The sequence below is a fragment of the Coenobita brevimanus genome, chromosome 23 (genome assembly GCF_032717465.1).
Source record: "Coenobita brevimanus isolate Jiangsu-jjx chromosome 23, ASM3271746v2, whole genome shotgun sequence".
NCBI lineage: Eukaryota > Metazoa > Arthropoda > Malacostraca > Decapoda > Coenobitidae > Coenobita > Coenobita brevimanus.
The window spans coordinates 55448712-55555822 of NC_136976.1; the positions used below are offsets into that span (position 1 = coordinate 55448712).

The window sequence follows — 107111 nt, forward strand, 5'->3', positions numbered from 1 at the left end:
ATCACCACCACACCCACTCACCAAAGCAATCACCACACCCACTCACCACAGCCACACACACACTCACAACCACCACCACCACCACATCCACTCACAACAACCACCTCCACAACCACATCCACTTACCACAGCCACCAAATCAACTCACCACAACCACCAAATTCACTCACCATAACCACTACCACACCCACTCACCACAACCACTACCACACCCACTCATCACAACCACTACCACACCAACTCACTACAACCACTACCACACCCACTCACCACAACCACAACAACACCCACCCACCACAACCACCTCCACACCCACCCACCACAACCACCACCACACCCACTCACCACAACCATACACCCATTCACAACAACTGCCACCACACGGACTCACCACAGCCACATACCCACTCACCACAACCACCACACCCACTCACCACAACCACACACCTACTTTCGACAACTACCACCTCACCCGCTCACCACAACCACCACCACACTCACCCACCACAACTACCACCACAACCATCCACCACAACCACCTCCACACCCACCCACCACAACCACCTCCACACCCACCCACCACAACCACCACCACTCCCACTCACCACAACCATACCTCCCTTTCAGAACAACTGCCACCACACGGACTCACCACAGCCACATACCCACTCATCACAACCACCACACCCACTCACCACAACCACCACACCCACTCACCACAACCACACACCTACTTTCGACAACTACCACCACACCCGCTCACCACAACCACCACCACACTCACCCACCACAACTACCACCGCAACCACCCATCACAAACATCACCATATCCACTCACCACAACCACCACCACACCCACCCACCACAACCACACACCTACTCACAACAACCTCCACCTCGCGCACTCACCATCACCACACCCACCCACCACAATGACCACCATCACACGCGCTCACCACAGCCACCATCACACCTGACCACAACCACACGTGACTCATTAGCACACCTGACTCACAGCTGATTCCAGGATATGTGATGTTTCTGACTGTGTCTATGGAAGCCTCGTCGTTCTCAGTGCCTCGTTAAACTCGATGCCTCAATCATTGTGCTGCTACAGTACTCCACATGATTATCCCCTTACCTTCAAGAACACGCCACTCTGTACCTTCAAGAACACGCACCTCAACTCTTCATCATCTTTCAGTATCATCGGTGTTTATTTTATCAGTAGTATTCTTGGAAGAAACACATTATTTATCACAGGTTGTTCTGAGCTGACATTGTGTTTATTTAAGTCCTGCACAGTTACTGGCTCTGCACAGGACCCTTTGTCGTTCCGTGTGTGAAGTAGCTTTCCTTCCATGTGTAGGTGGAGCTTACTACGCACATGGTGGAGTCCAGGGCTTTTCATCCCATCCTAACTCCTGTTACTGACTCTCCTCAGCCCCTTCCTTTCTTCGTCGCAGTACTTACATCATTTCTATACTGTACAATAAAAGCAGCTGTGCCTGTGTGTGTGTGTGTGTGTGTGTGTGTGTGTGTGTGTGTGTGTGTGAAATTTGGAAGTCATTACGTTGGCCAGGCGAGTAGGTTGGTGGGCGGATGGGTGAATTGTGGTGGCGGGTGGGTGGTTGGGTGGGTTGTTGTTGTTGTTGCTTTACCCCATGTCTGTCTCTGGCAAAGCAGACCCGTCGACCACAGGTAAGCAGCTATTTCTGTGGGGCCTTCCTACTAGTACAGGACAGATTATACTATGCAGGGGTCCGGTGTCCCTTTGAGGTAGACAGCACCTCATCAGGATCAGACCAGGACCCTTCTCACGGGGAGGTGTAAAGAAATATAATGAAGTTTGGCTCCTGGATGGACGCTGTAGCTGCACCACCCAGGGTCCACAGCGCCACCATGTGAAGGCTCCTCTTCATCGCCTGTGGGTGAAGTAGGCAGGATGAGTGAGGTGGGTGGATATAGATGATTTGGCAAGATGGGTAGGTTGGTGGGTGGATGGGTGGGATGGGCGAGAAGGTGAATGAGGATACGATGGTTGGGTGGGCAGGGTAGTGTGTGCAATGTGGGGTGGGTGGGTAGGGTGGATGGGCGGGGTGAGTGGACATGTTTGGTTTGGAGGGTGGGAGGAATGAGCACGGTTAGTTGGACAGGTGGTTGGGGTGGGGTGGGTGTACAGGTTGGGATGCGGTAGGTGGATGGTCTGGAAGGGTGGGGTGGGTGGATGGGCTGGAAGGGTGGGTGGGTGGATGGGCTGGAAGGGTAGGGTGGGTTAGTGGATGGTAAGTAGGCAGGGTAGAAAGGTGGGTAGGTAGTAGGAAAGTAAGTCCATGGGGTGAATATCCCAATGGTAAGAATAGTTCCGTGTGGGGGAAGAGGTTCACGAGGAATATGTCATTGTGGAAATGGGTTCAAGCAGGAATATTGGTGTAATGGGTAAAAATAGGTCCATGAAATGCGTCCATGGGTAGAAGATAGGTCCATGTGTGGAGTCAGTGTTTCCCCAGGGAGAGAACATAGGTACATGAGGGAAAATAGGTCCAATGGGTAAAACTAGGTCCAGGGGGAAATAGGCCCACGGGAGAAAATAGGACCATGTAAGAAACTGGGGTTTTCCCCATGGGGAGAACTTAAGTCCATAAGGGGAAAATAGCTTCATGGGGAAATAGATGCAAAGACGAAAATAACTTCTTTGAAAGAAATCGGGTCAGTAAAGGAAAAATGCATCCCTGAGAGAAATAGGCACATCCATGGTGGAAAAATAGGTCCATGGTGAAGTAGGTCCATGGGCGAATGTATGTATATCAAGAAAATGGGTTATTGGGGGAAATAGGTCCGTGAGAAAAAGACCCACTGGGAAAACTAGGTTCATGGGAAAAAACAAGTCCATGGGGGTAAGGGTCCATATGGAAAATGTACATAAGTGGAAAATAGATTCATTGTGAGGGAAAATAGGTTCATGGGGGAAATGTTGTCGACGCGGGAGTTGGTCTCGGGGGGGAAAATAGCCCGGTGGGGACTGACACTTAGGTGGTGTAGCCGGAGGTGGGTTTATGTGTCGGTTGTCATGATTATCAGTGTTCTACTAAGCACGTTACTTTTTAACTCTTTGGCTACATACCTTTTCCACTTTGGTGGCCACGCAGCACTGTCACCCATTAAATGCTAAACGTTTCATATGCAAGAGTTTACCCATATTTCATTCAGTGTACACAACAGGTCAACTTTAGAAGCATTCCGTATCCCCCTCACCTGTGGCTGTCAGCATCTTTTTTTTTTTTTTTTTTTTTTTTTTAATGCGAGTAAGAAGGAACCAAAGGCTAGGAGCCAGCAAACAATTCCTTCCAAGAAAAAAACAAAAACAATACAAACGTGAGCCAAATTCAAGATCTGTTCATTTCGAGATGCCTGGACACACTGCGTTTGAAAGACTGGAGATTATAGGAAGTAGGAAATACAGACAGAGGGAGACAGTTCCAGAGTTGACCTGTTGCATAAATTAAGGACTGGGAGTAACGGTTAACTCTTGCATTAGAGAGTTGGACAGAAAAGGGATGAGAGTTTGCGACTTGAAATGAACGGACCCTAATTTTGCCCTTCTTCAGTTTAACTTTATTTTTACGGACAACTTTTTACAGGCACCGAACTTTTTGCTCCATTTCGTTTAAAAGAAAAAAAAAAGAACTCAGTATCACTAAAACAACCTTGATTCACCACGCAGATTAAATAATGCATTACTAATTTGTCTCACATTTAGTACCACTTCATTTCTACAAAATAACCTTGCATTATGTAAGTTTGTATGTATATCTGTGTGTGTGTGTGTGTGTGTGTGTGTGTGTGTGTGTGTGTGTGTGTGTGTGAGCTCATCCTACCACTCCCATGTCTCACCAACCACACCACCAACAAACACGCTATTTAAAATCATACACCTAATGAATCACCGACAGAAGGAGGACATCTAGTAATCATTCAGTATACAAGGATCCTACTGTACTGGTGTAATCTCCTTACTAATTAACCCTCTCACTATGAAGTTTCCCCTAAAGTGGAAAAATCGTCTGGTGGTGGCAAGTATGGAATAAAAAAAAAGCGTCATTGTACTGAAGGGATTAATAAAAACGTTTAATTTCCTATGACGCTCAGTAAGGATGATTCAGAAGCAAAAGATAGTGGAATATAATTGTCATTCGAGTGTTCTGCGTAATGTGCCACACCATGGGCGGATCCAAAGGTTCTGTCCTACTTGCCCGACCAACACCCCCGTCGCTGAAAAAGAAAAAAAATGTAGGGTTAGGAATGGGTTTTGAGAGAGAGAGAGAGAGAGAGAGAGAGAGAGAGAGAGAGAGAGAGATTTATACAATTAAACCAAATACAGTTAAATCGGAATCGAAATCGATTCCACACATTCAAGATTATTTGAACCACAGCACGATAAGTATATAAAAGCATCCTAAATTTATTTCCAAATAACCACTGAGCTCTATAAAATGGAGAGGCTATCTCCCCATCGAGCGTGTAGCTTTGGCCGCCACAATGATACACCACCACTCGTCTCCACTATGGAAATGCAGTTGGATCACTGTTCTTAGTTTGCTGTTTCTTTTTTCGCTGTTGCTTACATAAGCTAAGCAGTGGGACATGGCACTATATTTTCCGAATTCATCGACTGATTTCAAAAGACATGGGAGTCGGTGGTGTAGATAAACAACATCAGCGCCGCCCTGGGCCCCTGGCGGCTGTTACAGAAACTACATGGTGTTACCCATTAAAAAGCCTCTTCATATTATAGAGTTCTGTGCAAATAACTCAACTGGCTAGTCTCTTAAATTGAATCTGGTCGTCGAGAAGTGTATTTTTAATACATCTTATTTTATTGAAATAAAATGTATTAATAATGCACTATTTGAATTCTACTAATATGTTTGTATTAACTTTTACGTACACTGCATATTGTGATTTTATTTGCCCAATTGTACAGTCGATCAAAAAAGTATCGCGCAGGAGAGGTACGATGCTATCCAAAATAACAAATATAGCTAGTGACGTCCCACTAAAAGTAATCTAGTATTAAAATAATGTACACAATAACGACACCGGCTAGAAAGTGCCACAAGCAAGCAATAAATGGCATTCTTTTGTAAGCAAATTTACCACTGTGGGAGAAGGAATAATCGAACCATTTCCACTAGCCATCGTCATTGCTGTCAAATTGTTTCACTCAAAATGTGCACTGGGCAACCCCCTTAAAGTATTCCTGGATCACCCTCTGCACACGTAGCCACTTATGATTCAAGGCGTCAAAGTCCGTAAAGTTCACTTTCTAATGAGCCTGGGTCCACAGCAGCAACAGCAATAATGTTCTCGACTCCATCCCACAGACCTTACTCTTCAGAGTCTATTTATAAATACTTCAGAGGTAAGGCAGTTCCACCGATCGTTAACGCCATCGGGATGGCGACACATATACGGTATCTTACTCTCAGGTACAGATTCATACAGTTTTCATCACCGTACATATATCCTTCAAAATGCATGTGACCATATCCTCCAGGCAGTCTTTGTACTATCCTCCTAATATCATACATACCCCTTATATTGATATTGATGATAATGTCTACGGATAAATGTATGTACCGTAGCTAAAATCCAGAGAACCCAAATGCAATACTTAGTTGTAAGCCAAAGATGTGCTGGTATGATTACCAAGGTATTACAGGCGTACGAAAACTCCCTATGCTGTTCTGATGATCTCATAGCATGACACTACCCTTGTGATCCTTTAGCACTTCCCGGTCTGGTGACCGTTTACTATCACCGCCCCTCCCTCCACGCCCCTCTCCCCTGGTAACCTGCTGGCGTGAGAATAACCCTGCATTCCATGGTCTTAGCGACCTGTGAGATTATTTTTATCTCCAGAGTTCGTGTACTCTTCTGGTGACCTGTTTGCGTGAGAATAACCCTGGATCCCCCTTTCTTGTTAACCTGTGAGAGTAACCTTGGAACCCTCCATATCGCACGTCCAAATGACAACTCCTAGTTTGATTCTCGGACCGATTAGACTTGTGGAATCAGCTCTGTTTGTCCCATTTCATCCAAAAGTAAAATTAGGGACATAGACGTATAACGACTACTGCAGGTCGTATCCAGGGCAAAAACTGGGACTTGCCAAAAACTGCTTGTCTGTTTCAGTGACTCATGCAGTCGTCGTGTTCAAGGGGAAGACTGGAACTCAGCAAAACATTATTGTAAACTTCATTTAACGTTGTGCAGTCCATAGACAGAAGTCTAAACCCTCATCGTCTAGGGTTTTGATATCATAATGCCATGAACTGTTCAAATAGGAGAAACTGGAGATAATGTAAGTTTGTACCCGACATGGGCCCTCTTCAGATAACTCAAGTTTAGTATGCAGGTATAACTTCTTCCTCCCTCTTCTTCTTCTCCCAGGTGCAGGAGGTGGTGGATGGTGAGGGTGGCGAGGCAGCATGGCGCCCTCCTGTCCCCTCCTGCCGCTGCCGCTGTCCCCATTCTTGTTGTTGTTGCTGCTGCTCTGTCCCCCTCCACCCACAGCCGCTAAGTTCTATATCGGCCGCTTCAAGACCGTGGCCGACCCTTCCCCAACAACAGAACAGGCCAGGAATATGCCGTAAGTACTGTACGGTGTGTGTTTACTGTTGAGGACAAAATTTTCCCCTGCTGTTTCAGCTCTTTTAGCCTACATCTAATTGTCCTTTGCTATATACGCTGAGAGAGGCTTGATGTGTTTCTCTGCCCATAAATGAGCGATTTGGTATGATGCATCAGGGAGGAAAGTGACGGACATGTCCTAAGTGTCATGTGGACCCAGAAAAGAAATTGTACTTTATTGTACATGTGACACCATGTATAAACCTAATGAGATATTGTTAAATTAGCAGGTTGAAAGCGTCGGAATATTTCTGGATTAATTCTAGCTCCAGACATGTAAAAGTATTATTGACCGTGGCGTTATGTTTATATGTACAGTATGTATGTTTATGTGTGCATATTTGTATGTATGCATGTATGTAAGTACGTATATATGTAAGTATGTATGTACTGCAGTGGTCAGCTTCCTAACGCAGCGCGTTAAACTTCCCGTAGGGCAATTGATCCTAAGGCTGGGATCATCATTTTTAGTCACTGAAGAAATCTGGCCTCATCCAGTGTCTCACGCATGGGTATATAGTAGATGTGGAAGACTTTGGGAGTGTGGGGTGAGAAATACATCTGAATATTTGTGTTGCAGTGGCTGCGTGTGTTTGGATATATCATAGACAATCTTTGTGGTCACTGGTCAGTATTCCTTTTACATGTATGACGCTCTGAACTGAGTCGCAGCATAATTTGCCATCGTTTTCCTCTCGTATCTAATATAATTTTGTAGGAAATGCAATAGTCATGGGCACTTCTTTCCTTTGGCTTTGCTGTGAAAATCAGTCTTGGCTACGAAAGGGAATTGATCGTTTGTTTGTATATGACTCAACGTCCTGAACTAATGAACATATTCTTGAACCACACATTTTATTTTCATAACTAAGTTTTAAGTGCCTTGGTGATATGGTGATGGAAGGCTCTAGTTGGAAATGGCCGTGCATTAACGCGCTGCGCTTTGAATCCAGTGGGTGGCCGGAGGTTTTCTGAAACACAAATGCTGCCATTGACGTAGGGTGATGTACAACGTCAATGGTTTGGGCACCAGTAGCCTAGTCTAGGGCACCGCTATTCCCAAGGCTTCCTGGGTCCGAAAACAGACACATGGGATTGGCTTTTGATCCGTTTTACCACTTTGTTTACCAAGATTTCTTTTGCTTTCTCTAGTAAGGTCTCTCTAGGTTTGACAGCATTTATAATTATGCAGGGGGCTTCGAATTAAACTGAGGCAAGATCCAGACCTGCCTGTTTATTATTATTATTATTATTATTATTATCATCATCATCATCATCATAATCATTAATGTTAATGTTATTATTATTATTATTATTATTATTATTATTATTATTGTGTCATCATTTATTCATTTATTCATTCATTGGTTTAGCAAGAGCTCATATCTTTAACTTGTTAGTTAGGCAAAATCTCTGAAGGTTGTGGCGCAGTTTCGAGTGTAAATGAATTATTGATGCCGTAAGTACCACCTTCCCACGTGCGCCACCACACCACCGCCACACCAGTCAACGCCCATCCGTGCTAGAGTCAGGTTCCGGAAGAGTTCAGTAACCGCGGCTACACTGTATGGACACATGATGCCTGTTTGCTCTAAATATCCTTGTGCTGTGTCTTGATCAGTACCATGACGTCGGGGCCATGAATGATTTCTAGGCATTGAACTGCACCTACTTGTGTGTGTGTGTGTGTGTGTGTGTAATTAATTCACCGGGTCGGTCAGGATCACTTGATGGTCGTGATCGTCAGCTTTTTACCCTCCCGGAAGGGAGCTGAGAGCTCATATAGTCCGATCTAAGGGCAAGGCTGTGACCTTCACACACGCACACACCCGTCCCCTTGCTCAAGGGGGACAGTAACCACCCACTTCGTCAGTGAAACTTTTCGCAACCTGAGCGAGGCGCGAACTCCCGTCCACCAGTTGGCAAGCGAGAGCGTTACCATTGCACCAGCGAGCTATGTACGTGTGTGTGTGTGTGTGTGTGTGTGTGTGTGGATCATAAATTTTGGCCACGTTAGAACAAACGTGTTATCACCAGCCAGCAAGCAGTGTAATGTACGATTCTTCTATATTATCTCATCACAGGCAGCTGCGGTAAGTGATATACTGCTAGAAGGAATATTACGGCATGCTGTAACAGTCAAGAAATATGGCCTTTTGTTAAGATCATAGTGTATGTTATGTTTTACGTCAGACCTAACTGACATAAAGAACCATTTCAGCATTTCTGTATATGCTATGAATTCTGCTCTTACCACTGCAGCGGAGGAAAATGAAAGTTTTGAGACAAGTATACGTGTTCTTGTGGCAGTCGAGAAACAGAATTTACTATAGTCGCGGCGCTCGACTCTGAGGTTATTATCGTACCCTGGCAACCTACCATTCAAAAGTGCGTCCGATTTCGTATCATATTATACACGAATCATATTATTATGCACGAATATATTATACACGAATATTTTTATACACGAACATATTATACACGAATCACTTGCGTATCATATAATACACGAAATTGGACGTACTGTTGAGGGGTAGCTGTTGAGGGGTAGATTGCCAGGGCACGATAATGACAACCTCAGAGTCGCGTGCCGCGACTATAGCAGAGATCTTATTATAGCCTGTCTTTCATCATCTGTGAGACTGATTACGAACCAGCCAAAAATGTAACATTCTGTGTTAAGATTCACAAATAACTTCTTGAAATTTCCTCTCCTGTGATCTGGTTTTTCAGAAAGAATGTGAGACACTGAAAGATATTTCATCCTCGTCTCCAGTACAGTTTCTGCATTCTCCTTTCCTTACTCTTTGTTCAGTAGCAAATTATTGTTATGACAGATTGGATTGTAAGTTTATGTATCAACGTCCTACAGTATTATCTCGAACTGGGGAAGAAATGAAGTTCTGGGAGATGGAATATTACGGTATACTGCACTTACAGACGCCAAGAACTAGAACCTTTTATTAGGGCATGCATTTCAACTAATACCTAATGAAACTGCCGTGTGGTGAACTTCGACCCTGTTCTTATCTTATCCCCGGCATCGAAAGAAAGTAAAATTGTCAGAGACAGAATATTATGGTATACTTGTAACAAACAAATTCTGTTATAAGTACGCGGAGAGAAAGTGGGAGAGAGTTCAGTAGTGGGAACAATGGCGCCGCTTCCTGGATGAGTCTTTCGTTTGATGGTATCTCGGCCACCAACACATCAGCGGAGAAAGCTTTTTTTTTTTCTTGTTTTTATTTTTTTCTACTACCAGCTTCCATAATAATACTAATATCATACTAAAATATTCAAATAAAATGATGTGTTGGAAAATGGAGACTCTTTAAGAAAAGATTGTTGAAAAGTGAAAGCTGATTATTTGGATATACACACTCGCAGCGAAAGTGTTTTTATTTGCATAGTACCAGTTTCTACAGCAACAAAGTCCTACGAAAGCGTGCTAGAAAGTCCTGTGTTGTTAAACTGAAATACTTAAAGAGCACAATGTTAAACAACGGGATCTCTTAGGTCGGATACTTGTGAAGCTACCAGAGTTCCGTTTAGCCTACTTAACCATTTGACTATGTAAGTGTGAATTACAGCGGCAAGCTTGCACACTCCCGGGATGGGTGGGTAACTCCTGAGTACACGTCTATGTCGTTTTATTACGAACTAATCTGTTGGACCGAGGAACATAATTTCTTTGTCCTCGGAGAAGTAACCCGCCACATCCACCGTTTCACGCATGAGTATACGAGTAGATATGGAAGGTTTTTGCAGTGTAAGATGAGAAATGCATGTGAAATTTGTTTCGATGGATTGGTTGTTTGTGAATGAAAGCCTGTCATAGAAGGAATCTGGAAAGAGTGCGAACAAGTCAGAACGCACGAAAGCATTCTGTCAAAATGTCTGTCCCCCACATGACATCGAACACAGGTCGGGACTGACAGACACTTGCACCACACACACACTACATAACCATTTGACTTATGAACACACTTAGATTAATTACTCAGGGTAACACAGGACAGTTTTGTGAAGGTAAGAAATATCCTGGTGGTAGGTGGGGACGCACACCATCCACTCACTCAGTGTAGTGCTGCTCTCAGGCGCTTACCCTTTCCTTCCTTCCTTCCTTCCTTCTATCCTTCCTTCCTCTTCTTTCATTCCTTCATTCTCCCCTCTTCCTTCTGTCTACGGGTGACACTACACTGAGTGACAAGCCAAATGGTTTCCAGTACACCAAGAAACCATTTACTACGCTGGGTTGTAACCATATAACCAAATAAAGGCGCCTGGTGGTTCAGTGGGTAATTAAGACGCTCCAATCGGGTTGCGCCGGTGCAGGTTTATATCCAAGGGATGGTTGGGGTTTATTGCTTACATAATGCCACTCAGGGATGAGTGAGGCTGGTCACTCTCATCTTAAATGTCAGAACCAACTTGCCTAGCCCCGGGCTCCTACGCTTCTCATGGGGAAGCACTGGGTTAGGTGATGATGACGATGATGATGATGATGATGAAATATCCTTACAGTCAGTGGGTCATAAACTACCGTATTGATAAAACTGAGTGGGTGAAGGTGTAACCAAGGCCTTAATTGTTGAGTTATTTAATGGAGCACCTGTGATTATACGTGATCACCCTGCATTCCATATTACAGAGTGTATCAGAAACGATGCAGAATGCTCAGACATGTTTCATCATCACATACTTCAGAATTGTCATAGTTTCGGGGCTTTTCCACACATTGGTCTTTATTGTACCATGATCTTCACCTTCCTGCTATCATTTTTCATCCCGCGGCCATTAATCCTTGTAGTGCAATGGATGCATTTTGGTAATTTGTTCAGGCGAACACCACACAGTCTTTGTTTAGCTTTTCAATACATCCTTGTGCATGGACAGTTCTGACATCACCATCCTGAAGACATTTGCATCATTTTATAAATCCTTCACTACAAAACCCTTCCTTGCCTAATCAAATCTTTTAAGAGTACAGTTACACAAAGTGGTCAGCGTACAACTGGTTAATGGATATTGTCTCTGGCCTTTTCCGTCTGAGAGGTCCTTCCTAAGCTGAATAAATTACCAGATAGCGAGAGGAATTTATATATATATATATATATATATATATATATATATATATATGTGTGTGTGTGTGTGTGTGTGTGTGTGTGTGCAAATAAATCACTTAATAACGCATGATTCATAGATATTGCTGGTATCTACAAGGAAACATGAAATACCCCGAGCGCTTTCATGTATTTCTCATGGTTAGAAGTACAGTAGGTGTTAATCTGCTATAATTTACACCTCTTCAGTAGGATGCCGTTATTCTCTTTTTACTTTAACTTGGACAAAACTGCAATTTTCCATCTTGAATACCTAGTTGAAGCAATAGATTAGTCCTAGAGTATGGTGCTAGTCACGAAGATGTGCTATGGAAAGGATACAGAGCCGTGGTAAAAATCTCCATCGTTGCTGGGAATCAGGAACGTTAAATAACGTTGTTGTAACATATGAGGAGGGAGTTAAGCTGGTACCTCACAGGGCTGGCTAAGTCATTTACTGGGAGTGAAACACTTAGTCTGATGCCAAACAGTGGCCCTGCATGGTATGGTTGCACTTGACTAGTATAGTTCCACTGATCACTGGCATACACAAGCTTCTTCACCACAGCAAGGTAGTGTTCCTCGGAAGAAAGAGTAATCCTCCTGGACTGGAGAAGACTAAGCAGATGCACAGAAGGATCCTTTTGCCAAAAGGTACATTTTCACCAGGAGGAATCTTTGGGGAGGAGTACGGGGTGTTGGTGGACATGGAACAGAACTCACACGTTGGACGTAAGTTTTATCGACACACGAATGTCCCGCTTAATACGGGCACACATGGGACATCCATCTCCATTACCGATGGTAATTTTAGGCGGCGCAGATGTCAGGAGAGACCCGCCCTCCAAGGGGAGGGGATCAAGGGGCCGGTGGGGTCGAGGATGTCAGCAGAGAAGAGGGTGACAATCTCCAAGGGCGTGGTGACAGCCATAGGGTCCCTGGGGTCGACTGGGGTGGGGGCGTTGACCACAAAAAAAACTGATATTGACACAGACAGGGGCGCCTTCCACCCGAGTCGCCACTGGATCGAGTACCACCCTGTGAGGTTCCAAGATGTCCGCCAGGGTCATCGTCGCCTCTGTAAAGACCTAATCATCCTCCACTGACCCCACGGCATCGTCGCCAGTTACGGCGACAACGTTGCCAGACACAGTGACATCCTTGCCATTCACAGCGACCTTCCTCTTCTTCACTACCTGCTCCACCTCCTCCCCCAGCTTCTTCTCCCAGACCGCCACCAGTCTCTTGAAACAGTTCCTATCATCACAGGTCTCATCATGCTGCCCCGAGCTGTCAGAACCTACTTCAGTGGACTTTTCCAAAGTTTTTTTTTTTTTCATTGTTTTTGTGTTTTTCGCTTATTTTAGGAATGTAACTATAACATTCTCTTATTACTTCAGGAAATAGGCATCTTCAGAGCTTAACCTGAATGTAGTGTAGTAAATCACCATTATAGATTAAAACAATTGGTAGACTGAAGTGGAGCATTATCATCAGCAGCAGCATTCGTTAATGAATAGGGACAGAATCACACGGGGATTAAGCACTCCAATCTCTCTCTCTCTCTCTCTCTCTCTCTCTCTCTCTCTCTCTCTCTCTCTCTCTCTCTCTCAGTTCACGTAATCGAACTGTTACCTGCCCGAGGCTGGGACTGAACTCTGATCCTTTCAGACATCAGACCACTCCCCTACCCACCTGACCACCACCCCACACGAAACTGTCAGCTGCGGGAAATGAAGAAAAGTTAACAGGCAGGAGGGATATTTTTTTATTATTAAAGTAAAACAGAAACAAGAAAGTATAAAATGCTATAAAAACACAAAATCAGTATAGAGATACGGTTCCACACTTGAACCACGTTGATCAGTATTCTCGTTGGTTAAGGAACCTTGCTAACAACTCTTCCTAGGCGGTTTATTTCGCTTATATAGACAGATAGATAGATAGATAGATAGAGATGGATAGATAGATAGGTAGAGAGATATAGAAATATATAGACAGACAGTGGTGTGTGTGTGTGTGTGTGTGTGTGTGTGTGTGTGTGTGTGTGTGTGTGTGTGTGTTACAAATGTATTATACCTCTATGGTAGTTGTGGACACCCGCCATCAGCACTGTCGATGTAGTGCTGCCTCTGCGTGACTACACTGAATGGCAAGCCAAATGGTTTCCTGTCAGCCAGAAAATCATTAACTATGCTAGATGGTAATCATGTAACCAGATTACTCATGGTGGTTTAGAACTTTTGGGGGTTATGGCTCTCCAAGTGGACTGAACCTGTAAGTGTTCATATTCAAGAGTTGGTTGGAGTTTACTGCTCACAGTACATATTGCCACTCAGGGTCGAATGTGGCTGGTCACCCTAGCCTTACATGTCGGGATTCAGTAACCTAGCCTCAGGCTCCTACATTCCTGTTGAGACAATAAAAGATTGAACGTTGGATAGATAGCATTTCAGGACGTCTGATTAGCTCCACATGCCTTGGCAGTTCCATGTAGTGCAGAGCTGTCACTTTGTCAGACAGGTTCTGAGTTCATATCCCTGGTGTGAATAACTGACGCCCAAACATACTCCTTTTAATTGCAGTTTCTGTGCAGCATCACAGCTACATGTAGTGGCCCGTAGTCTAGTCTGAATCGGAAATTTCATTCCATAATGTCCTTAATGACTTACGGTATTTTGCATAGTACAATTTATTGTTGTACATTATTTACCGTATATCTTTTTAATGTCCACATACAATAGTTTGTATCAGTAATATATATCAAGATGGAAAGATATAATGTGCAAAAACAAATCGCTGAAGAAGCGATGTTAGGCTTTCTGCGAAGCCACTAAGAAAACTGTCCATTAAGTACGATGATGTGAGATCTCATGACTGAATTGCGCGACTCACTGAATTCGAAGGCAAAGGTTACGCACAATATCCTCTATCAGGCGTGGCGGGGTGTGATGTCACGATATGCTTTCCGTCTCCACACACTAGAATTAAATCATAACGTCAATCACGGCACAACTTTCGCGATCGGAGGGTGGATGGTCGCATTTTGGTTGACTTAGGAGAGTTTGTTTAAGTTTTTCCTAGCAGTGTACTTTGTTACACCTACGTATCCTCCTGCAAATAGCCAGTCAAACTATGTATTAATAAGATATAAACAGCATTAAAGAGAATGTTAAAGGTGTAAAATGCAAAATAAACCACTACGGACGAAGTCGTATGACATCACCTATGCCAAGGAAAATACAGCTCACCGATGTACGGGGACGGAACCCAAGGGAAAACCTAATTACCAGTGAATCAGAGGATGACGGGAGAGAGTTCAAGCCACTTACTTCCTTCATCTGTGGACGCTGGCAAAGAAGCACCCGAAATGTAAAAAAAAAAATACGATTATATTCTGCTCGTAACGAAGAATATATATATATATATATATATATATATATATATATATATATATATATATATATATATATATGTGTATATATATATATATATATATATATATATATATATATATATATATATATATATATATATATATATATATATATATACAGGGTAATTATATTAACAGAGGAAGAAATATGGAAAGTTTCTGCATTCATCTTCTACTTCGCTTTCGTCTTTTATTTTTCTTGCAAAATCAGAGTTTAGGTACAACAAGGATCTGATAGTAAATGCTGAATCTGTATCAGGTCTCCCTTTTGCTTCCTTTGAAATGCTGCAGACACTTAAGACGACGAGGCAGAACGGTCTGGTTTATAGATTGAGTATATCGTAACATTTAGTTGTAGCGGATTTTTTCCACATTTTGTGCCTCCAAACATAGAGAAAAAGAAATTCAAATCATAAATCACTGCAGCCTCATTATTACCGTTATCATCATCACTCAGCTTCCCGTGGCTGCTGTACTATGCCAAGAGATTTAGGGCAAGGCTTTGCTGAACTTTTGCGGGATATGAATTTGAGGAGCGAGCAGATCCCAGGTACCGACTGCACCTTCCTGTGCCGTAGGAGGTATGAGGCGGCTGATATAGCATGTGTTGGACGATGAGATCACCAAATACCCATGTGCCAGTACCAGCAGTAGATGTACCGACACGCAGGAAATACGTGAATACTTTTTTCTATGCCTTATCCTCAGGGATTCCGTAACTTACACTACTGTGAAGTGCCCTTAGTATGTGTCGTAAGTTATTCACGGGGCTGCTGCATAAAAAAGAGAGAGAGAGAGAGAGAGAGAGAGAGAGAGCGAGAGAGAAGAAGAAGAATAAAAAAGAAAGAAAAAGAAAAAAGAAGAAAAAGATGAAAGAAAGAAACAAGTATCGAACAAATGTGTAGCGGATGTCACCTGATGATTACTGAGACGGTGTGTTTCCTAGGATAATCATGTCCCTGCCCGTATATCCTGCCCTTCTCTTCCCAGACATGTCATTCCCACACCTGTCCTCTCTCTCTCTCTCTCTCTCTCTCTCTCTCTCTCTCTCTCTGGGGGAGGGGGGGGGGAGGCAGAGTGGCTCAATGATAAAATGATAAAGCGCATGACTCAAGACAGGAGGGTCGCGAGTTCGCGCCTCGTCCGGGCAGCTGCCCTGCTGGGAGCGGTAGCACTGTCCTGTCACCTAACGGGGTTATATGATCGATGAAAGTCAAGCTCGAGGAATTTATCTCTCTCTCTCTCTCTCTCTCTCTCTCTCTCTCTCTCTCTCTCTCTCTCTCCCCATCAGCAGTCACCGTAACGCCACCGACACTCCGCCACATTTTGTCGTGTTCTCCATCACCATCTTCCTCCTCGTCACCGCCATTAACCCCTCCAGTCCCATGTTCTGTTTTATATTTTGTTCTTGATGCCTCCAGACGATTTGGTTCAGCTACCCATCACAATCATTAACATGTTCATTAACAAGTCGCATTTTTTAAATTGAAAGATGAACACAGGAAGAAAAACAGATTAAACCAGAGGCCCCCCAAGGGGAGAATCACACCAGCTGCCAGCCGATACGTATCTCGCGCGGCTCGGAATATGACCTTGACCTTGACTACTTTCACCGATTTCGAACTCGTCCGAGATTTTCATCCCTACTACATACCTGTGAAATTTTGTGATGATATCTTGAGCGGTTGCGAAGTTATCGTGCTAACCGACACACACTCAGACAGACAGACAAACTGAAAACAATACCAGCATCGCTATCGCGTCTGGTAATAAAAAAATAATAATAATAATCCATATACCAAATTACAGGTGTTCTCCATTCGTTATAATAAGGGGAAATGGAAATACATGTGATACCTAATGTGCGTGTAATGTGGTGTAGACAGCTGGAAGTAGAGGTTTATGAGAGTATGCTGGCCTGCTCTGTGTTAATGAAAATAATGAAAAGGTTCAGCAAAGGGAGATGGTTAGGTAAAGGTCCTGAGGGCTGGTGAAGCGGGAACTCCAGCTGTCCCTGTCACCAGCTTGCCATCCACCTCGGGAGTACTGCTCTGTTCGACTGGTGCCACAGCCTACCCCCTTGATGCCTCTAAACAGTTTATTCATTTTAGGAGAGTTTTCGAACTTAAGCAGTTAGATATACACGTCATTAAAACCATCACTATTAGGGGCCTTTTCTAACCAGAATAAAATCGTCTGTAGGCAGCAAGAGTTTAGTCATAAAAAGTGGCATTGTAGTGACGCGGTTAACCCTTCGCTAAGATAATGGTAAAAACAGCAAAACCCAGTGCCATCGGGGTGTAGGGAGCCGAGGCTAGACTACCGTACCTTACAACATTTTGGGGGAGATGATCAACCTATTCCCCTTTTCGGCATTATTGTATATTGTCTATCTATCTATCTATCTATTGCCAGACGTCTCAATCCCGTTTGGGGTGGCCACAAACAAATCGCCTCCTGTATATTGTAAAAAAAAAAAAAAAAAAAAAAAAAAAAAAAACTCTTGGCAATATGAATGATAACATCTTCATTTCATTCTTGCTGCCGGTCGACCATTAGATTAAGCTCAAGGATGATTTCTGACTGAACTGACTATATATTTTTTACTCTTGTTAACGCCAGACGATTTTAATTCGGCTCAGTAAGAACCTCTCGTAGTAAGGAAGTTAATTCTGTGCTAATCTCAGTGGGAAAAGAAATTGAATAAGATAAATTTTACATGAAAACAATAGCAGTGGAAAATGATGCTGTACAGAAAAAAAAAAAATGGTGCTATGAAAGACAGTTGAAAAATGTGATTGGAAAATTAGTACCGGAAAAAAACACCCAGGGAAGTGTGACGTTGGAAAAATAACACTAGAAAAACGGCGCGGAAAAGAGGGACCGAAGAAATTATATTGGCAAAAAAGTGCAGGAAAAATAGTATGAAAAAAACTGGCACTGGAAAATGACACTGGAACAAATGGCACAAATATGTTCCACAAAAAAAAAGTACACATAATAAAATAGTATTGAAAAAAAGGCATAATTATCAGACAAAGAAAACAATAGTGGTGGAAAATGAGTGACAAAAATAGCACTACAAAAACTGTACCGATAAGAACAGCACCGGAACAACATTGCCATCTCTTTTAATATATATAGTAACCATAACAATCAACATCACCACCACAGCTATCACTTTCTCCACCACTACAACTTCGACTCCACCACCATCATCATCTTTAATCACAATCTCCATCATTGCCGTCGCTCACCACAAGCTTCTCCACCATCATTACTTCTTCCTCTGCCTGGTACTCCGCCGCTTCCACATCCATCTTCACCACAACTATCACCTCTGTCTCCACCACAATCACCATTTCTACCCACACCACCACTTGGCATCAATCACCACCACCACAGCCACAACTATCTCTTCTATACCCACCACAACCTTCACCTACATTATCTCTGTCTCCACCTCAGTCATGATCTCCATCTCCCTTGCCACCAACCACAGCTACCACCAGTATGCTATCTCCACCACAGTCACCACCTCCATCTCCAACTTTGCTATCTCCATTTCCACCACTTCCTCTTCTTAATACTACCACCATCACCACACCATCATCACCTCGTCCTTCCCCTGTAGCACCTCATTCCACTCGTGTGCCACCACCCATCAACATGTGTCTCATCCATCTTCATTCCTCTCATCTGCACCTACGACACCCATTCGCTCCACCTACAAATACACATAATTCATCTTCCTCCTCAAAGCAAAAGTTATCATTCGGTATTAAACCGGTTCAACTCATTTTCAAACTGGCAGTTTTATAGCAGCGCAACTGATGATTAAAAACAATATATTTGACACACCGTTTTCTCTTTGGGAATTGCATTACCTTTACGTAGAATTAGTGTATAATTGCTGTTATTGACTGTTAAATACAATAAAGAATTATCCTTAGCTGTATTTGTGTCCCTTGAATACGAGATTCATTTTATTACCTAAAAGTTTTTAAACAGTATGCATGGTGGGATATTGATATAAAACACAGCATCTTTACTAAGTATTTGTAACGGATATATTATGTCTTGACGCCTTCCCCGCCAACAAAAACCTCGAGTAACGCTACGTTTCATTTCTCTGTCGGATTATCCCGTTTATATATCTGTCAAATAATCCCATCTATCATCCATGCTGGTGACAACAAAAACACTTTATCCTGACACAGTTTTAGTTTCATGTCAGCAGTCCAAGAGCAGTGACTAAACCCCCTTCTACACTGACCTAAGTGACCGTCACCATCCCACGTACAGTTAGGCTGAGTAAAACGTTCCTTTGCACGTTTTTCCGGAACTGAATAGCCTAATTAATTGGTAAAATCAGGGTTTGTAATTTTGCTTCATTATCTCCTTTATTACAAGTGATCTGCTCAAAGCTGAATAAATCGTCTGGTGGTAGCATCAGTAGGTAAAAATGCGCCAACGTGCTGAAGAATTTAATGTAAATTGTTTGTGGGTCTCTCCCAAGCTGATCAAAATGTCTGGAAGTAGCAAGAAGACGCCATCAGGGTGAGAAGGTTAGCTGGAAACCCCAGATACCTGTAGGTATACAGCAACTGTTGGCCGTAACTGTACCTTGGTTTAGCTTCCCTTCGAACCCTCTCTCCACTTTCCACCTCCAGCCCCCACTGTCCAACCCATGACCAATCTTTAACGCTCTTTTTTTTTTTTTTTTTTTTTTTTTTTTAAGCTTCGTGTGTGACAGTGAACTGGCATGGCAGCAAAGGAGGGAAGTATTTAAGAAATCATTTATGCAGAAACTCGAAGTCATTAGGTGGGTTACTCTCATAATCAGACAGCTTTGTATTTACTCTCTCGATCAGACACCTTTGCATTTACTCTCTTAATCAGACACCTTTGCATTTACTCTCTTGATCAGACACCTTTGCATTTACTCTCTTAATCAGACACCTTTGCATTTACTCTCTTAATCAGACACCTCTGCAGTTACTCTCTTGATCAGACACCTTTGCATTTACTCTCTTAATCAGACACCTTTGCATTTACTCTCTTGATCAGACACCTTTGCATTTACTCTTTTGATCAGACACCTTTGCAGTTACTCTCTTGATCAGACACCTTTGGAATTACTCTCTTGATCAGACACCTTTGCAGTTACTCTCTTGATCAGACACCTTTGCAGTTACCCTCTTAATCAGACACCTTTGCAGTTACTCTCTTTATCAGACACCTTTGCAGTTACTCTCTTTATCAGACACCTTTGCATTTACTCTCTTAATCAGACACCTTTGCATTTACTCTCTTAATCAGACACTTTGGCATTTACTCTCTTAATCAGACACCTTTGCATTTACTCTCTTGATCAGACACCTTTGCATTTACTCTCTTGATCAGACACCTTTGCATTTACTCTCTTGATCAGACACCTTTGCATTTACTCTCTTGATCAGACACCTTTGCATTTACTCTCTTGATCAGACACTTTGGCATTTACTCTCTTGATCAGAAACCGTTGCATTTGCACTGTTAATCAGACACCTTTTTAATTACTCTCCACCAGACATTTTTGCATTTACTCTCTTAATCAGACACCGTTGCATTTACTCTCTTAATAAGACACCGTTGCATTTCTGGCGATCGAGACTAAGGAAGCGAGATTCCAACCTGTCTTTTCGTTTAGCGCAGCAAGATCTCGGTAAGTTTCGGCACTGCTGAAATGAACAATCGATTGCAGCTGTACGGTCAAAACGCTCTATTTTCTGGGGTTCAGAACAGATGAAGAGAAATTCCATCCCGTGTGATTATTATTATTATTAATTATTATTATTATTATTATTATTATTATTATTGGTCAAATCTCATCATGTTTCGACACGAATTCGTTTTGTTTCACTTCCCTTCGAACTCTCTTTCCACTCTCCACAGCGAGTCCTCACTCTCAGACCTACAGCTAACTTTGCACACTCTTGGTTTTCGTGTGGAACTTCATGTTTAATGGTTGCAGAAACGTGACATGGAAGCCGAGGAAGGAGGGATCATAAAGAATAGATAGTGTATTCCGTCTTTTATGTTATTCTTGCAATTGCCAGACAAGGATCTCATCTTAGGAGAAAGTCTACTATGGTGGTGAAGGAGTTACAACAATCCCAATTAGAGGCAGTCCCTATTAAGCCCTTCCGATACAGTACACACTGGTCTTTTTTATATTTTTGCTAATGACATGTTTAAATTCACTTAAGGAGAAACCTCTGAGAGTGAATGAGATATATAACAGTCACCTGTGAAAGTCGCACCCACCCTCGCAGTGTTCCAAGGGAAAAAAAATAATTAATCACCGGTGCAGCACTCCAGTGTCACCCTACCGGGTTACAAGCTCTCCAAGTACAGCTAGTTATTTAGCTCTCTGCCCTCCCCTCCTCCTATTGTCAAATATACTGTTATTCTGGCACGACGCAGGTGCGCGGTTGAATAATACTTTTCCAATTTGTATTTTTGTGTATATGTATGTAAGTATATAACCCCCCCCCCAAAAAAAAAAAGATCCCCCACTAGGCGTCGACCCTATCTTTCCAGCAGTATAGGGACTCAGTCAGGAAGTGAGTAAGTCAGCGAAAAAATGAGGGATACACACTGTAGCTAGCCAATTAGCCGTCCCTCTAGGCCCAGCAAAAAAATAGTAACATCTATATCCATCTTACCCCATTCATCCGAGGGTAGGCTACCGTAGTCCAGAACCTTTAAGGGTTGAAGGCCAACCTACTTCCCCAGGAGCATTTACTATGATTTAAAAAAAAAAAAAAAATCACCATGAGTGTTCGAAAATGTCCCAGCATTCCCCCTCGGGTTTGACCACTGTACCACTAGACCTCTAAACGACTAAATACACGCTTCCAGGCCTCCTATGACTCGTTAAGGGTCGTGTTACCCTACACAGTAACCTATACAAAGGACAACTAGAATTCCAAGTCCATTTTTAACGCCCTTCTGCCACTTTATATTTGACATCGTATAGCGTTGAATTTCACCACAGCCGCACGTCGTGTCGGTGCTTTGCTAAACCCTCCGAAACTAATAACCTTTAGAAAAACGGAAATTGAGTCAAACCTGACTGAATACGCCAGCAGAGGCAACGAGGCGAGCAACACGTAGCGCTGATTAATTACGCTGGTTACTGAGAAAGCGAGGGTGAGGAGTGGGGGAAGGGTGGATGAGGGTACGAGATGGAGTGAATGAGGCTGGGTGAAAGGGGGTTGGACAGGGGATGGAGGGTTAAGATGGGAAGAGGAAAAAAAAAAAATATGGGGGAAGGACCGCCGAGTTAATAGTATGTTGGTTATAGAGTGATAAGATGAAGAGACCTGAGCCGATTGAAATGGCACATCACACTGTACGAATATGCTTTCATTCCGTTTCGACGGTAGAAAAGACTGATCTCCGAGCTGGCATGCTAATGCCAGTGGTGTTACATGATGAAGACACTTTGAGCATCACACTATAATCTTTTATGCAGTGACAGTGACAGAAAAAAGGTCCCATCGGCTAATTACACTGGTTACCGAGAAAGTCAGGGTGAGAGCGAGGGAAGAGGGTGAGGGATGAGATGGAACTGGAGGTGGAGGGAAGTGACGTGAGAATAGGCCAGTGGCGGGAAAGATGGACTACTAAACTAACTGATTAAGTGGGTTGTTGGCAGCAGAGTGAGAAGATAAAGAAGGTAGGCTTGATAATAAGACTGTCGATGTAGTAGGTTCAGTTGGCAGTATAGTGAGAAGATAAGAATTGACTGGAATACATATAATTTCTTTTGTTTATTTCCTGTGGGTTATTAGTGTGCAATAACAAGATAAAGCTTATAACAATGTCCGACCCATCTAACTCTCATTCTTCCATTTTGTACAAAAGCTGAATGATAGTATAGTGAGGAGATAAGACTAATTAGCATGTAGGAATGACTTTTTCGAACTGTTTTATTTATTTCCTGTGAGGAAAGAATGAACGCCAAGACATGTAATTGACAGTAGTGATGAGGTAAGACAGTTGTATCGGTAGGAATTATAATACTACATCCCTTCTCTCATTTCCATCTAATGTAACATGCTGGTCTCTGCTGTCATTTTTTTTTTTTTTCGGTTCATCCACATAAAACCTCCACTTCATAGAGTCATATACTCAAGTGCTCTGTGAATGATTGAAGCAAGCATGATGTGAAGATTAGTCTTTGATATTATATACTTTCCCGGATAAACTAAAAAGTGTTTCCTGCCTTACAAAGTAATTCCTTCTGTACGATTTAGTCTCGCTATCGCTACGCGAAAAGTTCGAAGTGAAGCTGCATGAAAAGTCTTTCCGAAGTTGAATACATTTTCTAGATGAAGAAAGATTATAATATAATTAATTATCGTCATCGTGCTGGAGGGGTTAAGGAAGATAATGAATTATAACAGCAAGAGGGACGTTTTGGAGATATTTTTATTGTAAACAGTTTAACAACAGCACTGTATAGTGTGTTGCGTGCGAGGTGTGGTATGTGATGTACAGTATATGTTGTCCCGGCCGCTGAGGGCAGCCGTGCGATGCACCTGACCCACTGGCCCCCACCCACACGCCGTGACGCCCACACTCACACTCACACCTCCCTCCCCGCACTCCCACCCTCCACACACATTCCCCCTCTCTGTCTCACCGCACCCGCCTTCCCCGAGCCCTGTCACATTCCCCAGTTCCACTCCACCTCCACATCCCATAACACCCACTTACTCTCTCCCCACCCCACCTTCACCTCCCAAAACACCCACTTACTCTCTCCCCACCCCACCTTCACTTCCCAAAACACCCACTAACTCTCTCCCCACTCCACCTTCACTTCCCAAAACACCCACTTACTCTCTCCCCACCCCACCTTCACTTCCCAAAACACCCACTTACTCTCTCCCCACCCCACCTTCACTTCCCAAAACATCTACTTACTCTCTCCTTACCCCACTTTGTCCTCCAGTTCCACTTTGGATTATTCTGTGTTGTTACTCCATCACTCCTCTACTGACTTCCTCATGACTGCACCTGTATCTCTTTTCTACCGCTACTCCAATGGTCACTGCTTCTCTGAACTGTCTCCTTGCATCCCTACACCACCACGGCGGCCGCGAGGCACCCGTCTAGCAACAAACTCTCATCCCTTTTCTATCCAACTCTCTAATGCAAGAGTTAGCCGTTACTCCCAATCCCACATGTAGACAACAGGTCAGTGTGGATCTGTCATTCTCTGTCTGTATTTCCCACTGCTTATGACCTCCAGTCTTTTAAACAAAGTGTGTCCTGGCATTTCGAAATAAAACGGATCTTGAATTTGGTTCTCTGTTATTTTGTTTTTATTTTTTCTTGGAGGGAACAATCTTGCTGGCTTCCGGTCTTTGGTTCCTTCTTATATATATATATATATATATATATATATATGTGTATATATATATATATATATATATATATATATATATATATATATACCTAGGCTCCTTCCCCCAAGGAAAGGGAGGTAGCCGAGACAGGACGACTCACTCTCCATTTACTCATCCATTCAAACACATTCATTCGCATCTTAGCCCCAAAGGGGGCTACTGCAGGACCGGCCTATCCCGACCGAAGTGGGGACGATACAGCCAATGTATCTCTACCAAGTGGCTTAGGCTGTCTGGTAGAGATTGTATGAAGGGTGAGAAGTGCTTGTAAGTGTATTGTAGTGTTGGAGTGACTTTGGATGTGTGTGTAGTTTGTGAACCAAGTGTAATCGGCCTGCGCAAGCCGACTGGGTGCAAGCATACTTTATAGTATGCGACACTGGTTCATCCACAACACCCCTTGTGTCCGCCAATGCAGTACGTGGCCTGAAGAACTCTCCAAAAGTTTTTTTACCCTGGTGGGGCGCGAACCCTAGTTCTTCAGTGTACGAAAACGCACACTTTACCACACTCTTTCAGCATTGCAATATACACAAGACAACTTGGGTGTCGCCGTGTGGAAAGTATAAAAATCAGATTGATCACATCGCTATCAGTAGGAGGCATAGAAGTTCTCTGCTAGATGTTCATGTTAAACGGGGAGCGGATATTGGTGGTGACCATCAACTCAGCATTGCAAAAATAAGGTTTAAACTTAAAAATCAGAAGAAGGAAAAATCTGGTGTTGGTAGATACGATATTGTTAAGCTTAGAAGGGAAGGAGAAGAAAAGGAGGAATTCAGATTAGAATGCAGAAATAGGTTTTTGGTGTTGGAAACGTTGGAAGAGGGGGAGAGAAGTGTAGATGAGATGTGGGAGGATGTGAACAAAGTTTTGCATGAGACTGCTGAATGTACGATTGGAAGGAGACATAGCTTCAGGAGAAAGAAATGGATATCAGAGGAAACGTGGGATATGATAAAAAAGAGAGGTGAGGCTAAATTGAGGAGTGAGATGCAATGCGTTGATGAACAAGAGATTGAATTAGCTAGAGCTGCGTACTGGAGTTTGAATTCAGAAGTAAGAAGGTTAGCTAGGAGAGATAAAAGAAGATGTGTGGATGAAAAGGTTGCAGAGACTGAAATCTTAATAAACAAAAATGATGGACAGAGTCAAAGAATAGCATATGAATCGATTAGAGAACTGAGTGGTAATGCAGGTAAACGCAAGGAAATACCAGTTAGAGACAGGGAAGGAAATTTATTGACCAAAGATGGAGATATTAAAAATAGATGGAAAGAGCATTTTGAGACAGTTCTTAATAGACCAATACCACCAGAAGAGGATATACCGTCTGCTCAGGAAGATTTAAATATAGAAACAGGAGAGTTGAGGCTTGCAGAAGTGGAGAAAGCAGTAAAACAGTTAAAGAATAATAAGGCACCAGGGAGGATGGTTTATTTCCGGAAATGTTTAAAGTGGAGGGGGATAGATTAATAATGATCTTGACCAAGCTATTCAATAAGATATGGGTGACGGGGTTACTACCATCAGTTTGGAAGAATGGTGTAATTGTTAAAGTTCCGAAGAAGGGAGACCTGAGTGAATGTGGTAATTGGAGGGGAATCTCTTTGTCACCGATAGCTTTGAAAGTTTTCAGTAGAGTGTTGTTAAATAGGTTGGAGCCAGTGGTTGAGGGTATTCTGAGGGATGAACAGGCTGGTTTTAGAAAGGGACGTGGTTGCAATGATCAGATCTTTATAGTTAGGCATTTGATGCAGCAAGTTAATGAAATGAGAGTACCGTTAAGTCTTTGTTTTGTTGATTTTGAAAAAGGCTTTTGATAGTGTTTCGAGAGAGACTATGGGGAAGATAATGAGACATTATGGAATACCAGAGGAGTTTGTGAGGGTCATTATGAACATGCATGAGGACACATTTTGTAAAGTGATGGTTGATGGTTGTCTGAGTGATTCGTTTGAAGTCAAGTCCGGAGTAATTCAAGGTGGTGTTCTATCGCCTTTACTATTTATATTGGTCATTGATTACATTATGAAACGCGTTGGAACAGAAACCGGTGCAGGTATACTTTGGGGAGAGAACAGGAAACTTTTGGATTTAGATTATGCAGATGATATAGTTTTGATTTGTGATGGGCCAGAAGAGATGCAGAGAGTGTTGGACTGTTTGGTGAGTGAAGGTCGCAAGGTGGGTTTGGTTATTAATTGTGGAAAAACTGAAATAATCAATATGAATATGGAAAATGAGCAGGAATGTGTAATTGGAGGTATGGTTGTAAAGCAAGTTGATAGGTTTAAATATTTAGGTACTTATTTAGCCAAGGATGGTTCTTTGAACTTTGAATTCGAGGAAAGGTTAATGAAGGCTAATCAGGCAATGGGAATGCTTAAAAATATTTGGAATAATAACAATTTCTCTGTGCATACAAAAATCAAACTTTATAAGGTAATGGTTAGGAGTATCTTAATTTATGGACACGAGTCTTGGTACAGCACAGTGACTATGGAAAATAAATTCTTGGTGTTTGAAAATAAAGCACTTAGAAGAATATTAGGAGTTAAGTGGTGGGAAAGGATACCAAATAGTAGAATTAGAGAAATAACGGGAGTGCAGCCGATCGATGAATATGTTAGATTCTCACGATGGAAGTGGCTAGGACATATGTATAGGAGACAGGGAATAGTACGAGGTACACCAGGGTGGGTGGCACTTGGTAGGAGAGGTAGAGGAAGGCCAAAAGAGACGTGGGTGAGGACAATGAGACGGGAAGCTGGAGATGAGTGTTGGGGAGATCTTGAGGAGTTAGCACAAGATAGGATGTGGTGGTGTGAGTTCATCGAGGCCCTATGCATCCCCGAGGGTGCCACAGGAAATGATTGATTGATTGATATATATATATATATATATATATATATATATATATATATATATATATATATATATATATATATCGCTGTTGCGCCTCATATGTAGAGTCCATCTTCACAGGTTGTACTCATCCATTCCTGTTCCACCATTGACCACCATCCTAGCCTCGCCCACCCACTCCTTTCTACCCATCTAACACCTTTTTCTTCCTCCCTTATCTTGTCTTACACCTTACTGATTTACCTACAACGCCCATCTCCACGGCGTGTATCCCACGACATTCCTCACTATTACTGCCATCCCAGTCCATCCTGCCCACTACTCCACCCACCCCACAAATTCCTGCTTTGATGGACTGGATATCATTAAAATATCTTCCTCGATTGCTAGACAACCTACAACGCCCATATTCACGGAATACTTCTTTTCTTCTTTTTTTTTTTTTTTTTTTTTTTTTTTACTGGCCCTACCCACCAAAATTTTTGCCCGTCTCACCCGCCCCTCCCATTTCTTGCTGCTTCTTACCGGGCTGGCAGCAGAAACCGTCCCCTTGATATATACTGCACTTCATCTGGCATGGCCAAACTCCCACCACCAACCCTTCCCATCCCGCCCACTCCTCTCCACCCACTCCATCCATTTCTGCTTTCAGCGACCGGTCCTGAAGGACATAAAGTTACCTATATCATGCATTACTACTGTCCCAATTAAGGGTGAGGTTTGCCACACGCCTTTATATGCATGATATGAATCGCTCCTTATTGACCTGAAATGATTGAAAGAATCTAAATCACCTAAAACGGCCACGAATTCTTCTGCTTGTTGCTTGATTGAACTGGAATGACTAGAACGGATCTAATGACTAAAATGGACCTGAGTTGGTGGGACTGAACCTAAGTTGCTCTAATTTGGCCCGATTGGATGTGAAGGCAATAAATAAACCCCAACTGGACCCAAGTGGCCCAGACAGCACCGAATCAAGGTAAACGGCCTGACTGGACCTAAACGACCGGAATGGGCCTAACTGGATCTAATTAGACCTGAATAGCCCTGAACAGACTTTAGCCAATCAGACTGAGCCTGAATGGATGTGAACTACCTGAATAGGCTATCTGGACCCAAACTGACCTAATTCAGCCTGAATGGCCTTGGGCGGACCTACAGTGATCTTGCTGAGCATGAATGGATGCAGTCTGAACCTAAATGGATGTAATTGGACCCGTGTGGCCCTACTTGGACCTGTATGAACCTAACTGGATTTGATTGTCCATAGATGGACCTATACTGACCTGGCTGAGCCTAAATGACCATGAGCGACATGTATGCACTGTACCGACGTGACTGACGGGGCATAATTGTACTTGGATGGACCTAAGAATGGATGTGAATGACTCTGGATGAACCAAAACTAATCTTAGCCAGAATGGACGTGAGTGACGAGGATGGACCTCATAGACTCGGTTTAATTGGACCTGAACTGACCTAACAGGACCTCGATGGTTTCGATCGGACGCGATCTGACCTGACTGAGCCAAAATTGACCCAGATAGCATGAACGGGCTAAACGATCTCAATGGACCTGGCCCTGAGCCAATCACAGTCCATTTCGACCTCTGTTCATCTGACGGTTGTGTCGGCTGAAAGGTATGTAAGGTGACGATTATGCTGCCACGATGCAGATTCGCGGTCGACTAACGGGCTTGTTTATTATACTCGTTTCTCCGAACCATTCAGCTCGGACCAAGAAGGACTTTTTTACTACAAGATTAAACAGAATTCTTCCAGTACGAAGACTGTTTTTTTAAGCTCAGAGAGGAACTTTCGAAGAAGAGGCTCAGCACACGATCCTTAATATAATTTTTTTCTGGTTTCCCGTCAAACCCATTATATCACAGCTTTCTCCACACAGTCGACGCTGTAAATTGAGGGAACTGACGAATCAGCTTTACACTTAACAATGGAACTTTATCAGGCAGTTTTTTCCGTAATTTACTGTGGACTTTAAAGGAAAAAAAAAAGTCTGGAAAAAGGCGACTTCCAACGATGACTTCCTATATTTGAAAGTCATAATTCTTTGGCAGTGACCCATTCAGTACGAAGACGTCTGTACAATCTTTATCTTACTCTTTTGTGATGATTCTTATTATAGGAGATATTTTTCGAATTGGCAGGGGTAGATATAGCCTTCACTAATCCCTGCACTACTGAGGCGTCCTCCTAAGCCCAATATATCGTCTGCCCTTGAGAACAGGATGTGTAGCCAGATCGTAAGGACGGATATTCCTCCCTCAGGCGGTAGATAGTCGGAGAGAGAGAGGCAGAGAGAGAGAGAGAGAGAGAATGTGTAGAAATCCTGTTCATTTTCCTTACCATGAAAATAATATATCACTCCGTTCCATACTCTTTTTCCTTATTCTCTTCCTCCATGTTATCTCTCACTTCCCACTTCCTGCTTTATTACTCTTTCCTTTTCCCTTTTTCCCTCTCCTATATCCTTATTTAATACTTATTCCACAGCCCTCCTTTCTACCCTCATTTATCCTACCCTCTCCCATCTGCTTTATCACTTATCCATCATCATGCAAAGCCCCTCCTTCCTCCTTCTATTATTACGGTGCGACTCTACCATCTCCTTTATCGCCTGTTATACTTATCACAAAGCATACTCCCTTCCTAGTTCTTTTTCGTCTCCTCCTCCATTCATCATGTATCACATTATCACTTTTTTTACACCCTGAATCAGGGTACATATATATATATAGATAGATAGATAGATAGATAGATAGATAGACAGATAGATAGTTTTATATATATATATATATATATATATATATATATATATATTATATATATATATATATATATATATATATATGTGTGTGTGTGTGTGTGTGTGTGTGTGTGTGTGTGTGTGTGTGTGTTGAAGCATCTCTAGGAGCAGCCCCGGTCGTCTGTCTTTCACAAACGTTTTTCGGACGCGAGGTGCTCCACTGCAGCAGACTTTAACAAAACCCTTGCTTACCGCCCTGATGGCCTGCACCTGTCTAGTCCATTATTTCTGCTTCCAGAGGTTTCATCAACATAGGATAAGACCCTCGTCCCTGGGATAATGAAGGATGTTCCATACTTCTTTAGTACTTCAAGTTTCTCATGAGCTGATTTAAAATGTCTCTGAAAGTGGCAAGATTAGATATCCAATCCATGAGCGGAGTGAAGTAGGTAATCCTTTTATGAAGACGCAGGCCTCTTACTTCTGGCCTGAGCGGTCCCATAACACCAGGGAATAGCGCCTTTGTCCAGTAATCAAGTCGATAAGAAAAATGTGTGTAGGCTCTCAAACAGGAAAACCAGCAGCCATGAAGAGGAAGATAAGATTAGCACGCATATTTCTGCCGGATATTCTCACACACATATCGCGAAGGACAAGTGGCTAGCAGCAAGGGGGGAAGAAGGTGGAACGTTACCTCAAGGTAGGACGGTGGAGAATGTTGAGAATTACACCACGGCGTCTGGACTTCATATAACACCATGTTTTATTTATGAAAAAACAATAACCCAAGGTCAAGAGCTTATAATGCTAGTTCCTTGTAAAGAAAACTGAATTAAGTTATCGGCGTCCTCGCTTGAAATTGTGGATCTTGTTCAAGCGGGCAAGCTTGCAATTGTTACTATTTTATCTTAATGAAATGTGTCGTCTCACACGCCAGATATGCACACGTTGATGTGATCTGTCTTGTTTCAGAATAACTATCTTATCAGATTAGTGGCTTTGGACCCCCATGCCAAAGTATGGCGGTTACACACTTGATCTTTCTGTTAACCATTTTCCTAACATGTTCATTCTGTCAGTGACATATGATACTGTACAGCAAAGCTTTATTTATTTTCGTATAGTGTTATTAGTAATCAGCCATGTGCATTTTGGCTTTTTTCATGAATATGGTGGCGAATTTTGAGAAGCCACTTAAATAATACCTGTTACTGCTCAATCTTTCCAGCGACGTGCCTAGATCCGCTGTACTCGTAGCTTTAACGGTTTCCGAGGTTACCCAATTTTGGTGTTCAGGCGGGAGTTTTACGGTTTGTTAGCAGTATGGTGGTGAATTGTGAATAGTCGCTTAGGCAGCAGTTATTACTTTCTCATATACTTTCCAGTGATGTGTGAAGATCCGCTATAACTTTAACAGTCTCCGAAATAACCCAGTTTTGGTGCTGTGCATAATTATATATATATATAGATCATCATCATCATCATCAGCCGTTTGAGTATCCACTGTAGGACCGGCCTATCCCGACCGACGTCGGGACGATACAGTCAATGTATCTCTACCAAGTGGCTTAGGCTGTCTGGTAGAGATTGTATGTAGGGTGAGAAGTGCTTGTAAGTGTAATTGAAGTGTTGGAGTGGCTTTGGATGTGTGTGTAGTCTGTGAACCAAGTGTAATCGGCCCGCGCAAGCCGACTGGGTGCAAGCATACTTTACAGTAAGCCACACTGTTTCAACTACAGCACCCCTTGTGTCCGCCAATGCAGTACGTGGCCGGGTGAACACTCCCAAAGTTTATTACTCTGGCGGGGCGCGAACCCTGGCCCACCCGTGTACGAAACACACACTCTACCACTGAGGCTCCGAATATATATATATATATATATCCATCATTTCAAAAGCAAACTGTTGCTACCTGGTTACCAATTACCAACCACCCTGCTACATGTTCTATAGTGCTCTCGCTTGCTCGCTTCCCTCGCTTGGTCGTTCTTTAAATAAGAAAGCAAAATTCGAGATCCATTCATTTCAGTACTCTTGGAAACATTGCGTTTAAGTGACAGAAGGGCATAGGTAGTGGAAAGACAGGCTGGGGAAGACAGTGGCAGCATTGACCAGCTCCATACAGGAAAGACTATGGGTACTGGTTAACTGTTGCATGACAGACTTGTAGAGAAAAGGAAGGAGACTGTGTACCTAAATGGATGCTGTGAGCTTGCTTTAATAGGGGTGGAACGTAAGCAAAGAATTCAGAAAATCAGCGACCAGAATAAGAGAGAGAGAGAGAGAGAGAGAGAGAGAGAGAATGTGACATTGTGGCTAAGAGGCCGAGGCTGAAGGAATTTTGGGAAAGAGGTAGTTGGTAAGACGACAGCCTTTAACTCCACTCGGTGTGGAAGTGGCGCATGAAGTTAGCGCCCTGTACACGAGTTACATTTCACATGGACAGATTAGTACAGTCATTAAATTAGTCGAGTAAAAAAATAATATGCAAGCAGTCGGTTCAGTATGGAGTCTGTGAACCTGTTTTTGTGATCTTTGCAAGACAGATCATGAGAAGAAGAGACTTCAAGAGATACTGAAGAAAAGGGTTGTTGGAAGGAAGGGGACTCGAAGACTGTTCAGCTACAACATGGTGGAATAGAGCTTTTTTCTCTCTCTCTCTCTTATTAACTTGATCAGTCTGATAACGTATATTTCTGTATCATTCCTGCTCTATATAGATTATTTAATTCACCTTAAAGACCTTTCCACACAATCAGTGGGAACCGGGGAACCTGTGGTGTCCTATCATTCTGCTCATCAATTTAGAACATGGTGATGAAATATGCCATAAACTGTGGAGCAGAAGCAGTGACGGTGTTTGAGTTCATAATGAGTACACGGTCGTTTTCCACGCATTTTACATTACCATATTTCAGCACCATAAGCGTCCATTGATCACAGCTATGTTTCTTTTGCCTCAACCAGACATTAGCGACAGATCAGAAGACAAGTGAGACAAAGCCGCATCCCTTGGCTGCTGTAATGCCTTGTGAGATGCAGGTGGAAAATCAGAGTGTGGAGTCATCGGCGGGTGAATGGATAGGGTTAGGTGTACAGCCAAGGTCACTGATGAAAAGGAGAGATTTGGTGAAGGGACAGAACCCTTCTGAACATAATCATTGATATCTTCAGAAGAACAGTGGCCATTTATATTTGCAGCAATAATGTGACCAGAGAAGAAACTTGTGATGAAGGCACAGAGTAGGGGACAGAAACCATACAAGGGCAGTTTGGCAAGTAAAGATTTGTGCCAGATTCTGTCGAAGGCTTTTGAGATGTCTATGGCGATAGCAAGGGTTTCGCCGAAGGATGACCAGGAATCTAGGAGAAATATAAGATCACCAGTGGAGTGTCCAGATCTATTGACCATACAGCATATAGGTTGACTCCACCGCTATGTCTTACTGTCATTGTATTACATTCTTATTCTCACCAGCTACACATGCATTTATTCAACAGAGAGAATCCCTAAAAAGTGAGAACATGTATAGCTCTTTCTCTGCGATGATACCATTTAGAAATTATGATTAACTTCGGACGAGTTTATTCACCTTACGCAGTCAGAAGATTGATATTCACTCTAGTTTGACTGTGAATGCTTCATAGCTGTATGAGAGAAGACAAAAGTAAAAATAAACCAACTTAAGCACAATTTAAAACAAGATAGCTGATGAATATGGTATCAGGGTCTCTTAATCCTAACAAAACCCCACCCGCTCCAGCACTGTACCTGACAGTGATTTCAGATCAGTACCAACAGAAATTTAAGTCACCTGCCACCAGCTGGCTCAATCGGTAGAGAGGTGGCCTGCAGTCCTAACGGACCCAGGTTCGAATCCCGGCTGGGGCAGGGAACAGTTTAAGGATTTGAATTTCATTAAATCAGGCTTTACTAATCTACCAGAAGACCCGCCGACATGTCGTAAAAATACCCCCGCTAATACCAATACACCAGTCCTGTATGAGACAGCCCTAGCATGTATTCAATATGGACGGTGGGTGTTAGCGCCGAAGTGGTGACATGTAGAGGTGTATGGTATGTAGGAGGACTGCTGGGCCTTGATAGCAGGCTGTGAAGCCTATGCCCAGAGTCGGACACACACACACACACACACACACACACACACACACACACACACACACACACACAAAAAAAGCTCCTCATTCAAAGTACGTTAGCTTAGAGTTAGACTGACAAATAAAGTAGAAAACTAAGCAACTCAAGGTCTATCGAACAGCTGGGAATGGGTACTATGGGAATGACTGTTTTAAACTACTTGTGCCATATTCTTATACCAATGTCGTGGTTGTCACTGTCTGCTTTATTGAGCTGTGTATCCGTCCTCTACCATTCATTTTGGTTTAACATCTTCTAAGTCATTCCGTGCATTAACTTCACTCAAACTTCTTACGTCATGCTGTCGTCTCGCACTAAACGCTGTCCTTCTCACGTCATGTTATCGTTTCATACAACAGCCAGTCCGTCTGCTATGTGGTGCTTCCATCTCGAATAACAGATCTTCCTTCTGTCGTTTTCTCATCCTGTACAGCACGTCCTCTTTCTTCTTATGTCGTGCTCTCATCCAGTATGACACATCCAGGACACATCCTTTTTTACTTGCATGCCATGTTCTTATCTAGTAAAACACGACAACCTTCTTACAACTCGCCAACTTCAGCCAACTGGCGGCTACTCATGTCACCCTGTCACTCCCGTGTCATTCTACCCGATTCTTGCTTCCCTCTGCTATCTCCTCACTCAGATTCATTAGGTATCAACAGTGTGAAGAGTTACTGTATTACCTCTGTTTCTTTCTTCTTTCCTCCGAAAACCCTTTCAGCTTAGCGCCAGCCATTTATTTCTTCACAAATTCTCTTCAGACTGTGCTAAACTGTTCCTTGGGCCAATAGCCTCAGACGCCTTTCTCATTTTTTTTTTTTTACAAGGGGGGGCATCTTAAAGGGATTTTTGGGAGTCAAAGGTCAAACCATATAAACACGCATTTTTTTAGGCTTTTTTTTTTTTTTGGGGGGGGGTGCGTTTATTATTCATCAAGAAATTTGCACAGAAGCATGTCAGTGTACAGTAGCTGTGTGGAGATCATCTTGTATTCCCTTGGGAGTGTTGGCAGTCTCGCTTCCACTATTGTTCCATCTCTCATTTCTCTCTACCTCTCCCTCCATTTCCCTCTCTACGTTTCCTCTCCCATATTTTCCCTTTCTTCTGTCCTCTCCTCATTCTCATCGCTCTCTCCTATGATCCTTCCCTTCTACTCCAGATCACGCTTTCGCCATCTGTCCTTTCCATTCCCTCCCTACTTGTATTCTCTTTTTGCCTCACCCTTTACACTCCCTTCTACGTGCTAGTACCTCCAGTTCACTATTTTCTCACCTTTATTATTCTTCCTTTTCTCTCTCCCTTTTCCCCCATCACTCCTCTTTTCCTGCCTGATACATTCTCCTCCCACCTCTCCCTATATTCCCCCGCCCCCTCGGTCCTCTCCTAGCTACAGTTGCCTTGATTAGCCCCTTCAGTAACAGATATCTTTTCCAAACTGAGCAAGATCGTCTAACAGTAGCAAGATTCAAGAGGTAAAAAAAGAGGACTGCAAATGGCCTTTCCTAAAACCATATGGACGTTGGAGGAAGGAGCCAGTACAATGCGTCATGTGATTCCGGGGGTACAAATGATGCCTGTCTGCCTGTCTGTCTGCCTTTGCCGTTGCCAGTAATTATTTTCTTGCAGCATCCACCGCCAGGGGTCGGTTCCGCTAGGGGGAGGCCAGGGGGTGACGTGACGGGAGTGACCCGCGGCGGCGTGAGAGAGAGAGAGAGAGAGGGAGAGAGAGAGTATGTGTAGTACAATACTTACTTGACTTATCTAGAACGATCACAACCATAGTGAATCACCACCATCACCCTGCCCCAGTTCCCAGACAATAAGTGAAGTGGGTCAGGAGCCAGAAAAAGGAGTAAGATAATGAAACGTCAGTAAAAACCAGTGATCAATTCTGCCAGCGTAGGAAATATCTCCGTTAAATAAAGTTGTCTGGGTTTAATCCTTCTAGCTATATACAGATGGTTTTATTCATTTTTTTAAGAATCACTCATACGGTCTATCTCTCTGTCTAACCCATCCATTTCCACAGTTTTCCTGTAAGCTGTATAAAATAAAACAGTTTGGTGGTAGGAAGATTATACTACGTCTTATCAGTGTAAAAAGAGACTGTTGTTGGTTGGTGATCCAGTGTATGCAGTGTTTCTCTTTGCTTAATAAAATCGCCTGGAGTTTGTGGAAACAAAGTGTTTAACTACGTCAAATAATAATAAAAGGGTTAATCATCTTACGTGTCGTCGGTGGAGAAGGTATCATCTACAATATGTTTTTTAAGGAAATTATGGTACATGTTTACTTGACTAAGACGCTGAACATTATATTTCTTTATTTCTATTTCTGTGGTCATTTATTAATTAATTCATTCATTCACTGTCATATTTCAGACATTTGTATTATTTTTATTCTGGAGTTTTAAGTATGGTCATATTGGCCTCTACAACAAAAATCGTCACAACTGCGTCACATGTATGATAGTACCTTCGTCAGCTGCCAGATCTGGTGACCGTAAAAATAAAACGTAGAGCAGCGCTCTTTTTTTTTTTTTTTTTTTTTTTTTTTTTTTTTTTTGCGGGAGGGAGAGGGATCATAATTTCGACCAATGACTTTTGCTGTGGATAAATCAGCCACAAAAGCCTGTCGACATCCATTGTAGGCTACGTCTTTGCAAATACACAGTAATCACAAGAAAACTACTGTGCGCATTGGAGTATAGTTACCGCTCGTGTAGCTAAGTAGTTGTTCTGGTCACGTGATCTGCCTGTCTGATCGGGCTACAACTTTTGAAAGTCTTGACTTCGGAAATCTCGTTATTATCGGCTGGAAGCATCTGACCATATCACGGCCATGTTCGAATATGCCGGTCATGCATCAGGGTCAAGAATAAAAATGATTCTGCCCCCAGAGGGCTGCTGATTGTCTGCCGTCTCTGGGGCAATCTTTTTTTTTTTTTTTTCAACAAATCATGGTTCAGTGTGATGACATATGTGATGCTATAGTATATACTCCTTTGCTTACTAACTATTTGACCATTTGGTATGTTACAAAGACAAGCCAACATTTTGAGTGTTGGTGCGTTATGAGGCTGGCAAATAGCACAGTGCTGAAATTCTTGTCATCTGGATTTGGTGATCGAGCCAGTGTAAAGCTGTGGCTATCGTTTTAACTGCAACGGTTCTTGAGGGAGAAATGTATCTTCTCCATTCAGTATGAGGTCTGGCCAGAGTTAAATATAATCATCCAGCAGCAGCAAAAATGAAACATAGAAATCATCGTACTGAAGGGGATTCAAGGCAGCCCTGTGGTTTGGGGATCACGGAAGTTTTCACCAGAAGAGATGACCACAGAATTCTGACGCCTAGTAAAAGCTATCATCAGTTCTCAATCCCAGTTCGTGTAAAGTAAAAGGATATCTCGTAAACAAATAGATAAACTGATAAACAGAGAGACAGACAACGCAACGGGTTTCATTCAGTCATATCAGCTTCCTCCCAACTACTTTACAGTTTCGGACAATAATATTGCCCTACCTTTTTGCAGAACAATTATGAAATAGGCAACATAAAATATTCTGAAAAGTTTTTTTTAGGCTTTGGAGGCCGCATCATTAGGTTTGAAAGTCTGTGCTCTCTGTTTCGTTGTTTAAAGTTGGAGCGTGGAACTGTATTTTTATTTGCGACTGTACAACACTTAACTGACGGGAAAACACCATGCGTTTATTACAGCAGGTCATGTGGTCCAGGGCTTCCTTTTACGTTTCACACAAGTCATCAATTTTCTTAAGAACAACAGCTGAAGAAGGCTTCGTCGTATCCTCTAGTTTCATATTGTTTATAAAACCTCCAACATGCTTGCATTCGTCGGCCCTGGTAACCTAATGGCGACTCTCCACGCCGCACAGTCTCCGGCAGCCTTCTTGTTCAGTCCTTTATTCCTGAGGTCATTCTGTGTGACCCCGTCCCAGATCTTTTTTTTTTTTTTTCCTGTCTCACAACCCTACCACCGACGATCACACTTCTCACCTTCTGCACCCGGTTGTCATCATCCATCCTCTCAAAATGCCCAGTCTATCTCCGTCTATCCATCCCCATCACAACACCAATACATTCAAGCCCCATAGTTCCTCTCAGCTCTACACTCGCAGTCCTAGTCCCACCAAGCCTCGCATTTAGAGACGAACTACACATCCATCTAATCATTGTCATTCTGTACGTCTGAATCTACGAATATCATCTTCCTTTACTGCCCAGGTCTCACTACCATACAATATTGCACTCCTAACACATACCACATACAAAGATCCCCTAACATGGAGGGAAAGCCCTCTCAGTGTTAGGAGAGACAACAGTTCCCTGAACTCCTCCAACCGCTCCTTACCTTAGCCACAGAGCTACCTGCAACCTCGCCTCCAGCATATAACATGTCCCCTAAATAATAAAACTCCTCCGCAGACTCAAGAGACTCTCCACCAAGATCAATTGTTTCACGCCTTACAATCTCTACATACTCTCCTGGACTCACCGCACAAATGAAATCAGTATCATTTCGCAGCCTACCTCAACTATTACTACATCTCATATGAACCCACTTCGCACAAACACTGCACAAGATGGAGATACTTCCCACACCCTTGTGGCAAACTGCACATGGCCACACTCCCTCTGGTTTGACAGTACCACCACCAGCTCTAGACATCATCACTTTTGTTTTACCCGCATTTACCTTGTGCCCCATTCCATCTCTTCATTTCCTAAATTTCTCCTCCGCCTCCCTGTCATTCTTTTCAGTCAGTACCTAAATCATCACCTTACATCTCCTATGGACGTTGATTTCTGAAGTCACGTGAGAGAGCTTTAGGCACCATGACAAACAAGGGACTCAAGACTGATCCTGGATGCACGCCAACATTCACGGAAAACTTACAACTCAAATATCCATTCATTTTCACCTGGGTGCGAACTCCCACGTACAGTACATAGCTATAACCACTCTAACTAGACGCTCTTCGATCCCAAGTTTTCTCATTGTCCACTTCACCAGCTCCCTAGGGACTTTGTCAAAGGCTTTCTTCAGATCAACGAAAACAAAGTACATCCCCTTTTTCTTTCCTATATACTTTTCCTGAAGCTGTCGGACATTTTTCTATGGCATCAGTGGTCCCTTTACCTGGCATGAACCCAAACTGCATCTCATCAATATTCACTCTTTCCCTTACCATACATTCTAGGATTCTTTCCATTAACTTCATTATCTGGTCTAAAAGCTTCATGCCTCTATAATTTCCTCTTTCCAGGGCATCACCCCCCCCCTCTTTATACTGTAGTTTACAAGCACACTTTTTGGCCAATCGTCAGGGACAACACTCTCATATCAAATTTATCAGATCAGTAATTAAACTCACTCCTATATCTCCTGAGGCCTTCAACATTTCAGCAATCAACCCAGACACGCCAGCCGCCTTCCTGCCTGTTGCTTTGCTCACAGAAGCAGCATCAATCAAAGGCCAAGGTCCAAACACTGGATCCGCTGACTCCAAACGTTTCCTGTTCCGGTCGAACTCCCCATTCAGCAACTGGTCATAAGGGTCCCTCCAAACGTCTTTAAAATCTCTGTGCACCACCACCTTTCCATTATCATTCTTCATACTTTGTACACAAATATGATGTCCCTGTTTTCCCTCTTCATCTGGTTTGCCTCCTAAAATGCTATATTCTTCCTATCAGCACTATTTAGGTTATTTAGTAAAGGTTTCTATGACTCACATTTTGCCCTGTATGCTTCCTTTCAATCCCTACGCTTGGCAGCTAAGTATTCCTCTCTGGTAACACCTCTTTTCCACTCCTTGAAAATTCTTTTCTCCTTAACTGCGGCTTCTACACCATCATCCCACTACCATATTACCTTATGTCTTGGAGGGCATCTTGTCCATCCACACTGAATAAGTATCTCTCAAGAGATTGTTGTAGAGAGCTCTGTGCTGTTTATTAACACTTCTGTCTACAGCTCCCTGTTCAGCCACAACTCGACTCGTCTCGCTATAGAAGGCATTTGCTATTGCTTGTTTTTTTAACTTCCATATTTTCCTTCCGGGTGCATATAGGTCCTCTTCTTTAACACCTGTTCCTTAAGCACCATGTTACATATCAGTAATTTGTGTTGCTGCAGCACTCATCACTTCCTACAACTTTAACATCCCATACCAACCTTCTATCAACCCTCCTGACCAGGAAACAGTCAGTCTGGCCACTGTTACCCCCAGACTCATATGGACGAGATCATCGTACTCAACATTTCCTAAAATGAGTGTTACGTCTTCAAAGATATTCTTATTTGGTTACAACCCTCTGATTGATGAGGACTTCTCTCCTGTATGAATATTAGTTGGTGTTCATCAACATTATCATCTTAACGTCATTCCTACTACTGTAACTTGAGTTGGTACGACAATAAATAAATAATTAGGGTAAGTAAGAGAACTGTCATCAGTGTCCTGGTTCAGGTGGCCGCAATTTAAGCCAGGACCATAGCAGCGACTGGATTAACAAGAACATTTTAACCTCTTCAGTCTGAAGGCATTTTTCACATTATTCTGGAAATCCCTAGACGATTCCATTGATCTTAGAAGAGACTGTTTGAACTAAGGGGTTAGATCAATCCTTCGTTATGCCCTTCAGCACTGTTACTAGCGGAATAGTCTGAAAATAGCAAAGAAATTAGAAAATACGTCATCGGACTGAACGGATTAAAACCCTCTGTATACTATGGATTTCTTGCAACTATTAAGCAATAAACAAATAAAAGCGTCTGTGTCTCCTGCCTACAACCACCAGCCTTTTAGAAGCAACGTGAGGAATGTCCACTACAACGGCTGTGACTCAGTTGTTTGTCGGAAGGGACCGTTTTTATGGGATGCTGGTCTGTGGGTCCTTTTGTTTTCTTTCTTTCTTTTTCTTTTCCCCGTAACTTCTCCATTCAAATTACTTTTTTGTTCATTTCACTTGCAGATGATTTTAAATGGCCTCTAGTAGTGAATGAGCAGTGTAAGATGTGGTTTTGCAGTAAGAAGAAGAAAGATTGGAAGATTTTGCACTTATCTGTCTTGACTTTCCTGCAAAAATTATCTTCATTTACAAAAGGCAGTCAATCTTAGTTTTGTGAACTTCAGCAGCGATACATTCTCAAGTTAATATTTGGTCGTATTCTAAATGGTTATGGAGATTTCGTAACACCTCTCCCTCGACAATTTACTTTGTCCATATACCAGAAGATAATATTGTATTTTAGTAATGCAGACAATTTAATTATTTCAGTTAATTCCTTAGCACATCAAATGTCATGTCAAAACACACACACACACACACACACACACACACACACACACACACACACACACACACACACACACACACACACACACACACACACACACACACACACACACACACACACACACACACACACACACACACACGCCAATACCATTACACCCAGAATAAGACCACCTGTTGCATAATGTGGACGGTGGGTATTAGTGCCCGACGACTCTCTTAGGTCGCGTCCACACGTGTGGTCAAACAAGTGTTGGCAACATGTAAGCAACACAGTAACAAACAAGCTGCAAACATGTTGGGAACAGCAGCGTCCAGATCATGTTGGCAACATCATAATGAAGTCTCAGCTGCTTGGTATGGACACTCTTATCCTATCGCCTCTGTTGCCAGTGTTCGAAGCTGCACTGAAACATGTTTGCATACAGCTGTCCAAATACTGCTGAAAACATGTTCCTGAACATGCTGCCTGCCGTGTTGCCAACACAGTATGTTCGAGAGCACGTGTGGATGCGCCCATAGGTAACAAACTGTCAAGTCTAAGCCCGAGTCGGACACAAAAAAACAAGTGTAAAGTACCAGACAGATGTAGGAACCTCAGGGCTTCACTAATAGTCGTTCGTCTGTGAGAGTGAAGCTTTTCGTTTGTGTTTTTATGATATTTTGGAACACTTCACCGACATATACCCCACACAGAATATGGTGCTAAAGAAGAGATGCTACGAAGTGTCCCATACCATGGATAACGCGGCCACAACCTCACTCCGGGTAGTGTTCATTGCCGAGAATCAACGGTTGGCGAGGCTATGAGGAGGCAAGGTCTAGCTTGTGCGGAGGCAGGGAAGGATGGCGGCATTATGGGAGGTAGCCGAGTGTGTCTGCTGGGACGCCAAGCGGAAAACAATCGCCTCCCAGAATGCCACCAATCTGGCGGCCTTTGACCGGGGAAACCGGCTTTACGAAGTGGCTGTCCGTTCACTACGATTAACGTCATTATTTGTTTTGTTCTTGATACAGCCAGACGTCTTTCTTAAGCGTAGGAGAGACTCCCCGTAATGAAACTTATCGAATAACTTCTTTGGTATGCATTTACTTCACTTAGGAAATTAGGAACTGTCATTTGATTTTATTCTTACTACCACTGGATTTTCTCATACAGTTTCGGGAGTACCCCTTTAAGTGAAGGAGTCAGAAAAGAATAAATCTTTAATTATAAGAACTGTCAGTTGTTATGGATAAGCCGTGTTTTCTTTTTCTTTTTCTTTTATTAAAACAACTGACTGTATAAGACTAGGCTTATATTTCTGATGCCGAACTTTGCATGGAAAAGCATAAGTAGAAAGCCTAATTCTGTGCATTTAATTATTTTGACGAGGGGTACATACCTAATGAAATTGCTACATTGTATGGAAAAGTGTAATTAGAAACTAAAGGAAAAATTGCCGTACTACAGTACAATTAGCAGCTGTAATGTGGATATTAATAAATGAACTTCTTTTTTTGGTCTGACACTCTTCGTCGTCTTAGAGGGAATTATGCTTTCATTCATAACTTTTTTGACTGCTGAAGCGGTGCTGCCTTTTATTGAGAATATCATGTAATGTAAAAATGTTTATTGGTTGTTGCCTCAGATAAGTACTACTGTTTATCAATACCGCAAATAATATAAAAACCATTGCTGCTGAATTCAAGATACAGTATTTTAAATATTTTGACCAAGAGTACGGTAGTTCTGAAAAAAAAAAAAAAAAAAAAAAAAAAGCAGAGTCATACTGTGGCAATTTACGTTCTACAACCAGTCTTTTGCGATCCTGCAGCGAGGTGTTGATGTGACGCCTTGAGGGAGCGCCGCATGGGAGTTGAGCTGCTGGGGATAGTATATTGCACTGGCCGGCCTTGTGGTAATAGCGGTCCACTGTGATCACATCACACACACACACACACACACACACACACACACACACACACACACACAGGGGGCAGCGAAGATTCATGGGGCACTATACTGTTAAATATAGCAATGAAAATGTAATGACCCAGTGAGTCAAAGAAGAGACAAGATTCAGAGGTGATGACACATCAGCAAGACCAGATTTACTGCTAACCAAAGAACCTGATGTAACTGAATCTTTGAAATATCTGCGTCCTATAGGAAAAGGTGATCATGTGGTCATTGAGTTCCAAATGATAAAAGGGGACATGGTGCCAAGAGATGAGCATTATAGACAGCGAAGATACAACTTTGGGAAAGCAGACTTTACAGGATTGAGGAAATTTTTCGAAAATGCGGATTAGAGAGAATTCAGAGAAACAAGAGAGATGCAGAGGAAGTGGGATATCTTTCTAGACCTCTAGAATTCAAGTGTGGAAAAATATGTTCCAAGAGTAAGTGGGAAGGAAAACAGGAAAAGGGATTGGTTTAACAGGTGTATGATAGCAAAAGAGAGAGAGAGAGAGAGATGGAATGGAACAACTGGAGAGAGAGATAATAGAAAAAAGGAAGAATATAGAAGAACTAGAATTGAATAAACATGAATACGAAGAGAGGAGGACAGAAGCTTTGAAAAAGGTATAATTGTCAAATGTAAGGAAAAACCCTAATTGTTTTATACATTTATTAATGGCAAACTGAAACAAGAGGAAGGAATCACCAAACTGAAGGTAGAAGGAGAGGTCTATAAAGATGCGGCAATGCAAGCGGAAATAATGAACAAATGTTTCCAATCGGTTTTCACTAAAGAAAGGAATTTTGTGGAGGGGGAGGGAGTGACTAGAAATGTAATGAGAAAAGATATAAAAGTGGAAGTACAGGAAGTGTATAAATTAATGGACACTCAAGATGTAAGGACAGCCCCAGGATCGGATGGAATCTCTGATTGGGTACTGAGGGAATGCAGAGAACAACTGGCGGATAAGAGTCACGGTTTACTCGTAATTGTGTGTTCTCTGGAAGAAGGGAAAGTGCCTCGGGAATGAAAGAGGGCCAGTGCGGTACCAATTTATAAGGGAGGAAACAAGGAAGAACCCCTAAATTATAGACCAGAGTCCCTGATCAGCATACTCGCAAAATTGTACGATTGAATCCTGAAAGACAGAAGGCTAAAATATCTGGAGGAGATGAACATTTTGGCTGAAAGTCAGTCTGGATTCAGGTGTGGAAGGTCGTGTGTTTCCAACTCGTTGAGCTTTTACTCAAGAGCGATTGACGTGCTACAGGAGAGAGACAGTTTGGTGAATTGTGCGTATTTAGATTTGGAGAAAGCCTTTGACAAGGTACCCCACAAGCGACTAATGTGGAAATTGGAGCACCTAGGAGGACTGAAGGGAAACCTCTTGGAGTGGATAAGAGACTTCTTGAGAGAAAGACAAATGAGGACAGTGATAAAGGACAAGATGTCGGGATGGAGGGAAGTAACAAATGGAGTCCCACAGGGCTCGATGTTAGCACCAGTAATGTTCCTGATTTACGTAAACGATATGGTAGATGGACTGAACAGTTATGCAAGTCTGTTTGCTGATGATGCAAAGATTCTGAGGAGAGTAGTAGTTGAGCAAGACTGTAAAATGCTGTAGAAGGACCTGGATAGGATTCATGATTGGAGCCGGATGTGGAAAATGAAATTCAACGAAAAAAAAATGTGAAATATTGGAAACGAGTAAAAGTACCAAGAGGTCATCACTGAATTATTTTATGGATAATAAACTGATCACAAAAGCGAGAGAAGAGAAAAACTTTGGAGTGCTGGTCCAGGATATTTTGTCACCTGAAAAACACATTAACAGGAGAGTTGGAGAGACATACATTCTCTTGACTAACATAAGAGCAGCATTTCATTACATGGATGAGGAGATGATGAAAAAAAAAAAAATGATAGTGGCCATGATCCACCCCAGGCTGGAATATGCGGCAGTAGTGTGGTCCGCACACAAAAGGAAAGATATAAACAAGATTGAGCGAATACAAAGAACAGTAACCAAGATGGTCCCTAGCCTGGCAGATCTGTCGTACAGGGAGAGGCTGGTAAAGTTGGATCTGCCTTCCTTAGAGAAAGGGGAGAGAGGGGCGACATGATTGCAGTGTTCAGGACCATGGTGGGAGTAGATAAAATTGGCAAAAAAGACCTTTGCATGGGATGGGAGAGTAATAAGAGGACACGGAATGAAACTGAAAAAAACAAGTTGCTTGAAGGATATCAAGAAATATAGTTTTCCATATAGATGCACAGACCTGTGGAATAGCCTGGACAAAGAGATCGTCCAGTCTAAAAACTTAAACGAGTTCAAAGCAAAATTTGACTTATTGAGAAACAGAGACAGGATCCCACGAATGTAGCTCCTTTCCTGTATATCACAACTAGGTAAATACAACTAGGTAAACACACACACACACACACACACACACACACACACACACACCGCTCGCCGGTGCAGTGGTAACGTTCTCGCTTGCCAACTGGTGGACGGGAGTTCGCGCCTCGCTCAGGTTGCGAAAAGTTTCACTGACGAAGTGGGTGGTTACTGTCCCCCTTGAGCAAGGGGACGGGTGTGTGCGTGTGTGAAGGTCACAGCCTTGCCCTTAGATCGGACTATATGAGCTCTCAGCTCCCTTCCGGGAGGGTAAAAAGCTGACCATCACGACCATCAAGTGATCCTGACCGACCCGGTGAATTACACACACACACACACACACACACACACACACACACACACACACACACAAACCAGCCTAATATAGTATACATAGCCTATACATGCAACTGCTATCCCACAGGACGTCACACAAATCACCCCCACCACACCGAAGCAGTGTACTCATACGGTAATTTTTTTTTTTTTTTTTTTTTTTTTTTATGTGTCCGACTCTGGGCATAGGCTTCACAGCCTGCTATCAAGGCCCAGCAGTCCTCCTACATACCATACACCTCTATTGTCAAATAAAAGAAATGGCTTTTGATTAGGAGTTCTGGAGTACCGGGTTATTTATTTATTTATTTTTTTTTTAGAATTTTAATTACCGTAACCCTTTCAGAATGGGAAGAAACTGAACTATTATTCACGTGGTCCAGGTGAAAATCTGCCACTGCCCTAAATTTCGATTTCGTATACGAGTATATATATATATATATATATATATATATATATATATATATATATATATATATATATATATATATATATACCTTGTGTAACATGGACATGCATACTGGCGTTGCCCGGGACCTCTGGGGGTCAATGGTCAAGATAATATAGCATGGTCATCTTAGTTCTTATTCGATTTAGAATAAACGTTGTGGAAGTGTTCAGGGACAGACAATGATGAAGTGATTCGATTTGAGAAAAATCATTCGAATCTCAAGGTCACAGGGAAAGGTCTGTTATGCTGGCGTAAAACTGGTTTCTTTGGGTTCTTCTAAACAGGAAGGAACACACAAAACACACCTATGATACTCTCTCATCGTACAAGGTGAGTACACAAACTCAGAGTGGTGATACTTTTACAGCAGCTTTATTGCTGTCTTCATACTCTAGTTACAACTTTGGCATGTTCGGCCTGAGATACATAAGCAGTATGAGGAAAAAGGTCGCTCTGGGGAATGGGGTTTCAATCTGCGGCCTGAAGGGACCTCTACTCCAAGTGTACAGGGGAGACCGCCGCACAGTCTATACGCCAGCGAGAGGGGGGGGGAGATCCAGGAGGAGAATCTATGTCTGTGCTACAGGATGTTGTTACAGTATATTTGGCCACTAGGAGGCCAAAAGGGAGAGATCACGATCCTAGTTCCGAAAGAGGAGAACCAGATATCTAATTCTTCCTAAAGGCCTGGGGGACAGACGTTAATGTATATTGTTCCCAAAGTGGGTATAGGCTACAGGGAGGTTAGAAGGGACCCGGGAAAGTCGGGACAGCAGTGTTACATAGTTGTGCCTCCGGAATCTCTTTTCCTAGTGTAGGAGGAAGGGAACTGATGGGGTGTAGAGGGTGAAGCACAGGGAGAATGGTCACTCTGGGGATCATTGCGTCTTGCTGCTGCCGGTCCTGACTAGGGAGACGTCGAGACTTCTCCGGAGTTGAACCGTGTCAAGCCAGTTCAGTTGTCAAGGAGGGACGTCGGGGCTTCTCCGGCACTGAACCACGTCGGGCTAGTTCAGTTGTCCATTAGGGACGTTGGGGCTTCTCCAGCGCTGAACCACGTTGAGCCAGTTCAATAGGGGCGTCGCATCAAGCCAACGCCAGTGGTTTGCATCAAGCCAAACTGGAGTCAGAAGAACATCAAGCCCTCTTTCTCGTATCACGTTAAGCCAGCACTAGTCTAAAGAGCTTTGGCCGTTTGCAGGACTTGGGGCTTGGGCTGCGACAGCGGGTGGGTTGCGGTTCCAAGCGAGAGGGAAGGCTAGGGGTGGCGTGGGCGCGATTTCTGTGCCCATCTTGCTTGGGAGCTCGTATGGTTGCTGCCCTGGCGATAGGGCGGGGCTGCCTCTCGTCTATTTGGCAAGGGTTTTCTGTGGTGGCAGCTGGGGCGAGGACAGTGGTGGGTGGCCTCGTCCCGGGCTTTTCAAGGTCAAATATCAAGGTGACGAGGCAGGGTCATTTCAGACTGTTCTGATTCGGTTGAAATCCAACTTGGTGGAAGGTTTAAGGGACAGACAAGAAAGATGGGATTCGATTTTGAGAGTAAACAATCTTAGGTCAAGATCACAGAACAATCAAATGTTATGGCCTTAGACCAAAGTTATTGGGCGATGATATTGCACTCTGTGAATGCTGCTTCTTGTTTTAGAAGCTTTAGACTCTTTATTTACCATCCAGTACAAACCCCAACACTGAGGAACACTGTCGCCAATGGACAGGTTAAAATGAGTATATAATACAGCAAAGTGAGGTTTGCATTAATTTTTAGTTACATGTTTCCACTATTTAAACATTAAATGCTAATCATTAGAAGACTAAGACAAAACAAGATGAATAATAAAAAGTAATGAGTAACACCGGAGAGAAATATTTACGGACCGTAAATACTCATGCATGGGAATGTAAAGAAAAAAATGCCCTTGTGCAAAGCGTAAGACGAATAATAAAAAGTAACGACCAACTCAAACAAGCAATATTTACGGAACATACTTACTTATTCATCGATGTGTAAGAAAAAAATACCTGTGTGCTATGGAATCAAGGAGACGCAGTCACACGGACGCTTCCTGGCTGAATATCACTGGCAATATCTTGCTGTACCAATATTGAGGGAGTTTGATAGTCAAAATGGGGAGAGCTTAAGGAACTGATGGAGTGTGTGGTGAAATGATGATGCACGGGGGTAAGATAGTAGTAGAATGGATATGAAAAATATGCAGATTGGCCTGGGAGGAAGGTAGATTCCCGAAAGACTGGAAGTCAGGTATAATTATTCCCCTGTACAAGGGAAAGAGGGAAAAAAGGAGTGTGTGATATTCAAAGGGGCATTTGTCTTGTAGGATACTTATTGACAGAGTTAGGGAATTAACGGAGGAATTATTCGGAAAAGAACAAGGATTTCAAGAAGGGAAGAGGTTGTGTAGATCAGATATTCAAGAAAGGAAAGTTGTATGCGGCATTCATGGATTTTGAGAAAGCATAAGAAAGAGTGGATAGACAACAAATGTGGAAAATATTGAAAATGTATGGCGTAAATGGGAAGCTGTTGAATCCTGTGAAGAGTATTTATGAGGGCTCTAGGGCTGCAGTGCGAATGGATGGTGAACTGAGTGAATTTTTCTCTCTGAATGTTGGATTGAAAAGGGGGTGTAACGTGTCCATGGTTGTTCATCTTGTATATGGACATAGTTATAAAAGCGGTACAAGGTAGGGCAGTGGATGTTCGAGCGACCTTAATGAGACATGGTAGCGTTTAGAAACTTCCTGTTCTGTTGTTTCCAGATGTTACTGTATTGTTGAGTGGAGATGAAAGGAAACTGCAAAGACTTGGTAAATGAGAGTATGTAAGAAACGAACTCTAAAGATGAATTTAGGGAAGAGTAAAGTTGTGGCCTTCGCGAGAAATGAAGTCACTGAATGCACAGTGAGGCTGGATGATGAGGAAATGGAACATATGAGTGCATTTAAGTACTTGAGTAGTGTAATAAGTAAGGATGGAAGTTCAGAGGATAAAGTGCTTGAAAGCGTACATCAGGGAAGAGAAGTTTCTGGTTCAATGGAAGCAGTGTTAAGAAATAGGGAAGTGAGTATGGAAGTAAAAAAAAAAAAAATTGGTGCATGATAGTAATGTACTAACCACTCTAACGCACGGAAACGAAGCTTGAACCTAGTTGGAAGAACGTAAGTCGAGAGTAAGAGCGATGGAAATGAGTTGTTTGGTAGGAGCATGTGGAGTTACAAAGAGAGACATACCGATAAATGAGGAAATGATGGAGAAGGTGTGGATGTGAGTGTGATAGAAAGCGTTAGGAGAAATACACTAAGGTTTTTTGGTCACGTGGAGAGGATGGGGAATGAAAGACTAACGAGGAGGGTGTATGTAGGTGAGGTGGAGGGGGGGACAGGGAGGGGGGAAACGGAGGATGAGATGGAGGGATGGAGTGGTGAGATGTGTAAGAGAGGGTGATGGAAGTTGGAGGTTGGGCATCGAAATGGCAGGGGACGGGGCCACTTGGAGGCGATTTGTTTGTGGCCACCCCTTACGGGATTAGATCATCTGACTATAGATAGATAGACTGAAGCCAGTTTTGGTCACACAGAGTTCAGCCTAGTTTTATACCATTTCGCCTCGTCTGTTTAATTTGTTGTTGTACAACAACCTTGAATTCTCAACTGCATGTACATCATCATCATGGTGGGGCAATCTCCATGGGGCGCATAGCCATACTCAAACTCTGACTCCTCCCGCAAGAGTCCCTTCATGCAACCCTCCAGGCAGCGACTCTTCCCTCTCTGAAGTATCTCTCTACATGAATGATCAATCTCCTCTAGCCATGAGTTCCGTGGCTTCCCGTTGGTCTCCTCCACCCCGGATTAGCTCTCTCAGAGATCACCCTGTGGGATGGGTCAGCCTCTGGAAAACGGGCCAGATGCTTGTATAACTGGAGTTGGTGCTGACCTATTATGTGGGTAATAGGTCTCGATTCAGTCTCACAGAGCAGTTGCTTGTTATGTGCCCGGTCATACCAATGATATCCTGTGATCCTGCGAAGGCAGTTAGTACCAAAGGAATCAGTTTGCCACTGCAGATACCATGTCTCACAGCCATAGGGTAAAACAAGGAGTACCAGTGCCCTGAAGATGCGAATTTTCGTACTTCTACACAAATAACTTTAATGACAAATACCCAAGTTTAGTGAAATCATATCCCCATAGGCATGACTAATGCCTCTTTCATCATCCGACCTAACATCGTTATTTACCACGATGCCGGAATAAGTGAATCTTTCTAAGGCTTCCACATTCTCACCACATGCTTGGACAAACTGACCTGCTTCATCAAATATGCCACTAAATGCCTGGACCTTGGTCTTGGCCCAAGGGACCTTTAATCCCAATGATTTTGCATTCTCAAGAAATTCCTCGAGAGCATTCAGTAGCATCCACAGCAACTCCACTAAGATAACTGCATCATCAGCAGAGTCAAGGTCAGTAACCCTAAAACTGCTAACTTATACTCCACAGTGACTTCGACTCACAGCCTGGCCGAGTACCCAGTCCATGTGCATGTTGAAAAGCATGGGAGCAAAGACACATCCCTGTCTTACTTTAGTACTTACTTGGAAGAAGTCGAATGTTCCTCCTCCACAGTTTACTGCACTCTTGGTGTTTAAATACTGACCAGCAGTCAGATTATCCTTGTGGGGATCCCACCGAGTCACAGGATTTCCCATAGTACCTACCAACTTACTTAGTCAAATACCTTCTTGAGATACACATAGGCTGCAAGCAGACCTTGTCACTACTCAAGGTGACGTTCCATGAGAACTCTAAGAGCTAGGATGCTGTCAACTGTAGGCTTTTTGGGTGTGAATCCTGATTGCCCTGGCCTCTGAAACTTTAGCAAATGGTCCCAGATATGCATCAGGAGAATGTGCATGGGTAAGAACCTTGCCTGATTCACGGAACACTGTATTACCACGGTAGTTACTGCAGTCACCGTGGCCTCCTTTCCCTTTCCAGACAGGGGTAACCAGACCCCTTGTCCAATCAGGAGGAATGATACCAGTCCGCCAAATGGCTTCTGTGACTGCCTGTAATGTCCCGATCATGGCTTCACCCCCAACTTTGATCAGTTGTGCTGGGATGTCATGAACACCAGCTGCTCTACAACTTTTCAACCTATCCACTGCTCTCCTGATTTTCTCTAGAGAAGTCACGGTATCATCTACTGGTGGGAAAGCAGTCACTGGTTGTACATCAGCCGACGGAAGCTCTCCACTGGGAGATTCAGCCATATACAACTGCTCAAAGTACTCAGTTCTACAAGCCCTATACTCAGTCGCCCCTGACACAAATCATCCATCTGCAATCTGAACAGAAAGGCATATCTGGAGTGGAACTTCTTCAGGGCCCGGTACACAGGTCATAGGTTTTTCATATGAAAATGGCCTTCCACCTCTTCAGCAATTTCCCTGGCTTACCTTTCTTTGTCCTTCTCAGTGAAGCTTGGGGCTGGTCAAGACAGAAACCTGTGGTTCTCCTGATCCCCACCCAGTCTGGCAGCATGACTCCTCTCAGTTGTAGCCAGTGTCCCCAGCGAGACAAAACCCCTCCTTGATCTCAGGTACTCTCCATTGCACTCATCGGCTACTGCCAATGTACCACATTTAAAGATATACCATCGTTCAACAGGGTCCCCGACAGTACTGAGCACTTCAAACCGATTTGAGACTGCCACTGCGAACTCGCAAGCACACCTCATCCATGAGTTTCTCAAGATGAAACTGTTTTTGGTAGCATCTTGAGCTTCTCTGTTTTTATTTGTACCTTTAGAGAGGCAACAACAAGTCTGTGGTCAGCAACAAAGAACTTTGCACTCCTGAAAACCCTGCATTTCTGAAGGATTCTCCAAGGAGCACTAACAAGAATGTGGTCAGTCACCTTTGTAACCCCTCCTGTACTGGAATACCGAGTCTACCAGTGACGATCTGGCCACTTGAACCAGGATCCAGCAATTCTCAGCTTATGCGACTTTGCAAAATCCAGAAGGTAAGAACTATTGGAATTCCTGGTTCCAGAGCCATTGGGACCTGCATATTCTTCGAAGCCTTCCCTGTCAATCCCAATTACTTCACTGACCCATAACAAAGAGTGTATCCACTGAGGGGTGCTGTTCCACAACTAAGTAAAGTCTAGCACAGTACAGCTCCTTTTCGTCAAGATCATTCATCTCAGCTGGGGCATACATGACAGTAAATGAGATGAAGCTCAAGCAGTGCTTCAACCTCACCAGCATTAAATGCTCATCAAGTGGAGTAACCCTGTCAACACATGAGACAAAGTGACCAGCAGTTGCCACAGCAACACCTCTAAGCTGGGCACCATCATCAGTCAGACCAGTAGTATGTATAACCATCGCTATTGATCTCATCATGCCTGGGCTGCCTTACTTCAGACCGTGTAGCTATGCTAACCCCCAATTGCCCCAGCTCTCATGACAAAAGAGGCAGTCGATCATCCTTCAGAAGGCTTAGAATGTCCCAAGCCTCTTTCAGAATGCCTTCCAGACATTAAACCCGCGCATGGTTCTACGAGTTCGCTTGCCCTCTGTGCCATCGTGACGCAAGTCAAAAGCAGGACTGGGGCTAGAGGGGTCCCTCCTCATCATCCAGCTGCTGGGATCCCCTAGGCTTTATCCAGTAACCATCATAATTGGTGCCAGCATGACAGGGCCTCAAAAGTACCCTCAGACTGGCACGTGAGGAGGGATCCCCCAGTAAAACTGGGTCAGGGTCAGGCAGCACACATTGACCCCGATCCCTCTGCCTCTTCTTAAGTCAGGCGAGATGTAAGTTTTCTTGAAAGCGGATGCAAACCCCACCTAAACCTCTCAAGTTAGGGAAGGGCTCATCACTAGTATATGGACAAGGGTGTGGGATCCCTGACAAGGGCTATCCAGGTTTGATTCAGAGCTTTCCTTCTAGGTTGACTGCCAACCAAGTCTAACGAGCCCTGCCCACCCAGCTAGATGACTGGTGGCTGAAGGAACTCATCCACACTTTGTTACCTCGCCCAGGATGGAGTCCGGTAATATACTGTTTTTGGTCGTTTCTTTATTTTTTTGTTTGTTAGCAACGTTATGGAAAAACGGCTGAATGAAATTACATGGAACTTTCATGTGGGCACTGGTCCCAAAAGAAAGAGATTAAATTTTGGAGGTAATTGAAGGTAATTGGGGGGGAGGCAGTGGCTTAATCGGTAGAGAGGTGGCCTGCAGTCCTGACGGACCCAGGTTCGAATCCCGGCTGGGGCAGGGAACAGTTTAAGGATTTGAATTTCATTAAATCAGGCTTTACTGATCTACCAGAAGACCCGCCGACATGTCGTAAAAATACCCCCGCTAATACCAATACACCAGTCCTGTATGAGACAGCCCTAGCATGTATTCAATATGGACGGTGGGTGTTAGCGCCGAAGTGGTGACATGTATAGAGGTGTATGGTATGTATGAGGACTGATGGGCCTTGATAGCAGGCTGTGAAGCCTATGCCCTGAGTCGGACACATTAAAAAAAAAAAAAAAAAAAAAAAAACTGAGTGACCTGAAAAGTGAAAATCAAGGTCACGGATTTTCAGAGGGCTATAACTTGAAACCGGTTGAGGATATTTACTACGGTATTATCAGCATAGAGGAACTCCCATATGGGCTTTCATTTGGCACCAAGACCTTTGACCTTGAGTGACCTTAAAAGATCAAACTCAAGGTCAGGATATTCAGGGGACTGTAACTTGAAACTGGTTACAGATAGATATTTACTATTATCAACATATAGGAAGTCCCATATGGGCCTTTAATTGGTATTTGTACTATGTACCATGATCTTTGACCTTAAGTGACCTTGAAAGGCCAAGCTCAAGGTCACATATTCAGGGGGCTATAACTCAAAACTGGTTGAATATTCAGAGATATTTACTATTAGTAACATATAGAAAGTCCCATAAAAGTGTTTAATGGTAAAATGACCTTTGACTTTGTGACCTTGAAAGGTCAAACTCAATGTCACGGATATTCAGGGGGCTATAACTTGAAACTGGTTGAAGATAGAGATATTTACTATTATCAAGATATAGGAAGTCTTAATTGGCCTTTCATATGGCACCATGACCTTTGACCTTGAGTGGTCGGGCGAGGCTTGTTGTGCCTGGCACCACTTGTTAGTTCTTGTTTTTAGTCTTAAAGCTAATCAACCTCCTCACTGGCCTATGCCATTGTGGTTACCGGATTAGTCATCAACGTTCCGACCATGGGACAGGTATTACTGCTGGACTACATGTTACCAGAACAGTATCTGTCCTGATACTGCATGTACTCGTACAGTCAAGAAATGCATTGAAATGGATGAGCGCATTGCAGTCTGTACTATACTCTTAGACCTACAGAAAAATTTACCAAAGGAAAAAGAAAGGAAGCGCCAATATACTACTAAACTATCCCACTATACATGGTCTTTCCCCCCGACAAACCCCCCGCCAGCAGACTTTTCTGTAATGCCCTGTCATGATATAAGTATGCATACATCTAAAAAAAACTAATTGACTGTGTGAATTCATGTGTACTGAACTGGTGGTTACATCAGTATTTTAGGGTATACCTTTATCAGATAAAAAAATCTTCAGAATTGCATTTACGATACCACCTACAAAGTTTAAAACGGCACTTACTACCCTTGACATTGTACACAGTTCAATATAATATATTTATCAATATACGGAATGTAAATAACTTCTCAACAGCCTCAAAAAAATCGTACAGAACAATGCTCTACACATCATCACTGGTTGCACCAAATCTACACCCACGGCTCACCTACAGTTTGATATTAAAGTCCTCCCTGTCAGAGAATACGGGTATCTTGATGTGATGCGACAGCTGCACACATACAACACAACATAAAACGATCACCACACAAGTATTACTAGATCTTCTTTAATAAAATCCCATCTCCAGCCACTCCAACATTACATACGAGTATTTATTTCATGCAAAAGGCAATGCAAAACCTGGATCACAACACTACAGTATACTGCAGTAGAAGCCCCATCCCCCTTCCGACATCCACCCATCACAGGTATGTTTGAATGGTGCTGATCGACTTCACCACCACCTGCCTAGGCTAAGATCAGGACATCACCCGACCTTCCTCAGTTACCAGCTTTGATGTGGGTTGGATGGATTAACAGAAGACATACCCCGCTTGTAGAATTGTCCCACATAACATAACCCACATTAAGGAGCACTGCACACCGCACGCCATAATACGACACAGACGCAACATCAGTGGTATAGGGAACCTATGGAATAACCCCATAGGAGCAGTTGCATACCTCAGGTCGATGAGACTGCTCAGCCAGGAGGGCCGGGTTAAGTAACAACAGCAACCTGCCACAGGGAAACCTTCCATCATCCAAAGTTGAACAGTTACACTGGCTGACCTTTGAACAGTGGCTGAAACGTTAAGCATCTTACTCTGGCTAATACCAATTTTCCTCACCAAAGGGAAAGGAACCATAGCGCTATGCAATGACTTTGCTAAACAGTGATCCATTTTAGGTTGCTTCTTATTTCAGGTGATAGAACATATCAGCAAATATTTATACATTTGTTAACAGATACATCATCTATCCTGGGGAAGCTGGCAGTGAGGCTCTGATCTTCAACAAGAGGACGGATAATCAATGGAGGGTTCAGCAGCGTCCCCGTCCCCATCCTCGTCCCTACCCAAGTTATCAAACCAAAAGATTTGGCAACATTGAGCCAGCCACAGCCTTTGGCCTCACCAACAACTATGGCAATGACAAATATAAAGGCTACACTTTGGTTAACAAAAAAAAGGTGAGTTAAAGTGATGCAGTGTTGTATTCTTGACCAACCAACTATCTGGAACCCTTGGTGCGATGCACTTTGTAATGATATACAGAGATGAACTCAAGTTCATATGTTGGTACCATTAATTGTAAGTTCATTGTCCATGTAACGTAGTTGCTGATAGGTATTTTGCTGAGGGTACATCAACATGGACAGATGTATAATACCTGCAGTTACCAAAGTTGCCTAAATGATACTCTGCTTTTTCAAGAAAAAAAAAATTGACCTCATATTATAAGACACCTAACATGTAAAATAGCCATACAATTTCTTTGTTAAAATCACCGTAGAACTCTTCATATGTACGTCTCTTTATGTGTAGGTTGGCTACGTGATTCCCCCCTTTACCCCCGGAGGCCGTGTCCATGTGGCTTTCCAGTTCTGGGTGCCCATTAGTATTGGAGGATTTTTTGTAACAAGCCGCGACCTGGAGGCAGCCCTTAGATCCGACAACCCCACTGCATATCTTACTACCCTATTCCTACACCATTTGGCTACCAATACCTCAGCTGCACATCTCTTTGGTAATATTGACAAACCCACTATTCAGGCTGGAATGGATAAGTTTTTGGCTTGGATCCTGCCGTATTACAACCAGCCTGACCTCTCTTCTGATAACAGCCAACTCTCTGGCACCATTACCTCACAGTCTGGCAGACACAAACAAGATTCTGTTATAATGACAGGGAAACCCCAAAAGCAAACTAGAACAAGGAGATATGCAACAGAACTAAACACGAGGAAGAATAAGGCTAGGGAAAAAAGATCAGTAAGCACTGAACATCTGAAAAGGAAATCAAAAAATACGACAAAGCAATACAGGAAAACTGTGGGCAGCAACATGACTGAGAAAACATCGAGCCGAATCAAGAGAAACTCACAGGGAGGCTGGGTAACCATCGGAGGAAACAGAGACAAAGACGAGAATGACAAAGTTCAGATCACTTCGCCATTGCTGACCCAAGGTGCCTCAGGAGAACCAGGGCAAGTGCTGGATGACCGATTACTGTGGGGCACCAACCACCCCCTGTCACATAACTCCATCCATAACCTTCGCCCTGGGGAACTACGACCAGGTCAGTCGCACAGTCATTTTATTAATTCAGTACTCTATCACAAAGGTTTTTTTTACTACTTATCAAAGTAAATGATAAAGAAATAATAGTAAAGTATTACGTTAAAGTAATTGATAAATTATTGTATGGGTATCATGTACAAACAGGACTGTACCTATTATGAAAAAAGTTAAAACAGATACAGTTCAGTGCTCTTCAAACGATGTCAGTCTTCTGTTACACAGTCTATTTGTCAGTGGTATTCGGTACGTGACATGTTTATTCCGTTTCTGTTGTTTAATACAAATTCTTTAGTATAGCTTACTCTAGACCGTATCACTTCAAGCAATGATACTGCACAGCCTGTTGTAGTGGTTCACAACATGGGGGGCGTGAACAGTTTCCAAGGGGAGCACGATGGATCAGGAAAGTCAGTCTCTCTCTCTCTCTCTCTCTCTCTCTCTCTCTCTCTCTCTCTCTCTCTTCCCTTAAGGTAAAGGATAACAAATCTCTCCCTCTCTCTCTCTCTAGTTAAGGTAAAGGATAATAATTCTCTCTCTCTCTCTCTCTCTCTCTCTCTCTCTCTCTCTCTCTCTCTCTCTCTCTCTCTCTCTCTCTCTCGTCTAGTCATATCGAGAAATATTAAATCTACCAAAAAGTCTTATGTTGCAAGATGGTCCACACCTCATTTAAATTCCAAACCTCCCTCAAGACCCCTCCCCCCCAATCTCCCGAGAAGGTGGATAGTGGATTGCAGGAAAACGTATAATTCAGTCTGTGTTCACCCTGGTTAACATGCACTTGAATCTTAGGAAACAGTAATAAAAATAATTCTGGAGTATGTTTTTAGAGCCAGATGTTTAGGAGTGGGGAGGGCGAGTGGTTATATTGACCATGGCTAAGGGGAGCGTAGCCCAGAATATGTTGGGAACCGCTGGTCAGTTGTGTAACTAGTTTTATGTCTCAACAGATCAATATTGCAATGTACCCTTATTTGTCCCCCAGATCTGGATTTCAACTCACCCATTGACTATCCACGCCCATCACGTCCTCGTCCCTCCTCTCGCCCATTCATTTCTTCCATTCGTCCTATACCGCCTTCCCGTCCTGCTTCAGCACCCTCTCGCCCCACACATTCAAGCTCCCCAAGCAACCGTCCAGGCCCTCCCCCTTTTCACCTCACTTCCTTTGATGATGTTGCCTCTGGTGTGGCGGGGGGAGGTGGTGGGGATTCTCGAGGGCTGGATGTCATGGGTCGCCTCTCTCGCCTTGACTACTTCTTCTCCAACCTGCACCTGGAGCACGAGGATTGCCGCCGCCGTGTCTTGTGTGAGGTGGCACGTGACCAGGATACATTTGCCCCCCTCTCGGACATGATCAGTAGTGAAACCAGGTGAGTTAACTGCGCTTTTGTCTAACACCACAATAGAGTAAGTCCTTCATTTAAGTTAGGAATATTCTCCATCTCCATATTATAGCAACTTTGTTCATACAATCAGAATAGTAAATGAGCTATATAAAAAGCAAAGGATCTTCAATATCCAATTTTTTTTTATTTATTGTGGACTTAATGGCTGATGACAAAAAAAATTAAATATGCAGCAAGAATCTAATTTAACTAGTAATCTATTAACTAACACGAAATGTTGGGAGATGACATATAACAATTACGTGTTCTCTTGAAACTAATATTTAACCTAATAGTTGAACTCTTTCTTGTGGCAGCCTATGTTGTTAAACATTATTTATACGATACATGACTGAACTGCTTTACAGTGCTTATTGTAAATTATAACAATGTATGGGTACCGGTACTATACCTGCTGAATTTATGACTGATTCACTCCCTTCTTTCTACATCAGCACCTACTCTCAATGTAGTTCCAGAAACTCTGCATCTTAGTTTGGTCATGCATATATCTTTACTCCAAACAGACTACCTGGAAAGATACATGAAGTTAGTCGGCAACTACTACGTTCAGCCGAAGGTGCCAGACTCCTCTCATACGTGGAAGCAGTACAGGTTGGACAGGACAGGTACTGTAGCACACAGGTACTCTCGTACGTAAATCAAATAAAGGTTAATGCTCATCAAGAATATTCTGGTGCAGTGTACAGGGCAATACAGTGTAATTAACATCATAGACTCTAACTGATACAAAAGGCCTAAGTATGAACTTTCGCTTCACCAAAAACAATTTTCCTAGATGGTATGTAACAAAGCGACACTTTGTTGAGGTGAATGGCTAGCATGCATAACCTGGGCCTCTGAGCACAGGAGAGGTTATTAATTCAATTAAACCATCTGAATTTCCTGGCAAAATGAAGAGACAGATGATATATATTTCACTGGGCTTCCAGATGGCAGAGAAACCACCTGAAAATTAAGAGTTTTCCAGGAGAGTCTACGTTAGATTGTATGCTGTCGAATACTGTACCTATTCCCCAAGTTGTCATTTGTTACACTGCCTGCAGGTATGGAAGAACCTGACATGACATCAAACTGTAAGAGAAGACACAAAGAATGTTTCTATGACGTATACATGGAAAAGAAAAAGTGCTCCTGGCCTCAGTAAAAGTTTGTGTTCCACGTCGTGGGTAACATTCAGACACATATTATTGGACGTATCAGAGAAACAGTAGAGTGTCTCTGCTTTGATCATTTGTTTCAGATACTACGGGCAATATTCTCATAACGTTCCACTAAGAAAGTTTTTGGGCTAGGGGCAGTACATCATGATACTTTAATACACTTACTCAGCCTTCTTCCCCCAGTCCAGTGTGATTAATTTAAGTTTCATTTCGGTCATTACACTATTAACTGTTTATCCATTATGATGCAGGGCATTTGACATCACCAAACTCGTTCGTCACAGTGAGGCGTTGCATAGCTTCTTGAAAACTGAATACACATTATTTCAGTAGCCAGTACCATAAATCACTTAAATGCCCATAATAATCCTTGATACTTCGATGGCTGCATACAGTATGTCAGACTGTATTACAAACTGTGACTAAGGCACCTGAAATCTGTATGTGAACTAATATCTTGAGAAAGTTTGCCAAGACCTCTTAAGCTGATAGACAGTATTGTCTGGTAGGGATACTGCATAACCGCAAAGTACTGTTGGTACGTCAGAAGAATGGTGGTAAGTGGTGGCGACCATCATTCACTCATGATGTAGTGCTTCCTGTTGCATTCTTCACCTTTATTATTCATTTTCTGTATCTGCCCTCCTCTCTTCCTATTTTTCCCATCTTTCCTGTCACATTTTATTACTCTTCTTTCGTTTTCAAGTGGCTTTGCACCGAGTAACAAGCCTAATGGTTTCCTGTAAGCCAGGAAACAATTTACAGTGCTGGGTGGTAACCATATATTCAACCCATACCTGTTCCCTACATGTCAATAAGTGAGTTGGCAGAAGGTTAGTGCCCCTCCCCTTAAAACAACCAACTCAGGGACAGTCACCCCTTATGGGATTGCAGCATCTGGCTATAGATAGATAGATAGATGGACATATGAATTAGGAGTAGAAATAGCGTATTAGATTAAAATTTGTTTAGTTGACCTCACCATGTGACCTTGACCTTTGAGCTGTTGTTAAAAAAAAAAAAAAAAAGTCAGCCTCTTGGGTAACCCTTAAATCATCCATGGTTTGATCCAAATCAGATTATAGCTGCTCTAGTTATTTTGTTCACACACAGATACACGGATTGAACTTATCCTCATCCCCTCCACAAAGTTTGGTATAAGTCAAATAAAAACTGTTTAAGTTAACCCTGCCTTGTGACCTTGACCCTTGGCCTATTGTTCTAAAAAAAAAAAGTTTACTTTTTAGCTGACCATGAGCACTTCCATTAAATTTGTCGAAAATCAGATCAAAATTCTTTTGAGTTATTTCGTTAACACACACACAGAGATGAACTGAACTTTGACCTTCCCTTGTAACCTTGATCTCTAACTGATTTTTCAGTAGAATGATACACTTCATTCCTACCTTAACTTCAGCCCTTCTCCTAGGTTTGGTCTAAACTCAGTAATAACTGTTTAATGTGCTAGGTCAAACTTTGACCTACCTATGACCTTCATCTTTGATGTATTGTTCTTAAAAAGAAAAAAGTTCTCTCATTGGCTAACTCTCAGTCCTTCTACCAAGTCTGGCTAAAACAGAAAAAATATATATCTTTTTATAAACACGCACACACACACACACCGCTCGCTGGTGCAGTGGTAACGCTCTCGCTTGCCAACTGGTGGACGAGAGTTCGCGCCTCGCTCAGGTTGCGAAAAAGTTTCACTGACGAAGTGGGTGGTTACTGTCCCCCTGGAGCAAGGGGAAGGGTGTGTGCGTGTGTGAAGGTCACAGCCTTGCCCTTAGATCGGACTATATGAGCTCTCAGCTCCCTTCCGGGAGGGTAAAAGCTGACGATCACGACCATCAAGTGATCCTGACCGACCCGGTGAATCCGGTGAAATTACACACACACACACACACACACACACACACACACACACACACACACACACACACACACACACACACACACACACACACACACACATATCTATCAAAACATCAACTCTTGCTTCATGAGCGTGGGTGGAAGAAGGGAAACGTTCCCCCGAGCTAGACCTTATTAGATGATATAGCCCTGTTAGGTGGCAGGAGGGCGCTACCCCTCCTGGCATGGCATCTACCGGGCAACTCAAACTCACGATCCCCAGGCCCCGAGTTCTATGCTCTACCACTGAGCTATTGGGACTTTGGCCTCACACCACTCCCATGGTAGTATCTCGCAGGGATGTGGTAATCATCCACCTCATACTGTCTGTAAAATGATCTCAGAAAAACTAAAGGAAACGATTGTGGTACAGCAAATACTACCAAAGGTGGGGTACAGTACTTGGAAATGGAAATCCAATGCCAATCGTGTGGTGTTTAAAAGATGCTATACAATTAGCATTTTCTTCTGCATAATAGCTTCTTTGATCCATCAAAAGCGGGATAAATGGAAAAAGAACATGTGGGTGTATGTTCCCAGATTCCCATCTTAACACCAGAGCGCCAAGGAGCTGAAACTGGAATAGTGAGTTTAATGCAAACAGGGCAAACCTGTGATTTTGTAATGAAGCATAGAGATCTGCCTGAAGAAGACTGTTCTTTTGTAAGAGTGAAAACAGTCTGACAAAGAAACCATTCAAGAGTGGTGATCATGTGGCATAAGAGATGCAGTAAGATTAATATCCCAGGTACAGTATAATAATACTGTATCAATATGAACCTGTGACTGAAAAGGAGGTAGGTGATGTTGAGAATGCAGCATAGATAAACCATGACAAAATATTTACCACAGTACTGGTGTACTGGGGTCTATAAAATCCCCGCATTGCGGGGTTACAGAGTGGTTATTCTCTCTTTGGCTCAGTGGTAACCACTGAGCTCTATAATATGAATAGGCTTTCTCATGGCTAACACAGCGTAACTGATGTAGCCGCCGCCAGGGTGGCGCTGGTGAATGGTGTAGCGGCAACCATGTTACACCTCGCCTGATACCCACGGTTTTTTAAGTGAGTTCCTGAGGTGTTCGTTGGGTTTTTGAAAGCAGCCGATAATTCCGTAATATATAGTGCCATGGTCAGCTGTGCAGCTTCTGGATGCAAAAATGGATACAGGAATTCATCAAAGAGAGATGATATTACATTTCTCAAGTAAGAAATATATCTTGTTGCTACTTCTGTATGAATATTGCTCCCTGGGGTGGGGCGGGAAGATTCTTCCCCGATATCCCTGCATGAATGAGGCCACTAAAACGGGCCCATTTATCTCCAGTCTTTCTCTCCATGTCCTCTTCTCTTCTGTTCACATTCTCTTGTAGACTGCCATGTTTCTTCCGGCCTTTATCAATCTAGACATTCGGTTTCAAGACATGGATAGTGCCATAAAGGGTAAGTTCTGCACTGCAGCAACCTATGGCGTTGTTTTATACTCATTGGCTAATGTACCCGATATAATTCGTTGAACTAGGTAAAAAAAAAAAAAAATCATAATCCATATATGTTCTTGTATTATAAGCAAAAAGTCTCTTTATTAATCATCACTGCTTAGTGGAAATGAAGTATTTGAATTTGAATTTAAGTGTCGCTGTTTCAATATGGCCGCCAAAATCACACGCCCGTGGGGGAGGTAGTCTCTCCATATTATAGAGCTCAGTGGTGGTAATGTGCGCGCCTATGAAGCGCGAGGGCCTGAGATCGAATTTCGGCCGGGACAGTGTGATTAATTTGTTAAGCTCCAGTCCGATCATTACATTGGTTGGCAGCGGTGTGGGATGTGAGGCGAGGCCTGGAGGTCAATGACGTTGTTGTTCGTCTTCCTTACATCCCTCGGGGTGAGCTGCCCGGTGTGGCCCGCAGCATCCCCAATGGTGGTAATGGGGTCTATAAAAGCCCACGTTGCTTAGAGGCAGAGCGGGGATTCTCTCATTGGCTCAGTGGTAACGTGCGCGCGTATGAAACGCGAGGGCCTGAGATTTCGGCTAAACCAGTGATTAATTTGTTGTTTCAGTTCGGTAATTACACCGAGAGCATTATCGCCAAAAACACTGGCTCCTACCTGAAGGAAAACACACACACAGCAGCAGTTTCCTTCACACTGGTGTCTTTGCCCATTTCCTACTTTGATTATGGCCACTGGAGGAGTGGTAATTCATTCTCTAAAACATCTGTGAAAACCACTGGTTGGAGAGACTTGGCCTAAAGTAACTATGGTCCGTCTATTTTATGAAGAGCGTTTGGGCGTTGTCCCTCTTGGGAATTTCCCTAGGCTGCCTCTCTGCCAAACGTGTACACCTCCCTTTCTCATGTCAGCTATTTACTACTTCTAAATGAAGTTTATTTACAGCATATATATATTTAATTCTTTAATAAGGCTATATAGTGTTATAAATGCCCCTTTTTTTTTTTTTCCTTTAATAACAATTTCTTTTTATAAATACCACAACACTTGGCAACGTTGCTTTCCAACGTTGCCACGCTTGTAAAGGTAGAGTTACCGTGTTAATCCAGGTCATTTCCACTCTGGCCGCCACCTGAGATGGATGCTCTTACTCCTGCTACTCGCTCTCGTGCGCTCCACAGTAGAGGAAAAAACTTATATACAAGGTAAATAAGTATTTTTTAGAAGAGAAGACAAACAGAGGACCTATAATTGTTCCCTCAAAAGCTGTTGATTAGGCCTCCTGGGGAAAACCTCTTTAAAAAAAACGCGCCTTGACTTTTACCTCAAAGGTGGTGTGGGAAAAAAGTCGAAATTATAGAGAACAGATGAAACATCATCCTTTATGGAAAGTATCACAGTCATAAGAAAAACATAATGTTGACAGACAGACAGTAACAGAGAGAGAAGGGGGGGGGGGAGAGGGAAAGGGAATGGAGATAAGGGGGATAGGCGGACAGCGAGGGAGGAAGGTTGGAGAGGCTGGAGATAAGGGAGAAAAGGCAAGACGGAGGAAGGGGGGCAGGGAATTTGGTGGAAATTGAATAGGAGCGCAACAAGAGTCAGGAGGCTTTTCCTCAACCTCAAAGGTGGTGTGGAAAATAAATCGAATTATAAACCACAAATAAACCTCACACTTTAGGGAGAAAATCACAGTCATAAAAAAAATAATAATATTAGAGAGAGAGACTGACAGACAGACTGAAACAGAGTAGGGGGAAAGGTTAAAGGGAATGAATAAGAATGCAACAAGACAGACAGACAGTCAGTCTGGAGGCTTTTCCTCAAATTCTAAAAATCATAAAAATGTATAGACTTTATATAGAAATAAATCTATAAAAAATGCATTTCTATATGCAGAGAGAGAGAGAGAGTGGTGTGCTGGGAGGGAGAGTTGTCATTAGCGCCTTTTCTCTAATCCGATTAAGTTGCCCATTACAAAGTATGGCAACACTGTGGGACGGGGACTCCCCAAGAGGGACAACGACCAAATGCTCTTCATAAAATAAACGGACCATAGGAAACTGTTGGAGTCAGCCTACGAGAACGATTTATCTTGTAGAGCCTTGGAAGAGTCCATTGCAAGCTTTTGGTACTGTTGTGCTTGTGGTCTTTGGATCGACTTCTCGCGCCAAAGACACCAGCGACTGAGCGGGGTCCTCTAGACCGGAAGTAGAACACTTACAAAGGAACAGGGCATAAAAGCTCGGCAGGACACTTTAACACACCTATTGCCTTGGATCAATTTCCTTTCAGTATACATACAGAGGTACAATGGATATGATTGGGATAAAATGACAAGGGACTTAATATTACTATAACATATCATGGGCACAGTCTTTACACCTGAGTTAGCGTGGGGCTGAATAGCACAGAGTTGTGGTGACATTCACTTATACAGTTTTCTTCACTGGACTATTGTTAGTTAGTCTCCAAGTCGCACACTTAAGATATCTCTGTTTCTAGGGAACTTAGTACTCTAATAACACAGTACATAGCATGATCTTTACATGAGTCAATATAGGGCGAATAACACAGAGCTGTGGCGACACTGGTTTACATACTTTATATCAATGGACTGTTGGTAGTGAGTTAGTCCCGGAGTCACACACTCTAGGTATCACTCTGTTTCTAGGGAACTTAGTTATAGGCACAATACTCAGGGTTGAATGGAGTAGCGACCCTTGTGGGGTTTATTTCTGTCCCATGTACTGCCCTGTATCACTGGAGGTCACTGTCACTACTAAGTCTTTTCATACGATACTGGGAGTTTGGGCATCGTCACTGCATCATTTGGCCTGGGTTTACCAGAGGTGGTGCCCGGGAGTAGGAGGGAAGCCTTCCGGAGAGTCCTCCTGCAGGAGGCACTGGATCACTCTCGGGGGCGTCGTGACCCGGGCGCATGCCTGGTCTGGGGTGCAGGGAGGCTCTTCCTTACTGGGGCCTCAACCTGGTAGGTGGCCCTCGGGACTAGGGCCGAACAGGGCCAGGAGTCAGGCCTGCTGCCTCTCACTCTGGGCTGAGGGCCGATGGCGAGTGGGGCCGGAGCAGTCCCGCCTTGGGGTCCGCGGGCTGGCCCTGGGAGACTTGGAACTACGGCCGCCCTTAGGATGGGGTGCCGTCAGGGGTTGGCTGCAGCAGCTCGCCTGCAGGGCGTCCGTCAAGAAAACGCGTCGTCCGGGGGCAGGGTGCAGGGCGCGGACCTCACCTTCAGCAACAGGACCTCGCCACCATTCATTGAACGACAGTGCCTCTGGGGAACCACACCTGGAGGGAGAGAGAGACAGGCATCTCACACACCCCAGAGGTGGAGGGTGGACCACGCAAGGGACCTTCCCCTCTGGGGAAACCCCGAGAGCTGTGGACGAAGGGCATACGATGGCCGTTGTCGCGGCTCCACAGCCTTCTGGAGTAGCAGCAGAAGGACGTACGGTGACCGTTCCTTTCCCGGTACAGACGATGGCCGTTACCGCGGCACTGCTCCTGAAGGAGGAAGAAGCAGATGAGGGACGTACGATGGCCGTTTCCTCCCCGGTACGGACGATGGTCGTTACCGCGGCTCTGCCTACCCTACAGGAAGTACCTGAGGGACATACAGTGGCCATTCTCTCCCTGGTACGGATGATGGCCGTTACCGCAGTGCTACTCCTGAAGGAGGAGGAGGAGGTGGACGAGGGACGTATGATGGCCGTTTCCTCCCCGGTACGGACGATGGCCGTTACTGCAGCTCCACCTCTCCTGCCTTCTTCTGTCGGTGAGCACTCAATAGCTAACTCACCGACTCCAGGGCTACTCCCGTAGGAGGAGGAAGTGGGTGAGAGACGTACGATGGCCGTTCCCTCCCCGACGCGGACAATGGCTGTCGTTGCGGTCCAACTCCTCCTTCCTGTGCCAGTCAGCGAGTGCTCAATAGCTAACTCGCCAAGGCAGTCACCAGATGTGGCTACAGCAGAAGGACATAAGATGGCTGTTCCTTCCCCGGTACGGACAATGGCCATTACCGCGGCGCTGCAGGGGGAAACAGCTGAGGGATGTACGATTGCCGTTCCCTCCCCGGTACAGACGATGGCCGTTACCACGGCGCTGCCTGGGACTGTATCTGGTGCAGTCCCACCCCAATCCTGCCGAGGGCTAGTCTGGTTGAGAAGTAGTGCCGCATTCCTGCGACGTGATGGTTGGGTAGGTTGAAGGGAAGAGGGACACAAGGTCGGGGTGCCCCGGCGCCCATCTTGTTCTGGGCTGGGCCCACACTCACCTGGCCCGCTGTAGTGTCCTCCTGGGGTGGGGGTAGGGCTGTGGCTCCATAGCGGTGTGGGAGGGTCCGGCGGCGGGGGCAGGCATATTAGGTACATCTAAATGATTCAGAATCCTGAAAGACAGAACAGTGTAGTCTGATGCAACTGTACAGGACAAAGTTTAAAGAATCTTTCATGTAATTCCCCCTCACACTGCAGGGTGATGAGGTTAGAGTCATGGGCATAGATCCTGGGGGGATGGGGTATATACCCCCTCCCCATTCATATGGATCGGGAGGGATGTCTTATGTAATCATCACTCCCCCACTTCACAGTTCAGGAAATCTAAAAGAACTGCGAAGTTTGGCTTACAGTTACCTTCAAAATATACTCTTTACATTAAGAATGCAGTTATTTCAAAACCTGGAATAGTGTAACAGCAGAAAATATAACACCAGAAATTTTAAGTTGATTCACCATAGCAAGCTCAGCTGTTTGAACGAGTGCCAAAGTGATGATGCAGTGGTGTCATATGTGGACACAAGTAATGAACTGCGATACTTTTCATGTCAACATGCCTTTTCATGTCATTTTACCTACCTTAATGTTTTTATATAAACAGCTATATCAGCTCACTTTCCTCAGTGGTGGCCCTTTCTTCTCTCTACATCTAAGTGCCAGTACTCTTTAGTGTCAGAAGCGATTCTTCCCTGGAATCAGAATAACCTTTGCTAGTGGTTGCAGTGACAGGAGACAGGTAGCTTGACAGCACGCTGAACATTCTTCTTTAGGTTGAATATTGCACTTGATGTATACCGGGGAAAAGCCAGCCAGTCCATGATTTGCACAGGTTATGGATGGATTGGAACTTGCTGAAAGCATACTAAAGGCCATATCATACCATACAGTCATGCTGCTGTTGCAAGAGAAATTAGATTTCCAAAAATTAAATCTATCTATTTCCAAATGCCTTAATCCTGTACGGGGTGACCACAAACAAATCCCATCCATGTCACCCTGTCCCCTGTCATTTCCTGTCCTGCTCCCAGCTCACACACCCCTCTCTCATATACGTCTGCATTTCATCCCTCTATCTCATCCTTGGCCTCCCCTTCCCTCTTCCCCCCTCCACCTCACTCACATACACTCTCCTCATTAGTCTCTTACTCTCCATCCTCTCCATATAGCCAAACCACTTCAGTGTGTTTCTCCTAATGCTCCCTATCACATCCACATCCACACCAAAACGATCCTTCACTTCCTCATTTGTCAGTCTGTCTCTCCATGTGACTCCACATGCTCCTCTCAAATAACTCATTTCCACTGTTCTCACTCTTGATTTCTGTTACTCCAGCAAGGTCCAGGCTTCACTTCCATACGTTACAGTTGGCATCACAATACTATCATGTAGTAACTTTTTCACTTCCATGCTCATTTCCCTGTTTTTTATCACTGCTTTCAAGGAACCAGCAACCTTTCTTCCTTGTTGTGCCCTTTCAAGCACTTCACTAAACTTCCATCCTTACTCATCACACTACCAAAGTACTTAAATGCACTCACATTTTCCATTTCCTCCTCATCCAGCCTCACTGTACATTCACTGACCTCACTTCTCTCGAACACCATAACTTTACTTTTCCCTACATTCACCTTCAGATTCCCTTTCTTACATATTTTCCCAAACTCATCAACCAAGCCTTGCATTTCCCCTTCGTCTTCGCTTAACCACACAGTATCATCTGCGAACAACTGTACAGCTTCCAAACACTGCCTTCTCTCATTAGGGCTGCCCCAACATCCACTGCCCTACCTTGTATCTCTTTTATAACTCCATCCATGTACAGATTGAACAACCACGGAGACAAGACACATGCTTGATTCAATCCAACCTTCAGATAGAAAAATTCACTCAGTTCACTATCCACACACATTGCAGCCTTAGCACCCTCATACATACTCTTCACGGCATTCAGCAACTTCCCATCTACCCCATATATTCTTAATACTTTCCACAATCCTTGTCTATCCACCCTGTCATATGCTTTCTTCAAATCCATGAAGGCCGCATACAACTTCTTTCCCTTCTCTAGAATCTTTTCCACTAAAGATTTAAGAATGAATATCTGATCTACATAACCTCTTCCCTTCCTAAAACCTCCCTCTTCTTCTCCAACTAATTCCTCTGTTATTTCCCTAACTCTGTCAATAAGTATGCTACTGTTACGTCCCAGTCCCCACACTGCCACAGGCTCCAACAGCAGTAGTACAGTACAGGAAGGACGTTGACCAGTGAGTTGTTCTTCCTATGTCAGCCTTAGGTGTACAGTACACAAGATCAGCTGAGGCGAAAATAAACACTGGCTTCTATAAACACTGGCATCTTAAAGTTCACTGTCTTTATTTTCCATGTAATTCCACTTAATGCTTTCCAACTTCCCTGTTCTCACAAGCACTGGAGCTATACACACTTTACTAACTGCTGTTACACTTAATGCTTAACAACATTTCACAGTTATTACACGTAATGCATGACACTTTACACTTCACTGTTTTCTCAAGTACCAATGATATACTAACTTCAATAACCCATCACTGTTTGCCACTGTTTTCACAAGTACCGAAAATAATCTTAACTAACAGTAATTACATTTAATGCTTGCAAAGCAACTCTCCACAAACTTCAGTAACAGCACTGCACTGACACTACACCAAAACCGACTGCACTTCACTCACACTGAACTGAAACCCGATTAAAACTTGTAATAATCTCGACCCCATCTTACATAAGCTTGCACTGTTCTAGACTGATCTACATTCCATGAGAACAACAGTTGCCCATTCGGAGACAGCCAAAACATAGGCCTACCACAGTTTTCTTACATTACAAAACACTCTAAATCATTTACCATACAAACTTATATTACATAATTTAACAAGCTGTCACTTAAATAAAACATTATTGAGAAAAAGAACATTAAAAATAAATGAATGTTTAACTTATGAAATAACTACGCTCACAAACAACACGTAAACTGGCAATTCTGAAGACTCGTATCGGAACTTACGATACCAGAAACGTCTCGAAGGTACGAGACTACCTAACTGGTAAATGCCCCTTCATAACACTACCAGTACGTTTCCTATTACACTAAGAAGACAAATGCCCCTATGATTACCAAATACTTCTTTTTCCTCTTTTCCTTTGTGCAAGGGGAATAATTATACCTGACTTCTAATCCTCCGGGAGTCTACCTTCCTTCCAGGCCAATCTGCACATCTTCTACATCCATTCTGCTACTATCTCTCCTCCATGCTTCAGCATTTCACCACACACTCCATCAATTCCTGGGGCTTTCCCCATTTTAGCTTTCTTCATTGCGTCCACAACTTCCATCCTACTGATTTCATCCTCTCTTCTCACATCCCTTCGTCTCCCAGCCATTCCCCTGCCATTTATACTCGCATTACTTTCATTCTCTATGTTCAACAATTCGTTAAAGTGTTCTCATCATCTGTTCACTTTTTCTCCATTCTCCACTAGTAATCTACCATTTTTATCTTTCACTCCCCAACTAACTTCTTTGGTACCCTGTCTAACTCTCTTTACCTCTTTCCAGAACATTTTCTTACATTCCCTCCACTTGACACTCAAATTCCTTACAAATTCCTTATCCCCTCTCTTCTTACTCTCTCTTACTAATCTTTTCACCTCTCTCTTCCTCTCTACATACAACTGAAAAAAGGTAGGGTGTCTGAATGTCACATGATGAATTCAAAAGAACAGGATGCATTTCTGATGAGCTCTCTTTGTTGTACTGGAAAAGTGGAAATGTAGTTACTAGGTTCATTGTAAGGCTGGATAGGCAGGAAATGAAGAATGTGAGTCCCTTCATTTGTTTGGGTAGTGTGATGCTTGAGGGTAGAAGTTTAGAGGATAATATACATGAAAGGGTACAGCAGGGAATAAAGGTTGCTGGTTCACTAAGAGGCTTGTGTACTGTACTCAAGCAACTTTTCTGGGTACTGACTTTTTAAAAAGTATACATTTCCCCCATTACTTTTGCTTAAAATAAGGTTTTCAAATACTTTAATATATTTTGCAAATTAATAAAAAAGTACTTGGTACATTGATCATAGGAGACTGACTCTTGCCATTGGCCAATGACAGAGCATAGAAGAGTGCAAACAAGGATGCTGACCAATCACAAATCTATGTTTGGACTAGTCACATCTCGGTCCCCATGCTTCCCTCCCATTTAACCAGGGCCACCAGATCGATCTCTCGTGATACACCATCATCTCTACTTTTTTTTATTCTCTCTCTCTCTCTCTCTCTCTCTCTCTCTCTCTCTCTCTCTCTCTCTCTCTCTCTCTCTCTCTCTCTCTCTCTCTCTCTGTCACTAAAGATGGGCAAAGCTATGGATCAAAAAACAAGGAAAGAAGAAAAACACAATGAAGGGGGAATCAGCAGTGTCCCCAGTGAAAAGGGCCACACACTCACTCACCTGCCATTCAAGCCCCCGGAATCCTAATTCCACCTCGCAAATATAACAGTCAGGACATTCCTGTTTCTTTGACGGTTTGTTCATATTTACTGATGTGGTTCACATTACCTATCACAAAGTCAGTCCAACTATAAACTCAATCCTGTCAGCTCCCTTAAATCATCAACCTCACTACCCAGCTTCCTCTCACATTCATCCACCATATTTATCCACTTTCTTCGACCACCAGACCTCCCACCCTCAAACTCATTCATGATTATCCTTTTCAACTCTAATTCATCTTTCCTCAAATGACCACAGCCTACCATTTAACCACCTCCCTTTCAGCCCTATTGTCAACAGACTTTCTTACTCCACATCTTTCACAAATCACATTGCCATACCACGTTAAGTACACCGCTTCCCGTCCGATCAGCGAAAGCAACGTTGAGTCTGGTTAGTACTTGGATGGGTGACCGCCTGGGAACACCAGATGCTGTTGGCATCCCTACGTGTCAAGTGGGGTTGGTGGAGGATTAGTGCCCCTCCCTGTAAAACAATTAACTCTAAGCCCTTGGCCACCCCGTCTGGGATACATGGCGTCTGGCAATGAATGAATGAATGAAACATTATTCCTTGTCTTGTCCACTCCAACTCAGGCATTTTATTTGCATTCCTCAGAGACCTCTTTTCCACTGCTCTTACTTTTGACTGTTTGCCCTCCTGCCACTCGAAAATTTTACACCCAGTCATTAATGTGAGCAATAAAATACCTTTGTGCAATCCTCTTGCATCCTTCACACTCATACCTGTGTATAGTAGTATTAGAGCCTTCAAAGCATCAGCTACTTTCTTCCTTATGTTACTCCATTTATGTCTCACTCTTTTCTGTCACTGCACCAAGGTATGAAAACTCTCTCTTCAGTTCGTCTCCCTCTATTCACATCACATTACATGGGAGGCACCTTCTCTCTCAACAACCAACACACTTAGCTCTTATCATTTACATTCAAAGCATGACGCTCACAGATAACCAAACTCTGCATCAGTCTGCAAACAGTGCAAACCTATTATTAATCATCAGCAAGCATGACTCTGTGGCAAACATAAGTGTTTAGATTTTCTACCATTCATCATTTATTAACTCTCTCTCTCTCTCTCTCTCTCTCTCTCTCTCTCTCTCTCTCTCTCTCTCTCTCTCTCTCTCTCTCTCTCTCTCTCTCTCTCTCTCTCTCTCTCTCTCTCTCTCTCTCTCTCTCTCTCTCTCTCTCTCTCTCTCTCTCCATAACTTTAGTTTTTACCTCATAACCCTATGTATAGACAAGTAGATAGAGATAACCATGAAGACATCACACACCTTGTTTCACACCATCACTTATCTAAACCGCACATTTAAATGCCCACCTACCCAAACACAGAGTTCATTACCATCATTAAAATTTTCACCCATCTATAAATGCCATCAATGCTTGCAGTCACTTTCATAAGATTTCTTCACTTTCTCATTGCAGATATATAATCCACACACCTCAAACCACTCCTGCAGCCAACCTGTTCATAACTTAACAGATATTCTGATGCATTTCTTACATTGTTATTATTTTTCCATACATCTTTCTCACAGTCCTCAGCAACCTTATATCTCAACAAAGTTTAAACTTACTTTGGTCACCTTTGTTTCTACGCAAAGCACAGTTGCAGCCTTCTTCCTCTCTTCTAACAAAATAACACTCACCCAAGCTTTTATACATATATCCTGCAGACACTTTGTTACACTCTTTCAACTACAGCCAATCTTCTGTGCGTATACGGTACCTCATCAACACCTGATGTCTTGCCATTTTTTTTTTTTTTTTCAGCTACTTCATAGCATTCTTCATTTCCCACAGTGTCACACTGATGGCAACAACGTGGACATGACAGAGAGTTAATGGTTACTTTTTTATTTTCAGTACTTGAGTACTTTATGAACAAGGTACGTTTTTACTTTTATCTGAGTGCAGTCATCTCATGATACTTTAACTTGAGTAAAATTTTGTAAATGAAATAATACTCTTAAGTAGCAAAGGCGGGTACTTTTGAACAACTCTGACTAAGAGCGGTTATAAAGAATAGGGAAGTGAGCTTGAAAGTAAAAGAGTTACTGTGTGATAGTATTGTGATCCCCATACTAGTGTATGGAAGTGAAGCTTGGACCCTGTTGGAAGGATACATATCAGGACTAAGAGCAATGGAAATGAGTCATCTAAGATGTGCATGTGGAGTAGTAACAAGAAGAGATAGACAGACAAATGAGGAGGTGAAGGAGAATTGTGGTGGTGTTATGGAGCTCTGAAAAGCATTGAGAGAAATACCTTGGGATGGTTTGGCCATGTGGGGGGAATGGAGACTAAGAAACTGACTAAAAGAGCGTATGTGAAGAAGGCGGTGGTGGATAGGGGGAGCTGGAGACCAAGAACTGGTTGGAGTGATAAGGCAGAAATGTATATGAGATAGGAGGGTAGGAACAGGAGGGCAGCTTAATGGCAGCAGACAAGATGACATGGAGCCAGTTCATTTAAAGCCATCCCATCCAGGAGTAAGGCATTTGACTATAGATAGGCAGACCGACAGTGAAGCAGAAAAATTTTATTTCAACCTACTCCACCTCTTGCAAGCACTTCATCCTACCTTCCCATAGATCTACAGACTTTAATTTTTTTAATGTCACTTAATGTTGGTGAAAATGAAAATCACATGATGATCTTCCTTTGGTGATCCACATTAGTACAACTTGGCAGCTGAAGAGTGAATTTGCTCTGTCACCTTATTCTCACTTAGTTCACCTATTCCGTTATAATCCACCAATACAGTGTATACTGTAGAGCCCGAAGTCATGAAACACTTGATATTGTGTTATACTTTTACCAGTATTAACAGGCAACTTTATTTGCAGGTCACAAGAATGTGATGTGTTTCACTACCGGTGCCGAGTGCAGGCACGGGAAGTGATCAATATAGACATCCTGCCCATCTGGAGAGAGGTGGTGCGCTGGCTTACTGTCAAGGTCCTCTCTCAAGATTCATCAATTACCTGAGTTAATAAAGACATTTCTGCTGCATCCCAAGAAGAGCTCATGTCTCTAGGTTCTGTCATGTGACTGTACTTTCATATTTAAAAAAAAAAAAAAGTGTACAATACTTGGATGCCAGTTACAGACTCTCAGTTGTTGACAACATTGCACTAAGAACACAATCAGTCACCTACCAGATGATCAAATTTCATTTGTTCTTATTCTCAGCCAATCAACATTTTCAGTCATAAGTCAATCCTTAACAGTGAGACAAGTAACCTTTGGCTAACATCTCTGCTGCATTTTTATAAAATGCTGCTATATATGCAACTACTGTACATTAAATTAACTTGCATTTCCCTAAGTGAAATACAGCTAAATACATTTTGTTTTCTGATAGCAGTCATACCCCACCTCTTAATTCATCTAAAGTAACATCTGTTCCTTGATTCATAGTGTTTTTTTTATTTTGCTACCATTTCTTGAAGCATTTAGTTTTACTCCAACATGTGATACTAAAACAGAACAGTTCATCATAATATGATAATGTTTTTTTGATAATCTTAAGCAGAGTATGCCTCAACTGTAAATGGTGCTGAAGGAACTTATATCACCCGTGGCAGACATTGAGGAGAGTGCGGTAGTATGCCCCTACACGTGTTTTCTTTGCACCCAGTCTGAATTCCCATAATGTTGTATACAGATCCTCATTCAAAAATATTGCGATGTCCTACATTTCAGAATCTTCTCACATTTTTACTCATGTATGTAGTATTTGGTGGAAACGAATCACTTCTCATACTGACAAGAGATTTTCCTCAATAAAAGCTGCCCACCCATGCTATGGGTGTGTGTAATTTAGCTGCTACAGTTCTGTCATTCAAGTACAGTATAGCAGAAAAAATAATTCTTTGTCTTAATACTGTACATAACCATTTTCTGTACATACTCAGAGAACATGATTATTAAATACTGTATTCCAATGTAAAAAATGCAGTACTCATATTGTACAGGTACTGCACAGAAACTTTGACTTAATTCTTGTTGATTAAAAAAAAAAAAAAAAAAAAAACTAACACTGCTCAAGTATTTCTGAATTTTACCGACATCAACGGCAAACTTTACTGAATATCATGCAAAAAAGTGCTGCAGTAAAATAATTAACGGTCATTAGGTTCATGGTGCATTTATATTTTCACTGAACAAACCAGAATTATTCGTACACAACTCTGCAACTGTCACTGTGCAAAACTGTGCTCTTCTTCAAATTTCACTACAAATACTGTATTTACTGGGCAAATCCACTGGTAATGCTTACTGTAAATCATGTACATTATACAGTACAGTTCTTTAGATTTTCATTCCTGCATGAATCATCATAATTATTAACATCACTTCCCTGAAATAAATTATCTGAGAAGAAGCATGAGGAGTTACATGGAAAGACAGACTGACAAATGAGGAAGTGAAGGAGCAGTGTGATGTGGATGTGACAGAAAGTGTTAGAAGAAACACACTGAGGTGGTTTGGCCACGTGGGGAGGATGGAGAGTGAGAGACTAACGAGGAGAATGAATGTGAGTGAGGTGGAAGGGGGGGAGAAGAAGAGGGAAGCCGAGGATGAGATGGAGGGACGGAGTGGAGAGGTATATGAGAGATGAGAGTGTGAGCTGGGGGGAGGGCAGTGAAATGGAGGGTGACAGGGAGACATGGGGGCGACTTGTTTGTGGCCATCCGTTACAGAATTAAGGCATCTGGCAACAGATAGATAGACTTTCTCGAACTGGCTTTACATTAGCCAATAAAATTATACACAGTATAAATATACATATACGGTATGAGCATACTGTATAGTTTTAATGGAAACATTAAAAATTTTATGCATATATGTAGCAAATCCCCGCTGGAGCAGGGAACTGTTTAAGAATTTGAATTTCATTAAATCAGGCTTTACTGATCTACCAGAAGACCCGCCGACATGTAAAAATACCCCCGCTAATGCCAATACACCAGTCTTGTATGAGACAGCCCTAGCATGTATTCAATATGGACGGTGGGTGTTAACGCCGAAGTGGTGACATGTAGAGGTGTATGGTATGTAGGAGGACTGCTGGGCCTTGATAGCAGGCTGTGAAGCCTATGCCCAGAGTCAGACACATAAAAAAAAAAAAATACAACTATTTTATATAAAACGCATAATTGCAGTTACTTGATAAATCAGGACTGCACTGTATAAATCATCATGATGTATCAGTGGAACAACAGGGCAATTTTACTTTACAAAGACCAATACACCTGCTGCTTCTTTATAAATTTCAGAGGTCATATACAATGTGCAGTGGCCCTCAAGTTGCACTTCCGAGAAACACAATGCCCAGTTACACGGTGCCCAAAACCATGACGCAAACCAAGTTGCAGAGGCTGATTTTGGCTGAAAATTCCTGGGATCTCAGATAACTGACCATTTATTTTTCGGACTTTTATGACAAATTTTTCCCTGTATTTAAGCAATATAGTAGTTGCAGTAGAGTAACCCCAGTCTGTCTGGCCAAGCAGATCCATCTACCCCAGGCAAGCCACTGCAGGGCTGTCCAATGAAGTAACCAATGCCCCACTGCAATTCACAGCAACTCACCACAGTGAGGCACAGGGAAGAGTGTGGAGGTTTGCTTCTGGATGGTTGACTCAGTTGCATCTCTCCACCCAGTTAACAGGGGGAGCCCCGTTATTTGGTTATACACATCACCCCAGACATCAAATTCTGTTCGCCAATACCTGTGCTCAACACCAACCCAAACTCGCTACAGATCATCTCCCAGTCATTTTCACTATAGAAATGCAATCCAGACATAAGCAGTTGCACCTCATATACACAATTACAAGAAAACAGATTGAACAAATTCACTGAAGAAACAGAACAACTCTTCTGCACACTAAACTATTCACCCATCACTAGCATTAAGTGGCATATCACAAAGTTCAACAAAATCATACTCAGTGCATACAAATAACACATACCATGAGGCAACAGAAGACACTATAATCCAAGCTTTACACTAGAGATTACTGCCTCATAAGACAATGCAACAGAGTTAAACACAGCTGTCCATGCACAACACACACACGACATCATCACAAGGCTCCAAGAAATAAACAACTAAACAGTGAGATCAACAACAAAATTAGTTGACAGAAAATGGAAAATGAAGGCATTTGTAACAACACTTAGTCACCCCACAGACACCTCTTGGTTCTACAAAACACTGAACTGTATCATTATATCACAAACACTCTCTTCCAAGACCCATGCCACCATCACCTCCAATGCCCAGCACAACCTTTCCTACAAATAACAAGCAAACATACTCGTAAACCACCATGCAAACATAGGCCATACTGAGTCTGAAAAACAATCCTCTCAACATAGGCTGTCCTTTCCACTCGATCATAATGCAATCCCTTCAGTCCAGAAATGACACTTAACATTATCAAGAAAACAAAGAACTCTACAAGCACGGGGCTGTAACATTCCCAATATTTGAAAACTTGGAACACTCATCACTCTACTTAAACCAAAGACCCAACACTCCCTTCTTCATACTGACCCATAACCCCACTTATCACACCATCCAAAATAAATGAACGTCTCATCCTCAACAAAGTCACCCCCATGTCTCCCTTGCTCCTTGACAACATGGATATTGAGTGCTGCACTCTACAGGCACCTAACTGGGTAATCTCACACAACAGGCATTGAATGACATCAATTCCACAACATCCACTCAGTGCACACTTTAACAATAATTGATACACTCTCATCTTAAATGTCAGGACCAACTTGCTTAGCCCCGGGCTCCAACGCTCCTCATGGGGAAACACAGGATTACATGATGATGATGATGATGTAAAACCTTCAATGGCATCCCGTGACACAAACTGATCACCAAGATATACAGCACAAACATGGAGAACAATGCCAAATGTTGACTTGTCAACTATTTATCTGGTCGACAAGAACATTTTACGTTCCGAGGCAAGTCTTCGCAAACATGAAAGTTTCCTAATCAACTTTCACAGGGCTTTGTTCTCTCACCCACAATCTTCAACTTATACATGCATGATAATCCCACACCCCAACCACCCACAAACATTGCCACATATGCAGATGGCATCACCATAACAACCACACATTACATTGCAGACACACCCTGCATAATGCAACAGGACTACCTCAACACACTGCAGACTTGAGTTGAGGACAACAAGCTGAAAATTGCCCCAGACAAATCCACCACCACACTCATCACCAGCAGTAAACATGAACACAGATACTCCCCCCACATCACATTTCACAATATTCATATACCACACACACACACACACACACACACACACACACACACACACACACACACACACACACACACACACACACACACACACACACACACACACACACACACACACACACACACACACACACACACACACACACACACACACACACACACACACACACACACACACACACCCTAAGATCCTTGGAGTGACATATGATGCCAGACTCACTTTCAAGGACAATGTACAGTAGAAGACACTTGGTGGTGCATCCCCAGACAGTGCACTCAGGGCAACTACAGAGTCAGACTTTGGGCAACAAAACAGACATTCTCCTTACACTACAAATAATACATTAGATCTTTTATGTCCTATACCTCCCCAGTATGGACTTCCGTCCTATCTAATACTCTCTACAACACTTAGCAAATAATACACAACAATGCCCAATGCATCACCACTGGTTGCACCAAGACCACTCCCATAGCTCACTTAAACTTTAAAATTTAAGTCCTCCCCGTCAAAGACTACCTTGATATGAGAGGCACACAGTTCTATGTAGAAGCCTGTTCCAAAACACAGCATCCCTATCATTACATGACAGAGACTCACAGCATGCCTAGGCACATAAAACACCACACAAACATTATCAAACTCTCTGCAACAATATCCCACCTCCAGATATTCCAACATCTGCAATTGAAAAACATCTACATACTCACTTCTGGCACAGGACAATGCAACACCTCTATTACAGCACCATATAAGCCCTGCCACCCTTCCCCTGCTGACATCCACCCATCAGTGGTGTCCCTGAACAGAAATGGTAAAGTTACCTTGCCAGGCTTAGAGCAGGATATCACCCAGCCTTCATCAACTACCAGTTTAGATTTGGTTTGGGTGAAATCACAGATGACATGAGCACAGCTTGTAAATTAGGTCCACACACACACAGTGCAGCACTGCACAGCACACACCACACTAAGATGCAAACACATCACCAGTGTAGGAAATCTGTAGGACAACCCCATAGGGTCACTTGCTTACCTGCAGTTGACAAGTCTGCTCGATTAGACGGACCAGGGTTGAGCAACATCAGCAACCTCGTATTTTCGTATTTAGTTATATGATTGCCATCCAACATTGTAATGGTTTCTTGGGTTACAGGAAACCATCAGGTTTGTCACTCAATGAAGAATCACCTTAGGAAGATGTCGGCAGCATTACATCAAGTAAGGGAATAATGGTTACAAACACCTACCAATCCAATACAGCAGTAAACCAACAAAACATATGGTTTTAAAATGTAGCACAAATAAATGAGAGAGAAGTGAAATAGGGAAGAGAAGAGAGAAAAGATAATGAGAAGTGACAGAAGAAGAAGAAAGGAAAAGGAGAAGAATAAAAGAGAGGAAAGAGAAGTGTCAGAGAGAGAAGAGTGGGTATAAACAACCAGAGCAGTGAAGGGGCAGGACTTCTTTGATTTTCCCTGGAATGATTATTGCTTCCATGGCCGGAGGCCATCTGAATGTGCATTGCGCATTACGGAGGTTATTCTCTCGGGCATGGAAGCATACATTCCTTTCTCATATCCTTTGACTGATGCAAGAAAGCCTTGGTTTAATCACGCTTGTTCTAATGCTGTCCACTACAAGGAGAGGGTCTATAAAAGGTACCAGAACCAACCCACCCCTGAATCACATCTTCCTTATGTTTCTGCCCGGAATCATGCTAAGTCTGTTCTTCGCTCTCCTAAAATTAATTTCATCCATACTAAATGCTCTCAACTCTCCAACTCAAATTCTTCCTGCTCCTTCTGGCACCTCGCAAAAAAACTTTCTAACAACTTTACCTCATCATCCTTCCCTCCTCTTTTCTATTATGATGGCTCTGTAGCTATTGTTTCTACTGATAAAGCAGATCTCGTCGCTCAGACTTTCTCCTCCAATTCCATCTTAGACGATTCCGGTGCTGTTCTTTCATCACTTCCCCCCTCTGACTTTCTCATGGCTGACAGTAAAATTTCTTCTGCTGATGTATTTTCTGCTGTCACTGGCCGTAATACTAATAAGGCATATGGGCCTGATGGACTCCCTCCCGTTGTCCTCAAGAACTGTGCTTCTGTGCTTACACCCTGCCTAGGTAAACTCTTTCGCCTTTGTCTGTCAACTTGTACCTTTCCTTCTTGCTGGAAGTTTGCTCTCATTCACCCAATCCCAAATAAGGGTGACCATTCCCAACCCTCCAATTGCTTTAACATCCTGTGTCTCAAAAGTTTTCGAGTCAATTCTTAACAGAAAACATTTAAAGCATCTTTCCTATCACAACCTTCTTTCTGATCGACAGTATGGGTTCCGTCAGGGATGCTCCACTGGCGATCTTTTCACCTACCTTTCAGACTCCTGGTCATCCTCCTTTCGGGACTTTGGTGAAAGCTTTGCCATCGCACTTGACATCTCAAAGGCTTTCGATCAAATCTGGCATCAATCTTTAATTTCCAAACTGCCCTCTTACGGTTTCTATCCTTCTATCTGTGCCTTCATCTATAGCTTCCTTTCTGGTCATTCTATAGTCGCTGTTGTAGACGGCCATCATTCTTCTCCTAGATCTATCAACAGTGGTGTTCCTCAGGGCTCTGTCCTATCACCGACTCTCCTCCTTCTATTCATCAATGACCTTCTAAGCTGCACATCTAACCCTATCCACTCATACACTGATGATTCCACCCCTCACCTTTCCATTCAGTTCCCACAACCCATCTCAGCAGTTGCTTCAACAGACAAGGGATGAGCCTATGGTAAACCTAATGTCTGAGTTGGCTTGTAGCTCTGACTGGGGTAAAAATAATCTTGTTGTCTTTAATGCATCAAAAACTCAGTTTTTACACTTATCAACCCAACACAATCGTCCACAGGAGTACCCACTAATGTTTAACAATATCCAGCTCAATCCTGTATCATCCTTGAACATGCTTGGGATTTCATTCACTCAGGACTTGTCTTGGAAAGATCATATTGCATCTCTTGTAAAATCTGCTTCCAAGAGATTGGGTGTGCTAAGCCGACTCCGTTCCTTCTTTACCCCTGCACAGTTGTTGACTTTATACACGGGTTTTATTCACCCCTGTTTAAAGTACAACTCTAATGTGTAGGGAGGCTCCCCATATACAGCTCTTCTCAATAGGGTGGAGTCAAAGGCCTTTTGTCTCATCAACTCTCCTTCTCTTACTGGCTCCCTTCAACTTCTGTCTCATCACCACACTGTTGCATCTTTATCTCCTTTCTATTGCTACTTCAATGGCCACTGCTCCTCTGAACTGTCTGCTTGCATCCCTCCACCTCTATGACAGGTGCGTAGCACCCGTCTAGCAACAAACTCTCATCCCTTGTTTGTCCAACTCTCTAAAGCAAGAGCTAACCATTACTCCCAGTCCTTCATTTATGCAACAGATCAACTCTGGAACTGTCTCCCTCTATCTGTGTTTCCTACTTCCTATGATCTCCAGTCTTTCAAATGCAGTGTTTCCAGGCATCTCAAAATGAATGGATCTTGAATTTGGCCCTCTTTTGTATTGTCTTTATTTTTTTCTTGGAAGGAACAGTTTGTGGGCCCCTGGCCTTTGGTTCCTTCTTTCTTGTATTTTATATATATATATATATATATATATATATATATATATATATATATATATATATATATATATATATATATATATATATATAAACCTTTACATCACAGTATCACAAAAATCATTCGCGAGAGGAGGGAGGAAGTGTACACCACTCTGTTTATGCAAACGAATTCTGGTCAGCTGATAAGGAAGGATCCACAGTCCCTGTTTTTTTTTTTTTTTTTTTTTTACATTCACATTTATTAGACTTCTCTTTGGAACTGATCGTTAGGAGAAGAAAAGGAAAGAAGAGTAAATGAGAGAAGAAAGTGGAGTGGGCAAGAAGTATCATAAGGAGGACAGGAGAAAAGAGAGGAGCATGATAAGCATGCAGGGAAGCTGAAGTAAAAAAGGTTAATCCTTATGTCAGTGGTACCATAAGGGTCACATATGGATCAGGAAGAGAGATGGCAAGGCATTCTGGTAGGATAGCAGCTGTCACTCCAACAAATGCATTAAGTTTTTCAAATGCTACTGTCTTATGTGTGGCTTACGCCTATTAGGGTATGTCTTTGGAAAGCATATTGGTAGGCAAGTTTAGTTATACAAGGGTTTTAGAGGGGAGGGGAGGGTCAGGCATGAGATCTGATTAACATATTAGGTTAGTCTTCACATTATAAGCTTCGATGGCCTGAGATAGTTTACACATTCACTGTGTAACTTGGGAGTGAGGGCACTGTACCTATATATTTCTATTTTACTGCACTGGTATTGTACAGTGCATATACCAAGTGATAATAATTATCCTACTAGACCCTCTATTAATAATATTTAATGCTACCATCTTTAATTATTACACCTTACTCTTTTGAAGAGCAAATAACTTTACTGTTGCTTAGCACTAATATTTTACTCTGTATTAATTCTAATGTGACTGCTACCAGCTCTCAACATGTTACTCTAGTAATTCACATTTTTACAGAATATGCTAGGACTGAGCTGAAATTGTTAACAACCAACACTTTTGTTGTTACTGTACTCTTAGATGACAGCAACTGTTACACTCCTTGCAAGGTAGTATTCTTGAATATTTAGCTGAATGTAGAAGAGGTCTGACCAATGATGCAACTGGCATCTCGAGAAGCGGTTATATGGGGATACGTTCATCAACACTGTGACTTATTGTTCTTGTAGCCACGGCTCACTTTCACGTGAACCCAGCAGTCTGTAGGCTGAAATTGCTCCTCCTGTGCAATCCAACATTCCAATTTCAGGGGATAGGAAGGGAGCTGAGGAACATCTGACTGTATAAATAGGCAGCAAAGCCCCTGGTTATATTAGTGCCAGAGTGAGAAGGCATCCCTCTTCATCACTGGCACAGAGTCTTGAAGATCAATGTTGCTGTTCCTTCCTGCACATGGTGTTAACAAATCAGTGAAAAAAAATCCTGTGTCCGAGACTAATGTCAGCTGCCCCTTGTCTCAGCCCTATGCAGTAGTCTAACTGTCGTGGGTTATGTTTGTTGAGATATGCACTAGTCACATATTTTAATTTTGTTGTATAGTGTATATGCTACTCAGGAAGTCATTACTGTACTAAAAATTCTCAACCTGCAGCTCTATTTGTCATATTTATTAAGTACATACTGCATAACATAATAAAATTTTCATTACAGTATACAGGTATTAATTCTTTAATTGGCCTCCTGCTAGTAAATGCCTGCACAGTATACTTATATGCATGGATAAAATAAAGAGTAATGATTAATAATACACAGAGATCAAGGATGACCCTGTTTCCCTCACAGTTTTTAGATGCCTGGTTGTCTACTGAATTAAAGCACTCCAACCAGTTGTAGTCCATAAGAGTGTCATTCTGAGGGGTGGTATAGTGTTCGCGTAATGCCACCAAGGGACAGGTACTGTTCACTCTTCCCTTAAATGTCTGGCCTGAGTAGTCTAGCCCCAGGCTTCGATGATGGATAGACAGCTGGTATTGAATACCATAACCTCTACAGTTCCTTGAATATTGCCAGCTTGAGGTTAAAGTGTAATATTAAGTGAGCTTCATAAGTAGCTGACAGTGCATTACCAACCTGTGAACCCTGCCTCACACAGATATTAAATCAGTGAATTTTAGATATCTGGCCACTTCAGGAAAAGCATTTTTTAAAAGATATATATACTGAAAAATAATCTGTGCACAACTGGTTGGAGTGCCTTAATTCAGTAGGCAACCAGGCATCTAAAAACCGTGAGGGTAACACAAGCTATCCTTGATCTCTGTGCATTGATCATTGCTGTTTATTTTATCTGTGTATATAAGTACTGTACGGTCAAGTCGCCTAATCCGCGGAAATTAGAAACTGGTACCTACCAGAGGATTACGAATTCCATGGTTTTAAATGTTAAGAACCAATGGGGAATAAGGATATTTAGTCTGGACCCTCGTCGAACCCCTTTACAGCACCCTACCTACACCTAACTAGCCAACAGCAAACACAAACAGGCAATCTTAGAAATATTTAGTGCATGTATTTAATGGAAATAATAATTAAGGGGCCTCACCTGACTCTGAAGGACGAAAATGCTTAAATGGATGGGGTGGGTAGGGGTTGGAGATAACATAGCACCTCTCAGCATGAGGCAAGGGTGGTGTAGCCTCATGTTGTTGTTGCCTCTCCTCTTCTTTCATCTCCTCTGCCTCCCTCAGGAACCCCTCAAAGTCTGCTACAGATATGACTGATGCTGCGTTGTCCATGTCGTTGTCAGAGTGTGAAGGGCCTAGCTGTGGTTCAGGTTGTGCTTGTGGCCCTGCCTGGACAAAATAGCAGGTGATCAGCTCCTGATGCCTCTCATTCACTCGCCTGTTATGTAGGTTCTTGTGAAAGGCCACAGCTTTCTCAAGGTGGGCAACGATTTCATTACATCTTTTCTCATCTTGTTCAAAGCCTTTCACTGTTTTCTTGGCCAAGTCCATGTACACAAGAAAATCACTCAGTTCCTTCATTGTGGGCCCAGCATGTCCCTGCATTTCAGTCACTTCAGCAGCCTGTCTCTGCCTCTCCAACTGCTCGTCATCCTTGATCACTGCATCCACAACAACTTCCATCGCGTCAGGCCTATCGTTCACCATGTCCGTAATGTCAGCTGCTGACACGTCACTGCCTAGGGCACGCTGCGGGCAAGTTCAACCACTTGCTCCAGTCCCAGGCTGTGATTGGCTGCTGGATCTAGGTTGTCTGTGATTGGCTAGCAGCCGCAGAATACATCATGGGTGCCCAGATATTATAAATCTCCTCGGAAATGAGCCACTTTGGAACCTAGGAACTGCGTTTTTCAAGTTTTTCCCACGGAATAAAAAAAAAAAATAGGGACTGGTTGGGCTAAGTCCCACGGATTACAAATCCGTGACTTACCGATGCGCGAATTATGCGACTTGACTGTATGTCGTGTAGGTAATGCTGTGGCAGAAATTTGTACGGGGAGGGAGTTGATGGTAGCCAATACTTTACTGTCTTTAGGTACAAAATGATCCACAGGTATACATGGAGAGTGATGAGAAGAGTGGGTGATGAACTGAATGAACGGAAGGCAATGATTGATTTTGTGTTTGTGTGAATGACAGACTGAAAAGGAATGTAATGGATGTGAGAGCATACAGAGGTTGGGGGAGCGGACATTCTGATCACCACCTGGTAGTGCTGAAAGTCAAGGTACAAATGCAATGGATAAATAGGAGAGAAAGCTAGAAGGAAGCAGTCCATATAAAGAGGGTTGAAAGGTTCATAAGGATATATATATATATATATATATATATATATATATATATATATATATATATATATATATATATATATATATATATATATATATATATATATATAAGAAGGCGGGGGCGCTCACCATCCACTCACTTGATGTGGTGCCGCTCTCAGGTGTCTGCCCTTTCCTCTCCTCCATCGTTCTTTCCTTCCATCCTCATCTGTCTTTCTTTCCTTCCTTCTTTCCTTGTCCTGCCTATGGGTGACTTTACACTCTCTCTTCTTCTTTCCTTCATTCTTTCCTCTTTCTTCTGCCTGTCAGTGACTCTGCACTGAGTGACAAACCAAATGGTTTCATGTACACCAGGAAACCATTTACTACACTGGGTGGTAACCATAAAACCTAAATTTTGGCACCTGGTGGTTTAGTGTAATTATGGCGCTCCAGTCGGATTAAGGCGATGAAGGTTTACAACCAAAGGGTGGTTAGGGTTTATTGTTCACGTAATGCCACTCAGAGATGACTGAGGCTGGTCACTCTCACCTTAAATGTCAGGACCAACATGCCTAGTGTAACTTGCAATACTTTGGTGATAGAAACTCCTTGTACAAAGAGCTAGTTAAGGAGTTTATTACGAGCTCTGACAAAAATAGTCTGCCCTTCTTGAGTATCTGCTCAGAACTGACGCAGTAAGACCTTCGCCCAGGCTTGGGCTCTGGGAAAGCGTGCTAGGTCAGCAAGTTTAGTGGGAGCATGTATGCATTGGGGGGGGGGGGCATATATACATCGGGGGTAGACATATTGTAGGGGGGGTACACACACTACTCCCCCGGGTAGCTGAGATGGTGTCTCCTGACACCAGGAGGTATATGGTGTTTGATTATATTACTAAGGCAGGGTCGGGGAGGTTTGTAGAAGGGATAAGTATGATACAGGGGCAGTAGGGGAGACATGGCCATGTTTAGGGGAGAGAATTAGAAGGATATATACATATAAGATAGGTATGTGCCCAGTAAGGGTCGAAGTTATACATAGACATAATGGGGAGTATACAATAATATCTTGATACATGATAAACAAGGAGTAGATATGAGGGTTTTTTTGTTTTTCTTCGTTTTTTTTTTTTTTTTTTGTTAGTTTCTGTAGGATACACTGTCACTCAATAATGCATTAAAGAAATACCATCATTTTCTAGTAGTAAGAGTTCTGTTCACAGTTTGGTTAATTGTCAGATGGCATTGGTAGTCACTGAATGTGAGGGCACTAAGCAGGCCTACGGGGAGTTTCTACGTCGTGTGTACAGTAGGCGTACTATGCCTGTAGCGACTCTGATTTCTTGGAGTCGGCGTTCCATTTTCCTGACACAACAATGCACTGCACATATGATGAGAAGAAAACCTATGAAAGCGATAACCACAGGGGTAAACACAACTGTTGGATGAACTCATGAACGGCTGAAGGCCAGAGAAAATTGATCCATAATGAAGTCACTGTCACTGAGGAATGTTAGCATGCGCAAGTTAGGGGAGGTGATGGGAATGTTGGCAGATGGTAGGGTTGAAGGCATGTCGATTGGTTGAAAGATGTCATAGGAGTGTTTACGGACAGCTTGGTGATAGCGAGTGGCGTAAGTGATGACGGACTCTGATTTGACGGTACAATAGTCTGGTGCTTTGTAGAGATCACTAGCCGGGACGGATCGAACCGAAGAACCAGGACACATGATTGTGACAGAGATGGGAACAGCAAAGAAGAAGTACTGGACATGGTTGAGGTGAGCATGGTGGACCGGGAGTTCAGGAGCTGGTACAAAGGAACAGGCCAAGTAGATGGAATGGTTGCGAACTAAAGCAGACTCACAGGGTGTAGCGCTGCTAGGGAAGATAGCGAAAAGGTGGGCAGCACAGAGACGAGAGGGCGGAGTAAGGGAGGAACATTTCTGGAGGTCTGTGGAAGAGAGGAAGGCAACTGAAAGATGATCATGGGAGAGGAGGAAATATTCTGAAGGAACAGATACTTGTAACAAGGAGTTGTTGAGGCGGAAAGGGAAGGGAATGATGTAGAAAAGGTTAAAGGTTATGGCAGAACGGAGAGGAATATTGACGACGACGTATTTGGTGAGAACAGTGGCTTCGAGAACAGGATAATAATATTAGAGGGAGGAGTAGGGGAGAACTTGGGATAGATCAAAGGTGAAGTGAGCCCATTCCAGGACAGAACGGAGCGCTGAGACAGGTACTAAGTCGGCAGTGACACGTCCATTTATAGCATCGACAAGGATACGAACCAAGGTAGAGACTTGAGACAGAAGAGAGTCAATGGCCAGTTGGAGATTATCCATGTTGAGTTTGAGGTAGAAGAACTGAGAGATAACGTTGAGATCTGAAAGGTGTTGTCGTAAGATATCGGTGAAGTTGTTTAGAGTGGACGGTACTTCATTTAGGTGGGCCGTAATCTTCTGTAACATAGTGTGTTGGATTTTGATGACTCGGCGTTGGGATTCTAGGGTTGAAGCTAAATAAGCGAGATCAGATTTGAACCCAGAAATGTCACGGGCTGTAGCAACGCCAAACAAGCCACTCAGAATCTCACCTCCGAAGTCGAAGAGACCTCGTTTCACACGAGAACAACCAACGGGTGTCTGAATGGAAAATGTGTCATTGAGCTCAGTGAATTTGTTACTTATGTATTGCAATTGCCAGGAGAGTGGTAGGAAAAGGTTATAGAGATACTGATTTGGGTTGTGTGTCCCCATGATGGCCGTGAGATGGGTCTTGATTCTGTGGAACTGGTGCGTGTAGGCAGGTAGGGTAATGGCTACGTCGGCCAGGGGTGCAAGATCGTAGCGCAGGGAGACTACATTCGGTAAGCATTACCTCGCCTCCTGAGCCGACCAAGGCCCTGGGACGTACTCCACCATCGTCCTGACCCGACCCAGACCCCAGGAGGGTCAGCACTGCCAGCAGGTAGACCGCTAACATCGTACCTAGAAAATCAGGGTAGAGTTAATGGGAGTGGTCCTGAAGAGGTTGATGGGCAGAGCGCAGTTTGGACCGATATTGATTGGTTGATGAATGAGTAGGTGTAGGAGGAGATGAAGGAGACTGAGGGATAGGTGGAGATGGAGTAGATTGAGGGATGTGTGGAGGGGAAGGGGGGTCAGGAGGTTGTGTAAGTGACTCTTCCAACACGAGGCCATGGGGTGCTCGCTTTAAGTCATCGACGTGGACCCATCTGGTGTCCTTAGTGGACAAGTCCTGGAGGTGAAATTTGTTGCCTTGTTGAGTGAGGACGAGGTGGGGCCCTGTAAATTTGTCATCCAACTTAGAGGAACGTGTATGGGAATGAGCAAAGACAAGATCGCCTACATTGATAGTGATAGGAGGCGCAGATTTATGTTGGCGCTGCAGCATGTCCTCCTGAGAGGAAGCCAAAGTGGATTGGACATACTGGTGGATTGTCTGGAAGTTGGCCAGTTTTAATTTAACATAATCATCCATGTTGTAGATGGGTTCTGGCTTTGAGGATAAGAGAGAGTATGGGAGGTCCTTGTCAAAACCAAAGAGGACGAAGAAGGGAGATTCGGCAATGGATGCATTGATGGAGCTATTGATTGAGGATGCCACTTGGGGAATCCAGTCATCCCAGGACGAACTATGGGAGCCTAGATGTCTAAGGCATTCTAAGATTTTTCGGTTGGGGCGTTCTACAAGGCCATTGGAAGCCGGATGGTTAGGCACGACATTGCACTTACTGATATGAAAGCGGCGACAGATCTCATCTAGAAGGCTATTGTTGAACTCTGTACCGTTGTCAGTAAGAATGGTATGAGGGGTACTGAACAGGCAAATTACGTGATCTACAAAGGCACGTGCAACACTCTTTGCGGTCTTGTCGGAGAGGGGTACGAGGACACAGTAGCAGGAGAAGTGATCGACCGCTACGAACAAGTACTCAGCACCGGATTCAGTGAGAGGTAGTTTTAAGGGATCGTTTGAGACAGTTTCCCATTGTCGTGACGGGATTGGGTATTGTAAGAGCAGTGCAGGTAAGCCGGTTGATTCTTTGTGACGGTGGCAGGAGAGGCAAGAGTCACAGTGGGCATTGATATCGCGGCGCATGATTGGCCAATAGTATTTGAGACGTGCTTGGTGCAAGCATCAGTCTTTACCAGGATGGAAAGCTTGAGGGGTATTATGAACTATGTGAAGAACCATTGGTATCAGGGCAGTGGGGACAACAAGTTGGCGTACTTTGCGATTGGGCATGTCTTTTCCTGTTGTAGTGTTTTCCTGTACAAGAGATCATCATCTAGCATGAACTCATCTAGTGATACTGGCAGAGTAGGTAAGATCGAGGCATCGCCAGATTCTAAGAAATAAATGACTTTGGACCATATGGGGTTTTGGCGCTGAAAGTTTCGAACAACTTCTGACGTTAGTGTAGTGTTTTCAGTTGCTTCGGGCTGCAGTGATGTTATAGCTGCTGCTACGTGACGTGAGAGTGCGTCTGCGACTACATTCAACTTGCCTGGTACATATTGAAAGGTGGGATTGAAGTCTTGGATGATGACGGACCATCTAGCTAGCCTACCTGTTAGGTTGCGGTTCTTGAACAAAACACATAGTGGAAGGTGGTCTGTTTGGATATGCACTGGATAACCATAGACTATATCTCTGAAATGTTTCAAAGACCAGACTACCGCTAGCGCTTCGAGATCTGTGACACTGTAGTTATGTTCAGCGGTTGTAAGGGTGCGACTAGCATACGCTATTAAGCGCTTCCTTGAGGCTTCATTGAGTTGCATCAAAACGGCACCAAGTCCAGTGCCTGAGGCGTCTGTGCAGAGAAGAAAGGGTTTGGTATAATCAGGGAACGCTAGAACAGGGGCATTTACAAGAGCTGTCTTTAGCTTTTGGAAAGCCTGTGACTGGTCGTTAGTCCAAACAAAGGCCACATTCTGCTTGAGTAAGTGGGTCAGAGGAGCGGCGATCTTTGCATAATCTTGTATGAATCTACGATAATAGCCACTGAGGCCCAGGAAACTCGTACAGCTTCGGTAGTAGTAGGTTCTGGGAAGTTAACCCGCCCCATCCCAACGTTTTCTGGGCAGTGGTACTCCACAGTCCGACATTTTTGGACCTTTTTTTTTTTTGCCTCAAACATCAGCTTTTGGTGAGAAATATCGAAAATTCATAGAGAAATCGCTCACCTCAGGTTTAAAATACACGATCCAGGTAGGAGTACCTCCTTACCTTACAGGGTTTTCTATCAGGCTGGCTGCAAAGAAAACGAGTTCAATGGGAGGATAACTATTCTACACCACTCATAAACGGTATTTATTTATTTATTTATTTGGTACGAATTTATATGTAGTACGAGAGTATATTGGTTTTCAAACAGTAATATAGGCATTATAAGCATTGTTTCACTCACTAAATCATCACCATTCCTGATCTTTTTTTGCCACATTACCTGATCATCATTTCTGACTGTTTCTTCCTCTAATGTTTGTCCACCACATTCTCATCGATTGAGGAATCACTCTGGCCCTGAATTTCGTACCGTGGCATGACATTTCTTTACTGGCCAGGTCACTGATAACAGGTGAATTGCTGAGAAAAGGTCATGCAGGGGGGGGGGAGGAAGTCATGCTGGATAAGGCATTGACCCTGCCTGGCATCTTGTAGAGGAAGGTGTCCCATGTATACGTGCCAAAAATCACTCGCGAAAATTGAAAATTGTGCAAATTAGGGACCTTGCAATGTCGCCGCATTAATTTACGACTCAGGGATATGAGTGCACATCATGTGAGGATGTGAATTCACGTCTTTGGGACGTGGCGGGTTAATAATCGCTTTAGTTTTATCTTCATTAGTATGAATGCCTTGTGCATCTACGACATGGCCTAGGAATTTGATTTTCTTTCGCAGGAAGTCACATTTACTGAGATTGATTTTCAGGCCTGCGAGCTGGAGGATTTCAAAGACTTGCTGGAGCTTGGTAAAATGGTCAGGGATGGATTTACTCAACAATGATATCACCTAGGTAAGCAAAAAGAGAGTGTCCCATCATACCGCTGAAGACTCAATGGATAAGTCGCATGAACACGGAAGGAGCATTTCTCAGACCAAAAGGGAGTCTCTTAAACTTAAAATGTCTGGAAGGGGTACTGAAGGCTGTAACTGGGCAAGAGGACTCTTCCATTTCGACCTGCCAGTAACCGCTGAGGAGGTCTAAAGATGAAAAGACTACGTTATTTTCACCAAGGGATTCTAGCAAATCAGTGAGGACGGGTAACGGGAAACAGTCTGGAACGGTGACAGAATTGACCTTACGATAGTCGACTACTGGTCTAAAGTTGCCGTCCCTCTTTGGTACTAAGAAAAGTGGGCTATTCCATGGACTGACGGAGGGTTCAATAATGTCCTGGTCTAACATGTTCTGTACCATCTGATCTGTTTGCTTTCTCAGGCTGTGAGGAAATCGATACGCTGGTATGTAAATCGACTGAGTTCCTGGTAGTAGTTCAATCGTATGTTTGACAAGGTCTGTTCTGCCCATCGGTTCACCGAGTAAGGCAACCACGTTTCTGTACGAGGTCAAAAGGTCGAGGAGTTGTGGCGTATTTTCTGGGAAATACGTGCAAGTGAGATGTGAGAGCATATCGGGTGAATATGTCGGCGCAGATCCCGTAGAGTTAATAGTACACACACCGATTGGCGTACTATCATCAGTCTGAATAGTAGGAATTGAGGAATCCTGGCACACCTTTACGGCCGCTGGGTATACTAGGAAGTCTCCAATCTTTACACCACTTTTAAGTTTTAGTGGAGCATTTGTGACATCGAGCAAGTACAGCTAGCATAAACTATCCTCTAAGACTGTGCACCACACTGACTCATAAGTCAAGCCATTCACACAACACGTCTCAGGTAGTGTTAGTACATCCACTCCTTCTTTCGCACCGGCAACACAAACAGAGACTTTGGTGAACTCATGCGGTAACAAAGTGTGCACGTATTCGTTACTGCACGTTTCGTCTCTGCGTGTTGGAGAAGATCAGTCACACTGTGTGAGGTAGGTAACTGAGACATGTCTGAGTCAGCGATAGTGTTGTCGGGAGAGGAGGTAAGAGCCATTTCTGAAGGCTGGGAGGATGTATCAGTAGACATTGAGGAATTTATGTCCTTGCTTGCAGTCAGTAAAGGAATGATCTCTGTATTCTCAGATGATGATGGTGGTGGTTTGGGCTGGTCTGGACTTTTTGGTAGTGGTAGGGACAGAGGTAACTGAACAACTGATTTGATCGTAAGAACAGGACGGGGACGTTCCATACTGTATACTGGGAATCGAGAAATGTCTATACTACCACAGGCAGGTAATAATGCAATGGAATGTTGTGCCATGGTGGAGAAACCAATAAGGGCATCTGCGAGATACTGCAAGTCATTAGTGACATGAAATTCAATTGGGATAGGGGGCAAATCTCTGTGTAGTTTGACTTCTATGGTGACTCTTCCCTTAACCTTAAACTCTGAGCCTTCGACACCACATAGGCGAATGTCTGGTGGTTCTAGGAAACTGACGTGGTTGTGATGTCGTTGAATAATATGTAAGGAATTGTCGGAGATCAGATTTACTATAGATCCTGTGTCCAAGAAGAATGAGGTTGGTATGTCATGACTGCATCCGAGAATGACTAAACCCGAGGATGTTATGGGACCAACATGGCGGATGGGGAGTAGGGTTTCTGGTTCTACGTGATATTGAGCCGATACGGGCGCGGCGCTTCCCTCGACTGGTGGCGGTTGAGGTAACGACATTCCTCAGTGGTGTGAGTCGTGCTGGATTTGTGGTATTTGCACGTAGGACGACGGGAGCGGGAAGGCGTACGCTGTCTGTTTTGGGAGTGAGGACGTCTGTATTTACGGTCGCAACTGGATTCTCGATGTCCAGGATGACCACAGTGCCAGCAAAGAATCGAAGATTGTCTGTTCTGTCGGACGCTAGATTGATCACGACCTGTGGTAGGAGAACGATGCGTGGCAGGTCTGCCACGTGTGGTGGGACGGGAGCGAGATTGGTCTGGGGTAGTGGAGGTGTGACAGACGGAGGAGGCCAAGGGTTGGGTGGTGCCCTGACGCGTGTAGTTCGAACCTGTTCTTTCATGAATGGTTTTAGTGACCTGAATAATTTTATCTCCTGGATTGAAACCTATTTCCAAGGCTAGCGCTCGCTGTTTAGGAGTAAGCCAGTGAAGGAATCTCAGGTAACCAATTAAGTCAGCAAAGTTGGTGAGTGAAACCACTGGAACGCCATTTTTGTCTTCTAACCATGTCGTGCTTACCAGTAATTGGAGCATCTCGCTACTAGTTGCTTTCATGGCGGCGGCAGCTTCGCGGAGCTTGGCATGTTGCGCTGGGACCCTCAAGTCCTCATCCATTTGGTTGAGGAGATTAATGAAGCCCATGAGAGACGCGGTATTTGAATGCTGGCAACAAAGGCTGATGAGTTCCTTACGAAAATCAGCAAAGGTATTAATGCTATCGAAATGTCCTGCACGGATCGCGGATCCAATGTCCGATTTGCCATGGTGCAAGCGACCCGTGAGGTAAGCTACTTTGAGCGATTCATCGGTAATCTGCCGATTGTGGATGTCGGTTTCTACTTCTCTGAGGAAATCATAGACAGACCAAGTTGGGTCCTGGCCGGTAAATTTGGGACGATTGGCATCGTCGAGATAGATAGACTGTGGAGGAGTGGCCATGGTTGGAAGTGTGGAAGTGGCGGAAGGAGAGGAGCGGGAGAGAGAGAAGGCAATGGTAGTTAAGGGCGAGCAAGACGGGGTATGAAGTGAGGCAGGAGAGTGAACGATAGGGGAAGGAGTAGAGGAATAAGAAGGGAGTGTAGAGGTAGGGGTAGAGGAGAAGGTATCTGGATTTACGAGTGTAGGATGGGTAGAAAGTGGTTCTGTGAGAAGTGAAACGGGAGTCTCAGGTACAGGTCGGTGGTACTCTTTGCCACTTCTTAAGTGAGTGATCGTGTTAGAGTCGGCAGACGGTGTGTGATCAGGTGATGTTTCCGGGTCGAGAGGGCTGGTGTTAAGCGGTTGATGTGGAAAGTATGACATTTAATGCGGGAATGGAAGATGAGATGAAGGATGAAGATGGATATGTAGGTGGAAATGTATAATATAACAATGAGAGAATGTAATACACGAGTAGGTGTGAAAAAAAATGAAGGTGAGGGGATGGAGGGTTTAAATAAAAGGCGAAGGATGAGATGGATAATAAATAACGTAGGTGAAGATGAAAACGGAGTAATGGAAGTGAGATGGAATATTTACAAAATATCCAATCTGTAGAGAAAATCGAGGATAATCTCTATAGAAAGGTAAGGTATACTATAGTTACACAGTAGAGACGTGATTGACGAGATGTATTACGTGCAGGTGTGGCTGGGCGTAGCGGGGCTGGGGAGGGGCGGGGCGGGGCGGTGCTGGAGGGACAGCTGGTCGGAGAGGAGAGTGGCTGGGGACGAGACTGGAGCGATATGTTGGATGAGTCTTAGAAGATGCGGAACTACTCGCTGGGCTTAAGTCGAGACGGGAAGAGACGCTCCGAAGAGTAGCCGGTAGGGAGTTGCGGTCCTAGGAGGCTCACTTAATTCAGACCACATGTGAGGGCAGGGTGTGGCGTCGTCAGGGCCGGTGGTGGGGGTGAGGGCAGATGTTGGTACAATGCAGGTGTAGAGCTGTTGAGTTGCAAATTCAGAGAATGGCGGTGGGCAGACAGTGATAAGTGGCACCGTGGGGGCAGGATTTATGATGAGTTCGGAACAGGCGCTGGGAGCAGGTGAAACAGGTGCGTAGGTCGGCGATGGTGACACTTGCGGGCAGGAACAAGGTGTGTTGGCGGGGTTGTTTGAGAGGTGAGCACTGGTGAGAGAAATTGTACACCTGGAGGCACAGCCGGTTATTACACCACGAGAGGCACTGAGGAGGGGTGAGGCTGTGAGATGCGAGACGTCGTGTATCTGTTAGTGTCACTAAATAGTGTAGGAGGCGGTCAGAATCTGATGGTCCGAAACACCGCTGCTACCAAATGTAACTTGCAATACTTTGGTGACAGAAACTCCGTGTACAAACAGCTAGTTAAGGAGTTTATTACGAGCTTTGACAAATATAGTCTGCCCTTCAGTGTCTGCTCAGAACTGACGCAGTAACGCCTTCGCCCAGGCTTGGGCTCTGGGAAAGCGTGGCGTGCTAGGTCAGCAAGTTTAGTGGGGGTATGTATGCATTGGGGGGGGGGGCATATATACATCGGGGGTAGACATATTGAAGGGGGGTACACTAGCCTAGGGCTCGAGCTCCTTATGGAGCAATATAAGATTGGATGATGATGATGATGATAAGTGGAGGGGCAATTGGGTAAATATGATCTGTGGCAGACCGGGGAGGTGGAAAGTGTGTGCAAGATATTCACAGAAGAAATCTGTGCAGCATGTGACGTGGTGTGTGGAGCGAGGAGATGATGAAAAGGGGTGCAAGGAAAAGCATGGTGGAATGAAGAGGTAAGGCAAGCTGTGGCGCAAAAGAAGAAAGCATATTGTGAGTGGATGGGAAACAGCGGCATGGAGGAAGCTGAGAGACAGAAGAGAGAAATGAAAAGAAAAGTAAAAGGGAGTAAGAAGAGAGTGGATGAGGAATTTGGAAGGAATTTGAGTGTAAAGTGGAGGGAATGTAAGAAAATGTTCTGGAACAAGATAAAGAGAGTTAAACAGGATGATAAAGAAGGTATAGTAGAAGAGTGTAAGATAAAAGTGGTAGATTGCTAATGGAGAAGAGACAAAATGAGAAGATGGAGAAAACACTTGCAGGAATTGTTAAACATAGAAAGTACTAAAAGTAGTTGGGGAATGGCTGGGAGAAGGAGGGAGATGATAAGGGAGGAAGAGATCAGTAGGATGGAAATAGCAGACACAATGAAGAAAATCAAAATGGGAGAAGCTCCAGGAACCGATGGAGTGTGTGGTGAAATGCTGAAGCACAGGGGAGAGATTATAGTAGAAGGGTATGGAAGATGTGCAGATTGGCCTGGGAGGAAAGTATAGTTCCAGAGAATTGGAAGTCAGGCATAATTATTCCTCCTGTACAAGGAAAAGGGGAGAAAGAAGTGTATGGTAATCATAGGTGCCTTTGTCTTCTTAGGGTGACAGGAAATTATATAGTAGGATCCTCTGTGAAAGAGTCAAGGAAATAACAAAGGAATTAGTTCGAGAAGAACAGGGAGATTTAGGAAGGGAGGAGGTTGTGGAGATCAGATACGCATCTTAAGGTCTTTAGTGGAAAAGAGTCAAGAAAGGAGAAAGAAGTTGTATGTATGCCGTCTTTGAGGATTTGGAGAAGACATATAGCAGAGTGGATGGACATGGAATGTGGAAAATACTAAGAATGTATGGAGTAAATGAGAAGCTGTTGAACATCATGAAGTGTATGTATGAGGGTGCTAAAGCTTCAGTGCATGTGGATGGTGAACTGAGTGAATTTTTCTATCTGAATGTTGGACTGAAGCAGGGATGTGTCATGTATATGAATGGAGTTATTGTATAAGAGATACATGGTAGGGCTGTGGATGTTGGAGCGGTCCTACTAACGAGGGCAGCATTTGGTAACTTCCAGTTCTCTTGTTTGCAGAGGGGGGGCGCGGTAGCACAGTGGTAGCGCGCTGGACTTGTGATCGGGGGATTGCAAGTTCGAGCCTCGCCCGGGCTGCCGTGCCGGGAGGGGTAGCTCCCTCCTGTAACCCTAGCGGGGCTATATAGTCCAATACAGGGCTTAGCTCGGGGGAACTCCATTTCTCCCATTTTCTTGTTTGCAGATAGTACTGTATTGCTAAGTGAAGACAAAGGGTAAATGCTAGGCTTAGTGAATGAGTCTGGGACAGTGTGTAAATAAAGGACTCGATAGGTGAATATAAGGAGGAGTAAAGCTGTGGTCCTCAAGAGAGAGTGAAGTCACTGAATCCACAGTGAGGCTGGATGGAGAGGAAATGAAAAATGTGTATGTAATTAAGTACTTGAGTAGTGTGATGAGTGAGGATGGAGTTTGGAGGATGAAGTGCTTGAAAGGGTATAAGAAGGAAGAAAGGTTGCTGGTTCTTTGAAAGCAGTGATAAGAAATAGAGAAGTAAGCATGAATGTAAAAAAGTTACTGAATGACAGTATTGTGATACAAATTCTAAAGTATGGAAGTGAAGCTTGGAGCTTGTTGGAAGGACACGAGTCAAGAGTGAGAGCAGCGGAAATGAGTTCTGTGAGAGAAGCATGTGGTGTTACATGGAGAGACAGACTGACAGATGAGGAAGTGAAGGAGTGTTGTGGTGTGGATATGAATGTGACAGAAAGCATTAGGTACATGTATTTACATGTACAACTTCATAAACCATTGAATCCTCCATGTAAAATAGAGTTAGATTATGTTACGTTTGAGCATGCAGGACCGAACGGCTCCCCTTATATAACGAACTGAGTTGGGTAATCCCTCGGAAATATCAAACCCCTCACATATAGCGAACTTTTGATTATAGTGACCCACCCATCCCCCCAGTTAGTTCATTATATCGAGGGTTTACTGGGTATATATATACTGTATATATATACTGAATACAGTATATTATATATATATATATATATATATATATATATATATATATATATATATATATATATATATATTTACACATATATACACATATACACATATATACACATATACACATATATATACACATATACACATATATATACACATATACATAAATATATATATACAGTAATCCCTCTACTTTCCGGACGCCCACTTTCTGGACATCCCCACTTACCGGACATTGTGGGCCTGGACCATCGGAACCGAAAAATGGCAAAAAAAAGAAAAAAATCCAAAAAAAAATCTGAATTTTTTCCCACCCGTAATTTGAAATTGCCGTGCGGTGTCAAACAGCTGCTTACACCATGGCCCCTTCACCCCTTCCTTCCTCCCTACTCCCCCCTCCCTGTCAGGGTTGCCGTTTGTTATTTTTCATTACCAAATGTGGGCCAATTTGGTAATGAAAAATTCGTTTGGTAATGAATCAGAACAATGCATTACCAAACGGATTCTTCACATGCATGTGAATACACAGGATGGAGATGGTGGATTGTTTGCTCTCTCTGATTAATCTGCTACCCTACATAGCGTGAAAATAATCAACATGCTGTGAATTATAAGGAAAGTGATTACATGTATTTCCACTTGTATATATAATTAGTGAAGAATAAATGCTAGCTTTACGAATTTGGTAATGAAAAGTTAAATTTGATAATGAAAGTTGAGGAGATTAGTAATGTGGCCGTTGCGATCTGGCGACTCTGTTTCTCCGACATCAACAGTTACTCCCTAACTTCGATTGTGAATAGATGCTTACTGCACTGGAAGCCACATGTGATCGTTTTTTGTGATTAAACAGTGAATATACTGCAATACCTCGCCTCTACACCACATGGGAATTTACAGTGTTGTGCACTGTTAAGAAATTTGAACTTAGAGTGCAAAGGATCAACTGTGGGGTGCAAATTGGCAGTTTAAACTGGCGGTTAGAACTGCAGTGGTGCAGTTAAGAACAATGTGCAGTGATAAACAATTATAACTCACAGTGCAAAGAATTAAGTGCATCACAACACTGGATTACTGTACGTGCTTCAAGAGTGGTTTCACCACTGCCAAAACCTTAGAAAGGCAGTCATAAACGTGATATAAGTACCCTGGCTGAGGTACAGTCACTTCTAATTCCTCATTCTTTGGTTCCTTTTCATTTATTTCATGCTTTATGTCCATTATTGTGTGAATAGGGTCTTAAATAGGTTTAAATATGTGCTATGCATGTCTGGTAGGGAGTTATTTAGGTGGCTTTCAAAGTTAGGCTGGTTAGGGTCCATAAGTACCAGTCCAGGAGGCTGGTGCCCACTATCAGGACAGGACCACTTTCCGGACATGCCTTTGGCTCTATTACGTCGGATAGTGGAGGGATTACTTACATATATATATATACATATATACACAAAAATATATATATATATATACACAGCAAGCTCGCCCCCAATGCGTGGGTTTCGTTCCAAATGTGGCACATCCAGCAAGAAACCATGTAAGTTTTAACTACTCCTTATTTTGCTCCCTAGATCCCTGAAATGTGGTGTTTTGCTGTTATTTGCCATTGGTAATCAATCTGAAGCACTTTAAGTGGTTAGGTTTATTTTATGCAGATAAAATAAGGAGATGAAGTAAGGACCAGATGGAAAGAATGTTTTGAAGGCCTGATGAATGGGGATAGAAAGAGCAGAGCAGCTGTAAACATGATTGGTTTTGGGGGTGTGCAGAGAAGGAATGCAGTGCCAGGAGACGTGACACTCGCACAGGTGAAGAGTGCTGTGAAGCGGCTGAAAAATTGGAAAGCAGCTGGGGTTATGACAGTATTGTGATACCAACTCTAACGTATGGAAGTGAAGCTTAGACGTTGTTGGAAGGACACAAGTCAAGAGTGAGAGCAGTGGAAATGAGTTATTTAAGAGGAGCCTGTGGAGTCATATGGAGAGACAGGCTGACGAATGAGGATATAAAGGAGCATTGTGGTGTGGATGTGGATGTGATAAGAAGCGTTATGAGGAACACACTGAGGTGGTTTGGCCATGTGGAGAGGATGGGGGGTGAAAGACTGACGAAGAGAGTGTATGTGAGTGAGGTGGAGGGGAGAAGAGGGAGGGGGAGGCCGAGGATGAGATGGAGGGATGGGGTGGAGAGGTATATGAGAGAGGGGGGTGTGAGTTAGGAGCAGGGCAGCGAAATGGCGGGGGACAGGGCGACTTGGAGGCGATTTGTTTGTGGCCACCCCAAACGGGATTGAGGCGTCTGGCAATAGATAGATAGATAGATAGCTGGGGTTGATGAGATGTATGCGAGATGCTTAAATGTAGTGGAAAGAATGGAATGAAGTGCTTGTTGGAGATATGTAAGAAGGCATGGATGAGTGAAACTGTGCCTGCAGAGTGGAAAAAGGCTGTGATTGTACCCCTGTGCAAAAATAAAGGTGAACAAAGCGAGTGCAAGAATTATCGTGGCATAAGCTTACTGAGTGTGGTAGGGAAGGTATATGGAAAAATTATTATAAAGAAAGTAAGAGAGATATCAGAAGTCCTAGTGAGTGAAGAACAGGGTGGCTTTAGGAGTGGCAGAGGATGTGTGGACCAAATATTTGCAGTGAGACAGATGGTAGAGAATGCTTGTGAGTAGGACCATAAGGTGTTTATGGCATTCATGGATCTGGAAAAAGCATATGACAAAGTGGACAGAGAAGGATTATGGAAAGTTTTGCGCATGTACGGTGTACAGGGTAAGCTGCTAGGTGCCGTCAAGAGTTTTTATGATGGTAGTGAAGCATGTGGCAGGGTTAATGGGCATCTAAGTGAATGGTTCATGATCAGTGTGGGCGTGCGACAAAGTTGTGTGATGTCCCCGTGGTTGTTCAATGTATATATGGATGGGGTGATGAGAGAAGTGAAAATACGAGTAATGGAGAGAGGGATGGCATTGGTAATGAATGGTGATGGATGGAGTACCTCAAATTTGTTGCATGCTGATGATGCACTACTGCTTGCAGGTACCGGACAAGAACTTGGTAGGCTGGTGCAGAGTTTTGCTGATGTCTGTAAGCATCGTTCCTTGAGAGTAAATGTAGAAAAAAGTAAAGTGATGGTTACTGAGAGAAGGTGACTCCCAGTGCAATGTAACAGTGAATGGAGAGAGACTGGAGTTGGTGAGAGAGTTCAAATACCTGGGTACATGATAGAAAGGAGAGGAAAATGTGCAAAAGAAGTTGAAAGTAGTGACACAAGGAAAAAAAGTGGCTGGTGCAATGAAGGCATTGATAAGAAACAGAGGCTTGAGTGTTGCAGCTGCACAAGGCTTACATGAGGGAGTGTTAGTGCCAACTTTAACATATGGATCTGAGACTATGGTGTGGCATGAAAATGAAAAGTCAAGAGTAAGAGCAGTGGAGATGGGACTGCTGAGGAATGTATGTGGAGTACAGAGGGTGGATAGGATACGAAATAATGTGATTCATGAAAGATGCGGAGTGAGGAAGTCAGTGGACACCAGAATTGAAGAGAGTGTACTAAGATGGTATGGTCATGTGGAGAGAATGGATAACAATAGAGTGGTGAAGAAGGTATATCTGAGCGAATTCAAAGGAGGGAGAAGGCGAGGTAGGCCAAGGAGAAGGTGGAGAGATATGGTGGATGAACATGTGAGGAAGAGAGGTTTAGAAGTCGGTGAGGCTAGGGAACTGACAGGAGATCGAGCTGGCTGGATGAATTTTGTGAGAAGTGCATGATCAGGGATTTTTGGCACCCATTTTTAACGTGGCAACATCTGGATTGACTCTGTCAGATACGATTATGTGAAGCTACAGAACGTGGTGAATGTTTTTGGCGTATCCGATAGAGCCAGGATTCCGGGGGCTTGAATGATGAGTGAATGGAAGCGTGGCCCATTGGATTGGGTAATTTTGGGCTGTCTGGACATTGCTACTCCTCACCCTGCCCTTGGGTGGGAAAGGAGGTCCGGATGATGATGATGATAACTTACAGATACAGTATTGCACAGCAAAACTTCAACATACAAATTCGTAAACACAAGGCAACATTCCAACGCCAAAACCAATCGGTGTCGGAATGTTGCCTTGTGTTTACGTACTTGTATGTTGAAGTTTTGCTGTGCAGTACTGTATCTGTAGATTATGACATTAAATAAACCTTCTAACCACTGAAAGTGCTTCATATTGATTACCAATGGCAGATAACAGCAAATCACCCGGTACTCGGGTCCCGTGAGGGGCCAGGGGGGGTTTGCCGTGGTTTGGCCCCCATGCTGTCCTTCTCTTCGACAGCCTCTGGGAGATAGACCCACAACGAAGATGCCACTGCCTGTCCAGGATGCAACACAGCACCCCATACTATTAAGCACATTATGGAAGACTGCATTGCACACAAACACCTACGCCAACAACACAGCATACACTCTTTGAGAGCTCTGTGGGAAAGCCTGGTCTCGGCCATGGCCTTCCTAAGGGACTCGGGGCTGTTCGGCCAGACTGCCTAGGGAACAACTACTACTACAACTACTACAGCAAAACACGACACATAGGGAGTCTAGGGAGCAAATTGGTTTTGGGATTATTCGTCGTCATCAGTTCGCCGTCACAACAATAACAAGGCAATTCGCCATCATTAATGAAGACAGCTATGGGTGATGCTAGAATATAATTAAAAGGCGACTACAATGAGGAAGAAAAAGTTAATTATTGACTGAAGGTGCAACTAGTAAAAATCCAAAGGCTACGCTACTGAACATAGACTTTGATGGATCCCCCTGAAATATAGTTATTAAAGTACTGATTAATTAATAATAAGTATATTTAAATGAGTTATTTAAGAGGAGCCTGTTGATTCACGTGGAGAGACAGGCTGACGAATGAGGATATAAAGGAGCGTTGTGGTGTGGATGTGGATGTGATAGGAAGTGTTATGAGGAACACACTGAGGTGGTTTGGCCATGTGGAGAGGATGGAGGGTGAAAGACTGACGAAGAGAGTGTATGTGAGTGAGGTGGAGGGGGGAAGAGGGAGGGGGAGGCCGAGGATGAGATGGAGGGATGGGGTGGAGAGGTATATGAGAGAGGGGGGTGTGAGTTGGGAGCAGGGCAGTGAAATGGCGGGGGACAGGGCGACTTGGAGGCGATTTGTTTGTGGCCACCCCAAACGGGATTGAGGCGTCTAGCAATAGATAGATAGATAGATATTTATAAAAGTATTGATTAATTAATATAAGTATATTTATAGAATGACAGGGAATTGTCCAGGGTGCGAATTGTCCTGATAGGGAATCGTCCATGTTTTGACGGGGGATTTGTCTGATGGCGAATTGACATGACAGCTAATTGTCTCAGAACCCACCGATCGTGGGCAATCATATAAATCAGGTTAACTGATTACAAGGCTTTATTTAATGCTTTTAACTTTCTTTAATGCTTTAACTTCTTTAAGTGCTTTAACTTGCAAGTGCATACCAGAATAGTAAATATTTAACTTACAAATACAGTACTGTGGCAAAGCAGTACAACAAATATTTAACAAACAAATAAAAATGGTAATATTCTGACGCCTATCAGGTAAACTGGCTATAAGACTTTATTTCTTGATTTAATACTATTTAATAGTACTTTAACTTGCACATAAAGTTACCAGAACAGTACTATAAATATCTAACTTACAAATACAGTACTGTGGAAAAGCAGTAAAGCAAATCACATCACATGATCAAAACAAACCATGCATGCTGCGCTGATGTTCGAGGATTTGGCCTGTCAAAGGCCTCTCTTGCGTAAATTTATAGATTTCATAATACAGTAGTTCTTTAACCCCTTAACCGCAGGGCATCACTTTCCTGACGGTCGAGAGCAAGGGATCATACCGTAGGGTGTCACTTTTGTGATTCTGTGTTATTTTGAATTCGCCCGGGCTTTCAAGTGGTGGCTTGTATCATCTATCAGTACTACCAGTGTCCAGCTATACTCAGTTCTGCTAATGTCACCTGTATGCCCATCCACTGTGATAATTCAGCCATTTTTCTCCTGTCCTTGACTCCCCCCCTCCATACCTCCCCTCCATTACCCTCTCCTCCCGCCTGACCAGCTGTGCTGTGCTACACAAATGCTGGACGGATTTTTCCACTCATTTTATCCATTGAAATGTGCCCTTTGCCCTATTCTTATACAAAATAATATATAAAAGAAAGAGAAAAGGTAATTGATACTGCCATACATCTGCAATGGGCTAATTATCACCTGGCAACACCTCACGTGCACTCGTTCGCTAATTTTCCCTGTTTATTTCCCTTTGAAATTTGCCGTATGACCTGTTCTCATAATAAAAATATATATAAGAAAGGAAGGGAGAAGCCTAAGTGATATTTACATTCACCTGGAACTACCTAATTTATTATGTATTGTCTAGATTTCCTGCCAATCATTTCATAGCGTATATATTAGCAGCTGTCACCACGCTGACACTGGCAGCCCTTCACTGCCCCTAGACAGCAGCATTCACTTTACTGTCGTCTTTCAACGTGAAACCACGTCGGATTCGCACCTGTCCAATTCCCCTGCTTTTTAGCCCCATGCAAAGGGCCCTGTGACCTCTACCCCTACTAACCTTGTGTGGAAAGGGGTAAAGGGCTAAGTGACTGCTGTGGAACATCTCTCTATCTATCTATCTATTGCCAGACACCATAATCCTGTAAGGGGTGGCCACTTGACTTTGAGTTAGTTGTTTTACGGGGAGGGGCACTAACACTCCACCAACCCACTTGTTGACACGTAGGCAACACGTATGGTTTGGTTATATCGAACCAGCACTTGCAACTGCGTGAGTACAGCAGCTTACCAAGTGAGCCATTTAGGCACATGAACTGGCTAATTTATCAATGAAAATGATGGACAGTGACTACAATCTTTCTGGCGACTCTAAAACAATGCAAGTGGAAATGTAAATAATGAGTAAATAATGTGTAAACAACAAGCGAAAGCAATGAATGTAAATATAAGTAA

General features: G+C 43.3%; 1 protein-coding gene across 1 annotated transcript; it reads left to right on the forward strand.

The window, feature by feature from the left end:
* Positions 1–6491: 6491 nt before the first annotated feature.
* Positions 6492–75722, forward strand: LOC145392714 (uncharacterized). Its single transcript, XM_080267015.1, has 6 exons — positions 6492–6652; positions 56620–56842; positions 57198–57951; positions 58936–59323; positions 59866–59967; positions 75581–75722. The coding sequence occupies exons 1-6, from the start codon at positions 6492–6494 to the stop codon at positions 75720–75722; spliced, it is 1770 nt and encodes a 589-aa protein (XP_080123141.1).
* The last annotated feature ends 31389 nt before the right edge of the window (positions 75723–107111 follow it).

Excerpts from the sequence above, each read along its gene's own strand:
- LOC145392714 (XM_080267015.1), top strand. The coding sequence starts at position 6,492 with ATGGCGCCCTCCTGTCCCCTCCTGCCGCTGCCGCTGTCCCCATTCTTG. Across the intron at positions 56,843-57,197 it reads CTTTGGTTAACAAAAAAAAG|GTTGGCTACGTGATTCCCCC; the intron begins GTGAGTTAAAGT and ends CTTTATGTGTAG. Across the intron at positions 59,968-75,580 it reads GTACAGGTTGGACAGGACAG|GTCACAAGAATGTGATGTGT; the intron begins GTACTGTAGCAC and ends CTTTATTTGCAG.